The sequence below is a fragment of the Lepidochelys olivacea genome, assembly GCF_965140295.1.
Source record: "Lepidochelys olivacea isolate rLepOli2 genome assembly, chromosome: 1".
Classification (NCBI taxonomy): Eukaryota; Metazoa; Chordata; order Testudines; family Cheloniidae; genus Lepidochelys; species Lepidochelys olivacea.
The window spans coordinates 128,019,080-128,163,258 of record NC_140411.1 but is presented as its reverse complement, the minus strand read 5'-3'; the positions used below and the strand labels follow the sequence as shown (position 1 = coordinate 128,163,258).

Genomic DNA, 144,179 nt, shown 5'->3' with positions numbered 1-144,179 from the left:
GAAAGTATTCTACAAAGATATGACACTAATAAATGGCCAAAAAGATGGGCCTAGCCATGAAATTTGGATCTGCATCCAACACCCCTTCTCAGTTCAAAATACTGGCGGTTTTTGAGCTCTAATTTGGGCCTGTCTCTTTAAAAATATATATATATTCCCATAATGCGATTGAGAGAATACAACCTTGTAATTCTTTTTTTCCCCAGAACACTTTCTGATGTCTCTGTTACTAATATTTAGATTCAGATAATGAAAAGATGCTGGAGTGAAATGTAATGGTTGTGCTGCTTGTACAGAGAAATCATTGTGTTCAAAGACTAAGGCAAAACTTTATACTGGAAATGAAAAAGTGGGTAGCCAGGCCTCAAGCCAGGATTCGCACAATCACTTAAAACTTGCAGGGGAAATAGAAGGGGAGTAAAGGATCATAATTTTTAGTACTAGTAAACAGAACTCTAGGAAATGAGAAGGGTTTTAACAAATACAGTACATGGGAACAAAAGTACGAGTCAGAAAATCGCTCCATTTTAATGGTTGCCAGCTGTGAGCTGAAGCTAAAGCCACTACAGGTGTGCATCTCAGTTAGGAAGCAAGTGCATAAAAATAGAGTTTACCAGGTACTTGGACCTTACTTCCTGAAGCTAACAAAAACTCTTAATACACAATAATTTCTACCACTAAGATGCCCCAGTTTTTTATTTTAAAATTGTCACATTAATTGTGTTCCCTTCTCTGGCTCCAAATTCCTCTGGTTACATATTAGCATAAACTCTGATTAGGGGTGAATTGAAACCAGGCATTGCTTGGTAAAACATACCTTGTGCACAGAACAAGAGCCACTTTTTCTAAAAGTGAACTGCTGCATTTCCTATACGTGGAACAAGAGAATCAACGGCAAATAAAACATGTTCTAGAGCTTGAGATCCTTTACTTTTAAGGATTCAGAAACTTCAAGCCTACAGACGGCTGTACAATATACTCGGTATGTTAAGTCCAAAAACTAAGCATGTGCTCATTGACATACCACAGTGAGACACGGGATATCTGGGATATTGACTTAAACATTATAAGGCCAAGATTTCAGGGTCTACTTGATGAATGAGCTACAATCAACTGGTTTGAGGACACTTTGCAGCCTGTTCTGTGAGTTCCAGCTCTCTCACAGAAATGACTTCCTCTCTCCGGGGCTGTGAGCCATAAATGAGCTAATATACAAAGACATTTTCTGTCTTTTTGGGGGGTGGTAGCGGTGGAGTATTAGCTACTTACTAATGATTTCATCTAATTCAGTAATTCACAATGATTTTTTTTAAGGACTTGGCAGAACGATGAAATCAGAATTTGGTGCTCATATATATGTATGTGCCTACTATTGCATAAGCTACTACTTAAATAGATTACACTGCTGTTCCAGCTCCTGGATAGACTGCCTAGAGCCTACATTCTCTGGAAAATTCCTGACCAGTCTTGCTGCCTCCTCACTTTGACTTGGGCTTTTACTCCTCAATAAATTTCCAGGCTCCCATTGCACTCCTTCTGGTGTCACCTCAGCAAGTCTGGAAATGTGTGTTCTCAGCTTGCTAATTGTTTTAATTTTCCTTATAAAGGGGTAGGGTGACCAAGTATCGGGTTTTTGATCAGAACACCCAGTCGAAAAGGGACCCTGGCAGCTCCAGCTAGCTCTGCCAACTGGGCCGTTAAAAGTCCGGGCGCAGTGCTATGGTGCTTAAGCAGGCTAGTCCTACCTGTCCGGGATGGCACCGCGCTGTGCCCTAGAAGTGACCAGCAGGTCCGGCTCCTAGGTGGGGGGGGCCCCACAGGGCTCTGTGCACTGCCCCTGCCCTGAACACATGCCCAGCCAATGTGAGCTGGGGGTGGGGACGGTGACTGCGGGCTAGAGCAGCGCATGGAGCCTCCTGCACCCATCCACCCCACCTAGGACCCAGACCTGCTGGCTGCTTCCAGAGCGCATGCAGTGGGAGTCGCCCAAGGTAAGCCCACGCCCCAACCCTGAGCCCCAATCCCCTGCCCCAGCCCTGAGCCCCCCCAAACCCATAGCCCCTTCCTGCATCCCAAACCCCTCATCCCCAACCCAGATCCCTCACCCTCTCTGGACCCCAAACCCCTCCCACACGCTGAACTCCTCTTCCCCAGCCCCACCCCAGAGCCCTCTCCCCTGCACCCCAACCCCTGACCTAGCCCAGAGCCCACACACACACCCTGAACCCCTTATTCCCAGCCCCACCCTGGAGCCCTCACACCCTCCCACACTCCAATTCCCTGCCTCATCCCGGAGCCCCCTCCCACACCCTGAACCCCTAATTTCTGGCCCCACCCTGGAGCCCACACCTGCAGTTAGACCCCTCACCCCCTCCTGCACCCCAACCCCCTGGCCCAGCCCTGTGAAAGTGGGGGTGGGGGAGAGCGAGCCACCAAGTGAGGGGGAATGTGGTGAGCGGGGGGCTGAGCCTCGGGGACAGGGCAGGGCTAGGGTGTTCAGTTTTGTGCAACTAGAAAGCAACCCGAATAAGGGGCAATAATAATAATAATAAAGGGCAATAATAATAATAAGCAATAATAATAATAAGGGGCAATAATAAGCAACCCTAATAAGGGGCCATTGGTCATTAGGGGCTAATGGGCCTAGGCCTCACCAAAAATGCCACAGGCATCAACTACACTGTAGAAACTGTGCAGTGTGGCTGATATCCTGCAGAACGGAGTATTGCTAGCGGGGCTGGAGCTACAATACATCTGGCCCTACATCGCTGCAGGCAGCAGAAGGCAGCGAGAAATATAGGTTTATGTGGGGCTGAGTATAGGGCTCCCTGCAGCTTCCAGCGCAGAATCCCTGAAGCACATGGCCTGTAAGCAGCTGTGGGAAATGGTGCAGAGCGAGGAATACAGGCTTCCATGGATCTACTTTAGATTAGCGCTACAGATCGGAACATAGGGCTTCCTGCTCCCATGATCCTTCCCTGCTGCCTGTGCTCCTGCTTCTGCAATCCAGCATCAGGAGGGAGTTTCTGGGCTAGGGAATAAGGAAGTTCTGAGCCCCGTGTGTGCGTGTGCAGGAGAAGTGTTCTAGGCCTGGCTTTGTCAGGTGAGAATGGTTCTGAACAGTGGAGAAGTTGGGTATAAAGAAGAGGAACTACTGAACCTGGGGAAATAGGGCTGTGTGTGTGTGTGTCTGACCAAGTGAGGTTGTGGTTGGAGGCAGCTGAGTTGGGATTGGGATAAAATGGGCTGGCATAGCTGTGTGCAGGGAAGGAATGAAATCCCTGAATAACATCACAGATGACTCTGTATGGTGGAATAAGAGTGAGACTGGAGGAGAAGAGGTTGAGACTAGGAGAGAATACAAGGGGATAACTACTGTTATCTCTGACCCTGCCCTTTACTGCAAAATATTTGCATTTTTCCTTCTGAAAGGAGATAGTTGGGAGAAGGAAGAAGGCACCCCCTTTCTTCCCATTTTCCACTCAGCTTCCCTTATCCCCCAGCAAAATGTTTCCATTTAACAATTCTCAACCACAATATCCCAGTTTTTAACTGTGAGAGTATGACCCACTTTTAGGGGAAGGGAGAAAAGGCTGCTTGAATCTTGCAAACCCTACTACGTATTTTGGGCTTGTGCCCCTAGGGCTGGTCAAAAATCTACTGTAACAACTGTTTGTTGAAAGAAAATCGCTTTTTCATTAAACAGAATTTTTCATAAGTATCTGTGTTCTGTGGAAAAATTTGAGTTTTCACTAAAAAGCCAAACACCTGGAAACCAAAAGTTTTTCTGTTTCTATGTGAAAACTGAAACACATTTGGAAATGCTGTCCCTGTGCCTCAGTAAAGTTATCGTTCAGCTGCCCTTGTTAGTCTCTTTGGGCCAGATTCCTCAGTCAGACTATGTCCCCCAGGATGCATTGCAGCCAGGGACTCCCATGATGCACTGTGGTGGCTCATCAAGAGGGGAGACCATGGTGCATCATGGGAGAAGCAATCAGGAAGCCAGCTCATAGAGGAGACTGGGGGCATGAAACACTCTGAGTCACCACAGCAGCACTTCCAAATACAAATTTTTGGGTCTTCAGCTGAAAATTGTTTTCCCCCTGAAAATGAACAGAAAATATAATTGAAAACAAATGTATATCTGTCATAATTTTCCACAGGAAACAAAAACTTTTTTTTCCAACCAGCTCTACTCACCACCACTGTTTTCCTCTCATTTCAAAGAGAAATAATGTCCTTACTTGCAGTGGAAGGAAGCGAAAGCAGGAATGGGAATTTACCTTGGATAGAGCAGGAACCAAAGTCTAAGTATTATTTGGGTATGTGCCAGGGAGGATGTGCCTGATCAGTTAATTGATTCATCTGGCTTCTGTGGGGCTGAGTATTGTGAAGAAGCCTTAACAGCAGAGTGAACTGGTTTCATGGTGATGCTTTGAACGGAGCCAGTTAAAATTCCAAAGCATAGTTGTGAAGATCAGCACAAAATCTTAATAAATCCTGGTTTTAAATAGACCAATTTGAATATAGATTATTTTTAAGTAAAGTTACTGAAATACACCCTTGAAGGAAAGACAGTCACTAACTTCTTGCAAGGAACAATAAGGGAAACACCTGTCCTGGAGCAGTGACTTAAGGCAATCCCTCTAGGAAATGCCCCCCAGAGAAAGGCGCTGGCCAGTAGAGATTCAGACCGCAAAGAATAGCAAAAATAGGGGACTATATACTAAGGACTACCTTAAATTTTAAACACCTTTATGGGTATATTGGTTCATGCATCAGTATAAGAAAGCATACTTAGCCTGCAGTATTCATAGATGATAGTTGAATGCTAGCTTCCTGGTACTTAAAAATCTACAAGCACCTCTCAATGGGTGCTCATCACATGAGTGAGTGCATTATTTTTAGTGACGGACTTGATTCTCCAGTCTGGACTTTCCCAATGTGATTTCACCCAATTGCTAAATATGTGTCTGGGAAAAATCTGGTGGTAGCAGGCTGTAGCCAGTTAGTTCCTTTTATCATTAAAGTGTGTGATTGTCAAAAAGATAAAAGAAACGATCCAACAGCTCCTGTTTTCAAGTACGATGATGTGAACAAATCCACAATGCAGTTACAAGCAGCTATGACCTGGGTGGTGTATAGTTGCAACAAGAAGGCTCTGGGTAGAAGCCATTTCATTTTGTTCTCAGACCCTCACAGAAGTAAAAACAATGATATGCACAGACTGAAAAAAGAGTGCCTGGCAAGCAAATGGTGCATGAGAGAACTTTTACAGATTACTTTTACTGGATTCAGATTGGATTGGTAACAGACCATAAACCACTTGTAACAGTTATCTATGGAAAAGATATGGATCAAACTGAGATGCCAACCGTGTTTTTATCTGGACATTTTGTGTGCAGAAGAAAGATTCAGTAGTACTATTCCATAGCAGAACTGATAACAGAAAGATAGCTTTGAATTACACAACTATAATACTGCCAGAGAATTTCTAGAAACCTCAGAAGCCACAAAAAATGGAGTATACGAGACTAGAGATAGCACCACACGCCCACGATGACTTGAAACCCTTGTTTTGATTAAGGTGTCTTTTTTTTTCTCCCACATGAATCCGAGGTGTGTTTTTTTTAAAAAAACAAAATAAAAAAATCAACACCACTGTGTGATGTCACCTGCCATGCATTATGGAGGATGAACATCATCAGGTCTACTAAAACACAAGTCTCTCTTTTTTTTTTTTTGGTAGCAGCATGCAGAAGAATATTTTCTGTATAAGGTAGGACTATGTTTTCTTTAAATCAACTGCATCCCAGCAACCGCAAACCACAATGTTAGCCAAGTAACTGCTGCAAGACTTTGGGATGCGTTTTGTAATGAACCCCAGTCACAGGGGGTTCTTGATCTTACAGTTCCTAGCAAAGTGCAGGCTTGGAAAGATGATATTTTTATCAATAAATGTCAATTTCAATGTACATACTCAAAAAATATTTGCATTCATGATGACAAAAATTTACAGATAGGCAAAGTAAGAAAAAAGCTATTTGAGAACTACAGTTTGTTTTAAGGATATTTACTTTGTATATTTTTGACACGTGATGTTGACAGTTTGTGTTTTAATGGTTATAAAGCTTTAACTTTTTGAATCTCAGTGTCTACTGTCATGAAATAATTGACTGGCTCCTGGCCATAATTTCCTGCAACTGTGAAAATTTAAATAGATAAAAATTAAAAAATCCTTAAAACCTGTTATTTTACACCACTGTGAATTTAAATTGATTAAAAATAAAAATGCTTAAAAATAAACATCTAAATTATCCATCAAAATTATACAAAAATGAATTTCTCCCAAGCCTAATTACAGGTAAACAGGGAATTCAGTATGAATCTCTAATGAAGTGCTTTGGATACTGGAGCTACGTGGTATTAGAACAGCCATCTAGGAAGGAAAAGATGTTGAAACATAAGCAGTGAAGAAAAGTGAGTGGAATACAGTCTACTCCTTTTCCATCTCTCCCATATTTGGGGGTCTTTTTGAAAATTTACACAAGCTTCGGTTTTTGGAACTATTCCCTACCACTATATTTTTATATTTTCTCCAGCTAAAACTTGTTAGTTTTGACTAGTGCTTCAACAGCATCTGAGCAGATGTTTCTGGTTTGACACTGAGCCTGTAGGCTCAAAGCTGATTCAATAAAATTTCTTTTGCCATAGGAGGGCAGCTAGTAAGTGTCTATTTAGAGCACTTATATTCATCCCCCTTGTAGCAGTAATTCCATATATTAAGTTTCAAAACTTAATAGCCATTCATTATGGAATGTGTTGTGCAAATTAGATTTTTTTTCTGGCCACCATGAACGTTTTATTGGTATCATTTGATCTGGCTGAGTGATCACAAAATTCTACACAAAATGTAAACAAACTGCTTTTTGTTGTAAATAAAATTTATGAAAGCTCTGCAACAATAACCTATCAAAAGTCCTATTGTTCTGTTTAACAGCAATGAAACCTAACAAATTGATTGAATTATCTAGAAACATCCTTTCCAAAAATGCCTGAAAGAGTCTTATTGCTCTTCATAATGTCATACCAGCAGTTCATTCATCAATTAACATATTCCTAGGTTTATAACAGAGCCATAAAATAAAATTACTGTGGGCCAATAGTGCTGAATGGCTCAGGGGATTTGCAATGAGATCTAGATCTCTTTTTACCTGTATTCACCACTCAAAATCCATCTAGGTTCAGAGTAAAGGCAAATGAACACCCCATTCCTGCAAATACTTATGCACATGCTTAATTTACACACGAGTGACACCTTTGTTAAAATGCTAGAATCTAACCCAGACAATCCCAGATTGAGGGAGTAATATGGGGCAAAATTCCACCCTGTGCTGTGCAGATATAGAGGGAATAGGTGTGTGATGAGACACAGACTAGGGTTTATATCCACATCAGACCTAGCATTATAAGGTGCCTAACAGCTATCACACCCACTGGCACATCAAATCCACTTGGGGAACTTGTACAGGCCTTTGGAAGGGTGGCACATATTCTGCAATGTGCCCTCATGCTTCTCTTCCTTTAAAGTCCTGTCATTCTTTGCCCTTTTACTCGCCTGGCCACTCTGAGCCATTCTTTCCTGAACTAGCAGGACGGCTCTTGGAACCAGCACACAACTGGCTCAGGTTTGTTTCTCCTCCTTTGGGGCTTCATGCAATTTTGCTAAGGACTAAGGGCTAGATTTTTAAAGGCATATAGATGTCTAATGATGCAGATAGGCTCCTAAAGGGATTTTCGTAAAGCACCAAAGCAGGTTTAAAATCCCATTAGATGCCTATCTGCATATCTAGATGCAAAAATACCTTTAAAAATCTGGCCCTGTGTGTCTGCATCGGTGTGCTTGCCCATCCTTGTAATAGTATATTCTGCTGCTTTAAAAAACAAATGCAAAACTTCAAAACAATCTAAGTGATGAAAATGGTACAACTCAATTCCATGTTGAATGCCACTCAGGGAAGTACCTGCGTGACCTAATCCATGCTGAATTGCAATCGAGATGGCCCATTTTGTAATCCATTCATTGTACACCCAATTGAGCCTGAGCTTTTTGGTTTCCCTTTGCTTTATCATTCCTGTACCTATGAACTTTACATTCTTCTTTATCCTACCATATTTAAAGATTGATGGCCTGGTTTGTAGAGATACTAAGTGTGACAGATGTGAGACCTGGGAAGTGTGCAGAATTCAAATACTATTGGATTAAAATGAGCCAGACAGACCTGGTCTTTGTGATAATAAGTGTTAGATGTGTTTTCAGGCCTTTGGCATATTGAGGTGGTTTCTTGGGGAATCCCAGGTAGGAGGGTAATGTAAATTTCCCAGCACTGGTTATGCAAAAACCCAGGCTCTGAAGCAAGTGCTCTGAAAAGAGGGCTATTGATTGATCTCTGGCCTCCTGTAATAGATAAAGGCCCAAACTGTATAAAGAAATAGGTGAACTATCCCAAGGTTGTTCTTGATCTGAATCCTGTTATGAACTTGTAACCAAGAGAGAGAAGCCCATTGAAGTGTTTGAAAGATAGACACACACCCAAGCCCTTTATTGGAATGGGAGTGAACTCAAGTAAGCTTTTAGCATGCATGTAGGTGCATTTATTGTTTTTATATGTTTTCCTCTGTAATGCTTTTGCCCTAAGAATAAATTTATTTTCTTCATGAAGGCTAGTTGGTAATTGGTATACACTGGGGTAGCCCCTGGAGAAAGAGAAAACCACAGTTGCTGGACCCTGGTCACAGTGGAGGAAATCACAGTGAAGTGCGAGGAACGCTGCAAGCCTAAGCTCCTGGTCTGGAGAGAGAGAGAGAAAGAGAAGTGACCGTTAGGAAACCTGAAATAGTGAGAGGGTGCCCACCAGAGGGCCGAGGGGCATGTGTGTCAAGTGAGACGTTAACATTTAACTTGGAACCGTGACACTAAGCACCTGTAGCTCCCATAGACTTCAGTCTTCAAATGCTGAAGTGGGTAGCAGTAAAGAAGCAGAGGTGCAGATTAGGTTTGATTCCTAATCCAATATCAACACACAGTCAGATCAAGGATTTATGTGAATTACATGTGCCTATCCCTTATCTCTAGATATATCAATAATAACAATGTTAACAACACATAACATTCCTGACCTTCAGAATTACATGCCTATAAAGGCCAGTGCTTTATTTGTATTTCTTCGTTTAATTGCTCTTACAATGTGCTTTATATGTATATTTGTATTTAAAGCCCCCCAGAGGGCCACTACAACTTTTTATAAGGACGTTAGGGTTGTGTCTTCAGGCAAATCTGTTTTGAATTTGTAGTTTTTCCTCATTTATTACATTATCACTTATAGGGTGAAAAACAACATATAAATAAGTCATCTATTAAATTCCATATGTTGGTGTCATAACTCTGAGGCCTTCCCAGTAATTGCATCTGAGGAGTTCACAGCTGAGACTTTGGATTCTATTCAGCACAGATGTCTATGACATCACTGTTCTTTGGGAAATACAAACTAACTATATTATTGCAGGATTAACCTGGTATATGATTATGTTTAACATGTATCCTGAGAGCAAATTAATAATTGCTCATGTGTTTTGAAAAAAGAACAAGTTGGTAGAGTAGAGTTCAACTAACATAACTTTGATTGTCAGATGTAATCCTGGAACCACCAAATAAAATGAATACAGTTACACTAATTTGACCCTTTTGTGCAAAAAGCCGTATCAGCTTGATTTCAGTCTCCAAGAAAAATGTTTCGGTTATGTAAGTAAGAGTCCTCTATGCTTACTGTATCCTGTAATGTTATTCTGTAATGAAAATCCAAAATAAGCATTAGCACAGAGTGGGATTTGTATTGTTGACCTAAATGCTGCTCCCATTGAGGTCAATGGTAAAACTCCTGTTGACTTCAATGGGAAACAGACAGAGGCCAACGCTGAGTGTTTTTGAAAATCCCACCTACAATGTTGAAAATAAAAATCTGACCATTAGACAGGCAATGTCAATAAGAATAAGAAGTCCATATCAATACAAGCAAATATGAGCATCTGATTTACAACTTCAGGAGTAGCAATTTTATTTTATTTTTTATTTATTTTGCAAAAGTTAAGTCTTTTTCCTTTATTATTGCATTTATGTTATATGAATATGATAAATGATTAATGTAAAACATTCATAGTTGTCATCTATAATGCTCCATGAGCTCAGATCTTCCCACTGTATGTATTCTGTTACAGAGCTGTTCCTCCCAAATTGTCTGAAAAATTGTTATTCTTTTCAGTGAAAATTCAAATGTCATTACAAAAATCAAAACTCTTGTTTAAAGTATCTTGTGTTAACTTTGCATGATGCAGTCACAGCTGCTTATATGTCATCATTTCCTGATTTAACAACAAAAACAGATCCGTTTCCGGTTATAAAATAACTGAGGAAGCATTCTTGAGTTCTTCTCTCCCACATACCCCTCCATTATTACCTGAACAAATGTTCCTTTTAATTTGGGACCAGCCATGTTTCTTACCATGTCCTGTGATCACATTTATACTGAATACCTTCTTAACTCTGCAATGTGTGTTCTACCTTAAGTGTGGCAGTCTTCTTACCCACAAACTGTCAGTGCTGATAAAGAAGTAATTCATTCATATGGCTTTCATATTATCCAATAAATGTTAATATGGTCACTTACGCCCTATTTTTTTAAAAACACTTAAGCATGTATTTAAGTCTTATCAAAGTCAGGGCTTATTTGAATGGCAATAGAGTAGGAGTTATTTGTAAGTTCATCAAGCTTAAATTTACTTTTATTTATATGAAAACCTTCAAAATTAAATTGCTGATAGTGAAGAATCAAATGTCTTCAGAGTCTTCAGGCTCTTCAGAGTTTGTGTTTTGAAGCTTAACTCGCAGAAGTTTGGATGTTTGGTTAGAACTTATCTATGTTAAGCAATTACTTGGGTCTTTAAAATTAGGCTTGAAATCAGGCTCTTATAATATTTCTGATACAGCACTGCCAACTTTTGAAATTTTATTACGATTCTTCTGTCATTTGATGTCTTTTCTTAAAGCCCAAGCTCCTGGAGTCATGTGATTACATGAGAACCTCAGCTTTCATTTAAAATAATAGGACTTGTCTAAGTCTCTTGGTTGTGGAGAGCAGCTTAAATCTGAACATAAAGCTGATCCAGAGAACAGAAGGATCTGTGCTGTCTGCCGGGTGGTACGCGATGTGGACCTGAGGCTGAAGAGGATCCTAATGCGAGTGGGACAATCACTGATTGTCCTTCATGTGGGAACAAAAGATACGGCTAGAGTCTCACTAGAACGTATCAAGGGAGACTATGCCAGACTGGGGAAGACACTTAAGGAAATCGAGGCTCAGGTGATCTTCAGTGGGATTCTGCCTGTTCCTAGAGAAGGGCATCAAAGGTGTGACAAGATTATGATGATCAACAGATGGCTCAGGCAGTGGTGCTATAAGGAGGGCTTTGGGATGTATGGCCACTGGGAGGCATTCATGGACAGAGGACAGTTCTCTCGGGATGGACTTCACCTGAGTAGGGTGGGAAATAGACTTCTTGGATGGAGGTTGGCACAACTGATTAAGAGAGCTTTAAACTAGGAATTTGGGGGCGATGGTTGGGAGATGTTCAGATAATCTCCACACTGGATTTTAACATTGAGAGGGAAGAAAATGAAGTAAGAAAGGATACAGCCATGGGTAGGAGAATGGACATAAGGAGGAAGGGTAGTGTAGATACCAGTATAATAGGTGATACTGGCTGTAGAATGACCGTGCCTAATAGGGTACAGAATGTGAGAGAAGCCAAACAGCAAAAATTAAGATGTTTGTATGTCAATGGGAGGAGCCAAGGTAACAAAATGGAGGAACTAGAGCTATTGGTGCAGGAAGGGAAACCAGATATTACAGGGATAACAGAAACTTGGTGGAATAGTCATCATGACTGGACTACAGGTATTGAAGGGTATGTGCTGTTTAGGAAAGACAGAAATAAAGGCAAAGATGGTGGAGTAGCATTGTATATTAATGATGAGGTAGACTGTAAAGAAATAAGAAGCGATGGAATGGATAAGACAGAGTCTGTCTAGGCTAAAATCACATTGGGGAAGAATGCTACTGGAGCCTCCCCTGAGATAGTGCTTGGGGTGTGCTATAGACTGCTGGGATCTAATTTGGATATGGATAGAGCCCTCTTTAATGTGTTTAATGAAGTAAATACTAATGGGAATTGTGTGATCATGGGAGACTTTAACTTCCCAGCTATAGACTGGAGGACAAGTGCTTGTAATAATAATAGGGCTCAGATTTTCCTGGATGCGATAGCTGATGGATTCCTTCACCAAGTAGTTGCTGAACTGACAAGAGGGGATGCCATTTTAGATTTGGTTTTAGTGAGTAGTGAGGACCTCATAGAAGAAGTGGTTGTTGGGGACAACCTTGGTTCAAGCGATCATGAGCTAATTCAATTCAAACTAAATGGAAGGATAAACAAAAATAGATCTGTGACTAGGGTTTTTGATTTCAAAAGGTCTGACTTTAAAAAATTAAGGAAATTAGTTAGGGAAGTGGATTGGACTGAAGAACTTGTGAATCTGAAGGCAGAGGAGGCCTGGAATTACTTCAAGTCAAGGTTGCAGAAACTATCAGAAGCCTGCATCCCAAGAAAGGGGGAAAAACTTATAGGCAGGAGTTGTAGACCAAGCTGGATGAGCAAGCATCTCAGAGAGGTGATTAAAAAAAAGCAGAAAGCCTACAAGGAGAGGAAGATGGGAGGGATCAGCAAGGAAAGCTACCTTATTGAGGTCAGAACATATAGGGATAAAGTGAGACAGGCTAAAAGTTAAGTAGAGTTGGACCTTGCAAAGGGAATTAAACCAATAGTAAAAGGTTCTATAGCCATATAAATAAGAAGAAAACAAAGAAAGAAGAAGTGGGACTGCTAAACACTGAGGATGGAGTAGAGGTTAAGGATAATTTAGGCATGGCCCAATATCTAAACAAATACTTTGCCTCAGTCTTTAATGAGGCTAATGAGGAGCTTAGGGATAATGGTAGGATGACAAATGGGAATGAGGATATGAAGGTAAATATTACCACATCCGAGTAAGAAGCCAAACTCGAGCTTAATGGAACTAAATCAGGGGGCCAACATAATCTTCTTCCAAGAATATTAAAGGAACAGGCACATGAAATTGCAAGCCTATTAGCAAGAATTTTTAATGTATCTGTAAACGCAGGTTTGTACCATATAACTGGAGAATTGCTAACATAGTTCCTATTTTTAAGAAAGGAAAAAAATGTGATCTGGGTAACTACAGGCTTGTTAGTTTGACATCTGTAGTATGCAAGGTCTTGGAAAAAAATTTGAAGGAGAAAGTAGGTAAGCACATTTAGGTCAATGGTAAATGGGACAAAATACAACACGGTTTTACAAAAGGCAGATCGTGCCAAACCAATCTGATCTCCTTCTTTGAGAAGGTAACAGATTTTTTAGACAAAGGAAATGCAGTGGATCTAATTTACCTCGATTTTAGTAAGGCATTTGATACGGTTCCACATGGGGAATTATTAGCTAAATTGGAAAAGATGGGGATCAATATGAAAATCAAAAGATGGATAAGGAACTGCTTAAAGGGGAGACTACAACGGGTCATACTGAAAGGTGAACTGTCAGGCTGGAGGGATGTTACTAGTGGAGTTCCCCAGGGATCAGTTTTTGGGACCAATATTATGTAATCTTTTTATTACTGACCTTGGCACAAAAAGTGGGTGTGTGCTAATAAAGCTGGGAGGTATTGCCAATTCAGAGAAGGACCGGGATATCATACAGGAAGATCTGGATGATCTTGTAAACTGGAGTAATAGTAATAGGATGGAATTTAATAGTGAAAAGTGCAAGGTCATACATTTAGGGATTAATAACAAGAATTTTTGTTATAAGCTGGGGACACATTACTTGGAAGTAGCCCAGGAGGAGAAGGACCTCGGAGTATTGATTGATCACGGGACAACTATGAGCCGGCAATGTGATATGGCTGTGAAAAAAGCTAATGCGGTCTTGGGATGCATCAGGCGAGGTACTTCCAGTTGAGATAAGGAGCTGTTAGTACTGTTATACAAGGCACTGGTGAGACCTCATCTGGAATATTGTGTGCAGTTCCGGTCTCCCATGTTTAAGAAGGATGAATTCAAACTGGAACAGGTACAGAGAAGGGCTACGAGGATGATCCGAGGAATGGAAACCCTGTCTTATGAAAGGAGACTCAAAGAGCTTGGCTTGTTTAGCCTAACCAAAAGAAGGCTGAGGGGAGATATGATTGCTCTCTGTAAATGTATCAGAGGGATAAATACCAGGGAGGGAGAGGAATTATTTAAGATCAGTACCATTGTGGACACAAGAACAAATGGATATAAACTGGCCATCAGGAAGTTTAGACTTGAAATTAGATGAAGGTTTCTAACCATCCGAGGAGTGAAGTTCTGGAATAGCCTTCCAAGGGGAGCAGTGGAGGCAAAAGACATATCTGGCTTCAAGACTAAGCTTGATAAGTTTATGGAGAGGATGGTAGGATGGGATAGTCTAATTTTGGCAATTAATTGAACTTTGACTATTAGTGGTAAATATGCCCAATGGCCTGTGATGGGGCACTAGATGGGGTGGGATCTGAGTTACTACAGAGAATTCTTTCCTGGGTGTCTGGCTGGTCAGTATTGCCCACATGCTCAGGGTTTAGCTGATTGCCACATTTGGGGTCGGGAAGGAATTTCCTCCAGGGTAGATTGGCAGAGGCCCTGGGGATTTTTCACCTTCCTCTGCAGCGTGGGGCACAGGTCACTTGCTGGAGGATTCTCTGCACCTTCAAGTCTTTAAACCACGATTTGAGGACTTCAATAGCTGAGACATAGGTCAGGGGTTTTTTACAGGAGTGGGTGGGTGAGATTCTGTGGCCTGCGTTGTGCAGGAGGTCAGACTAGATGATCATAATGGTCCCTTCTGACCTTAAAGTCTCTGAACCCTAAAGGATTGAATACCAGAAGGTGGGGGGAGGGGGGAATCCAGAATTATTTTTAGAATTTTGTGGGTTTTTTTAAGACATTCTCATGATTTTGGGGGCACCTTCCTCATGAAATTTTTGAATGCTTGGGATTGGCAATAATGTGGTACTTCCTGTTTCTTTTCAGACTGGGACTGCCACAAGATCAGCCTCTCCTGTGCATTAATTTCATACTTCTTTCTAGTGCCAGCCTAGACCAGTACAGGAGCATACATATGTGCTCACACAAAAGTGTAGGGAGAAAAACTCAAATGTCAAACTTCTGTTCTAGGAGGGAGCGAAGTTCCAGTGTGAGTTCTGTTTGATCCAGCTAAGAATGTTTCTCTCTAATCTACATGCAGATGACTTCAAAAATCATTTACACAGCTAAGCAGAATACAAAAAGCAAACTAGCTTTGCTTTACGTCTGACAATTGCAACTCCTAAATTAAAACTGGAGCAAACAATTTCCTTGAATTAAATAACATTACAGAGATTAGCTATAGCTATATATTGTAACACTCTCAATGAAGTAAAGCAACTATCTTTGTTGCTGCTACTTTTGTTTCCTTAAATAAAAATGTCTTGGCATCAGCACATTCATAAATCCTCAATGTGAAATAAATTACATTCTTCAATGTTCTTCTTTCCTCAGCTAAACACAAACATATGTGAAGATACAAGGAAGGAAAACAGATTTAGTCCTAAAAAGGATGTATTAACCAGCAACAAGTTACGTTGTGTAGCTAATGTCTAGTTCAGGCTAATAGAATATTTTCTAACTAGAGCATGGAATGCTTATTAGGTAAAGGAAAGATAATATTTTCACAGTTGCATCTCCCTTAAATAACAATCAAATAACAATTTAATCAACTATACAGATCCATCCAGGGTTAATAAACTATCAAACCTTTCCCATGCATGTTAGTACTTTAGAGGCATTATTAACATTATTAGCAAAGGTTCTGTTGAGATTTTGTGTCTCAGTGATGAGTACAGATGTTTGTCAAACAAAATTACTACAATTAAAATTGAAGTACAGGTTTAAAATTTTCTATAAAGTTAGAGGTAAATGCATTCCATAGGACAGGGGGCTGAAAAATAGAGCTCATCAGAAAACGTTCATCAAAACAGTTTTCTGTCAAAAAATGCTGTGTCAACAAAACCAATTTTTTTTTTTCACAAAATCCATATCTTTTGATAAAATGTCAATGTCAACACTGGGAAAGTGGGACGTTTCAACATTTTTGGAACAAAGTTTTGATTTTCATTTTGAAATGACTTTTTGTTTAGAAATTTATTTAATTTTCTATTGAATTAATATTGAATTTACTTGATTCCTATTTAAAAAAACAAAGGGTCAAAATCAACAGTTCACTGGACCTGAAACATTTTAGTTTTCAGAATTTAATTTAAAATATATAAATAAACATTGGCTTTGTTTCACAGTTTAAGATTTTTTATTTCAGGATGGAAAATCTGTGTTACAACCAGCTCTACTGAAGAAGTAAAAAAGCATTCCTGGTTGAAATTTTAGGATGGGTGTGCAAAGTGTGTGTTTGTTTTTTAATTTATTTGTTGTCATTGACATTTACAAACAACTTTGTTGCACTGGACACTGTGGGTAGGATTTTTCAAAACTGCTTTGTATTGGCTTAGCTCTGCCCCCCCCCCCCCCCCCCCGTAGTCAGAGGTAAAACTCCTATAGACTTCAGGGGGTGCAGAAGTAGGCCAAGCATTTTTGAAAATCCTATTCTTTAAAATCTCGTGCACATTGTCGTTTTGATTTTTACATTAAAAATAAACTTAAGTATAATTTATCAGCTCTGTTTATTTATGACACAGAAATAAATGGACAAATTATTTATCAAATGCCTACAGCTACAATTTTGCATGTCAGAACTCTAGGTTTAATAATTTTAGACATGGGTGCTTTTGCAAGACAAAAGAAAATGCCTGCTCAGTGGCATTCAAATCTTTTCAGGAGTAGGGTCTCTGCTTCCATGAAATTTAGGATACCCACAGGGCAGGAACTTTCACAAATGGAGCATGTTCTAAAATGTGCAAAAGCATAAAGATTGTACATTATCTACCTCAGTCTTCTAGGAGTTTAAGTTTTATGCTCCTGGGGGAAAATTTTCAAAAGCACCTAAGTGAGTTAGGCACTTCAGAGCCCAAGGATCACTGAAATCAATGGGGCTTAGGAGCATAAGTGCCTCAGTCAACTTTGAAAACAGGACTTAGGCTCCTAGGTCACTTGGGTACTTTAAAAAATTATATCCCAATTGCATAGTTTTCTACACAAACTCCTTCCAATTCATGAAGGCCTATCACAAAAACACTTTTACGCAGTGCCTTGCACTTTGAGGGCACTGCAGAAAGCCAATACTAATAAAAGAATGTGTTCGCTAAAGTTTATGCACTATGAACATATGAAATAGTGTGAAAATAAATACTTATTGATAAACATATTTTCATACTATGTTGTATGATCTCCCTCATAAAATAAAATTAGGAAATTTCCACAGTAAAGCTTAGTTGGCTGAAAATTAATGATGATATGGTAACATTACCGTTACAAAAGATTACTGCAAAACTGTGTTTAAAAGTATGAAAACATTCAGTTAAGAAATCATAAAGATTAAAATTGTAACATACCAACAGTTCTCAATCTACATTTGATAAAATGTTGTCTCTCTGTTTTCCAAAGCTATATCCTAAATTAAACAACACTTCACATACAGTATTATAGATGTACTGGTGACACAATAGGGCTGCTCCACTTGCCTCAGCTGAGGAAATGGGGGGAGAAAAGTGGCTATTGTCACTTCTCTGCTGGCCTGGGGCTGGCTGAAATATGTTTCAGTCCCGTGTATAGGCTGCTAAATGGCTGCTCTAATTTACACTGGTTGAAACCTTTCCCAGACCTGAAGAAGAGCTCTGCATAGCTTGAAAGCTTCTCTCTCTCACCAGCAGAAGTTGGTCCAATAAAAGATATTACCTCACCCCTCCTGTCTCTCTAACTGACTGAAACAGTCCACTAGGGGCTGCTCTGCTAGTTGAGGATTAGTGGAGTATAAAGTTCCTTAGAATCTCTTTGCTTTTGAACATACATACATTCAAGTACTGTCCACCAGCTGAGCATAGCCAGACTGCAATGTGATCAGACGGCTCCTCCTACCTGCTCACAACATTCCTTCCCCCTGCCACTTCCCACTCCTGTGCTGGGGCTGTGGTGCAAGTGATGTAGCTATGTTGACTCCAGACCTACTGTGGACTCCTCCGTACCAGGGCTGTGCCTAGTGGAGGTAGAGGGGTGATTAGAATCAGATTCTGTCCCATTTTCACTGCAGGAGTGGCACAAGGGGATGCAGTACACCCACAAACCTGGACCTGTGAGGAGAATAGAAAGGACTGTAATGTACTGTAAAAGTTCTGATTTCAAGGAAAGTTTAGAAAAATTAGACTGCTAGTCACCGGGAATAGAGGACACAAAGGCTCATTTGGCTGAGGTGAATAATTCTGAGGTACATCTTAGATGGAGCCTGCTAAACTATTTAGGACAGTAAAAGACTCAAAAGCAAGAGGGTCATATTAATCCTGCAGTAAATAAGGCTGTACTTATGTCCATGCCATAAAGAATAACCTTCTTGGGTGGGATCCTCAGGTCCATTGCAGTGGAAAAGTCACTTAAATGGACGTCAGCGGTAGCTGGAGGTGGCATAGAATAAATCTAACCCATTCTATTCTACCCTATCTTTCCTGGCCCCTGGCACAGAGGGGTTAGCTGAAATAAAGGAGTGTGTCCTTACACCTTGGCAATCCCCAGCTGCTAAGCTCTTCCCTGCAAGCTCCAGAATCACAGGAGAATAAAGGTGGTTTAAGGCCATCAAGTCCTGCATTAAACACAGCTCAGCTAACGAGGGGATCTGGGTCCTTAATACAGCATGTATGGAACAGATGCCCAAAGGCAGCAAGGGGTTCCAGCCATGAACCTATTTCAAAAAGTGGAAAAACAAAATGCAGGTTACAAACATTAAATAGATAAGTGCTTAGAAAGTAATATTTTTGGGACAGAGCAGGCTGCGTCATTGTGACCAGACAATGGAGAACTAGGAGAACAGGACAGATGGAATGAAAATGACCTTTTAGGTTTGAATCCCATAGGTTCATTTTACATGTAACTTGAAAGTCAAACTAAGGAGATTTTCCATTCTCCTTGGCTTAAGCTCTGGAAAGCAAAGAGAAATTTGACTCTCTTGTGTCTATTGTATGCCCAGCTGGGTTTGATTAGACTGAAATGCTATACATTTCAGTTTTGACTAACCCCATTCAGTGTAAGGCTTCCAGTCTCACCTAACTACAGTCAACATCCCACTGATTCTTTCTTTCCATAGTGCAGGCTCGCTCATACTTGGTGTTAAGTCTATTGATGTCAATGGAGTTACACTGCAATGAATTTGGCCCTCTGAGCAATGGTGACATCATTAGAAAGAGGGCATGGGCAACCAATATGTCATTATCACTATTCTTATTATTCTTTGATTTTGCTTCCCATGCCATTGAGCTTTACTACTGTACCATTGATGAGGCACGGTTAAGAAATGAAGGTGGGTGTCTTTAGTTTTATTTTGAAATGAGAGCCAGCTAGGTGTATATCTCTTGGAAGAACACTGGTTCCCCCAATTCTCTCCAAAAAGGGGGAGGATTTAAACTGGATACAGATATTACATTAAGAAAATGAGAAATAGAGAAACAAATCATGAATGAAATATAAAGGCATAAATGAAATATGAAACTGAAAATTATCTTTTTTCATCATGATTCAATCCATGTTTATATCTTGACTCTCCATTGGTATTACCAGATATCACTGCCCCTGTCTCCCACTTTCTGACCCTATATTTAGGATGATCTTTGGTCACCTATAAGCATGATATTCTATGCAGCAGAAGTTCTAAATCTAGACAAAGACTTAAAGTATGCAGCCTGAGTATTAATACATTGATTTTTTTCAGCCAGCATTATGGAAAGCTTTTCATAATTTTTACCTACATATCTTTTGAAATTGTATTGTACATCCAGTTTCAACACTATCCGATCAGATGCTATGCTCTGCTCTTAGGCCTCAAAAGTGTTTAACATACTCATGGTTATTTCATTGACCTTAATAACTGGTTCTTATTAATTTGCCTGATCCGGGTAAAGTTTAATTCAGTTTAAGTTGAGCATCCCACTTGCATGGCATTATTGGATATAGGAATACTAGGAGTAATGTGAGGTCCTTGATTTGTGTGTGTGCATGTTATTACACAGAATGCTCTTTCAGTTCCTAACTATTTTATTTGTGGCACCTTAGAGACTAACACATTTATCTGAGCATAAGCTTTTGTGGGCTACAGCCCACTTCATCAGATGCATAGAATGGAACATATAGTAAGAAGATATATATATACATACAGAGAACATGAAAAGGTGGAAGTTGCCATACCAACTCTAGGAGGCTAATTAATTAAGATGAGCTATTAGCAGCAGGAGAAAAAAAACGTTTGTAGTGATAATCAAGATGGCCCATTTAGACAGTTGACAAGGTGTGAGGATACTTTACATGGGGAAATAGATTCAATTTGTGTAATGACCCAGCCACTCCCAGTCTCTATTCAAGCCCAAGTTAATGGTATCTAGTTTGCATATTAATTCAAGTTCAGCAGTTTCTCATTGGAGTCTGTTTTTGAAGCTTTTCTGTTGCAAAATTGCCACCTTTAAGTCTGCTACTGAGTGACCAGAGAGGTTGAAGTGTTCTCCTACTGGTTTTTGAATGTTATGATTCCTGATGTTAGATTTGTGTCCATTTATTCTTTTATGTAGAGACTGTCCAGTTTGGCCAATGTACATGGCAGAGGGGCATTGCTGGCACATGATGGCATATATCACATTGGTAGATGTGCAGGTGAACGAGCCCCTGATGGCATGGTTGATTTGATTAGGTCCTATGATGATGTCACTTGAATAGATATGTGGACACAGTTGGCCTCGGGCTTTGTTGCAAGGATAGATTCCTGGGTTACTGTTTTTGTTGTGTGGTGTGTGGTTGCTGGAGAGTATTTGCTTCAGGTTGGGGGGCTGTCTGTGAGCGAGGACTGGCCTATCTCCCAAGGTCTGTGGGAGTGAAGGATCTTTTTTCAGGATAGGTTGTAGATCTTTGATGATGCACTGGAGACATTTTAGTTGGGAGCTAAAGGTGAAGGCTAGTGGCGTTCTGTTATTTTCTTTGTTGAGCCTGTCCTGTAGCAGGTGATTTCTGGGTACTCTTCTGGCTCTGTCAATCTGTTTTTTCACTTCAGCACGTGGGTATTGTAGTTTTAAGAATGCTTGATAGAGATCTTGTGGGTGTTTGTCTCTGTCTGAGGGATTAGAGCAAATGTGGTTGTATTGTAGAGCTTGGCTGTAGACAAGGGATCATGTGATGTGTCCTGGATGGAAGCTGGAGGCATGTAGGTAAGCATAGCAGTCAGTAGGTTTCCGGTATAGGGTGGTGTTTATGTGACCATTGCTTTTTAGCACAGTAGTGTCCAGGAAATGGACTGCTTGCATGGATTGGTCCAGGCTGAGGTTGATGGTGGGATGGAAATTGTTGAAATCATGGTGAAATTCCTCAAGGGCTTCTTTTCCATGGGTCCAGATGATGAAGATGTCATCAATGTAGCACAAGTAGAATAGGGGCTTTAGGGGACGAGAGCTAAGGAAGCGTTGTTGTAAGTCAGCCATGAAAATGTTGGCATACTGTGGGGCCATGCGGGTACCCATAGCAGTGCCGCTGACTTGAAGGTATACATTGTCCCCAAATGTGAAATAGTTGTGGGTGAGGACAAAGGCACAAAGTTCAGCCACCAGGTTTGCCGTGACATTATTGGGGATACTGTTCCTGATAGCTTGTAGTCCATCTTTGTGTGGAATGTTGGTTTAAAGGGCTCCTACATCTATAGTGGCCAGAATGGTGTTTTCTGGAAGATCACCAATGGACTGTAGTTTCCTCAGGAAGTCAGTGGTGTCTCGAAGATAGCTGGGAGTGCTGGTACCGTAGGGCCTGAGGAGAGAGTCCACATAGCCGGACAATCCTGCTGTTAGGGTGCCAATGCCTGAGATGATGGGGCGTCCAGGATTTCCAGGTTTATGGATCTTGGGTAGCAAATAGAATACCCCTGGTCGGGGTTCTAGGCATGTGTCTGTACAGATCTGTTCCTGTGCTTTTTCAGGGAGTTTCTTGAGCAGATGGTGTAGTTTCTTCTGGTAATCCTGAGTGGTATCAAAGGATAATGGCCTGTAGAATGTGGACATCTTCTCAAGAAACTCCCTGAAAAAGCAAAGAAACAGATCTGTACAGACACTGCTGAACTGGAATTAATTTGCAAACTAGATACCATTAACTTGGGCTTGAATAGAGACTGGGAGTGGCTGGGTCATTACACAAATTGAATCTATTTCCCCATGTTAAGTATCCTCACACCTTCTTGTCAACTGTCTAAATGGGCCATCTTGATTATCACTACAAACGTTTTTTTTCTCCTGCTGATAATAGCTCATCTTAATTAATTAGCCTCTTAGAGTTGGTATGGCAACTTCCACCTTTTCATGTTCTCTGTATGTATATATATCTTCTTACTATATGTTCCATTCTATGCATCTGATGAAGTGGGCTGTAGCCCATGAAAGCTTATGCTGAAATAAATTTGTTAATCTCTAAAGTGCCACAAGTACTCCTGTTCTTTTGGCGGATACAGACTAACATTGCTGCTACTCTGAAACCTGTAACTATTTTACAGCAGCACTGGTATCTCTTCTTTGAGAGCAAATGGAAAAGTTTGGATGATCATTTTTTCCCCTGTATTTCTCAATGTAGACAGTTTATTTTGACAAGAATCTGACAAAACTCCAGTTAATTCAATCCTCATGATTAATAACTTAATTTTAGTTTCTATTTGAGACAGTTAATTTGCTATCATCATCCAGCTTTCTCAGAGATACGTAGATAATGTATCTAAGAAAACAAAAAATCCCCTTAGTGTGACAGTCACGTGTGGAATACGAAAGAAACTAGACAGGAAGAGCCAGTTCTAAACAGATAAAATATTAACACATTCCAATTCCATACTAAATACACACCAATTTTATAGACAGTTCAAATTCTTCAGTGTCCAGCAATTCAAATATTTCCTTTTGTTCATCGTTTTCTTTGACAAAAATCAAGATATTGTTTCAATGAAATCTTCCCGTTTCTCTCGTGTGTGTATATGTATTTAAAATTGATATACTACCGATAACATAATATTACAGTCTAGATATATTTGGTAGCTATTCTACACATTTAAAAAATAATTTTTTAATTGTCAAGTGTGGTGGTGGAGACTTTTACAGGTCTTCTGTAATTGAAATGACCTCTAACCACTTCTTCTCAAATTCTGAAAAATACAGGCTATCTATAATGAAAAGGTAATTACAGTTGGATTAAGTATTTTGATATTTAGAGGTAATGTTCCTGAAAGTATTACGGACAGATGATAGTCTGCCACATAGTTTAAAGTGGCAACCAGATTGCTTTTTAAGTCATATTTTTATTCCCCCCACAGCTTTAGCTGGCAAAATTGGTTTGGCTTGAAAATTGCCCGATGTGAGGCAAGCCTGCTGCTGGACCCCTGCAACAACGCAGCTCCACCAACTCCTCCCTCAAGCAGAGCCTGCAGTGACTCATCCCTCAGGCATGTTGCAGCAGCCAGTTCCTGGGTGGAGCCCAGGCCCCCTGTGCTAGAAACTGTACAAACACAGACCAAAAAGTGGGTTCCTATCCCAAACATCTTACAGGAGACTTACAGCTTAGTCAGACCGGAAACAATGGCTGCATACAACAAAGCGCTAGGGGGAACACAAGGTAACCATGAAAGAATACTGGTCAGGGCCACCAAATACCAGCTGCCTTATTGGTATTCTTAGTTATTTAAGGTTGAATTGTGAGCTTACTTCTCAAAGTATACCATTGATTTCCATAGGGCCATATGAGTATAAAGGTACTATGCAAGGTAAGGATTTCACAGTGTAATGCTTTAGTGGGTACTGAGAATGCTTTTGGCATTTTGAATTATTTTTTCTTCATTTCTACTCGACTTAAGCTTACTGGAGGAAGGGACCATGTCTCCTTTATTGTTTACAGATGCTTTTAGTGCATCAGAGACAATTTCTAGTGTTTTAACCATAAGAAAGGGAGTCAAAACATGTGGGTTCTGCTCCATGTTCTCCCACAGTCATCCTACATGTAGGCCAACTCATTTTAGGGCCTTATGCTTTAGTTTCTCTATCTGTAAAATGGGGGTACTTACCATGTGCAGACAGCTCTCTGAGCACCAGGAACTTGCAGCTTTTAAAAAAAATTATTTTTTGTTGGGACTAAAATGAATTGATGAATTTATCTGTAAAATACAGTGTTGTATTTAACCATGCTCTCAGTCAGATCCTGTAGCAGAGGAATCTAGTGTAAGAAGGTTAAATTCATTCAATATAGTGTGACAGGGTCGGGCCAGATGGCTATAGGAAAGTAATAGAAGACAGATATATTAGCCCCAGGCTAAGTAGGTCCCTTTTCCCTAAGTAAGGTAACAGGGAAGGTTCCAGAACAATCAGGAACCTTCTGGAGACAATTAAGACAGGCTGATTAGAACACCTGCAGCCAATCAAGAAGCTGCTAGAATCAATTAAGGCAGACTAATCAGGGCACCTGGGTTTTAAAAAGGAGCTCACTTCAGTTTGTGGTGTGCATGTGAGGAGCTGGGAGTAAGAGGCATTAGGAGCTGAGAGTGAGAACGGGGACGGTTGGAGGACTGAGGTGTACAAGCATTATCAGACACCAGGAGGAAGGTCCTATGGTGAGGATAAAGAAGGTGTTAGGAGGAGGCCATGGGGAAATTGCCCAGGGAGTTGTAGCTGTCGCACAGCTGTTCCAGGAGGCACGCTAGACAGCTGCATTCCACAGGGCCCTGGGCTGGAACCGGGAGTAGAGGGCAGGCCCGGGTTCCCCCCAAACCTCTCAACTCCTGGTCAGACACAGGAGTCATCGACTTGGACTGTGGGTTCAGAAAAACAGCCAAGCTGAGGGCTGCTGTGAAGCTCCAAGGCGAGCAAATCCTCCAATAAGCACAAGACCCACTAAGGTAGAGCAGAAACTTTGTCACTATCGTGATGTGGCATAGGCTAAGGCAAACGATATAGTAAGAATTAGTAGTTAGTCTCAAGAAATAGAGACTTTCTTATTAGCAAAAAGAAGCATCGACTTTCCTTTGGTACCTTGGTGATTATTCTACGATACCCCTTCAGTTGTTGACATGTTTCCTCTGTATAGCATTACTTCATCATATAGGACTCATTTGTATTCCTTGCGTACCCTAAACTCTTATGGAGTTTTGCCAGTGACTTCAGTGCGGGAGGGAGTTTAAGTGTTTAGTGTTGGGCCAAATGTTTGTGTGAGTGCTGAATTACATGCCAGTTACAAGTGTCTGATGTTTGCTCAGATTCTGACTTGTGCATGTGTGAATAGCTACACCAATATGCACATTAGAATGAGTGCATGCATGTGTGTACAAGTCACGGAAGCACAAAGTGCACATGCAGAGGCCATCCTTTTGGGTGGGTGACATGGGTGACCACCCAGGGTGCCGTGGTCAAGGGGGTGCTGTGGTCAGCCTCCTTCCCACACACAAAGCCAGCCTATGGTCCCTTTAACCTTCAAGCGTTGGGCCCGGAGCCAGGGAGGGGCTGGGTTTGGGGCGTCCTAGCCAGTGCTCCTACCATGCACTGGGCTCCAGATGCTAGTTCCGGTTGGGCTGGAAAGGGACCTGACTTCATCTACCCACCCATGGTTCACTCCTGGGGCCAGGACAGAGCTACCTTTGGGAACCTCCCCTGGCTGCAAGAAGCTCCTCACCCCCGACATCTTGCCCCCATCACTCCCCAGCTGTAGGGGGAGGGGTCACTGTACAGGGAGCTCCTCCCTCCCCATTCACCTGGGGCACGATTTTCCCTGAGGCTGGCTCTAGCACATGCAGAATAGACTTTTGCAAAGTTCAGTTCAGTAGACTGCACTAAAGGAAATAAATATTGTGACAAGGCTGCTTTTAAATCCAGTTGAAACTCTGTCAATGAATATTAACTTTCCTTTCCCAAGTTTACTCAAGTATACCATGTGAATGATATATTTTCATGATACATGGTTGTACTATTGGCTGTCCGCTAGTGAATTTGATTACAAAGCCAAGTATATGATACTTATAACAAATGCTGGCTGGATCACTCAGATGACATTGATTATTGAGCTTAATAATAGGCCATTTAAAACCAAATCATAAACCTCTGTTTCAGAGTGCTCCTGATATCAGTTACAGGTTTTAACATATAATGAATTCAACTCGATTGTTGAGCCATCAAAAATTGTGAACTGCATTGTAACAGAATGATTCTACTTTGAAATATGGGCAACAATGACAACTTGCTTCCTGTTTTTCACATAATACAACTTGAGGAAATTATTTTATGACATCATTGCCCACTATAATGTTTTTTCTGAGAATCCTGAAGTATGCTGGGCTCAGCTGATTACACTAATTGTGCATTGGAGCTAACAAAGCCCAGATGGAGCAGAGGGCACATAGAACTTGGGACTTGGATAGGTAGATTTCTATTTTGATTTCCATTTCCCTCCTCAAAAAATAAAACAATAAAGCAATGAAAGGTTCTGAAGAAAACAGCTTCAAATGCATCTCAGGTAACTCTCTCCATCCCATCTGGTGGAAATTAATAAATTAATTCCCCTCACAAACCCAGTGGTTTGAAAACAGAGCAAGAAGATCAGAGTCTTGGGTGCATTCTTCACAACACAACAGGCCACAACACAACAGGCCAGAATGACATCAGTTCTTTGGAGTCAGTAGAATTACACTAATTTACATGGAGTAAGCATCTGGCCTCATAAGAATAGTAAAGAGTCAAGTAAGCCACATATATTAATACCCAGCAAAGTGCCTTCACTCTTTGCAGATTTTGGAAATACTTGTATTGTGGTCCTATTGCTACTTGAGCTTGGAGATTCCTAGACCTATTATGTGAGAAGAATCTCAACTAGCCAGGAAGACAGCATATTAAGGAGGATATATAAGGCCCTTTTCTCTTTTTTCCACGTTGTAATAAAGGACTATTTCCAGACAAATCATAATTGACCAGATAAAGCATAAAATGAAGTGTGTGTCATTTAAAATAAACCTACCCTGGAGATTGAAATAAATCTTTCTTTTGTGCTCCAAACTCTTTGCAATCCCTTTCCCACCACCACCACTTTTTTTTTAATATACAAAAAGGAATAGCAACACAGGGTAGTTGTTTTTTTTGTTTGTTTGTTTGTTTGTTTGTTTGTTTTAAAAAGCCCCAAAGTGATTAATATAAATTATTTTCTCTGTCACATCACATGGATTCTCAGAACACAAGAAGTAGTTGTTAAAGGGATGATAACAAGCTGGGCTGTTTCTAGCAGGATCCCTCAGGGATTGGGTCTTGGTCCAATGTGATATAAAATTTCAACAATCTGGATAATGATATAGAATCTTTAGTAATGAAGTTTGAAGATGATTACAAAGATTGGTGGGGTAGTAAATAATGAGGAGGGACAGGTGATCTGTGTCACCCGCACAGGTCAGGAAGGATTTTTATCTCTGATGAACAATTGGCCTGAAGTAACAAAGATAGGCCACAGCTGGAGATGGGACACCAGACAGGGTGGACCAATGCTCTGAGGTGGTACAGAGAATCCTCTTTCTTAGATACCTGGCTGGCAGGTCTTGCTCACATGCTCAGGGCCAAACTGATCTACAGATCTGGGGTCAGGAAGAAATTTTCCCCCAGGTCAGACTGGTATGGATGCTGGAGGTGGGATGGGCATTGCCTTCTTTTGCAGCATGAGGCACGTAACACCTCCTAGGATCATCTGGGCATCTCTGACCGAAGCAATCTGGGCATCTCTCGTCTAATCAATCTATCACCCAATCTGTAACTATTGCTGAAGCATCAGGTACTGGTATTTCCTGATCTCTGCCTGTGGAACACAACAATTCAGTTGTCTGAGACTGAAATGCCTTATTCTAACTAAAACTCATTGGGTTCAATATAGGGTATCTGGGAGAAATTTAATACCTTGTGATATACAGAAGGTCAGACTTGATGATCTAATCATTCCTTCTGGCCTTAAACTCGTAAAATCTATGAAAATACATGTCCCAGTCTGTAGTGATCTTTAATCCAAACTGACAACTCATGCAAACTCAAGCCATAAACAAGCCTTGTTGGTTTCTCTTTGCATTTCTAGGTGGAAGGCTTTTAAGACCTAGTGTAACCTTTAATTTTGCCAGGAGCCAGTTTTGTTTGCAGCAGAAAATTAACATGTTCTTATTAAGGATAAGACATCTAACAGGGCACTGGTCATCAAACAATTTTCCTCCTCTTCTGGCTATAAATCTGCTGATGTTTTTAGATTCTGTGAATTGCCACTGTGAAAGGGAAGGATGTTCACTTAGTTTTATTTGGCATGCAAACTGCACTGTGTGTTCCAGATCTGTCATCATAAAGTTGAAATCCATCTTTGACATTAATTTGTATAAACAGTAGGTCACCCAGGGTGCAAAATATTTCTCCCTGAAAAGTGGGACAGTTTGGTTTTATAGTCTCAAGACTTTTAGGGCTCTTTGTCAGTCCTTAAGGCCGTGGCTGTCAGCTGGATTTGTTTTCTATATAGACAAAACTCCACATCTAATGCAGTTCTTCTAGAATGTGTTTTGTTTAAATGTAAATGAATGCAACCAAGGATTATTTTTATTTAAACAAGGGATGGTCAAGCCAGTAGAAGATCAATATTTTTTGCCTTTATGACCTTTTAAAACTTCAGGCAACCTTGTGGCAATTCATAGAATCTAAGAACATCAGTAGATATATAGCCAGGAGAGGAACGTTTTAATGACCAGTGTCTTGTTAGGTGACTCATCTTTAATAAGAACATATTACATTTCTGCAGCAAACAAAGCATACAAATTTATGAAACATCCCCCTCTTTATCTCCACCACCATGAATGAAAATAGTCTTTTCTGAGAGTGAGTCAGGTAAAAACATATTGTTCTATCCATGGAAGCCTGAGTTAAATCATTTAAAACAAAATGAGAGAGAAGTTTGTGGTGTTGTTCTATCTAGGCATATATATAACTCAGACCAGTGATCGTTTTCCTTAGAGATTAATCTGCTGCAGGACTGCAGTGAAAAGTAATGCATTACAGTGGAGAATGAGGGGCTAAGCTATAACACTTTTATGAATATTATGTGGGCCTCAGTTTACCTGTTTGATATTATTTTGTCTCGCTATGTGGAGTTGAATCAAAAGCCTGTAAGGAAGAACAAGCAGGAAATGAAACAATGGCCAAAGATAAGACACCTCTGACTAAATAACTTCAGGGAGGTTAAGTGGGTGGGCCATTAATTGTGAAGATGCTATTTTCAGGTCCCCACCAAAGTTACACAGCTGAGAACCAAAGATCAAAAGGACACTCAACAGTTAAAGGGAGCTAGCAGTGTTAGTCTGCATCAGCAAATACAACAAGGAGTCCTTGTGGCACCTTAGAGACTAAAAAATTTATTTGGGCATAAGCTTTTGTGGACTAAAACAAACTTCATTAGATGCATGGAGTGGAAAATACAGAGGCAGGTATAAATACACAGCACATGAAAAGATGGGAGTTGCCTTGCAAAGTGGAGGGTCAGTGCTAATGAGCCAATTCAATTAAGGTGGAAATGGGCTATTCTCATCAGTTGACAAGAAGGGGTGAATACCAAGGGAGGGGAAAAAATCACGTTTGTAGTGCTAATGAGGCTAATGTAATCAAGGTGGCCCATGCAAACAGTTGACAAGAAGGTGTGAGTATCAACAGGGGGGAATTAGTTTTTGTAGTGACCCATCCACTCCCAGTCTTTATTCAGGCCTAATTTGATTGTCTCCAGTTTGCAAATTAATTCCAGTTCTGCAGTTTCTCGTTGGAGTCTGTTTTTGAAGCTTTTCTGTTACAAAATTGCCACCTTTAAGTCTATTTTTGAGTGTCCAGGGAGACTGAAGTGTTCTCCTACTGGTTTTTGAATGTTATAATTCTTGATGTCTGATCTGTATTCATTTATTCTTTTGCATAGAGACTGTCCGGTTTGGACAATGTACATGGCAGAGGAGCATTGCTGGCACATGATGGCATATATCACATTGGTAGATGTGCAGGTGAACGAGCCCGATGGTGTGGCTGTTGTGGTTAGGTCTTATGATGGCCACTAGCTGTCACCTACAGCCCCCAACTAAAACCTTTTCAGCGCATCAACAAGGATCTACAACATATCCTGAAGGACAATCCCTCACTCTCACAGACCTTGGGAGACTGGCCAGTCCTCGCTTACAGACAGCCCCCCAACCTGAAGGAAATACTCACCAGCAACTACACATCACACAACAAAAACAGGAACCAATCCCTGCAACAGACCCCGTTGCCAACTCTGTCCACATATCTATTCAAGAGACACCATCATAGGACCTAACCACACCAGCCACACCATCAGGGGCTCATTGTTTAAACAGTTAAAAACTCTCTCTAGAGAGGGAGGGACTTTGTCCTTTGGGGCTGTTCCCAGAGAGCAGACTAGCTCAGACACAGGCCCTGTGGGATGGATCTGAGGCAGCTGGGCTTCCCTAAGCTTTGAGAGAAATAATAACCTTTGGTTGAGAACAGGCATGTAGGCCTTTATGTAGTTTTAAACCTTTTCTCTGATTGCCGTGTACTTTTGGGTAAATAAACAGTACCATTACTGTTGAAGAAGCTGTTCTGAGTCATTTTAATCAACCACTAGTCACACACTCCCAGAGAGAAGTTTCTTGCCAAATTCAGTGGGGCCTGTTGGGTAAACACATTTAAGAAACAGGGAGGTTGCAACCCAGAGCTGTAGCCTAAGACTCATGGGACAATGGAGTTCCACCACTGAGAGAGAAGAATACATGAAGCAATGCCTGGCACCCGAGACAGGAACTGAGAAGGAATCTAAGGCAAAGCTTGATCTGTGACAGTTATACATAGAATGTATTGAAAAAATGCACTATAGATGTGATCCTTTGGGAAGCTGAGCAACTCCTGAGATGTACAGTATCCTGCACTCTCATTGACTTCAGCACCCTGCAACACTGTCCAAGTACTCCTGGGCAGATCCTCAGCAAGTGTAAATTATCACAGCTCCATTGAAACCAATTGAGCTATGAGAATCTGCCCATCAGTGCCATGATATAAGCTTAACTACACACCAAATAATATTAGCACCAACAGTAGGGGATCTTAATACTACAGAGCAAATGTACAGTGTATGTTAACTTGGCAGCAGCTGTACGTTTGCAGAAAATGATATTTCCCCTTCTCCTTAAAGTTTTTATAGTCATCTAAATATATTTAATTTACTTTCTCTTCTTTTGCAAACAGATATAACCTCCTCTCCCCACCCCCCTATCCCTTTAGTTCTGTAGATTCAAAATCACAAACTGCTCTTCTAAAATTTTGGCCCATAATGGAAGAAATTTCATTATTTCCACCATCCTAGACCAAAATCTTGTGAAAGTGGCTATTCTCACAAGATTTGGGCCATGTCCGAATTTGAATTGAAAAATAGCTTAAGTTTTAACTGAGAACCAAAAGGAATTTCAATTCTGAGGATTTCAATCAAATTCCTCTCAGAAAGCAAAGACGGGGAGTCAGAAAGGACATTTCAGTTTTGGCTAAGCTCCAAGAACTATGACAATGCAATTCTCTACTTCAGAGCTGGGCTGGGAAGCAATCCACCTGATAAGAAAAACTTAGGGTTTCCACTCTCCCCATCCCCAAACTCCTGAACATCACCCTCCTTACCTCTAACATAGATTAATAAAGAGACTTGTCCCACCAGGTGCTCTTCCTTTCAAGCTTTGTAGTAACTAGAAGAATTTCGTAGCTGAATCTTTCACTGAACTCTTTTATTGTTAATTCTTTATTTTTAAAATCAACTTTCATCTGAATAAAAAAAGGAGGACTTGTGGCACCTTAGAGACTAACACATTTATTTGAGCATAAGCTTTCATGAGCTACAGCTCACTTCATCAGAGTTCATCACTCCTTTTCTTTTTGCAGATACAGACTAACATGGCTGCTACTCTGAAACCTTTCACCTGTACCAGTTGTTACTGAGGCAGTCATAAATGTGCAGTAGCTTATTTCTGTAAGAGCTCTGTTGGAAATGGTCTTCTTGTTTCAAAAAGGCACAACTAGGATAACAGTGAACACAGGCACCAGGGATACTCTGTATAAGCTGAGTGCTTCCTTGTTCTGTCACAAAGGATGCTATTTTTCATTGTATTCGTACAGTACAAAGTCAATAGTAAAAATCATTGAAAACCAAATAGCTTTGGTTTATCTTCAGAGATGTACCATGCTGTTTTTTTCTATAATTCTAAGCTACCTGCCATAAGACAATAGATTCTGGCTGAAGTGGCTTGCCGTTTGCTTCAAAATGAAGGAAAAGCACTTGGCTTGTGTCAGCGCTGGAAGTGATAAAGTTGGCTTCTTGATTTTTTTGATTTTTTTTTTTTACTATATCAGGTGGCAGGACTGCCGCTGAAGTAGCTAAGGCCAAGTTTCAACATCTATTCTAATGCTCCTTGTTCAATTGCTTGTAATTTTCTGAAACAAATTCCTTTGGGGCTAAAATTTGTGGTGGTTGCCCTCACCCCAAGGAGATTATATATTTTAGAGAACATGTGCAAAGTCATTTGTGCTGGTTTTGAATTATGCACATATTAAATAACTACATCCTTTTCCATTTGTAATTACTGGCAACCATGGCAGGAATAACTCAATAGTGGGTGAAGGCATAAAATAAACAACTGGATTGTTTTATAGATCTCTGTGAGATCTAAGGAATGAGGTAAGTTTGAAGAAAAGTAGTTGAAATGTTTTAAAGTAGAGTGTTTAAATCTGGGGTTTTTTTTCATGTATACACACTAGAAATTAGAATCTGTTGGGTGGATGATACTTCTGAGTAAGGATGACCATGTTCCACTTCTACTTATCAACATGTTTTCAGCTGCTAATCACTATTTCAAACAAATTCCTTTGGGTTGAACATCTTCATTCTACTGAATTTCAATCTCTGCAGTATCAAAGCAGAACATTTGATGGATCTGCTGCTGTTTTATTTTGCCCTATGTATAATATCTAGGTAGCCATAAAAGAGAACATTCAGGTAATCATCTAGTGTACTACTTTTAACATATTGGGGGAAGGGAAGAAGAACATTTGCTGAATCCCACTGCAGGTTAAAATGGGTGACCATAAAAAAGTAGTTTGCTGCAAAAGCAATGCAACAAAATAAGTAGTAGCATTTTTGATCAGCTAGAAAAACTTGCATACACTATGTGCAACTCAATGCACTGCTGGGCAATCCAACTCTGCATTCCCATCTAGAAGTGTTGTGCCATCCATTGCGGTAGGTCATTGGCAGTAAGGATTGAAACTGGGGCCTCTAGATCTTATACCTCAACCACCTGAATTAAAGGACCCAGATTTATTAGGCAAGGTGCTAAGAAGCTCATCAACCTCTACATGGTGACAGAGTGACACATTGACTGTGGGTTACGGAAGCAAAACCTAAATTCTACTTTCCTACAACCAAAGTTCTAGAATGTTCTAGCACCAGTAGCAACAAGATAGTGTGAGATCAGGCTCACCAACCACTGCTCCCAACTCCCCACCTGACACTGCCAAATTGCCCCGAGCATTCAAAAATCATGAGACCATGGAATCACAGAAAGGTAGGGCTTGAGAAGTCCTGAAGTCCAGCCCCCTGCACTGTGGCAGGACCAAGTAAACCTAGACCATTCCTGACAGATGTTTGTCCCAGTTGTTTTTTAAAGCTTCCAATGATGGGGACTCCATGACCTCCTGTGAAAGCGTATTCCAGAGCTTAACTACTCTTATAGTTAGAAAGTTTTTCCAAATATCTAATCTAAATCTCCCTTTGCTGCAGATTAAGCCCATACTTCTTGTCCTATCTTCAGTGGACAGGGAGAATAATTGATCACTATCCTCTTTATAACAGCCCTTAACATATTGAAAGACTGTTATCAGGTTCCCCCCTCAGTCTTTTTTACTCAAGACTAAACATGCCCAGTTTTTCCAACCTTTCTTCATAGATCAGGTTTTCTAAACCTTTTATCCTTTTTATTGCTCTCCTCTAGACTCTTGTTTGTCCATATCCTTCCTAAATTGTGGTGTCCAGAACTAGTCACAATACTACAGCTAGGGCCTTACCAGTGCTGCGTAGAACAAGACAATTACCTCCTGTGTCTTACATACAACACTTCTATTAATACACTCCAGAATCCTATTATTCTTTTTTGCAGCTGCATCACATTGATGATTCATATTCAGACTTTGGTCCACTATAACCCCCAAATCCTTTTCAGCAGTACTATCATCTAGACATTTATTCTCCATTTTGTAGTTGTGCATTTGATTTTTCTTTCCTAAGAGAAGTACTTTGCACTTGTCTTTATTGAATTTTATCTTGTTGAATTCAGAACAATTTTCCAATTTGTCAAGATCCCTTTGAATGTTCATCCTGTCCTCCAGAGTGCTTTCAACCCATCCCATCCTGGTGTCACCTGCAAATTTCATACGCATACTCTCTGCTCCATTATCCAAATCATTAATTAAAATATTGAATAGTACTGGATCCAGGATTGACCCTGCAGGACCCCAGTAGATATGCTGTCTCAATTTGTCAGAAAACTATTGATAACTACTCTTTGAGCACAGTCTTTCAACCAGCTGTGCATCCACCTTATAGTAAATTCATCTAAACCACATTTCTCTAGCACACACCATGGAAAAAAAATATGTGACAGGAAGTGCAAATATCTTTTTAAATATTTTTTAAAATATGATGATTATTAAGTGGCTATGACACAGTTCAAGCATGCATACAAGCCACAATGTAAATTTTACCTTGCTAATACAGCAACATGGCTACAATAACCTCAAATTGCAGTATCTCCCAGCATTATTTGTATTTGCAGAAGAAGCAAAATAAGGTTGAGGAGCATACTTAAGGAACATTCTGTTTCACTTGAAAATGTTCTAAATGACTAGTTTGGTCCAAAAGTAAAGACATTAATTTATCACAAAGATGAAAATACTACTATATATATGGAGTTTCTTCACTAGGAAAAAATCCAGCATCTTAACAAGTACATTAAATTAATTTGTTAGGGGGGGGAAAAAAGGCAAAAGTCAATTGTCTTCTACATTATCACATAATAATCTCAACCCATTTGTGGAAGAGTCCATTATGGAAAATGGAAGCTTCTGTGTAATTTAAATTAAGTTACTGAATTCAAATAAGGCCTGATCAAAGTCTTTTGAAGTCAGTTGCGGTCTTTCTATTAATTTCAGCAGGCATCAGATCAGGCTTCCCAAGCCAGTGGAATGAACAAAACAAAGGAGTTCAAAGATCTTCTACATTTTTAAACGATCAGTAACAAAGTGCTATGAATATTAATAAACTCATTACATGAATGTTAGAGACTTGTGCTGCTTAGAGTAACTTATGATACCAGGACACCATTTATACCCAGATTTTGTTGAAAACCTGACCTTTTAAATTATTCAATTCATTCAGATTCTACTCAGATAGTGGAAAGTAGGGTGTCTATAACATCATGTATTTAGAGGTAGGCCTTAAACTACAGAGGAAGTTTGGAACTAGGATTTTGCTTCAGAGCCATTCTTGGTTTTATTCAGAAAAAGCCAGTAACTTTGACCAAGTTTTTATAAGGAGTCAGGTACCCAACACCCATTGAATCTCAGCCTTTGTCTTTTTAGAGCTTGTAGCTATATCACCTCAAGCTGTGTGCTTATTAGCTCAGGACATGGCATGGCATGTTGGGACCTGTCAGTACTGTGGTTAGAAACCTCCAATGAAAACCCAGGGTTTTTCAGGAAGGAAGTGGTATTGATGATTTATTCAGTAGGTGGCATTCTTCTGAATCCAAGTATCTAACAAAGGGATTAATTCTCTCCTTGCAATATGTATAGGAGAGGTCTGGGGAAGAAAAAATTGCAAAGATCTCTTCATGGAGTTCCTCATTGATCATTCAGAGAAGGTGGCAGAAAAGCTTGCAGGACCCACTGCCAAACTCAGCAGATCCCCGGAGATCAGCAAGAGACCAAGGCAAACCATGTACATTGAAATGCAGCTTTCCTTAATAAAAGGTTCTTTATATGATAGTCAATCCTCAAAAGATTAGGTGTTTGGATGCTCATCTGAATCTTTTGTCTGTGAAATCAGTGTTGAATCTTGTAAGAACAGGCCTTCTGTTCAGATTTTTGGCCCTTTTATTTCCAGCCCTAGCTGAAAAAACTTCTGAGAACATCTTTTTGTGTGGAATTTCAGCACTTCCACTTTAATTCCCAGAAAACCAGAAGTGGAAAAAATACTTATCCAAACACTACAGAATCTCATGAAACGTTTGATTAAGTATGACTCTAAAAAATAGAAAAAGATTAAAAGAAGAAAGTTTCTTGATTTACATGAACCAGTTTTCCCATTTCTAGACATTGAGCCAAATCCAGTAGGTATAAGTTGTTACAGATCTGTTCACTGCAATGGAATGATGATCATTTACACCCCTGAGGATATGACTTTTGGCTTTATATTTCCTTAGGATTCATCAGAGGATAAGTAATGTAAGTTGTAATAATAATATGGTAATGATTTAAGACTTTTCTGGTAAGATGATAATGTCCTATTTTCCCTACAGGAATGCAGAAACCTGATCAACGTTACGTGCAACGGTACTAAAACAAATTTGTGCAGGGTGCCTGTTTCTGCACCTGTGATTCTTGATGAATTAAAGTCTTCATTTGTAAGGGTCTGAGCACACACAACCCTAATTTGAGATAACCATAGCTGCATGTCCTCTGCACCACCAAAAACAGGCCTTACATATATTAGCCTTGCTCATCTAAGACCCCTGATGCTGGTGTGCTATTACTGCTCCAACAATTAGCACACAAAGTATGTGACCTCTAGACTGGTTAAGAGAAAACTTCAATTGCCAACTTTTTCAGATGTTTCTGTTTCCATTCCAAAAGTGTCTTAATTTTTTTGACTGGAAACTTTTTGTAGCTTTTGTACTTTTTCCCATTGTGAAGCTGTTATTAATGGAAGAGTCTGCTTCTATGCCGACAAACTTACCAATTAACAAAGCTGTGAAATGCAATAATATCAGAAGGGAAAGGGAGCAAGTAAGCATTGTGTGGTGAGCACATGCTGATACTTAATACTGCTCCACAGTTTTGTCTCTACTAACTAGAAGCAGCTGATACTTTAGCAATTCTACTTTTGTGTCAGGAACTCAGCTGCCTTTTGGCTCGGTTACCTAGCAACCCAATGAGCTCCTCTGGGCCCAATAAGCCCTCACTAAGTGACTGGGCTCCCTGATTGGTCAGAAGAGCCAACAGATTGCCATTTAAGCAACAGCATCACAGTGATTGCTCAATGAATTCTACATATGCAGCCCCACCGGACCTTCTGACCAGTGGCTTTTTTCGTGACCACGCCTCTGATTCTCCTCCAATCACTAGGCCAGACTCTTGTTCTGACCATGAAGTTGAATTGCCTACACCTCAGGGTGTGATGCTTTGAAAGGAAAATTTGGTATAAAGCACTAGTAGCAGAGCTTTCAAAATAGTGACAAAAAGATCTAACACATGGATAGCCTTGAAAGAGATTATTGCAGATGATCTGTACTGGAGGAAAAACAAAGAAGGGAAATAAGTTTACTGTCATCTCTGGATAATTCAGTCATAAAGCATTGAGTGATTTAACAGCTAAGCTCTTAGCTTTGCTTCCTCCACCTCTGTTTTAAATTATTAAGGTTCTTAATAATAATAGCAATATAACTCTGTATTGGCAGTGCTTCAGTACAGCTAGGATTTTATCAGGTTTCTCATTATAAAGTTGTAATTTCAGATGTCTAAGCTGTAACTTAGTGGAAAAATAAATGCTTTGGGGGGATGAAATTTGGACTATGTGTTCTTTAGTCTAGGAGAGAATGGTTATCCCTCCACATTTGTTTAAAATAGGTAGAGATTTGGAATAGGGTGACCAGACATCCTGATGTTAATGGGATTGTCCCAGTATTAGGGGCTTTATCTCGTATAGACAATTATACCCCCCCCCCCACACACACACACCCAAAAAAAGCATCCTGACTTTTCACACTCGTCACCCTAATTTGGGGGTAGAACAAAGGAAGACAGGCTGAGTTTAAAAATAAAACAAAATCAGCCACTTTATTAATCCATTACCCAGACTATGCTACCTTTGCTGTTAAACAAAAGAAACAGATTTTGGTATGATCAATGGTTATTTGGCATGTGCACTAACCCTACTTTTTCAAAGCCTATAACGAATTAAGGCTCGGCTCATCTGAGGTAATAGTATTTGGATTTTCCAGAGAATTGCACTGGGATCTGAGCCAGTATATTCAGATTCATAAGCAGTGACTTTGTATCCCAAGATAACTCTTTGGGCAAAAAACAAATACATCTGGATATCACATAGGTTGTAACACAAAGCAAAAACAAGGAAATGCAGCATTAACAGTTTCAATACCAACTCATTCCTGTCAGCTAAGGCCCTACAGAGTCAAAGTGACTGAGAATTTAAAGTGGCAGCTACACTTTCCACAGTACAAACAAAGAATAGTTTAATATTATTCTTGATAAATTCCAGCTGATGATGAGCTAGTGAGAACCATATTTAAATTTTTCATGCACAAAATTTGTCCTGTTTAGTTTTTTTTTTTTTTTTTAAAGAATTAGCCTGGTCACCCTTTTTCCTCTCTCCTGAAATTCAGGCAGTCAGAATCAAACAAATACATAATAAATTTTATTCATGCTGCTCTGTCATAGTCTGCAACCAGCCAACTGGTGCATGAAATGTTTTTGTATCATGGAGCCTGTATACTCTGTATTTGTAAGTCATTCAAGATAAAATAGTAATACAAAACTACAGAACTTTCAGGGCAGAACGCCAAAGAAAAATAAATATGACTGCTTTTCATTTGACATTATTTAATAACATACTATTCTGGCAGTTGGAGACTTCAACTGCCATCTAACAGGAATATAATATCTGTATTTTTAAGTTGGTGAGTTTATACCTAAACTAAAGTTTAACAGGAGCAGTTGTATGCAGAACTATCTCAATATAAGTTAAGTGAGTAAATCTATATATCAGGTAAATTAAGAGATCCTTGGATTAGAAAACAAGAGTTTGAGCCGCAGAATCAGCAGCACCTTCGCCCAAATCCAGCAAAACAGTTAGAAACATGTTTAATTTTAAGCACAGGTGTAATTTAATAAGTGCTTTGTAGGGCTTAGGTAAACTGATAAAGAGAAGGAAAAATGACCTATAAATCAATAGTAGTTAAATGCCTAGATGATTTTGAAAATCCTCCTAGGTGCATCTATAGGCACCAAAATACCTTTAAAATTTAGGTTTTTCAGTGAAGCTTAGGCTTTTAAGTGCCTAAATCACTGTGAAAGTTGGACTTAGTCATCTTCTTAGGCCTTTCAATGCTGAATGGAGTAATGTCTAAATACATTGAAAAATCTGGGTCTTAGCATCTCTGTTTCTCAGTAAACTGGGGATAATATCACTTCCTTACCACTCAGGTGTGTTGTAAGGATAAATACATTAAATATTGTAAAGTGCTGAGATACTATGGTAATGGGGACCATATAAGTACCTTCAATATAGAGATAAATGGGCAATTGTTACATTTATTTAGATTTTGGTAACTGGTGAAAGCCATTGAGTATGTGCCACACTTCCATTAAGTGACATAAGGGTGTAGGGCCTTTTGCAAAGCCTGCTGAACCCAATGCCAGGTGCCCCAGAGGGAATGAACAGAACAGGTAATCATCAAGTGATTCATCCCCTGTCACCCATTCCCAGCCTCTGGTAAAATAGCCATTGATGGACCTATCCTCCATGAATATGTATTATGCAATGTAATTAGGTTTGGAAGGATTAAATTTTTATCGATAAAAGTCAGTCACCATCAATTTCACCATGCACACACAGACTGACCAAAAATATGTCCATTGATGATCATTGAAATTTACAGATAGCCGAAGTAAGAAAAATGCTATTTGAAAACTTAGAATTTAAGGACATTTACTTTTTATATGTTGACATGTGATATTGACAGTTTGTATTTTAATGGTTATACATTTAACTTTTTTAATCTCAATATCTGTTATTAAATCATTATTGTCTTACCCTTCCATCATTTCCCACAACTGTAAAAATTTAAATAAAAAAAATTAAAAATGCTTAAAACTCATGATTTTGTGAAATTGTGAGAAAGTGCTTAAAAATTGATATTATTCATTGAAATTATAAAAAAATAAAATCTGAATTCTGCCACGCCTAAATACAGTGTCCTACACTGCTGAGATTTACAGCAAATGCAGTTAACCACATTGTACCTGTGGACATTTTGTGAATTTCAATACTGATGTATATTCATAGACAGATTTACAGATCCCAAGGCCAGAAGGGACCATTGTGATAATCTAGTCTGACCTCCCGTATAACACAGGCCATCGAACTTCCCCAAAATAATTCCTGGAGAATCTTTTTTAGAAAAACATCCAACCTCATTTTAAAATTGCCACTAATGGTAAATTGTTCTAATGGCTGGTTACTGTCACAGTTTACAAAAAAAATTACACCTTATTTCCAGTCTGAATTTGTCTAGCCTCAACTTCCTGCCATTGGATCGTGTTATACCTTTCTTTGATATTGAAATAATCTTTCCCTAACTTTCTTTGTGTTTTTAATCTTTTACAGAGAACCAGTTGGAAAAATATTGTTTCAAGGTCTGCTGCAATTTGTTTTGTGATTCTGCATAATCTTAAAATAATACTGCATGTCAATAGCTGCAAAGTATATCTTTTGAAACACTTGGACTGTCCGACACCTTGATCCCAGAGCTAATCATCATTTGATGTAAAAAGACATATATATATATATTTAAAGTGCTCATGGCAAAAATGAAATATTCTTAAAGAATAGTGAATCCCACTAAAATAAATAGATGAAAACCATAGATCCACATATGGCAGATGGTCTCCAATTTGAAACAATGAATGTAAATGGTTTATCCATTTATTTATCAATGTAAGCTTTTTTTGCTGGCAATCAATCTTTTATCTGAAAGTGCTCAATTTTGGGATTATGATTTACAATGGGCTCTCTATAAAGAAGCAAATTACAGCTGAGTATAATATTTTAGTCAGGTATCATTTCTCACCCCCAGAAGATCCCAAAACTACTTATATACGCAGGAAGCACTTCATCACTGATAGGTTTCAGAGTAGCAGCCGTGTTAGTCTGTATTCGCAAAAAGAAAAGGAGGACTTGTGGCACCTTAGAGACTAACCAATTTATTAGAGCATAAGCTTTCGTGAGCTACAGCTCACTTCCTCAGATGCATATCGTGGAAACTGCAGCAGGCTTTATATATACACAGAGAATATGAAACAATACCTATTCCCACCCCACTGTCCTGCTGGTAATAGCTTATCTAAAGTGATTTCCAGCACAAATCCAGGTTTTCTCACCCTCCACCCCCCCACACAAATTCACTCTCCTGCTGGTGATAGCCCATCCAAAGTGACAACTCTTTACACAATGTGCATGACAATCAAGCTGGGCTATTTCCTGCATAAATCCAGGTTCTCACATCCCCCCCACCCCCATACACACACAAACTCACTCTCCTGCTGGTAATAGCTCATCCAAACTGACCACTCTTCAAGTTAAAATCCAAGTTAAACCAGAACATCTGGGGGGGGGGGTAGGAAAAAACAAGAGGAAACAGGCTACCTTGCATAATGACTTAGCCACTCCAAGTCTCTATTTAAGCCTAAATATATACTGATGTGTATATTCTTTTTGAGGGAAACAGGAACACTACAGAACAGTGTAAGTCTTGGAGTGAAAAAGAATACTGAGTCCAGTTGAAATTCCAGGGAGAATTCAGGGAGAAGGTAATTAGCCTGTTAGAAATTTGGCTAGATTAACAGATCTAACACCCATCTTCTGGAAAACATGCCCTAATATCGAGAAAGTATTCCAGAAGCACAGTAAGGGCACCCTATTACCATGCCCAAGCCTTGATTCAGAGGGGAGTGTGCCACCTACTGGTTAACCAACATTACTTCCTGCAGGGTTTTCCTTCAATGTCTCACGCAAACTGACCTGCCTAATTTATGAAATCTGGCTAAATCACAGTCTTAAATTGTATAGCTGCAGGTCTGGATAATCTTTGAAATATCTAAGGACCACGACTGACTTAAGAGATACTCTAAAGCTAAGAGGTGATGTGAATTAAAAGGAAATTATGGCTCATATTTAGTGTTAATTGTATTGCAGAAAACTTCACCATATAACTGTCAAATTGGCAGCCCAAGACTTTTTAATTTATAACACAGCTTTTTTTCCAGATTATCTCAGTCTCTAAATAATTAACGTATAATATATTTACAAACCTCAGTAAATGTGATATCACAATGTTTGGCATTGTTACAAATTCCTGCCTGCTTTTTTAATGAACTGCTAAAGGAATTCAGTCGGGCTGACTTGCGAGCACGTTGCCCTGAATTACAGTTATAAATGGATCAAATTGTGCTTTCAATTAAATTAATGTAAATCCAGTGGAGTTATCCCAGATTTACCACCAGGTTTAGGCGAGTATTTGGTCTATTATCTTTACATTAGTAATATCTAAGATATCTTGCATAAAACAACATGTCTACGCTGCTCACACAGTGCTACATGGTATATTTAGAATGTTTTGTCCTAAAAGTATAGTTGAGAAGTATTTATATTATACGCCATTTTTCCTATAACAAATTTTTTCTGTACCATTTCCTTTTCGTTCATTTTTTGCTTGTAGTTTTAAAGAACATTATTGAAGTTCCTTTTTGACATTTCTGATATGCTTTATCTGTTTCAATGATTTTTATATTCCTTCCAGTATTACCACTGAATGAATTATCTAGTGACTAGGATATTTTGATCAGTAATGTAGTGTATGGAGTGACTTAGTGAATAGTTTTCATCCCACCTTCTGCAGGAAGTGATCTGAGCCATTTGGCTTCTAAATGAGCTGAGCTGGGAATTTAGTTTGATTTAATGATCTTTTCCATGTAACTCTGAAAATACTCACAAAGGAATCTAGGTTTCATCCATGGTGTTGCAAAGTCTGGTAAATGCATTAGCTAAGGGCAGAGATTAATTCAACATCCGTCTAAACGAAACGTCAGAGTGTCATGGGGTGTATAGACCCCTGTGCTGGCCTGGTGACCAGGAAATGAATGGTGCAACCACCAGCCAGTGCTGATTGGCAGCCTCACAGCAGCTGGGAAAATTTTTAAAAGAGCTGAAAAGCAGAGGGGTGGGGCAGCTGCCAGAGGAGCAAGCAGGCTGGAGAAGGAAAGTCCTGCCAACAAGCTGGTGAGAAGCTGCCCAGAGATGACACTGCTGAGAAGGGATGAGGGATCTATAAACTGGAGAAGCCTACAGAACCTAGGGAGGTAGGAAGGAACTCAGGGCTCAGCAGGAGGAGTTGTTGAGGCTTGATTCTGCCTGCATGGTTTAAGGGCACTGAGCTGGAACCCATGGGAGTGGGTAGGCCTGAGTTCCAGGACCAGATTAACCTTTTATAGGCCTTGCGCCAAACATATTTGTGGGCCCCCATGGAGGCAATGGAGCATGGCATGGGGAGGTCAGTCCCCAGAGCGAGGGACCAGCCAGAGGCAATGGGGCATGGCATGGCATGGCAGGGGCAGCTCCGTTCCGCCTAGCGCAGTGCAAGGGCACTATTTACAAACCAGCAGTTGCCAGACGCACGGTGGCCTGTCTGGCCCTGTGCTGCCAGCATGCCCCTTCCCCTTGGGGGCGGGCCAGAGGCGCCAACTTCTGCTCCCACCGGTGGGTGCTCGACTGGGCAGAAGTGCTGGGAGGGAGCGGGAGGAGCAGCAATGCGGCACGCTCAAGGGAGGTGGTGGGGGGAGTTTGGCCGGTGGGTACAGAGCACCTGCTAATTTTTCCCTTTGGGTGCTCCAGCCCTGGAGCACCCACACAGTTGGCACCTATGTGGCAGGCCCACGCAATGCCGCCCAACCCCCCCACCCCGACTCCCTATGGCCAGAGTCCCTCTGGACCCCCTATGCCCAGTGCCCCCCAACCATACCTCCCACAAATGCTGGCGGGCAGGCCAAGAGAAGCAAGTGGTGGGCTGGGGGTGCAATGCAAGGGGAGCAGCCCGGGGCCCCTTCTGAGCATGGGCCTGGCTCCATGGAGCCACCGGCACCATTGTAAACCCAGGACTGCTGGGTTCCCCTACCAATCCCTCAGAGTCTTAAGAACTGAGCTGACCTCACAAAGTACAAGGGGGAAAAACTGCACAGCCCAGTGAGACTGATACTGAAACCCTTTATAGCCTAGAATGAGACTACCACCGGGACTCAGGCAACAGGAGCTGACTAATCACCCTGCCTGACCAATCAAACTCTGTGCAACACGCCATCTGACCAACAGATTGCTGGCACACCAGCTCACACAGAGTCATTTTTAGTCTAGTTTCATCAGACAGTTGCTAACATCTCACTTCCTAATCTTGATAATTTTCTCACTCATGTTAACCGCTCTGCTCCTTCTTGATCCTTATTTTTATACAAAGCGCATCAGCATTTTTGTAGCAGCACCACAGCATTAGTCTGTGAGAATAGCCTAGATTCACAAAAGTACTTAGGCACCTTTAAATCGGGAGTTTAAGCACCTAAGCCCCAGTTTTAGGCTCCACTGCAATTCAGAAAACTCTCGCTGAGCCATGTAGGCCCCTAAACTCATTCAGTGCCTAAATTTTTACAGTAAAAACTTCCTAGGTATCTCTGTTTTTTCCTGTGGGCATTGCCCTGCTGCCTCACCGTAGGCATCAGGACACGGAAGCCCCAGAGCAATTCACATCCCGGGGAAGATAGGCGTTCAGCCACCTAACTCATATGTGAGGCCTGACCTCGTAGGTGACCTCTGAACATGCCTACCATATCAGGCCCCTCAGGTGAGTTCACAGAGCATGTCCGGGGAGAGGGAGGAGGGCTTCACTCATAACTTTTATTCAAGTTGCTAGGGTACTCACTTGGGATGTAGGAGACCCCCAGTTTAAGCCACTCTCTGCCTGAGGTGGGAGAAGAAACTTGAACTGGGATCTGTCACCTCGCAGGTGAGTGCTCTCACCACTAAGCTTTATTCATTTTGTTTCATGTAATTACATGTGATAGACAACCAAAGCAATACATTTCTAAGGTGGGCATACAACACTAGAGTGTATAAGAGGAAACAGACACAGTGTTGCGTGACACTCAAAAGACAAAAATGCACTAAGAGAAGTACTAAGAGGATTTGGAGTGGCAGCCATTGTGGAATTTAACTACAGAAAATAGGGAAGTTGGGGAAGAAAGAGCATTTATAAGTAATTAATATTGATACACTATGGCATGAAGTCACATGATACTAATTATTTCTCCTAGATAGTTGCCTACCCCCATGAGCCTGTCTGCATAAATAGGGGACTGACCTCCATCTTCTACATATGACACAATGTGCTACAATCATGGTAGCACAAATCCACTTTGTTGTTGTTAATCATGCCAATTAGAAGTGCTGAAATAATCAAACTCAGTTTTAGCGAGTAGAGTATAGCTCTTTCCAAATCTTACGATAGACGCTAGCATACTTTACTCCAGTAAGAATGTAGTTAATGGAATGCATGCATTATAAGTTCTAAACTTGTCTTTAACATTTACTAAGTTTTCCTAACTTTTCTATTAAGAATTACTCTGGGGACCAAATATATTGATTTAGAATTTTTCTTTTGAAAAATCTTAAAAGCCTAGGAGCTCAATTTAAATACTGTTCATGTTTTGCCAAATGTTTTCCTGTTTATTATTTGGAATCAAGCTGAGTTCTTTTTTTCTTTTCTCCTTCAGTCTTAATTCAAGAGGGTATTGAAATGAACTGAGCCACCTATGTGTTTTCCCACCTAAATGACTAATGTTGCCAAGCTTTTTGTTCTGATCTGCTATCTGATAATGTTGCTTTGAGCCACCACTTTCCTAACTCTGTAGGAATGAGTGTACACAACTGTTGATAAAATGAACAATGTGGCAATGGAATTTTATATTTGTTCTGTGTATAGGGGAAGGCTGCAATTTTGTCCCATTATAGTCCATTGGAATGCTAGGATCTCAGAACCTCTGATAATTTTTTTCATTCATTTTCTCTGATGCAATGATCATGTCTTGTGGGATTGCGTCAAAAGCCTTGCTAAAGTCCACGTGTATTATGTCCACTGCATAGTCCCCCATCCACCAAAACCTTGTCAAAGAAGGAAATCAAGCTGGTTTGGCGAGATTTGTTCTTAGTAAATCCATGCTAGCTGCTAGCAATCACCCCTTCATCTTACACATATTCGCAAATGGAATGTTTTATACATTGCTCTAGTACCTTCCCATTTATGGGGGTCAGGCTGACTGATTTATGGTTCCCCAGCTCTTCCTTTTCCCCCATGTTTAAAGATGGGCACTACATTAGCCCATCTCCAGTCTTCTGGGACCTCTTCTGTCATCAATGAGTTTGCAAATATTCTTGCCAATGGGGCTGCAATTTCTTCAGCTAATTCCTTCAGCACCCTGAGGTGAATAGCATCAGGCCCCACTGACTTGAACTCATTCAAATTAGTCAGAAGATCTCTGACATGTTCTTTACTTATCCTGATCTGCATCCATTCCCCTTTCTTGTCTATGATAACTTTGCTAGTCATCTGGTCACATGTTTATTTTTTGTGTGAAGACTGAAATAAAGTAAGCATTGAGCCGCTCTGCCTTCTTATCTTCATTACCAGCTCACCTTCTCCATTGACCTGTGGACCCACACCATCCCTGATCTTTCTTTTTTTGTCTGAAATATTTGTAGAATCCCTTCTTGTTGTCATTTCTGGCCAGTTGTAACTCCTTCCTTGCCTTGGTTTTCCTGATTTTTGTCCCTACACACTCCTGCTCTTCCCACACATACATCCTTAGTGACATGGTCCTCCTTCCATTTCCTATATGTATCCATTTGGGGTTTTAGATAGCTAAAAAGCTCCTTGTGCAACCACATTGCTCTCCTGTGGCTCTTCTTATTTTTCCTCTGCATCGGAATAGCTTGATGTTGAGCCTCTAGTATTACATCTTTTAGAAACTGCCAATGCCCTTCAACTCCTTTTCTTTCTAATTGTTCTTTCCAGGAGATCTTGACTACTATTTCTCTCAGTTGGTTGAAGTCTGCTTTTTTGAAGTGTCCTTGTTTTATTGCTCTCATATCCTCCTTTCCTTTGCATCTTGGACTGAGGATCATATACGTAGGCTTGGCAGAATTTGATGTTTACTTTTAAGCGCTTTTTTTTCAGTTTTTATCAATTTTAAATTTTCACAGTTGCAGGAAATTGTGGGTGGGGCAAGCAATTACTTAATGACAATGGACATTGAGATCCAACAAGTTAAAGCTCTATACTATCAAAACACACATTGTCAATATCATGTTTCAAAATATACAAAGTAAATATCTTTAGTTTGATTTAAGTTCTCAAGCAGCATTTTTCTTACTCTATCTGTAAATTTCAATTATTATTGAAGAAATAATTTTTCAACAGTTTTGGGGTGTGCCTGGTGAAATTGACATTTACCAATAAAATTCTAATCTTCCCAAGCCTACTTATATGCTACGAAAAATTGGGCTTCTGTGTAAAGGTGGTAACTGAGGTAACAGGGAAAAGGACACAGATACAATGATGTTGGGTGTTGAATGGTTTAATACTAATTTTTAATATTAGTCATACTTTGAATTCTTTGAATTGTTCTATTGTCTGGCTATAACGAAAGAAGGACAGGAGACACTTGATATGGATTTAATCAGGCTGCAGCTGGGACTACCCGGCAGATAAAAGTGTACAGTGCAGGTAAGCCCCTGTTTATTCTGTCATTACCTGGGGGGCTTCCACCAGCTTCCCCTCTTTTTTCCATCCTGGTCCCTCCAGCACATCCATTGCTGGAACCTACCATCCACCCCCCCCTCATAGGAGGGGTAAGATGGGCTATAAGAAAGGGGGTTGGCTCCCTGTTCTTCCAACCATAGGAGCCCCAAACCCCACACCATTCTACGCCTTTAATTAGCACCTCCTCTTTAAGTCCTTTACCAGGCCATTTGCCTGGTCACTGGATGCCTTCCCTGTGGAGTACCTGCACTGGACATCCATCCCACACTTGCCAAATAAGTTGCAACATACGGCCTACCACAGTTTTTGTGCTCACCCTAATAGGTCTTCCCTGACACCCACTGTGGGGAAGGCAAAAAAACACCACTCCACCAAAGCCAGTATGGTGGTGAGGGAAAAATTTTCTTCCCAGCCCCCCTGAAAAGGAGCGACTAGCGCAATGCCCACAGCAGGTTCAATCCCCTCCTGATAATCACACCTCAAAGGGAGAGAGGGTGGGTGCTGCCTTTCGTGCTGCACAGAGAAAGGTGTTTCCAATGCCAGGGCTTGCACCTTTAAAGCCTTCTGCCCTTACATTCTCAGGGGTTGAGTCAGTGCTGCAAAGCTGACCAACACCCACCTGTTTGCAGCAGTTTCTGGCCTTGTTTCCCTCCTTTCCTCTGGAAAGCCTGGACAGTGTCTGTCCTGCTTTAAGTGAGGTGTGGTCATTCATCAGTTTTAACAAAATCAAACTACGTTGAGAGCCCACATGGAAAGTTAAATGGTGCAGGTAGAGCATATACAAGTCTTTTATTCCAGACAAGCACGCCGTTTCCCCCCCACAAAATTATTTAATTTGTTCCAAGCTCCACCCTCCTCCTAAAACATCACTTAATTAAACCAGGTCACAAAATACACAAGCAGTGTGGGGTCAAATTAGCTGCTGTTTTTATATAACTAATTAAACCAAATCCAATACACAAAAGCCATATAGGAAGTCCTGACCCAGAGCAATAGATGAATGTTTCTTGGTTACCTGAACAGATGATAATCAACATTGTGGTCCCACTCTGGCACTGGCCTCCTACTCTGGAGGGAGCTTGTCTTTCTTTCCTTTCAGCTAACCTCACTTCTTAATTTGGCACTCAGCCCTGCAGCTGACTTTGCATGAGTGGGCGTTGTGTTTGTGCAGACTCCTATTGACTTCAAAGGAAACTGCAATGCTATGGGAATAGGAAAACACTGGGTTATAGTAAAGAAGCCCCAGATCCACAAAGAGAGTTTCATGTTGCAACACCTAACTTTTAGGCATCTAGAATATCAACTGGAACAACAATGGGAGCCACAAAGCGGTAGGTGCCTAAGCTCCCTGTGCAACGGAAGGGGAAAGATAGGTTTCTGAGAATGGGATCCACAAAAGCCAATAAATTAGGCAGGGAGCTGTCTACGCTAGCTAATGAGACATGCTGAGGAGAAGACTGTGTCCTAACCACTGCCCCCTGTGTGTTAGGCACTGAACTGGACTTAAGCACTGATCTCTGCTTGTGGTCCACAATCTGGAACTCCTCTCTTGGACTTGGGCAGCTTAGGTGCCAAAATCATTTCTTCTAAGAATGAGTTAGACTGGCTCCACACAAAATGGCTGGGGGTGGAGGGTAGAGGGACAGAAGTGGGATGAGATGGGAAGAGGACTACCTCCCTTATAAACGTTAGCCCAGTGTTGAGGATACTCATCTGGGATGTGGGAGACCCCAATTCAAGTTCCCCTTCTGCCTGGTGATGAACAGAAGTTCCCCACCTCTCGCGTGAGTGCCCTAACCTCTGGGTTATGGGATATTCTGTTGCAGGTCTCCCTCTCTCAACCTCTCTTGTTGAAGCTCTTCCACTTGGATTAAATAATTAAATATTAATTGGGCCAAAGAAAGTAAGAATCACTTTGTAGCCCTGTGGCGAGGGCACTCATCTGGGAGGTGGGAGATCCCTGTTCAACATCAGGCAGTGGCAGAACTTGAACCAAGCTCTCCCGCACTATATCTGAAGTGAGTCTCCTAATCACTGGGATAAAGGTTTTAAGGGAGGTCCTTCACCCTACCATGTTGTGTGGAAAGCCAAGAGCACATGTATGTGGTTGGGCCCTGCAGGTGAGTTAAGTAGTGGAATGCCTGTCTTCTCCCAGTTTGTCAATCATGCTGGGACTTAGGCAGCAGAGAACACCCAGACTCTTAGAGTGAGGTAGCAGGGTGCATGCCCACAGGCAGAAATGTAGATGTTGAGGGAACGTTTACAGTGAAAATATAGGTACTGAATGAGTTTAGATACCTACAATGTTAGGTTGCAGCAGAATGGGGGGTTTGTAAATCACAATAGTGCCTAAGTCCCTTTGTGGATCTGGTCCTATTGAAGTCAAGAGACATGGGTTCTAATTCTGGCTATGTCACTGACCTGCTGTGTGACCCTGAACAAGTTGCTTCACTTCTTTGTGCCTCTGTTTTTTACTTTGTCTCTATTTAGATTGTAAATTCTTTGTGGCCTGGACTGCCTTTCACTATGTGTTTGCACAATAGGTCCTTTATCTTACACAGGGCCTATAGACTCTACCATAATAATAATAATTACCATCAAATGCAAGATTGGGGCCTTAAAAGGTACACTGCATGATTGTATTTACTTCAGCTTCATATACTTGAGATGAGGGCTTACAATGTCTTATACTCATGTGGTCATACTTTTAGCACCAGCTCGCTGCTTTAGGGGTTCAGTTTTGCACCTGCAGTAAACTGTGCTTGCATTTTAAACTCCTAGTTGATTGCAGGTATGAAAGTTATGTCTCTAATTATGCCCACCACTTTTGTGCTTGCAGTATAAATGGTAGGATTTGGGCCTGTAATGACAGTGGAAAATTGCATCCACAAAAAAAAAAAAGATGTGGCGGAGAAATCACTGTCCCATAGAATCTGTATGCTCAGCTATTATGCTGATAGGAATCATATAAGAACCTAGGAAGAGAGCTACTTTGAGCCCAGCTATGTTCTCATTGAAGTAAATGAGAGAGCTGTGATTCATGAATTCAATGGTGCAGGACTGGGTTCTCTTTATAACATAGTTTTTGGGCCCCATGAGGTCCAGAGTGACTAAAGCTTGTTATATGATACCATATTAAATATCAAATCCCTAAATTGCTGCTTAGGATTATTGCCGAAAACATTAAAAGGATGATGATATAACTTCTCTCTCACTCACATACACCCTCCAAGCCATTATGAGGGGAGGTCTTATCTTGGCTTTTTGTATTATAGACTGCCAAAATTTATACATAAGAGGATAAACAGAGAAAGAGAGGAAAACTCAGAAATTATATCATCTATATTTGAAACCAAAGGACGCTACACTAAAATATTTGATGTTGCATATTGCTACAAACTGAGTGTTTAATTTTATGAACAGAGAACTGGAAACACTACTAGATACACATACAGAGTTTTAGTAGTGACTTTCTGTACCAGCATGAAAAATAATTGATTTTTCATATGTTCAGCAACAAAGCACATATGTTTGACTTCATTGAAAACAGCACAGTATGCAGGAATAGTATGAAAAATGAGACTTCAGAAAAACAATAGCTTTCAGTTGCTTTCTGACCAGACAATACCTTACCCGTTAGCAGGCTGCCAAGGACAAAGACTCCACATATTTCAATCCTATCAGGCCAGTCTGGCTCTTCTCCCTCCCCCCCCCCCCCCCCCGCCCAGTTTTGAACCAATGACTTTTATTTTATAATGAAAGGGAACTCTGCAAACTTGCTTACCTGCACTGGTTGCTTGTATGTGTCTGCCTTGTCTTACTAGACTACTAGAACACATTAGTTAACACATTTTAGCAGCATAGTGCACAGTTAACTCAGCCGCTTCCTTTGGTTTTTCCCCTGACCCCCCTTCTCATCCACACACAAACCCCTCTCGCCTGAATGTAGTGGTGATTTCACTCCAGGCTAGCTGGCCAAGCTGGGACCATAGACTAAAGCCTGGGCTCCACTTTCACTTGGGATGGAAACCCACACACTTTGCAGTTTGGATCTAGGTTAAACCACTCAAGTGCTGAGTGATAGCCCTGCAGTGCCTTCCCACAGACCCCAGCATGTACCTAGAAGGAAAGACAAGTTACCCCACAATTCACTGAGAAAGAATCACAGAGCAGCTCAGCTTTGTGCAGTACAAAAAATCATGATGGTCTAGATAATACTTAGTCCTGACATGAGTGCAGGGGATTGGACTAGATGACCTCTCAAGGTCCCTTCCAGTCCTATGATTCTATGATATGCTTCCTGAAGTCCTAGCAACACCTTCAGGTGAGTGCAGCACCAGTGAGGACACAGTAACTCAGGTAGGGCTTTGCCGTGTGGCTGCTCTCTTCTGGGTTATGCTAACCCAGATGCCAATCATCTGATTTAACCCTGCAGTGAAGACATACTCTGAGGAACTACACCAGAGTGAAGGTCCACAACTTGGTTCTGTTCCACCTCCTTCTCAGTTATCCTCAGCTGTTGCTGACTCTCAAAGCAGAGTTGTTGACATTAAACACCAAGTTACTTCTGGCCAGGAGGTTATGAAAGGAGAATGTTTTCAAAGAGGAATTCTCTATAGCAGCTGTTTTTTAAATAAAGTTGCTTTTTCTCCGAATGGATTTATAAGAAACTCTACAGAACTGAAAGTATGCTTTGAAAAATACAAAAATTCTGCTCTGTAAAAAGATGCATTTATCTGCCTTCTCTGTCATCCTCCTTTTACTTCTTGGAATTTGTTGTCCACATGGACACTTGACAGATAATGGCTCATTGGGCCTTAATGGTGTGTGGCTATTAGTAATTCAAATAAGAATGAAAAAACCCATAAATGTTCGTAGGGCTTCTCTGCATGACCTTCCATGTACTATCCCAGCTGCTGTTATATCCTACTTGGAACTAACAAGATCCTCTTGACAGCATAAATCAGCAGTAATTATTCTGCATCTTTACACCAGGTTCTAGCATCTGAGATCTGCTTAGCTCAACTATGCAGAGCAGGGCCCTAGAAACTGTCATTCTGATACAGAGGCTTTTAAGGAAAACCATGGTGCTGAAAAACTGGTGATGATACAGTAACCTGCGTGCGTCTTCTTGGGTACTGAACCTATGTTCCAGCACTGTGTTACTGCTGGTGTTATTAATAGGAGACGTAAAACAGATCCTCCAGTTCATTTTTGGAGGATATTTTTAAGTGGAATGTGACTGTTAAGTGTGCACTGCATTACAAACCATTTTAAGGTAGGAAGAAGAATATTGTATCCACTGAAAATGGTATGGGGAATGTAAATAGGCAGAATGTACAATAATTCAAACTGGAATATGGCCAGGCCATAAGAGCTAAAACCTAGAGATTGATGAATTTTGGAAAATTCATCAGGGTGAAATTAAAAGAGATTAACATAGGTTGAAGTTCACCCTGATGCAGGGGGCCCACATAAAACCCTATGGAGGATGTGCAATTTAAGTGCTGCATCAGGCCTTGTCTGAGGTGCCTACACCAAAGTTCACCCATTGAGGTAGAGTGCTTGTCTATTTGTGGTAGCAGACAGGTTTTACTAACAAGAGTTAGGACCGATGCACTGAACAGCAAAGACTGTATATAGCCACATACCACTGTGTGATGCATTTCTGCAACATATGTTGGAAAGAAGTTGTTTTTGAACATTTAGACTTTTAAAGGGTTTGTTTTACCAGTACTGTTTTGTGTAACCTTTAGCCTGTAACTTCAGGTTGCCTTCATTAAACCTCAGAATTATAGGAAAATTAACAACTTTTCAAGGTTGAACTAAAAGGTATTAATCCATGTATAAAATCTGCTCACTTATTTGTAACCATGGCAATTGATGATAATGAACAAACTAATTATCTATTTCTTTCCATCTATCCATCTTTGCCCTGTGCTGCATACTTTGCATATGAATGAGAGATGTTATTTAAGGATCTCAGATCACTTTACTAAGGTAGATATCATCATCATCATCATCATCATCATCATCATCAAACACCATGGCAACATGGCTGAAGAGCATGCAATGATACTTTTGAATATAATGGGCAATTTAAGAAAGGCCAGATCTCTGTGAAATTGTGACATTTTGCACAAAGTCAAACTACTTTATGGCCAGGATTTGGCACTGACATTACATTTGGAATGCCTCTAGGAACTAGAAGTCTGCCTGTCAGAGTGTCCAGATTTCTGATCCATATAGCAATACAGATAGTACACAGATCCACAGTGCAAGATGTTCTTACATCCATAAGTGAGACATGGACTTCATACAGGAGGTGGTGAGTCCTATTTATCAAAGCTTATCTGGTTTGCTGTGACTGTTTTGAATGCTGCTTGCAGCCTAGGTAGATGAACTCATCAACGATCTCCAGGATACTTGACCCCACCTGCACTGGGGCTTCCAGTGACCCAGCATTCAGATTCTGGACCTTGGTCATCTGCCATGAAATGCCCAACCACATAGGATGGGCAATTTCTTGGAGACTGTGGAGAGTGAAGCTGAAATTCTCTGATTTCTCCACAAGCAAGGCAGTGACATTGGCCTTGTTTAGTAAACACTTCTTGACCACCCTTGTCTTCTTCTGACATGTGGAGAAGCAAGTTCTAATATCCAATTGATAGCTTGACAGAATAGTGCCAGGGTGAGAATGAACACCTGCAGTTGTATAGAAATGCTGTGAAAGCCATGAACCAATGTGCACCCTCGCATCAGTACCAGTGTGCACACCAGATTCAACAGAACATCTGGAATGCCAACTCCTTTCACTGTGAGTCAAAGCACTGACCTGTCAACCAAATCAGAAGTCACTTTGATGTTGACATAGCCACATGAAGTAGGCATTTAAATTCTCTGTGCAGCCTGCCAGAAACTGAAGGGTAAGAACAGCGTTCATGTTGACCACCCAACAGTGAAACCTCATTGCTGTGAAGGACAATGTCTGTTAAGAGGGGCAGCTACATCCTACCAAGTAGAATGTGAGCAAAGACTTTCCAGGGACTTATAACAATGAGACTGGAGTCTAGTTGCTACAATCTGTCTGGGATCTTTTGCCCTTGTACAGGGACATATGATGCTGTCTTTCTGTTCTGCTTTTCCTAATGCCCACACTTTTAGAAACAGTTGACGTAGGCCAATGCTCATTGATTCCAAAGCACCTTAGAGCAGCTGGGGTGGAATACCATAAGGTCCAGCAGCACATCTATTCCATAACTTTTGGATGGCCTTTCATACTTCCTCAAGTGATGGAAGATCAGTGTTCATCCCTGGGTCTGCAGCCACGTGGTTTGCTGGGTCACGCAGCTCTAGACGGCCATCAGCAGATTCAGCATGCTTTCATAATGTGTTTTCCATCTGTCCAGGAACTCATGTGCTTATGAGCAGGGAGAGCCATCTGATTTCTTGATGAGTATGTTAGGAGGCTGTTTATAGCTGCCAAACATAGATATTATCCCCAAGTTATTGATAGGGAAACTGAGGTGCATAAAGACAAGTGAATCATGCAAGATCTCATATCAGTTTTCTGACTGAGCTGTGATGGGTTCAAGATGCATAATTCAGATCCAGATCCAGATTTCAGACATATCAAATTTTGATCCAATGTTTTGGTTCAACTCACTATATAGATATTGGCATTTGCAACATTCATATTCAGGCTTGGGTTTGAATCCTGAAGTTCAGATTTGTTGATATCTGGGTGGGGGAGGTTGTTTGAGGTGAATTTGCAATTATTTTATTGTTTTTATTCCTCTACTGCCTATTATCCCTATTCTGCCACCTTTACACCCATTGAGCAGTACCTTACTCCCTAATAGTCATGATGGGGAGAGTAGAGTAAAGAGGCCTATGTATGAAAAGCAATAACTGAAGTTTATTGTAGATCAGCACACTGCTACCTAGTGTGAAATACTGTGTCTTTACACCCTCTTGTGGTCAAAACACCCTAACAGAAACAAGTTAAAATAATCCATTCAGTAACAGTTCTAAAAGCAAAAAGAAAAGCAGTACTTGTGGCGCCTTAAAGACTAACAAATTTATTTGAGCGTAAGCTTTCGTGAGCTACAGCTCACTTCATCGGATGCATGCAGTGGTTTCCATACTCCTTTTCTTTTTGTGGATACAGACTAACATGGCTGCTACTCTGAAACCAGTTTTAAAAGCATCATTCCGTTTTTAGCCATAGAATACATGAAAGATTGGAGGCAGTTGCTGAAAAAAGAGTCTTAATAAAAAGCAAAGATGAGGCCATATTTTTTATTTAAAGAGGGTGATGAGATACAAAAGAACTTAAAGACCCAGCCTTTAATGGCACTCCACACAAGCAGAGGTGTCCATGCCAACCAATCCCAATCTCGTAGTGGGCTTTACCACATAAAATTCAATTTATTACTGCATTAAAACATTTACTGTTGATTCTTATCCATATACTGTAGTATGCATACAAAAAACACAGTATACCTCAGATAATTGAGAATTGCTTATTTCATTCTTACAGTGTCCTCATTGAAATCCTCTGTTATAAATACATAACCTATTACTGTCCATTATAAGGAAACGGAGAAAGTAGGTTTCAACCACAACAAGGCTTTTTCGAGGCACATTGCTTCTAACCAGAACAATGACTTTTCTTGTGGTTCAACAAGTATTCCACACATTATGCCTCAGTCCTACAAGCCATTGAAGTCAGTTGTCTCTACAGAGGGGTAAGGATCTGCCCATGCTGAACAGCTTGCAGAAAGGAGACCTTCATGTTTGCATTAAAAAGCTTAATTTCATTTGGAGATTGGACACAGTTCCATAATTTATCACACTGATACGACCATTACACGTGCTGTGTGCATGATGTACAATATATATGAATTAAAACAGATCATTTTATACATAGAATAGGATTTCACCCACCTTTTGTCTGTTTTTTCTTAGTTTTTCATGCAGGGATTAGGTGTAGCAGCTGCCATCCTGGTTGGGGCCTATGGGCATTACCACCGCATATATAGTTAATAATAATACTTCCTTCTAAGCAGTCAGGAGGTTTGGCAGTCTGGAACAATTCCAGTAATCTAAGGGTTAAAAGAAGTTACTGTTGTGACTTAAAGCAACAAATGGATAGAAATTCACACACAAATGTAATCCCAGATACTGTTCATTTTGTTATCCACACTCCAGTACACCAAACTGTTTGGATAACATGGGCTTGGGTAATATTAAATATTTATTCAAACACACTCTACATTTTAAACAAATTATCTAAACACTTCGTATCTATTGGCACAATTAATATTTGCCTACTTGCGGCTTCTAACACTGTTTCCACTACGACAGCCTGTTTTTAATTGTCATTTTTTATAATAATAAATGTAAAGGAACTCTCCCAAATGCTTTATAACTCCCCCACAAGAAACTTCATTTAGGTTTGGGGTTGCTAGGTGCAAAGCTCGCTGGTGCATACGCTCAAAAGCCAGGAGATCAGTAGGAAAGTCATTCAACATCCCATCTACACTCCGCTCATCTATGCCCTAAGACCAGGGCTGCCCTCTGTTGAATGCTGGTGGCTTGTCAGAGGAAGCAGTTGCCTCTGTAGCACAGCTGCAAACTCCAGTGGTGAAATTCTGACCTCAGTAAAGTCAATGGCAAAACTTCCATTTACTTCAATGGGGGGTGGGGGGAAGATTTCATCCCAGGTCTCTGAGAATTTGGGCTTCAACTCCCGTCTTCCTCCACTGTCCTTATTATCCAGGACTAGAACAGGATAGGAGTGGGCACTGAAAGGGGGAGAGTTGTAGCCCATGTTGCTAGAGATTAAGAGTTTGTAGCTCCAGTACAGAGACAAGCTGTCCTCTTAACATTGGGAAAGGGAAGGAATTGATGGTTCTGAGCAGTTCCATCCGCTTTTCTTCCTAGTGATCAGTTAGGTTATGAAGGGCAAGAGGGAAACTCTTGCTTTATGTGGTTAACTGTAACGTTCCAAAAATGTCTGGGTTGTGGTGTGTGGATGTGTGAAGTTTGGAATGTGTAGGGATCTCTGGTTCTTTCCCCAGTTAGACTAAAATAACTGGCCATCAGAGCAAAATTTCAAATGTATTTTCTCTGCTAAAGTCAGTACATATTTTTCTTTAAAACTTACGAGGAAAATTCAGTTACTATGCCAAGTTTCGAGACTACATTCAATAATTAAAGTGTGAAACAAAACATTTTTAGTTCTGTTTCAGGTTCAAATCTCAACACAACCATAACTATGAAGTCACTACTTAGGCTCTCATAATAAGTGAAAGCTGAAAGAGACAATGTGTGAATTTTTGAGATATTTTCTTGTGCCTTAGTATGTATATATTTTGAGGGGGTAGAAGATGTGAATCTTCATATTACATGTTGGGTCTTATCCTAAAGCAGTGATTATTTCCCACAGTGGAGATAGCAACAAAGTTCAATTCAATTTACATTTAAGAAAACAGATCTACTTTATTGAATAAAAACCTCACAAAGGGGGGAAATCAGACATTAAAATCTGATGTCCTCACTGTGGGGGAAAGAATTAAATCTGAAATTTCATGAACTGACGGGTCATTAACCTTGAGAGAGAGCCCAGAGAGCTCTTTGAACATAGTGAAATGAGAGACACAAGAACTACAGTACTTAACAATTTTTATAAAGCTACAGATTCCATAGTGTATTCCCCAGCCCACAGCATGATGTACAAGCAAGTGAGAATTCCAAAAGAATTTCAATATGGTATTCTACTTTAAAAATTCTGGCTACATATCTCACCAAAAGCAGCAGATGTTTTTTCCCTCTGGGGTCAGAAAAGGTACAGTATGTACATGAACAGAGAGACTGAGAATGAGATTGACAGAGCAATACTTAGACTTCCTAATAAGTTCTGTGTAGACTGTTAAAATTGTGCTTGTTTTGTCTGTGTCTATATGGAAAATTTTCAACACTTTTCCCACCATTGGCCTTGGAGTGGGGTTACGGGGATGGAAACACAGGCACTCAATCTACACTAGCACTTCTACCATTGCTATTGCCCGCGGAGCTGCACTGATGCTTGACAAATTGTGGAAAAAGTACTATAGACAAAGGGGCAAGATTGGCATATCACCAGTGATTTGGCGTACCTAAGGAGCCCTATTTTTAAAATTTGGGTGCTCAACAATTTTTGAAAATCAGACACCCTTAAACCATCAAGATGGGAACTCAATCAGTAATTACTTGTGGGAAAAGAATAGATCAAGGCCTTTAATCTGGCTAGAATGATTTTTTAGGTTTTATAGTTTGCAGGTCCATGTTGCCCTTTCTGCCTATCCATTTCTTTGAGTGACAAGAATTAAACTGCATCCCAGGGCTCTGAATTCTGAACTCATGAAGTGTAGCTTGTTGTCATCACTGAGTATTTCCACTGAAATATTGAACATAGCTTTTAGGCTACTGTTTTCCAAGGATTTTAATGTAAATGTGTGAGTGTGGTACGTAGTTCTTTTAATTGTGTCCTCTGAGTTCTGCCTGTCTTATACATTTCTATCTTGTGTTTTTTGTCCTGCACTATGACTGGCCACCACAACATTGTTTAGGATCTCTCCCAACATTTTGTGGGGCCCAGATGACAGCATGCCTCAGTGGCCGTGGGGCTATGGTACATTTGTTTATAGGTGAAAACAAGTCCTCCTTCAGTGGATAGTATTAATGACTTGGGTACGGGATGTCAAAGTCTTTAGGCCACCCATTTCAAATAACTTTTGACATAGCTTTCAGCTGTATATCAACACTGATGACCATTTTAATCAGTTCTAGCTTCTGTGGTGAGACTGGCAGGCAACCCCAAACCAAGCCCATATCGGCTCTTATATTGCCCTAGGGATCAGAGTAGTCTCTAGGCCCCTTAATAAGGTATATGTTTATCACTAAGAACATATTTAAATCTTAGACATATGAATAGTCTTTGGCATCTGAGTCTCTTATCTAGCTCTTTTCCATTGTTTAGTGGTACCAGTGGCTTGTGGACTGTCACACCGTATAATTATCAAGAGGATGCAAATATTTTGTGAAATTCTTGTATACTCATATGCTTACCAGATAGTCTCTTCCTTGCTCTATATGAACATATTTGGTCCCAGAATCTGTAAGCTGTCTAAAGCAATATGCTGTGGGCTTTCAATCACCCCCATGTAGCTGGAGTTGCACCCCACTGAGACCATAGCTACTGGTATCTGCAGAAACAGCTGTAGTCTTGGAAACACATACTGGGGATAAGGTCAATAAGTGCTTTAGCACTTCAAACACATGCTAATGTACTTTATCCCAGACCCACAAAGAGGCTGATTTAAGTAGTTTTAAAGAATCTGCATTCTGAGTACAGATTTTGCCTCCAGAAATGGTCACACCAAGAATCTGCTTTGATTCTGATATATTTTTAAGAAGGGAGAATCCTGCTGTTGCTTTGAATTCTTCTGGATCTGTCTTCACTCCTTCTTTATTGATTATATGCCCTACAAAAACTAGTTGGGTTTGGCAGTTTGAATTTGTCTGTGTAATTTTAGCTTCAACTGCCTGCAGAACTCCCACTTCTTTTTTCTTTCTTTTTTATTTTCCATACATGAAATAGGATAGACATTTTAAAGGGGTGTGTGTGTGTGTGTGTGTGTGTGTGTGTGTGTGTGTCCGAGCATGCATGTGTTTTTGTATATATATGCCATAAACTTCCACTCACTCCACTGTAAAAGACGGAGAGTGAGATGGGCTCTGTTCTCAGCTATGTTGGTTCTGCAGTGCAAATAGGATTAAAAATACAGCTACTAAAGGCAGCAGATTAAATAGAATAGCATGAAACCTCCAAGAGGTGAAGTAATTAACGTTTATGTTAAACAGGAATTGTACTGCGCACAAAGTGTTCAGGAACACTTAGGACGGAAGAATCCAGTGCACCGCTACAGACTAGGGGCCGAATGGCTCGGCAGCAGTTCTGCGGAAAAGGACCTAGGGGTGACAGTGGATGAGAAGCTGGATATGAGTCAGCAGTGTGCCCTTGTTGCCAAGAAGGCCAATGGCATTTTGTGATGTATAAGTAGGGGCATAGCGAGCAGATCGAGGGACGTGATCGTTCCCCTCTATTCGACATTGGTGAGGCCTCATCTGGAGTACTGTGTCCAGTTTTGGGCCCCACACTACAAGAAGGATGTGGATAAATTGGAGAGAGTCCAGTGAAGGGCAACAAAAATGATTAGGGGTCTAGAACACATGACTTATGAGGAGAGGCTGAGGGAGCTGGGATTGTTTAGCCTGCAGAAGAGAAGAATGAGGGGGGATTTGATAGCTGCTTTCAACTACCTGAAAGGGGGTTCCAAAGAGGATGGCTCTAGATTGTTCTCAATGGTAGCAGATGACAGAACGAGGAGTAATGGTCTCAAGTTGCAGTGGGGGAGGTTTAGATTGGATATTAGGAAAAACTTTTTCACTAGGAGGGTGGTGACACACTGGAATGCGTTACCTAGGGAGGTGGTAGAATCTCCTTCCTTAGAGGTTTTTAAGGTCAGGCTTGACAAAGCCCTGGCTGGGATGATTTAACTGGGAATTGGTCCTGCTTCGAGCAGGGGGTTGGACTAGATGACCTTCTGGGGTCCCTTCCAACCCTGATATTCTATGATTCTAACTGGCTGAGTCACCACATGATCACATTTATGTAACGCTGTCCCTACCTCTTTCATTCTCGTGTTTTCTCCCTTACTTTCTGTGTTATATCCAAATCCTCAATTCTAAACTCTTTGGGCCAGAATCATGTTAAGCTATATGCAATGGGTCTAGCACAACTTTGGATGGACTGCAAATAATAATACTGCGATAAACTGGCTAAGCAGCAACCCACCAGTCCCATCCCCTCCCCGCTAACCTATGATGACCCTCCAAGGTGGACATGTAGAGATCCCCCTGTCCTGCCTAATAAGGGGCAGGGGTAGAAACTGAATGAAAGATTCTGACGCAGGAAGTAACCTTTCTCTGCGAGGAAGAAATACAGCCAGCTTCCCTGCGGTGCTCCAGGCTTGGCATGTGGCTGCTGCAAGGGAAAGTGCTGAGAAGGCCAGAGAGCCACATGTAAAGCAGGCTGTGATGGGCAGACACTGTAACTGGGTTTACATCTGTGCAGAACTTGTGGGGAAGCAGTAGAGAATGGGGAGGCAGGGGTCTGCAGTCAGAAGGCTGAGCAGAGAGGAGTCTGAAAAGAACTCGAGGTGGGGGGGGTAGCTCAGGCTCTTAGCGGGATAAGAGCCTGAGGAAGGCTGTTGCAGATAAAATGCACTAGATACGGTGGACAGACATGGTAGACTAGTCTGAGAAATATTTGATGTGCTCTTGTAACCTGTGCTTCTGTTTAGATTTATGAGAAGTCTTAGTTAATCCTCAAATTGTCTTCTTATAAATGTAAAGGTTTTTTGTTTTGTTTTTTTTTTAGTCCAGGTAGCTTTACTACATTGTGATATCTTTATTTCAAACCAGAATAACTTAGAATACAGGCATCCACATCTGCATATTTTTCTTGTGTTATTATCCACAGGTGGGAGTTCCACTGTCAAAACAGACTGAGCCTGCTCATTGTTCCTGCAGTAGAATGGAATTCTAGCAGATACCTGTGTAACCAAAGCTTAGTGGTTACACTCTGACTGGGTATTGGACCCACAAGAAGGGGCTAGTGTCCATGTAAAGGACTATTACCTGCAGCCAGGGAGTGTGGGAGGCACTGGAGCCTAGCTACTGGTGCAATTGAAGCAGCCGACTGTCAGAAGCTATTCAGGAACTCAACTCAGGTACTGCCAACCTCAAAAGTTCAAAACCCACGAGTCAGATTACCAAAATTTATGACTTTTTTTAAAAACAAAACTATATTATATTATGTTTTTGGTCAGCCTTTGGATTTTTGAACCAACCCCCTCCCCCACTCCCGCTCTCTTCCCTCTGCCCCCTCCCCCCGGTGTGTGTGACGATTAGTGTCACCAACGCTCCCAAATGCCATAGACTAAGGTGACTTTGAACTTGGCTGCGGGAGCTCTTGCTGTCTGCCTGATGGTGTGGAGCTTCCAGCTTCTCCCTCAACCCCAAAATTATAATTAAATCTCTGCTCCACCCTGACACACATCTGCCCCTCAGCACACCTCTGCCTCTCCTGGGGTTCTTTACCCTCCTCTCAAACCTAGGAGGCAGTTGCAGCAGGTCCTTTTCTCCTCTTTCCCAGGCTGGGAGGAAGATTATAGAACATGTTTACAGAAATCTCTGCTCATCACGGCATGCATCCGATGAAGTGAGCTGTAGCTCACGAAAGCTCATGCTCAAATAAATTGGTTAGTCTCTAAGGTGCCACAAGTACTCCTTTTCTTTTTGCTCATTTAGGTGGATTTTACTGAACACATCCACTCTCACATTACACTCCTAGCTAGTTTTTCCAAGAATGTTATCCTTAGCATCTATGTAAGCCCCTTCTGTTTTCTCCGTGGCTGAAACATTCCCTCATAAATTTTTCTGAATGTCCTATGCCATCAACTACAGGTCCCTCCCTCTGCCCCATTTGGATTTGTAAGGAAGTTCTGACTAACTTTAAAACAAAAGAGAAATAAGATTGCCAATGCAAGTGAAATAATTAGTGCTACATTATCAAGATAGGAAAGTTCTTGCAATTATCAGGTAGGAGCAGTTAGGTTTTTATGCCTTGACATGAACGGCATATATCATAAGAATGAACACAAGTGTACATAAATGAAATCCTGAGTAAAGGTCACTTAGGACTGAAACTTATTTCCTTTTCACTGTTAGGATTACAAAGCTTTTAATGTGATTAAGCATAGTATTTTTAAATGATGTGAAATATCCCCACAACTGACTCTTCTAACTTGGCTCTTTGTATATGTTATATATTTTAAATGGTTCCCGAAAACTCCATTGTGCAGCACTGGTATGGGCCCTGATGACTCTGATTCTAAAGTGGAGAGGTGCCTAAATCAATAAGGGAAGATTACATGAATGATGAAAAGAAAAGGGGAAGTCTTAGGAGTCACTATGAGAGTTAGACTGAAGGTGAGAAGCAGGAGACTCTCTGCTATTAAGAGTTGGAATAAACCAGTTTTACTCAGTGTAACTTCAGTGATTATTATTGCAGTATCAATACTTTCATGATTTTCACTGGTGTTAAGATAAATTAGCTGCCTAACTCCTCCTACCACTGATAATTCCATAGTAAATGCTTTACTGTCAGATTTTTCCCCTTTGTTACTTGCCTAGGAAAATAATTATTATAGAACCATCTGATTAGAAGGGACCACAAGGGTCATGTAGTCTAACCCCTGCCAGGATGCAGAATTTGTTGTGTCTAAACCATCCAAGACAGATGGCTATCCAGCCGCCTTTTGAAAACCCCCAGTGAAGGAGCTTCCACAACTTCCCAAGGCAGTGTGTCCCATTGTCCTACTGTTTTTACAGTTAGGAAGTTTTTTCCTGAGATTAAATCTAAATGTGCTATGCTGTAGTTTGAACCCCTTGCCTCTTATCCTGCCCTCTGTGGCAAGAGAGAACAATTTTCTCCATCTTTGATGGAAACCTTTCAAGTATTTGAAGACTGCCATCATGTCCCCCTCTATTGCCTCTTTTCCAAACTAAACATACCCCTTTCCTTCAGCCTTTCTTCATATGGTTTGCACATTCCTTTGATCATCTTTGTCGCTCACCTCTGGATCCTTTCCAGTTTCTCTACATCCTTTCTATACAGTGGTGACCAAAATTGGACAGTACTCCAGCTGAGGCCTAACGAGCACCAAGCAGAGTGGTACTATCACCTCCCATAACTTTCATGTTAGGCCTCTGTTAATGCAACCCAAAATTGCATTTGTGATTGTTGGTTTTTTGTTTTGTTTGCAACAGCATTGCATTGTTGACTCAGCATAGCACGGTCTGGGGTCGGGGCTGCTGCCCAGCCTCACACAGTGGGGGTTGGGGTCGGGGTCAGGGTCAGAGCTACCGCCCAGCCCCGCACAACAGGGTCCAGGGTCTGGCTGTGTCTGGGGTCCGGTCTGCCACACAGCCCCGCATGGTAGTGTCCAGGGTCAGGGCTGCTGTGCAGCCCTGCACAGTGGGGGTCGGGGTCAGGGTCAGGGCTGCCACCTAGTCCTGCACAGCAGGGATCAGGGTCGAGGCTGCTGCCTGGCCCCCACAGCAGGGATCGGGGTCGGGCCTGCCACATGGTTCCGTACAGCAGGGATCAGGGTCAGGGGTGCCACACAGCCCTGCATGGCAGGATCCAGGGTCAGGGCTCCTGCCCCCGGCAGTAGGGTCCGGGATCAGGGCTGCCTCACGACCCCACGCAGCAGGGGTCGAGGTCAGCGTTGGTGGCAGGGTCGGGTTGGGGCTACTGCCTGGCCCCGCACACTGGAGTCCAGGGTCCCTGCCACCCGGCCCCGCCACCAGGGTTCTGTTCCTTGCCCCACTCTGTGGAGAGGTCTCTTGGCTGGAAAGCTGGGCATAGCAGTGTGTGTGGGGAGAGTTGCGGGGTGTGCTGTGGTTCTCAACCTATGGCCCAGGTATGCAGCCCACAATGGTTAATAGGTTGAAAACTACTGCACTAGACTATGGAGAGATGTTTGGCTTCATTGTGTGCTGTCCTGTATCTTGTGTAATCATTATTCCTCTTGAAATGTTAGTGAAATCAAGATGGTTAGTATTTTAGACCCACTTCCCTCTCTTTGCACAAGAGTAAACAACTAAACAAGATTCGAGGCAGGATGGATGACTCTAACTTTTATTCTGACATATAAGCTTTCAGATATTAAATTGGCCACTAGAGGGACCCTGGTCTTCACCATATTAGAATCACCAGTTAAAATATGCAGTGTACTTGATGCTTAAAACATTTTTTTCCAGTACCTTACAAAGGTGGGTTTATATCGCTTCCCCCATTTTACTGATGGAAAAACTGAGGCTAAGCAAAATGCCTGTGTTTTTGGAGATATATATTTTGAGAGATTCAGAACTAAGTGTTCTGATTCATCCTGAGCTGGATTCTGGATGGGATTTTCTGAAACATTCAGTGTTGCCCTAGTTCTGCTCCCATTGAAGTTACTGTGAGTTTTATCTTTGACTTGCGTGGGAGCAGAATTAAGCCAATGCTGAGAACTTTTGAAAATCCCATCCTTGAGAAAAACAGATGTACTCTTAAATTTAAGTTTTGCTCTACAGAGCAAAGGCCAAATTGAAAGTAACTTTCTCATTGTTTGGTTGTATACCTTTAAAGCTGACCCACCCATTAATGATCTTTTTTTGCATATGATTTTTAAATGAGGGGGTGTGTATAAGAACAGAATTTGTTCTAAAGGCTCACTGATCATTAGAATTTAGAATTCATGTTCCAGAAGAATTTTATGGTAGCCAGCATTTCACAGTGTAATAGCTGCTTGGAGTATTATCAGAGTTCATTTGAGAAGATTTTACTACTTTTCCACTGATCGGTGTTTCATGAGGTTAGCACTGGCTGAATTGCATTAGTTGACTTTGGAGTGAATAAATGAATGTCTTTTGCCAGTGGAAGTTTTATTGTTCTGTACTACAAATGTTCATGTCCCTTAAAAGCAGGAGGTTTTTTAACAATTTGACTACGCATGTGTACAAATTACCGCTTAGTAAACTGTGTATATATAAATCTGGTTGTTCGCTTATGCTGTGGAAGTTTTTAACTTGTGGGGTTTATTGTCCATTCAGGGATCATTGATAAACCTTTCAAGGTCTCCCTCTCTGTGCCAGTGGAGAGTATGTGTTTTTAAAAGCTGAGGAAATTCTATGCTAAAATTATAGACATGCACTAGGTTTTTCACTAGACTCTAAATTTAGTAAAACATTTAGGAAATAAGATGGTAGTCATATCCTGTGGTTCTACATAGCCAACACCACTAGCTTAAAACAAGCTGTGGAAGAGCATATGAAAAGGGAATGAGTGGGAATGGGAGAGCCAGTAGAAGAGAATAACAAGAAAAGGGGTGTATTTTAACGGATTTTCTGTCTTCTCATCCTTTTCTCAGGTTCAGGTCTAGATCATCAATTCAGAAAGAAACAGGAGTGTTTGTTTTTTTAATAAATAAAAATCCAAATACAAGACTGAGAACGTGGCACATGTAGGTATAATTGGATGAGTGTAACAAAATGAGTGATTGCAGTGGCTATCAAACTGTAAAACGCTGGCTGGTGGTGCCCAGAATTAAATATTGTGAGAACCCAACTGTAACAAGCCTGACCCTGGGGGTATGGAGACAGAATCTGCAGGAAGTTTTCCAACTTGTACGAAGAAAGGCCCAGAGCGGACACAGGGCATGGCTGACCCTATGGCAGTCAGAGTAGAAGCAGTTTGCCCCTTCAGAGGCCTTGGCCCTCATTGGCTGAATTGAAGGGTTTTTTGAACTGCGGTTTCCAAGGGGCTATGGGGGGTGGATAGGGAGGGGGAAAGGTGGTTGTGGTGTTTTCCCAAACTAATGCTGGGTTTCTTTTCCCTTTTAATACAAGGGGTGTGTTGTTGTTTTTTTGTTTTTGTTATTCAGACTCCGTGCTTGCAAGTATTGCTTCACAGTGGCGCCCGGGGGTGGTGTTAAATTTTCCCAGATTACTGGATGAGGTCTTGAGCCAGCCTTGTGTTGGAGTGATAAAAGGAATCCTTAGATTTAATAATTTCATTAAGATGATGTTGAAGTAAAAAGAAAACGATACAGAGTTTAAGCATAGAAGTTCCTGGTTATCAGGGAATAAGGTACAGATTATCAAGGGGTGCGAAATTCGGTTTCGGAATGAGTGGCGTAAGGAATACATAATCTGCAATCTCCCTGATTGGGGGTGGTTAATGGGACAAAGGTTAATGGGACAAAGTACAGACATTGAGATATGGGGGTATGTTCATATAATGGCTATGTTCAGGTGTGGAGTATAATGAATGGATACGATGATGAGGATGGATTTACCCTCATTTGGTGGGATTTAATGTTCAGTGAGTTTATTGTTCCAGTTCATATTGTCCAATGGAAAAAGTCTCTCAGTCCCTTTCCCATAGTTGATGCACGATGTCGTACTGGCTCACACCTCCTGGTACTGTCGGTGGCCGATGATGTGTTCGATGTAGATGTCCCTGGACCATCGGATGGTGTCCAAGACCATGAGGTGCTGCATGAGCCATGCGTAGCATCGACTGATCCCACAGGTCGCGCCCGTCCCATCCAAATTCGCCATCCAGGGAACCGCTCAGGAAGGTGGTGATGTCTTGGCTGGAGGGGGCTCTGTCAATCCGCCTCTTTGTTGCATCATGGAGGGCGTTTGCCGCGATGTTCCTTACCATGGAGTTGGGACACGTCAGGAGGCAGAAGGTGTGGGTGATCACCGCGATGTCACACAGGTCACCCATGCGGGGGACGTTGGCACCACCATGCCTGTGGGCGATGTAGACCAGCTCGTTGCTGGCTCTCTGGGGAAGGAACAGCCACTTCTTCACCAGCTGCCGGACGATCTTTTCTGCCTTGTTGAGGGGTACCTTCGCCACGGTGGATCCCCTTAGGACGAATGAGATGCGGGGGATCAGGAAGGTGTTCAGGGCGTTTATCTTCTGCCACTGTGCTAGCAGTGAGGCGTCGATCTTGGCGGCGTCCTGCAAGATCTCCTGGATGGTGTCCTCGGGTGTCTGCCGGACACGGAAACCCATCAGCATGCCGAGGTGCTGGTACACCTGCCCCTCTGCCAGGGGGATGATGGGATCGCCCTGGATCTGGAACGCTGTCATGTGCACCAAGTCCCTTTTGCTGCCATCGATGTGGACAGTTGCGCACTTCTTTGCATTGAAGCGGAGCCCCATCCAATCGGCAACTCGACTGGTGGCATCTAGCATACGTTGGAGGTTCTCTGGGTTGTCCGCAGTCAGGACCAGGTCATCCGTGTAAACCAGGATGCTCATCCTCTCACCATGGAGGTTGAAGCCATCTGTGCCATTGGAGATCGCTTGCAACAATGGCTCTATGGCAAGGTTAAAGATGATGGGGCTGAGGGGACAGCCCTGCTTAACTCCGCTCCGGATCGGGATCTCGGCGGTCTCCCCTTCGACCGAGCAAATGGTGGTGCTGCATCCCTCGTATACCTCTCAGATCACACGAAGGAAATTCTCTGGCATCCCAAACTCCTGGAGCGTGGCAAAGATGTGGTGGTGGGGCATGGACCCAAAGGCATTAGCCAGGTCGAGCCACGCTACTGTGCACTGCCTCCACGCCCTTCTGGCCATTTCAATCGTGGTTTGGAGGACAAAGTTGTGTTCATAGCAGCCCTCGCAGGACATGAAGCCTTTCTGGATGGAGCTGATGGCTCCCCTACTCACCGACCACTCCATGATCCTCGACGCCAGGCGGCTAGCACAGAGCTTGTACATCGTGGAGCAGAGGGAGATGGGCCTCCAGTTTCTGAGGTCATCCCGCTGGCCCCTCTTGTACACGAGTACCATCATGGCCTTCTTCCAGAAGCTGGGAGTCCGGCGGAATCGCTTGCACTGGTTGAAGAGCGTGGCGAGGACCAGGCAGCCGGGATCTCACTTTTTCAGGAGGCTGTAGGGAATGCCGTCTTTCCCAGGAGCTGTGTTTTTTGTTTTTGAGAGTCTGGCCATCACTTCCTTGGGCGTATAGTCAGTTTCCAGTATACCTGCTTCGTCGACATGGGGCAGGGGGCGGAGGCGCTCTGGGTGCTGCACGTCATTCTGGGCTACGCAGTCTAATATATCCTTGAAGTAGCTGTAGAGATGCTCCAATGGGATCGTGCAGTAGAGCAAGAGCCCATCTAGGATCTTCCTCATGGCCTTGGAGCAGTTTGCCCAGTACAGCTTTTGGATCCTTGAAGCCACTGCTGGATCGTAGCGGTGGCTGGCATCTCTATTTCTGGCTCCCCAGTGATGGTGTTGTGGTTTAGAGCAGGCTTTCTGTGGGCAGGCGGGGCGTTCTCCTGGTTCGAACTTCTCCTGGGAGCAATTTCCGCAGACAGTTCTTGGGTGAGCCTGTCTACGAGGGCGTCGAAGTCATCAAAGGAAGCTGCTGCTTGTAGCTTCTCGGTCCAGGCAGTCTGCCACGGAGTGGCAGCCCTCACCATCGGCTGCTGGCCCTCATGGTCTTTGACCTCGTCTGGTGCAGACTCAAAGTCTGCGTGGTCAGCCTGCTGTCTATCTTGTGGGTCAGGATTCTCTGTGGTTGGGTCCTGGGGCGGGATCTCTGGCAGGATGCTGGCCCTTGTTGCTGCTAACTTCCCCTTGCAGAAGGGTTACATAAACAAATGGCTAAATTGTGTCATTTATGCACGGCCCTGCATCGGTGGTGGCATGGGCCACCCTTCCTCGGGGAACACAGAATGGATTGTGCATTTGTTATACCAATAAAATAAAAACCAGCAGGATCTTATTAAAGGGGAAAAGGTAAAATGCCACATTTATTGTCAATACAGAAAGAATCATAGTAAGCGATTAGTTATAGCTATAACATTCCATTCAATTTCATATTTATTCACATTCATTTATACACACACACGCACAGGTTCTGCAAGGTTGTTATCATATCATATCACACCAGCCTTAGAGTTGCTTAAGCCAGGCCACTGGCCAGGTGGCCTGGACATGAGGAGGGAGCAGGGCCTTGTCAGATGCTCATCTGATGCTCCTGGAAGTTGGTTTGCAGAATCAGACCCCAAAGTTCTCACTTTCTAGAGTCCATTTTTTATAGGAATTTCTTCCTATGCCAGTCTATGGGAATTGCTTCATCATGCTGTTGCTGACTCAATCAGCAGATGGCACATTCCTGATGGCTCCGTGCTGCCAGATGTTATCTTGTTCTTCGGTTCTCCCATCCTTGAGGCTGTTGGGCGGATTCCAGTCTGCCCTCCGGGGGTCCTCTGGTTGTTTCCACTTGACGCCTTCTTCCGCTGATCGACACTGGATTTTTAGGCTGCCACCTCCCTGATCATTCATTTATTATCCACACCAAGCATCCATCACATACATCCTCTATCTCTATTTTAATCACAATTGTTGACAAAGCGAGATAAATACAACAAAAGGGCGGGGAGTCTCTGGGTGCTGTTTCTGTTGTTACAGAGTATTGCTTTGAGTCTCTCTCTGTGTGAGTAGTTGTTGTTACAAAGTATTGCTTTGAGAACAGACTCTGCCTTAGGATGTACTAACACAATTAGCAGCTTGCAAGTTTCACACAGAGTGGCACAGAAACAGTACCAAAAAACAAGAGACCTCTTAATTAGTAATACCCTGGAATTTAAACTATGGGGAATCAAACTCATTTGTGATTTTAATACAGAACTTCTTTAATATGATCCAACACATTGGGGCTTGTCTTCACTGCTAAGTTAATTCAAATGTTGCCTGTACCTTGAGTTCTGTCCACACACTAAAGCCCTTAACTCAGGTGTGGTGGTGCTTTTTACTTGAGTTGGCCGGCTTGTCAGTTTGCTAACACCACCACTCCGCACTCTGGGATGCAGGCAAGCTCCACTTGAGCGTTGATAGTCTTCCATTGCTTTCCCATAATTCCCCCAGTGTGCCCAGAAAGGACAGACAGGCTCGCCCACAGTACAGTGAGATAGAATTCATAGTGTGCCTCAGCATACTGCAGTACAAAGAACCACAAGACCCAGAAGGTTTAGGGTGTGTCTTCACAGCACAGTTAGCTAGAATGATCACTGAAGTGTTACCCCAATTCGACTTCCGTCCACATACAAAAATCTCCATCTTGAGTTAAGTGGTGCTTTAAGCTCAAATGAGTTGGCCCATCAGGGTACATCTATAATACGGCCCAGATCAACAGGCTCTCAGGGCTCATGCTACTGCGCTAAAAATACCTATGTGGACATTGTGGCTTGGGCTCTGAAGCCTAGAGAGGGATGTGGGCTCCAGGGCCTGAGTTCCAGCCTAAGCACTGTCTGCACAGCTATTTTTAGTGTGGTAGCATGAGCCCAAGAGTGTTGACCCAGGCTTTGATGCTTGCTGCCGAGGGCTGCCACTGGCTGCAAGACATACTCTCAGAGGGAGGGGTGCAGTAACTCGAGTGATGCTGGAGCTAGGAATGCAGTGGGGATTGCTTGAGTTACAGCAACTCATCAGAAGCTAATCCAATCACTCTGTGTAACTCTGTGTAACAACTCTGTTATTCTGAAGTGCAGCGGCTCTTAGTGAAGCTAGACTAGCTTGAGCGCAATAACTCAAGTGTACTAACTTGAGCTAACTGGGGCAGCAAAGACAAGCCCTTAATGCCACACACAAGTGAGGGCTTGTCTAGGTGAACGGGGATATGAATCTGTCCTGCGCTAGCCTGCCACACACTGTCCATGTGGAGCCTGATGATACACCCTAATAGTTTGTTAGTGCATGTTAATCCACTCCCATTCCAAAGCAGGGCAGATCAAAGTGCACTAACAAACTGTTTGTGTGCATCAACTGGGTCCACATGGACAGGTAGGGTATGTCTACACTGGAATTAAAAACCCATGACTGGCCCATGCTCGCTGGCTCAGTTTGTGGGGCTGGGGCTGTGTAACTGCAGTGTAGACATTTGGGTTTGGGCTGGCGCCCGGGATCTAGGACCCTGCAAGGTGGGAGGATCCCAGAGCTGAGGCTGCAGCCCAAGCCAGAACACCTACACCACAATTAAACAGACCTGCAGCCTGAGCCCCACAAGCCCAAGACAGCTGGCATGGGCCACCCCTGGGTGTCTAGTAGTGCATCGCAGGCTAGATTCACACCCCCGCTTGTAACAAACTACAGGTTTATATAGACAAGCCCTGAAAACAGCAACATTATGGACAGCAGCTCAAGTGTTATTTTGCGGTATGGCTGCGTTCACTCAAGCTATGCTAACTCAAGAGAAGTAACGCAAGTGTAGTTAACTCTGCAGTGAAGACAGACCCTTTGTATGTATTCCTCAGGCCAATACAGAGTCAGAACTGCCTTTAAAAATAACATGATTAAAAAATGTAATGCCCATTGTGCCTTTAGATACCTAGTAACCAGAATAAAGAATGGTCAGTATATTATCCCTTCTTTTCTAAAGGCAAAAGTGGGACATTATAGAGAAATATTGTAAATTCTGTCTGCTATTAGAAGCTTATTTTCTTTTTAAAATATCTATTGCAATTCCTGCTCATTGTTGCAGTCACTCAAAGCTGTTTAAAAAAGATTCGTTTCCCTCACTTCGTGTAAACTTTATGGAATTGCTGCTTTACTAAAAGTGTAAAAGAAAGTGTTACATTTGTTCTTTTTCCCAGGCCCGAGTTGCAGTGATGAATGATTTAATGGAAATTGTTTGTTAATGGATGATTAGAGTTTCAGTGGAACGCTGTTGAGCTGGAAGGGGGACCCCTTAATCTTCTTCTGGAATCCAGTGAACAGCAGAAATCATTTTCGCTAGGTCTCTAATGAAAGGCCTACTGTTCACTGATCAGGCCCACATGTGTTTATGAATGTTACCACTGTGCAAACATCAGCAGGAGGTACACTTTAGGGAAGTTTAGCATATTGAGCCTTGTTGTCAGCAGCAGAGATACGTAATAAGGTTTTTCTGGCTTGGCTTCTCTAGTGCTGTACTGGTTAGGCTAAGCTTTCCTTCACTGGGGAAGTGCCCTGCCTTCCGTGCTGCAGAGCTGTGTGCATGAGCAGATATGAAGACTGCCCTCCAGGCAACAGCTAAAACTGATGGTAAATGCTGTGCTGTGACAGAGGTGGTTTCACTGACGAATATGAAATGACTTAAAATCAACTCTGAAACTGAGCTCACAGACAAATGCATCGACTGCCTTCTATTCTAAACTACCGGAGTGCAGCGTGACAGCACCAGGTACTGTATTGGTCACTTTCTACTGTAGCAACATTTGTTTGAAAATGTACAGGAAAATATTAACAGTCATTCCAAAAAGTTTGTTGTTTCCCTCAGAATAAAATAATTTGATTAAAGCTTTTGAAAAACGTTTCTTTTTACAGAGATGACTACCATACACAAATCTGTCTTGCCCATGCTAGTGCTGCATAAAGTGGGAGCAATCCGTTGAATTTTGCATACGGTACATTTTGCATACCAGTTGATCTGGAATTATGAGATGGTTTACTGTGTATGCACTCAGTCTACAGTTAGGAGCGTTTTAACCAATTCAGTGGCACAAAATCAAATAAAAAAAGAGAATTCCATGAGTAATGTTGAACTGTGTGCTACAGACTGGGGTCCTCCTTAAGAAAAGGATTCATGTGTCTAAAAATACCTATAGGTTTTGCCTAGGGTTGTGCTATTTCACTTGAAGCTAGATGCTTCTGAATACTTTGATAGCAAAATAGGGAGAAGTTTTAGAGGCACTGTCAGTATAAGTCTTGTATAGTTAATAAAATATAAAAGGCCTCTTATGTATAACACCTGAAATTGTTAAAATTGGGGTGGGATCAATGTTCCCTCTAATTCTTGACAGGCCACGTGAGCAAAAAATTTCTTCTGTGCAAATTGTTGTGCGTGCGGTGTTTCACCGTGTGTACGGAGTTTAGGATCTGTGTGTGCGCGTGCAGACGCGCACAGCTTAGAGGGAACAGTGGGTGAGATCCAATTTTGTTTTCATCGGCTTTACTATTTTTTTCTATTTGAATTTAATACAATTTGGATAATAAAAAGTGACTAGTCTGTTTAAGAGCAGTTGGGGGATAGTAATATGAGCTCATGGGAGTTAGAGGTTAGAGTAGCCCTGAGGTCTCCATACTTGCAGGTGGATGCAACAGCCCCAGAGCAGCTGTTTGGATAGCCAGGAATTGCCAGAGCACAAAGGCACTCTGACCATACTCTATTTCCCCTTAATCTGGGAGGGGGGAAGACTTGGAGAGGGTGAAGATAAATTAATTTAGTTCCCTGTTATCACAATGTTGTCTTTTATTTCATAGGCACCTCCACAGAAAAGTCCACCAATTTCTCAGTCCCATATTCTGAGTAAATGTGAGGAGGGTAAATCCAAAGGTCTGACTTCACAGGCCAGTCCAGACCTGAATAGCAGCTAAATGCACAATAACTGCACCTAACTTTCAAAGCTGCTGAGTACCTGCAACTTCCTTCTACTTTAGTAGGTATTAAAGATGCTTAGTACAGTGATACTCGGACTAAGGCTCAGGAAGCCACAAGTGGCTCATTAATGTGTCTCCTGCAGCTCCTTGCAGCACATGATATTAAAACACTGTGTGATTTAATTATTAATCAATCAGGATGCTTTTACTATGTTATTAACCAATTGTACTGAGGTCTGCGTATCATTGACTTAGCACCTCTGCCACTAAGGTCATAAAATTGTGACTAGAGGAGGGATCTGAAGGCAGCAAGAAATTTTCACTCATCTTCATATGGTTCATTATATACTAATGCCCAGACCTAAATCTGGGTCTGCCCCAGACTAACTGCAGGCAGTACATGCAGTTAGGTACTTGTTAACAAAATAATTGTTTTCAGTATTTTTAGTCAACTTTTGGGAAGTTATTGTGAGGTCTGTGTGTGCGTAGGCCATGTATTGGTACCACGTCCATTCTAAACCCTGATTGTAAAAACTGCAATTCTTGTTCTAAGGCAGTGGTGGGCAACCTGCTGCCCGTCAGGGTAATCCACTGGTGGGCCACCTGCAGCACTCAGTGGCCATGGTTCACCATTCCCGACCAATGGGAGCTGCAGGAAGCAGCGGCAGGACGTGCTGGCCACCGCTTCCTGCAGCTCCCATTAGCCGGGAACGGTGAACCGCGGCCGCTGGGAGCTGCGGGCAGCCGTGCAAATGTAAACAAACTGTATGGTAGCCCACCAGCGGATTACCCTGATGGGCCGCAGGTTGCCCACCACTGTTCTAAGGTATGTGGTATTGATGGTTTTAAATGTAATTTGCGATTGCAAGAGTTAGAAACAGGATCTAAGAAATGGAATCAAGTATTATAGGCATTGTATTTGTTTTTCATGTATACATTAACTAAGCTGTTGAATGCTACAATTTATGGAAAAGGTTAAACAAACAAAGTAAACAATACCGGGATGTTTGAGATGCATTTAAGGTTGAATTGGCAATCACTGAGTAAGCTCTAAGAAACCTATTCAGATGCCTGTGAATCAAGATCATTAGACTGCTATTTTAATTCTTTGTAACAATAGTATCTTGTTCTCAATGTGTATAAACCATGCCAACGGTACAGGAGAGCTTAGAGGAAATGTGTGAAAGTAAAATACCCAGATCAGAGCTATGGAGACACAACCTCCAGAGAATGTACACAGAGGGAAAAGGTGTAACCAACTGAAATGATGCAAAAAGAAGTACCAATCAGGAAAATGTACATCTCAAAACTTAAGGTAAAGAGCGGGAGAGAACCAAATTGTCAGCATCATTGTGACGATGACATCAGCTGGTAATCTGTAATAGTGGATGACTAGAAATTCTAACAATTAAGCATATCTTTAGGAAGACTAAAAGAAAATATATTGTAAAACGAGCTCGCAGACTATTATTGTGCTTAAGAAGATTTCTTACAGTTCCTTAACTTAGAAAGGGTGGACATTGACTGGGTAATATAATCTTGTAGTACAGTGAAAGAGAATTATTACCCAGTCAATGGGGAAACTGTCCTAAACTAAAGAGAATAAATACATCAAGAGAGGGAGATAATGGGATTCTGTCTGAAAATTGCAGGGGAGACAGAGAAACCAACTGTCATTTTAATCTCCATCACAAGTTAGTATGATGGTGTTGGTGCAATGCTATGGGAGTTAATGATTCCAGTTGCCATTCTTGTGGCATCTGGTTACTTCTGTGGACTTGCATGACTCAGTGAAATGTGTATTGCATCCGATGAAGTGAGCTGTAGCTCATGAAAGCTTATGCTCAAATAAATTGGTTAGTCTCTAAGGTGCCACAAGTACTCCTTTTCTTTTTGCGAATACAGACTAACACGGCTGTTACTCTGAAACCTGAAATGTGTATGTTACATAAGGCCTGGTTCAAATGGAACTCTTTCCATTGGCTTCAAAAGGCCCTGGATAAGGCCCATATACCAGGATAATATAATTTGTTTCTCCCTTCACTTTCCTCTTGGTCTATTTGTCTTTTCTTAGGGTACCAGCTTCTCAGAGCATGGATCATGCCATCTTCTCTGTTTAGATGGCAACTAGAACACTGTGGGCATTACTGGAAGTAACTATTTATAATATCGGTGTGTCATGACCTGTTCTTAAATGTCTATTCTTATTGTTGTCACTGCTTTTTTTCATTTTGGGCCTGATCCAAAGCTTATTGAAGTGAATGAGCACTCCCATTGATTTCAGTGGGGCTTGGATCAGGCTCTTTAATCATTTACATGATTACATTTTTTATTTTAATGTGATGGGGTTTTTGTTTGTTCGTTTGTTTTTTTACAGAATCCTGAAATACCAACCGTTGTGTCGTGGTAGAAATCATGTGGCACCTGACAGGCTACTGGTAAGAAAAAAAAATCACTAGAACAAATGACTGTTTTCTTCCTATTTATGAGTAAAAGCTCATTAGAGTTGAATGACATCATAAAGTCTACATCAGCATCATAAATATAACAGTAGTGTGTATATAAAAATAAATAATAAAATATAATCATGTGATTTATTGGTGTGGTGGTATTTTTATCCTGTTTCTTCTTAATCTTTTCAAATTACCAATGGCAGAAGCTGCTGTACTGTGAAGGTTGATACCACATTCACATTATAAGCCTGAATTTTAACCCCTTTCCCCAACTTCTCCCCAAAAAGAAACCGATTCCATTTAAATGTACATGTCATGTGTAAATGTCTCAAGTTCAATTTTTCTGGGAAGTTTAGAAAGAATCAGAAAAGCAGTTTAAAATTATGGGACTGGATTTCCCTCTGTTACACCTATTTAAGGTCAATATATTGGTTGCACGTGTTTTCTGGATGATTTTGAGAATTCTAGGAAAAACCATTTGTTTATTGTAAAGACACTCCAGACCCCCTATGGTGGGTAAAAGGCTACATTGGCGTAAAGGGGCCCAAATAATAATACCTAGCTCTTACATAGGGCTTTTTATCAGTGGCTCTCAAAGCACTTTACAAAGGACATAAGTATCATTATTCCCATTTTATAGTTGGGGAAACTGATGCCTAGATACTGCCTGTTGGAGCTTGCTCCCACAGAAGTACTGTGAAGTACAGCTGTGAGTCTGCCCTTTGAGGATCCCCGTGCATAATGGAAGGAGTGGAGCCACAGTGCACAATACTGTGGACATTCTGGACAACGTAGTTGTCCAGTGGGCAGCCCTGTGAGGCTGCTGTAACTTAGAGAGGCCTACAGGGCCCCCTACCTCTCCCTGGGCTGTGAGTTTTGCGCTGTGGCTCTAAAGGTATGTCTACACTTTGAGCTGGGGTTGAGATTCCCAACTCGAGGAGACATACCATGCTAGCTCTGATGTAGCTGGTGCATTAAAATAGAATGTAGCCATGGCAGTGCGAGTAGTGAGAGGGTCCAGGTGCCCCGAGTACCTACCTAGGTCTCTGATGGGCACAAACTTTGGGCAGCTGGCCACTCTCACCACCACAGCTACTTTCTAATTTTTAGCGTGCGGTCTCCATCAGAGCTAGCACAGGTTTGTCTCCTTGAGCTGGGAATCTCAACCCCAGCTCGAACTGTAGACATACCTTTAGAGGCTTAGCACAGAATTTTATCCACTAGATATATTGTTGTCTCACTGACCTTCTCCAGGGTAAAAGTATTACCCTAGCAGAAGCCTCTTCATTGGTACTGTTAAAGAGGATTTGATTGACTGGGATTCATCTGCCAAATTAGATGGGTAAAATGACTTGTAGTATAATACTGCACAAAACATTTTGGAGTTATGTGACAAGCAGAGCTATGGGTTTCACTATGCCAAGGTAAAATAGTTTTCCTCTCTTTGTCACTTCTTAATTACCAAGTGGAGGCCTATAATTTATCCATGTGTTAAGTTATGGCCAAGTAGTTGATGCAGAAAGTAGTAGCTGGCTAATCTTTTAACGTTTCTTCCTTATTTAGATCTTTGTCATTTGGAGAGTTACATGTGTTTCTTGAATTAAAACCCTTTCATATTCTGTGACATATCTTTCCAAATCTCGGTCATCCAGTACACACAAGTTATTTCATCATTCCATAAGTATTTTTGCCTTTTGCATAATCTGTAGGAGGTTTGAACTTCAGTCTGTATGTGTAATGAAGGCAGACAGTCTTCAGACTCCAGCATTGCTTCAGGGATTGATGCAATACTTTTCAGTACATTTCAGATAAACAGAAGATGAGAGTTAAGTATGTAGGAGGAATAGCCTGTTCTTTCATGATAAAGTTAAGTGGCAGTAGACATCCTGATGCTTTCTAACCTATTTAATTGATGTGTGTCTTCAGTGTGTAATATCTGATTGTGTGTAAGACAGACATTGGATTGTAATGAAATGCCATATCCAAATCCTTATTCTGAAATATCTGAATTTTATGCCTTGACTTTTGGGACTCTAATGAAACTCCAAATTCAAACACTCCAAACTAGAAGAATATTCACACTCATATATATATATGGATATAAGCTCTAAAGTAGACCTTGTAATTTCTGTGCTAAGGCGGGCTTTCCTGGAGTTTTGAATTGATCTAGCATGGATCCTTACAAGCAGGTAATCTGGAAAATCTATATAATTTAGTCAAGTCATTTATCATGGTATGTACAAGAAGGATACTGTCATCTTGCAATACATTTTTGTTACGTGCATATTGGGGGTGTAGGTATTACTGTCCCGTCATTCTTTTCAATGCAGCATTTATTATCATTCAGTAATATTAGACATATTGTTAACTCTGGAATACAAAGGAGTGAGGCAAAATTTCATGGTTATTGTGCAAAGTAAAATCAGACAAATTATTATAGTACTTCAGTAATTTAAATAATCATGAGGAAAAGATGGGTAAACGTTGCAGGAAAAAATTATTAAATAGAAAAATAATCATCATAATTGGAGAAATTTTGGTTAGTTAGCTCTTGAATTGGCTTGATGATATGAGGGTGATAATTGAAAATTGGTCCCATGTATTTTAGGCTAGTCCATTAAAAATGTATCATCCACAACTTTAATTCTTTGGAGTACGGAATGTTGGATCAACACTTAACAATTCTTTTTCTTGGCCAAATGTTAAGAACTTTAAACTTGTAAACTGTAGCAGGTTCAGGAACCCATAGAAACTCTGTGTTTGAGATGCATAAAGCTGATTGAAATACAAAATGCTTTAATTTGTTCAGTGTAGTGGCACATTATATATTCAAATAGATAATGGAGGGACAAATTTATACTTGATCAGATCTGTATTCTTCCCCTCACTTATTTACTTCTAGCTAAAGATTTATAGACCTGTTTGTATGCCCAAAATGCAAAACTTGCATGATGATGCCATAACACCAATTGGGAAACAAAGGGGCATATTGGTTTTGTTAATATTTGTGCTGATTTCTCTCAGAAATCCCCAACTAATAATAGATATGTGGTTTGCTCACAGACTAGCCCTGTTCAACTTTTATTTCTTCCTATAGTATGATCCTGCTATCTTCTTCCTTGGAGTTCATTACATGGCTATGAAAGAAATGAAGGGATAAAATTATTGCTCTCTTGCTGACACACGGAACCAGATTGGCTGTCTTTATCTAGGTGTTGAACACAGTGGAAATCTCTGTTGGTTCTATTCAAGCAGTAAATAGAAAGTGATGGGAATAAGTGAGTTGCTTTGTAGTGGAATAGGTAACCCGGGGTCATTTTTTAGTTTGAATTTCACTGAAAGCTCATGTATAATAATATAAATACAGTAACTCCTCACTTAATGTTGTAGTTATGTTCCTGAAAAATGCGACTTTAAGCAAAATGATGTTAAGCGAATCCAATTTCCCCATAAGAATTCATATAAATAAGGGGGGGGGGGTTAAGTTCCAGGGAAATTTTTTTCACAGGACAAAAAACTATATTTTATATACACACAGTATAAGTTTTAAATAAACAATTTAATACTGTACACAGCAATGATGATTGTGAAGCTTGGGTGAGGTGGTGAAGTCAGAGGGTGGAAGAGGATGGGATATTTGCCAGGCAATGCCTTACTGCTAAAAGATGAACTGGCATTCGGCTGAGCCCCCAAGGGTTAACACATTGTTGTTAATGTAGCCTCACACTCTACAAGGCAGCATGAATGGAGGGAGGGGAGACAGCATGGCAAACAGAGACGGAGACACACACGATGTGTTTGTGAGAGAGAGATGTGCATTGCCCCTTTAAGTACGCTGACCCCACTCTAAGTACACTGCCTTTTTAAGTGTATCTGCAAGTTGAGACAGCAGCTCTGGCCAGCAAGCTCCCTCCCTCCTGAGCCCTGTTGTGAACCAACCCTGCTCTATATGGAGAAGGGGTAAGTGTGGGGCAGGAGCAAGGGGGATGGAGACACCGTGACATTAGCCCCCCTCTTTTCCTGCCCCCACAGCAAGCAGGAGGCTCCCGGGAGCAGCTCCAAGGCAGAAGGCAGGAGCAGCACATGGCAGTGGGGGAGGGACAGCTGAACTGCCCGAATTGATAGCCTGCTGGGCAGCTGCTGCACAGGGAACTTAGGGGAGCAGGGAGCTGAAAGCGGGCTGCCGGTCCACCCTGTTTCCAGGCCCCCACCAGCTAGCTGCAACGGGCTGCTCTTCCTGCAAGCAGTGGACAAAGCAGGCAGCTGCCAAACGGAGGGACCGTTATAAAGGAGCATTGCGCAACTTTAAACGAGCATGTTCCCTAATTGAATCATAGAATATCAGGGTTGGAAGGGACCTCAGGAGATCATCTTGTCCAACCCCCTGGTCAAAGCAGGACCAATCCTCAATTTTTGCCCCAGATCGCTAAATGGCCCCCTCAAGGATTGAACTCACAACCCTGATCAGCAACGTAACAAGTTAACTGGGATGATTTTAAGTGAGGAGTTACTGTAATACAATGTATTTTTTAAAATATTTCTGTTGTCAGTTCTTCATAAAACTTTTCACACTTTGTTCCGTCCGGAGTTAGAATTATCTGATTTCACCTGCAATTTCCTTCTGGGTGTATTTAAAAAATAAGTATAGCCAAATTATATTGATTTTTTTTTAACCTTTTCAGGACCTCTCTGACCATCCTCCTAGTTTTATGTCTGTTCATAAAGCCACCTGGGTCACATGCTTCAGTCAGTTACAAGCCCAACATTGTACTGATACTGGCTGATGATCTTGGTATTGGAGATGTAGGCTGCTATGGAAATGATACTATAAGGTAAAGGATTTAAGCATAGTAATCAAAGATGTTTAATTTACTTTTTTATTGTAAGAATGTCATATTCTGTCCAGTTCCTCCTCTGTTGAGCCACTGGCTGGCGGAAGGACGGGGTTCCCTGCCGGTGTCACCAGCAGTAGGTTAAAGGTGCTAACTGGACCATCTCTCTCGCAACACTATAAAAGCCGCACAATGACATACTCTGTTGGCAATGGCTATGTTTATTGTAAGTTATTTATCATTAAGAATTATTTTGTGTTATTTTGGGTCTGATTTTTAGAAATGCTAAGCACCTGCACCGCCAGCAGAAGTCACTGGGGGTGATTGGTGAGCAGCCTCTCTAAAAAAAAAAAAAATAGTCCTGATTTCATTTGTATAAGTTTAGGCAATTTTTTTTCTGACTCTCAGATAAAAAAATAGTTAAACATGAAAATGAAATAAAGAAAAGGAGAAATAAATGTTCCTTATGCTCCTAAGGGCAGCCTACTTCATCAGCTGAGAATATTTAAGGAGTTAATTAATGTTAACAAAATGGAAGGTAATTCTGACATACAGTGATATGCTGATTTTTTTCCATCCCATTTCTACAGACTTTATATGTGGTTGTTTAAGTAGAGAACCAATCCTGAAGTCCTCACTTGGGCAAAACTCGCATTGACTTCAAAGAGAATTTTGCACAAGGGAGGACAATCTGCCTTTTGTGATGAGTTCTGCATAAAGAGTGCTGGTGTGACAGTGTCAGGTGTCTTTCTACCATAATAGTGGGACAACATAATTATTTTCTGAAAAAGATCCACATAACCTTCAGCCTCCCACCAAGTCCCAGGTGATATCTCATTGTCACCTGCTATTTCCATTAATCAGCAGGTTTCTGTCAATTCCTCAGTAAGGCTGTGTTCCTGCGAGCAGCCACCCGGGGATGGGCCTCTGCAGCCACAAAGCCCCCGGGGCCTCCATATGGCTGTGCACCAGCGTTAGGATACACCTGCGTGGCGCTACTTGTAGCGATGGGGTCTAAGCTTAGGAATTATTCACTTTAAAAATGTCCAAACAATTGTAATGACCAGACTAAGAGAGAGAAAAATAAAAAAATCCATTATCCTAATTATGGCAGAGGAAACAGCCAACGGCTAACTTTATTAGAGAGCTCAGGAAATGTTTATTAGGTCTATTTAAAAAAAAAAAAAGAAAGAAAAAATACAGTACACAACATTGCTAATCACTATTAGCTGGCAGACCACTGTAATGAAATTTGGTTGTGTTGATTTTGTTTTTAGGACCCCTAACATTGACCGGCTGGCAAAGGAAGGAGTGAAACTTACTCAGCACATTGCTGCGGCTCCGCTTTGCACACCAAGCAGAGCAGCTTTCCTGACTGGCAGATACCCAATCAGATCAGGTGTGGACCTGTTTCATGGTACAGTGCTGTCTTAGCAAGAGATCTTAGCTTTTAAACATTTAGAGTCATTGACTTTACGGCCAAAGGGATCATCAGGGTCATCTAGTCTGACCTCCTGCGCATTGCAGGCCACAGAACCTTGCCTACCCACTCCTGTAATAGACCCATAACCTCTGGCTGAGTTACTGAAGTCCTCAAAACATGATTTAAAGACTTCAAGTTACGAGAATCCACCATTTACTCCAGTTTAAACCTGCAAGTGACCCATGCCCCCATGCTGCAGAGGAAGGCAAAAAAACTCCAGGGTTTTTCTCTGCCAATCTGACCCAAGGGAAAATTCCTTCCCAACCCCAAATATCAGTTGGACCCTGAGCATTTTGGCAAGACCCAGCAGCCAGACACCTGAGAGATAATTTTCTATAGTAACTCAGAGCCCTCCCCATCTAGTGTCCCATCACCAGCTGCTGGGGATATTTGTTTATTTTATGTTATAATTATTGCAACATGGATCCATTCATCCCTGCCTCTGCACAGGACAGAAAGGAGCACTCATGTAGCTATCATGAAAGGAGGCTAGGAGGTGCAAACAGATGGGAGCAGGAGCCATGATGTCTCCCACTGAATTGCCACCAGAAGCCTCTCCACATGGGTAATTCAATTTTGAAGGTCCACAGATATTAAGCAGATGTGGCTGGCCCACATTAAATGCAGTGGGGTAGAAAATAAACAGCCATTCCTGGGAGCAGCTTCTGCTGAAACTAGTATATTTTGTGGCACGAAAGATCATGGAATAATGCTGCTCTGTAATAGTGATGCCAATAGTAATGTTTTCGTATAAAGTTGCTAAATCTCAACAATTTATAGCACAGTGCTCAAACGGCAAAAGGTTTCGTAAACACAGTTTACCTTAGCCTTAAATCCTAAACAGAAATACCTGCAATAGTAATGTAATAGCAAGTGCATGTAGGCAATATACTCAGACTAGTTTCATTCCCTCCGGTCAACAAGCAGGAATGACAGATGTGCAAGACAAATGTCAATAACTTATAATTCTGTAACTGTCAGCCAAACACAATAATAATCAGGTTGACAGAAGCATTCTTTTCTCTCCTGATGATACAAGTTCCAGGGATGGAAAAAAAAAATAGTTATGCAAGCTTCTAGACTGCAATTCCCTAGTCATTGCATTATAGCAAATTATTTCAGTGTGTATCCCAGGAAGTTTGAAGTTAATATGCTGCCCCACTTCCACCCTTAACCTCCCATTGAGCTCAGTGGGAATTGTGCACAGATACCTACAGTCTAGTCTGTGTTCCTATATCTCAGTGCAGAACCCGTAAAGTCTGGATGATACTGTAATATATAATAGCCCTTATATTAGTGTCCCACTTCAGTCTTCCAGAAAACTTGACATTTGACTTACGTTTGACCGTCTCCATTCCCTGTTGTGTTTACAGCTTTCCTCTTTTTCACACCATCAAACAGATCCACATCATCACTCAGATCCACAACTTTGGTTTCTAAAAATCTGTAAAAAGATTTTTTTTCTATGTTTTCCAAGTCCTGCTGCAAATAATGATTAAAAGATAGAAGGAAAACGTCACACACATCTGTGTGAGGTGCAAATGAGAAATTGGTAATATAAAGCAAGAGATTTACATCTCCCCATTCTCACCCAGATTCTAATTTATTTTCACCAGGGCTTAACCAGACAACATAGGGTAGATTCTTAGCTGGTGTAAATCAGTACCAGACTATTAAAGTCAGGGAAGCTATGCTAATTTAGATGAGCTGAGTATCTGGCCCCAAGAATGTAAGACTGTTTTCTAGTGGCCTGCTAATTATTCAGTTATTAGCGGCAGGGGGGAGAGAGACAATGGAAAGATACAAAAGGTTGATTTTTAAGTCTAGCAAGTTTTGACTGTGCAGACAAGAGAGCTTTAGTGAGCTATTATAAAAACAAAGGTTTCAGAGTAACAGCCGTGTCAGTCTGTATTTGCAAAAAGAAAAGGAGTACTTGTGGCACCTTAGAGACTAACCAATTTATTTGAGCATGAGCTTTCGTGAGCTACAGCTCACTTCATCGGATGCAAACAAAATTTGCTTTTGACTAAAGCACCCACATTGCTGTGTTTAGTACTTTTAAAAATTGTGTATTATAGGTATGGATGCCACTAATGACTATCGTGTTATTCAGTGGGCTGGGGCCTCAGGAGGGCTCCCTCCAAATGAAACCACTTTTGCCAAGATACTACAGCAGCAAGGCTACATCACAGGACTAATAGGTATGTAGACTCAATATTGTTTGGGTAAAAGGTGTTATCTAAACATTTAGCCCTGAAATATGTCATTGTGAGGGGATTGATCAATTCTTAGTTTTATTGTTTATGACATCATATCATATAACATGTCTTTGTTCCCTTGTGTCAGTGTCAAACTGTCTGGAGTGGCTCACAAACATGAGTGCCAACCTCAGGGCAGACTGATCGGGAACAGGGCACAAAACCCAAACTGACTGTATGTTCTATAATTAGATTTCACCAACCAAGTATCAAATGTGACCTCCTAAAGCATTATAACAGCCTTAATACGGAGTCACAGACAGTCCCCCTTTGGGCACTCCAATCTATCTTGCCACCCAAGCAAGCCTGCCTTTGTAATAGATGTCCCTTTACACCAAAAACCACATCAGTATTCAGGTTATTCCCAGTCCCAAAGAACCAGTCAACTGTACCTCCGATCTCAAATCAAAGATAACACGTGTAGCCAATCCTGTAATAAACTAACTAAAGGTTTATTAACTAAGAAAAAGAAATATGAGAGTTATTTATGCGGTTAAAGCAGGTAAACATACACCCACAAGTGAGTTAGTCAAGTTTCAAAAGATAATAGAAGCTTCTATAATAAGCGAGGTTTTATGTCCTTTAGGGTGAACCCAAGCCAAGCACCTTGGGGATCTCTTGCTTATGTTTAGGAATCTTTGCCCCTCAGAGTCCAGGCAGCATAAAGATAACAGTTTCTCCTTAACAGGCATTTTTATTCCCTTCCCCCAGGGTTCAAGCTGTGATGGGAGGAGGGCTTGTGTACATACCCTCTTCAGGGGTGACAGGAAAGCAATCAACAAAGTCTTTTGTCCACAGTGGCATGTCTGATGACAGTAGACCACCTTTTGCTGGGGAGGAGATAACACCTTTTGTGGTAAACTGACATTTCACACTTGGTAATGCTTCTTTGCTGACTGCGGAGGGATTTACAGTCTTAGCAAACATTTAAACATTACCTTAGAACAGGGGATACAGAGACTATGGGTAGAATTAATGCATGCAGCATCCTACAAGCATTCCATAAAGTCTAAACACATTCTTGTAACTCTAGTGGTATTTAGCAACACTAACACACAGGTGAGTGAGACTGGTTTCCAGCTGTGCATTTGTCAGTGTTCAATGAGGCCTGGGTCCGTGGCATGATCTGGTACCAGGACTGTTATACACAGTCGGCATATCCTGTAGGCACTAATTCTGCACCAGAGAAACTATTCCACTCAGAAAGACATTCAGCTGGAAAGAATAAATTATACTGATGATACACTCACCTTTAAAATAGAACAGTATCATACCCAACCACAACCACTTGTCCAAGATCTAACTGCTTATGCATTCAGTTAAATAGACCTTGCAAGATTACCGTACCAGTAATAGTGCTATCTAGTGATTGTCAATAATATTACATTAACATGTACAAATGAGTTACATTTTGAGCCTGTACCTTTAGGTTTTAGTAGAGTGACCAGATGTCCCAATTTTATAGGGACAGTCCTGATATTTGGGACTTTTTCTTATATAGTCACCTATTACCCCCACCCCCGTCCCGATTTTTCACATTTGCTATCTGGTCACCCTAGGTTTTAGACACTTTGGGCCAGAAGCACATAAATTGATATAAGTTGACACAGCTCCAATTGAAATCAATGAAACGAAGCTAATTTACACCATCTGAGGATTTGGCCCTTCACATATAGCAGTACTGTCAGTTAAGGTTATTCAAAAGTTACAGTATACTACATTGTACTTGAACAAGATTTCAGTACAGCCCAGATAAAAACATCCTTTTACAAAATGAATAAAGATGTCAGTTTCATTTGTACATGTCTAATTGTGCCACTCAGTTTTCATAAGGCCACTTGCTAAAACAACTATTCACTTTTTAGTCATGACCTGAAATGGAATTCCCTCAAATGATTCATCTAACCCAGGGGCGGGCAAACTTTTTTTGGCCTGAGGGCCACATTGAGTTTCTGAAATTGTATGGAGGGCCGGTTAGGGGAGGCTGTGCCTCCACACACAGCCAGGCATGGCCTGGTCCCCACCCCCATCCGACCCCCCCCCCGCACCCCGCTTCTTGCCCCCTAACGCCCCCCCCCCCGGGACTCCTGCCACATCCACCACCACCCGCTGCTCTTGGTCCCCTGACCGCCCCTGGACCTCCTGCCCCTAACTGCTCCCTGCCGCCCCATCCGACCCCCCCTCCTTCCTGACTGCTCCCCCCCCAGCCCCATCCAACCACCCCTTCTCCCTGACCGCCCCCGGACCCCTCTCCCCTAACTGCCCCCCACCACCCTATTCAACCCCCCCTTCCTGACTGCCTCCCCGGGACCCCTGCCCCATCCACCCACCCTGTCCCCTGACCACCCCCCGCCGCCCCATCCAACCCCTCCTCGTCTTCTTGACTGCCTCCCCGGAACCCCTGCCCCCATTCAACCCCCAGTCCCCACCCTCTGATTGCCCCGCCCCGTATCCACACCCTTGATCATCCCCTGAACTCCTCTGCCCTCTATCCAAACTCCCCCCCCCCCGCTCCCTGCCCCCTTACCACGCTGCCTGGAGCACCGGTGGCTGGCGGCGCGGCTGCACCAGGATAGGCAGCCGCGCCGCACAGCACAGAGCACCAGGTCAGACCAGGCTCTGCAGTCCTGCCGCCCAGAGCATTGCTCCATGTGGCTGTGGGGGAGAGGAGACAGCCTCCTGGGCCAGGAGTTCAGGGGTCGGGCAGGACGGTCCTGCGGGCCAGATGTGGTCTGTGGGCCGTAGTTTGCCCACCTCTGATCTAACCTCCCCCACCATAAGGGTATGCTGAAAAAGCATAAACAGAAATGATAAAGAAAAGAACCAGAAAACAACCCTATAATCATGTAAAGCTAGGCCTCTGTCTTTTTTCTATGCTTATCTGTCTTCTCTCTAAGGTTATAGGTAGAAGGAATGTGAACTGTGTGTAACCTGTACTCCCCGTTTTAGGGAAAGAATTCCTTATACAGATAAGCCTCCATGTTCATACCTACCCCAGAACTTCAAACAGACTGGGCTAACCGGCTTGAACTGGAAGAGATATCACACTGTATGTTGAACCAGGCTATAAAAGCCCATCTCTGTTCTTTGTTCGGGGCTTCACCATTTTCCTCTGTAAAGGAATTGGTGAGCCCTTCAGCTGTCGTACTTGCTAGCATTAAAGTGCCTCACTTTATCAAAGAGCCAAGACTCTGTGTTTTGTTTGGCTAATACAGAAGTCCAGGGAAGGCTACCCTCCTAACCCTAGACAGGAGGGGAAACCTTTTTCCCTAACAGAGAATTTTCAAGACTCAATTTCCAGAGGACTCAACCCAACCTAATATGGATGCCTAAGTCTGGGCAGCCAAAAACTCTGGCCTACATGTACAAAACAGCATTTACACACATAAATTACACATCTGCTATCTAATGTGCATGCACACGTTGATTTGTGTAAATTCAAAATCAGACACCAAAATTAGCAGAAGATATTGAAAATGTAGCCCTTAAGGCATTAGAAAACAGGATTTTTATTATTTTTATTTAAGTTGTGTTGTGTTCAATCTTCATTTTCCTTGTGATATAAGAGGAATAATGCTGTAGTTGTTTCAGAATTTTGATAAACATCATATCCGATACTGCCAAGTGCTTCCGCTTGGCTTCAGTACTGAATCACTGACATAAACCGTGTTCAGTTTCCTGTACTTCACCATAGACATTATCCCTTAGGGAGCCCATGGCATTTCATTCTGAGGATTTAGATGGCAGAGTACATTCACTTTTTCCCCAGGGGTGCCTAAGTTTGAGTCCCAACATAGGCATCAAAAGCATCACATAATTGAGCGAGACTGCTAGTCTTTGTTGAACAGAGTCTGGTGATCATAAGCAGTATTGGCAATAAATAGCAGGATTGAAGTGCACAACCATTAAGTAAGGCATCTTGCACAGTTCCTGCCCACATTGCATTTAGCTGGGCACTAAATTAACTCACAATTTCTTTTAAGATGTGTATCACAACTTTGGATTTTCTAAGTGTCTAAGGGCTGCACTTTTTGTGTCTCTTTAAAATTGAAATGGGTTTAACTGCAGAACAAGAGCACCCATTAAACAATCAGCAATGTGATTTGAGAAAAATATTTTTGTTAAAAACTTTTGATGAGTTGTCTTTCACAATGTGGCTTACTGCATGTCTGCCAAAAACTTATTTCTCTTATTTATATGTTTATTCCCTGTGGACCTGGGTTTTTTTAAAGAGAATCTGTGAATCCGCAGCTACCATTACCTTCAGCTAAAGATTTGAGCGTTCAGCACTTCTGAAATTCAATCTCATTATATCTATTTACAAACAGTATGCCTATATTTTCATCACAAAGTGGAATTGATCATGGTGGATTGGGAAATACCTTGAGTATTTAGCTGAGGGCAATCCAGACTTCCTGATTAGAATGTTCACCCACCTATTGATCATTTCATATCTGCATCTGGCAAGGAGGTTGCATCCTTTTTTCTCAGATATAGACCTTTTGGTTGTGATCCATGCTCGTGTCAGATCAGGATTAGAATACTACAGTGCTCTCTATCTGCGGCTAAACTTTTAAATCCAATTGCAGTCTGAAGTTAGTATGACACTAGTAATACAGTGGGCCACTTGTTTAGCAAAATTCTTGCTCTAAGCGCATGACCCTTCTGCTCCATAGCTGGGGCTGGTTGTGCGTTGATTCCAAAGCGGAATTCAAGGTATTATTTTTGATCCATGACATTGAAATGGCCTATCTGATGGACTAGAACTTCCCCCGTATCACCCTGGCAATCAGCAGTGGCACTTGAGGAGCTCCCTTACTATAGATGAAAGGGAACAGCTGGCCCCTGGGTTTTCGGAATTCACAGCCCCCATGCTTTGGTTCAAACCATCTTGAATTTAGAGATCTTCTGAGTATGCTTCAAAGCCCATCTGTTTGAGTGGGCCCTTGCAGGAGGTCTAAGCTGGATTTTGATGTGGTCTTTTTCTCTGAGTAATGAGTATATATTACAGGGGAGGAGCGGCTGTTCTTTTGTTTCATGATGACTTTATTATTTGAGTTGGAAAGGGTATCTAGAGCTTGGATAGGTACTTTTTTTTTTAACTTTAAGTCAAAATAACTAAAAATAATGCCTGTAATTTATCATAAACTAGTATTTCTTTATGCCCATTCACTGTATATATTCTCATCACTAAAGCTATTTACATCCAGTATAGGGTTTGCACTGACATCTCCCAGCATCTCATGGCTTATTTGGCAGATAGCCAGAAAAGATGTCACTTTCACTGGTATAAGGGGTCTTGAGCCTATTTCACTTTATAATTGGCTCCATCTTTATATCCAAATCACACCTTATCGCTTTGTAACCCACACATCATCTGACTTTCTACATAGATCTACTGCTACACTATTCTAAGCTTTCCAGAGCAATATCCTACTTACTTCCCTCATTCATTATATTGGCTTTCTGGAGGGTACAGAGGCAAGAGAACAATGTTGTTTCAGCCTGTGTTACAAAAGGACTTCTTTCCCCTTTTTCATAGCTGGCAGAAGTCAAAGAATGCCAGATATTTTCTGCCTTGCCCTTTAAATCCTGGCTGTTCTCAATTACTGGCTCCTATTTTAGGGCCTATGATTAGGGCCTAAACTGACCCAGGCAAGAGAGACTGTGTACCCAAGCAGAGCCCCAATGATTTCAGAGGGACTTGTGAGGATGTAAAGACTCAGCCTCTTGGAACAGATTACATAATTAGGGTCTTATTATAAGAGGAAAAAGTAATTTTATTAGCGAGGTGTTTTTTGCTTTTTGTTCTCACAAGACCAGAATATTTTAAATGATTGTATTGTATTGTAACTTTACATTTAAAAATATATATATTTTCAGGGAAGTGGCATCAAGGTGTGAACTGTGAATCCCGCAACGACTACTGTCATCACCCTTTAAACCATGGGTTTGATTATTTTTATGGCATGCCATTTAGTCTAATGAATGACTGTCAAATAACAAAACTTGCAGAGAAGGACAGAGTCTTGAGAACCAAATTCTGGCTTTACACTCAGACAATTGTCCTTGCTGTACTCACCCTTTCAATAGCAAGACTTATTGGCTTGGCCTCAGTCACCTGGAAAATAATCACCTGTTTTGCTTGGTTTGGTTTTTTGTTCTTTGCATCCTGGTTCTCGAGTTATGGATTCATAAGATATTGGGACTGCATTATGATGAGAAACCATGAAATTACTGAGCAGCCAATGGTGGTAGAAAGAACTACATCCCTTATACTGAGGGAGGCCATTTCTTTTATTGAAAGGTAAAGTACATTTCATTTTGAACATATTTGTTTTAGTTCTTGAATATCTCACTACATTGTTTACTTATCTAATTGATTGATTGATTAGTTAATTTTTAAATAATGCTTTCAAATGTAAAGCCCTCTATATGTAATTATTATCTTGACTCCAAAGGACATAGAGCTTAAGGCCAGAGAGGACCACCAAATCACCTTGTCTGACCTCCTGAATATCATAGGCCACTAACCACCACCCCCACACCAAACTAACAACCAGTGCTAGATTAAAATATTACAGTCCTTAGACGACTAAACGTGTGTGTGGCACAGGCACAGAACAGAAGGGAGTGAGGTGCACCAATTCCTGAGGTTCCTGCAATGGCAGGGAATTGATTTAATGAGGTATACCAAGATTATTCTAGCAAGTGACCTGTGCCCCTTGCTTCAGTGGAAGGTGAAAACTGCCAAGGTTTGCCAGTCTGACCTGAGGGAAAAATCCTTCCTTACCCAACATATGGCGATCAGTGAGATACTGAGCATATGAGCAAGCACCTGAAATAAAAATATTCTCAGTACCATCTCAAAGCACTTGCCCATCCTGTTCAGTGTCCCATCTCTAGTCAGGGCTATCTCTGAGGTTTCAGAGGAAGGAGACAAAATATACAAATACACTGGGGGAGCCGGGGGGGGAATTCCCTTCCTGACTGTTACTGGTAAGCAGTTGAAGCCCTGAGGCATGAGATTTTAGGAACATAAGACGCAGATCAGAAGGGACCTCCAGGCTGTCAAGGCCAGTCCACCACCACCACAGGCTATCCAGTCATGCAATTCTATTCATAAATGTGTCCATCTCTTTCTTAAAACTCATTATTTGCTTCTTCAACTCCAATTGGGAGGCTGGCTCAAAACCTTACTCTTCTAATAGTTAGAAACCTTCTTCTAATTTCCAGTCTGAATGTATTCATAGCCAGTTTGTATCCATTTGTTCTTGTGCCAACATTTTCCTCTTAAGTTAAGGCTGCCTGAAGGTTTTCCTTCTAATTTAATGTTTTCAGGAACTCTTAACTTTTCAAAATTTTCAACTTTTGGACAGAAAACTTCCAGGCTCTATTTATAGAATTGCTTTTTGTCCTGATGAGACCAGAGTATTTTAAATGATTGCAGCTCAACTCAGCTACTGATCTATATTGGTGCTTCATTATGTTCCTCCTTTTCTCTCTGTCGCAGCAATGAACTGGGGTCCTAAAATAGTCAGGCACCAAATTAGGGCCAGTTTCTCACCTGGTATAAATTTTCATAACTCTCTTGACTTCAGCTGATTTAAATCAGCAAAGAATCTGGCCTCCAGAATGGAACCTCTCTACTTGTGAATAGAAGACAAAGGGGAAAATTTTAAATATTCAAAAATTAATGAAATTTTGTAATCACTGGGTTTAACTTCTGTACCCAGAAAGATAATGGAGCAAATAATAAAGCAAAACATCTAGAAGATAATAAGGTGATAAGTAACAGTCAGCATGGATTTGTCAAGAACAAATCCATGTCAAACCAACTTGTTAGCTTTCTTAGACAGGGTAAAAAGCCTTGAGGATGGGGGGAGTGGTAGACGTGGTATATCTTGACTTTAGTAAAGCTTTTAATACTATCTCGCATGACCTCCTCATAAACAAACTAGGGAAATGCAACCTAGATGGAGCTACCATAAGGTGGGTGCATAACTGGTTGGAAGACCATTCCCAGAGAGTAGTTATCAGTGGTTCACAGTCATGCTGGAAGGGCATAATTAGTGGGGTCTCACAGGGATCAGTTCTGGGTCTGGTTCTATTCAATATCTTCATCAATGATTTAGATAATGGCATAGAGAGTACGCTTATAAAGTTTGTGGATGATACCAAGCTGGGAGAGGTTGCAAGTGCTTTGGAGGATAGGATTAAAATTAAAAATGATCTGGACATGGTCTGAAATAAATAGGATGAAATTCAATAAGGATAAATGCAAAGTACTCCATTTAGAAAGGGACAATCAGTTGCACGCATACAAAATGGGAAATGACTGCCTAGGAAGGAGTACTGCGGAAAGGGATCTGGGGGTCATAGTGGACCACAAGCTAAATATGTGTCAACAGTGTAACACTGTTGCAAAAAAAAAAGTGAACACATTCTGGGATGTATTAGCAGGAGTGTTGTAAGCAAAACATGAGAAGTAATTCTTCCGCTCTACTCTGCACTGATTAGGCCTCAGCTGGAGTATTGTGTCCAGTTCTGGGTGACACATTTCAGGAAAAATGTGGACAAACTGGAGAAAGTCCAGAGAAGAGCAACAAAAATGATTAAAGGTCTAGAAAACACGACCTATGAGGGAAGATTGAAAAAAATGGGTTGTCTAGTCTGGAAAAGAGAAGACTGAGAGGGGACATGATAACAGTTTTCAAGTATATAAAAGGTTATTACAAGGAGAGGGGAGAAAAGTTGTTTTTCTTAACCTCTGAGGATAGGACAAGAAGCAATGGGCTTAAACTGCAGTAAGGGAGGTATAGGTTGGACATTAGGAAAAACTTCCTAAGTGTCATGGTGGTTAAGCACTGGAATAAATTTCCTAGCGATGTTATGGAATCTCCATCATTGGAGATTTTTAACAGCAAGTTAGACAAACACCTGTCAGGGATGGTTTAGATAATACTTAGTCCTGCCATGACTGCAGAAGACTGGACTAGATGACCTCTCAAGGTCCTTTCCAGTCCTATGAGTCTATGATTTCACAGAAACTAACCCCGTAAGCATCTAGTTACTGGAACATTAGCACAAATTAATATCACAGATTACCTTCACAAAAGAGTTGTGACTTCAATTTTAAAAAAAGCAAAGTATGTGTATAAGGTAAGGTACTTCTTTGCAAGGAAATAACAGATTAATTCTTTTAAAGAAACAAGCATGGGCCGTTCCTCCTCTTTGTTTCCTTTCTACATGTCCACACACCCCTCATCACCACGGAGTTGTTTCTTGGGAAGAGCAGATATGGTTTATATGGAGATAATGTAGAGGAGATGGACTGGATGGTGGGTAAGTCAATTTAACAAATGATACTTGCTCTAACAACCTAACACACAATTAAAATGCTCACAACATTCATAAAAGGAGAGTCATGGTTTCTGTTTACTCACTGTGGTAGTCTGCTGCTGAGGGCTCATCTACACAAACCATTACTGTGCGGTAAGCTGGGGTGTGTAAAGGTACAGCTCTCCACCGGGCAGTTGTCTGCACTGACCATTCCCTAGTGCATCTGGCAATCTGACCCAGGCTGTCTGTGGACTGTCTATGGACATATTCTTGATTCAAACTGCAATACGTCAGTGCAGACTAGGAAATGTTCAGTGCATAGCAGCAGGGTCCACACAGACAGCTAATGCCTGGCATACTGGAGAACTGCAGATTTACACCTCTGCTAGCCACACAGTCAGCATTTGTGTAGATGGCCCTCAAATTGTAAGGTCTCCAAGACAAGGACCAACTTTTTGCTCTGTGTTTGTCCTGCACCTACCACAACAGAGTCCTGGTCCAAGCCTAGGGGTCATAGGCACTACCACAATACTTCTACTCCTACTGATAATAATAGTACATCATACCTTTCCTTTGCATTTATAAATTGCCAATGAAATCACAAGCAAAGGTTCAGATCTCACAAACACTTCGGTACACGCTTATCTTTATCTTTGCAAGTAGTCCACTTGACCTCAGTGGGTCTACTCACATGCGTAGTGTTAAGTGTGTGCATATTTGTAGGACTGGAGTCAATATTTGTTTTGCTAGTTCTAGCTCTGCTTTTGTTTCTTGGTACGTACTTATCACTATTTTTATTTACAGGCAGGGTCCTGGATGCTATTGATAAGAAAGGTTTGAAAAATACCACACTCACATACTTTGCCTCTGACCATGGTGGGTTCTTGGAAGCTCAAGAAGGAAAAGCCCAATTAGGTGGTTGGAATGGAATATACAAAGGTGAGGATTGTTATCCAGAGTGAATTCCTTAAAAATGCAAATTGTCTTCCTGATATAATCAACAGAGTATTTAATGGTACCATCGGCAGCAAGTAAGTAATCAAATCAGATTTATTAAAATAGCATCTTAGCATTAGGCCATAATGCAGCTCAAATTAAGGCATATTGTAAAAATCAACTGCACTCAGTAAAATAGATATAAATTTTAAAAATTGAAAAATTGAAAACACAAGATTAACCCTTCTCACAAAATCAGTTACATCTTTAAAATTATATAGATACCCCTGAAACAATATACAGAAATAACATAACAAGGATTAAAGTTCTAAGTGCTAAAGATTAAAGATCTAGGTCTTATCTACTTTCTTTTTCCTCTGACCAGGCAAATATGGCAACAGCCCATATAATCTGGACATTTTCTCCCCATAAAAAGTAATCCAGTATCTGATGTGGTGTGGTAAAAAGCATCTGAGCAAGGAATGGGGCTAACCATTCATTTCCAGGTGACAAGAAAGTAGACAGCATAGTAAATCTTTGACCTGGCCACACCTGCTTGGCAAAGACAACTATGTCTCTCAATATCAGTGTATCTCCCTTCCAAATAGACTGCTTGCATGGTTTGAGAACAGAGAGCTGTAAAGGCTCTCCTTAATTTATTATTCAAAATATCTAAATATTTCTTGTAACTATGAATATTTTTAAATGAGAAAGCCAATGGGACATATCTGTTGGGTGGACAACTGACATCCTGTTGTCTGCAAATATTTCCTGCTCTAAACTTGAGTAAAGATTTCACATCCCTGCCAGGTCAAGTTGTGAGACGCCCAAGGAATGGAGAGAACAATGGACTTGCGAAAGCCAGGGGAATTTTAGGGTATGTGTCCTGTTAAGCTGTTCCTCCAGACATAGCCTTCCAAGACTCTGTAGATCCATATGCTGAACACATAGCCAATATTAATGCAAAAGCACTGAGCCTTAGTTGAAATTGTACAATCTCCTACATCTGCCCTATGTAAAGCAGATGGTGGGTAATTTGGGAAGCGGGGCACTCTCCTTAAAACTTTTTTTGCACCACCTCTAACACATTAAGCGTTTTCCAGCTCCAAATGTCCACACCATATAATATTTGGACATGGACTTTATCCCTGAAAACTCTAAAAGCCAGAATGATTAAATTACCCCCGTGCACCCATGTAAAATAAAGCACCAGTGGCATAGAACTTAAGGCTTTCTTCTTTACCTCTTCTGTAGATTTATCCCATTAGCCATTATAGGTGAAACAAATACCCAAAAGGGTTTCAATGTTCCTGTTCAATATAATAGCCCTCAATCATCCATTTAAGAAGCTTTGGTCTGTGGCCAAAGGAAATTACTTTAATTTTCTGGTAGTTTATGGTCAGGTACTCCTGCTGGCAAAAAGCGCTAAAATCCTTTAACATACACATTAAGCCCAGAAGTATTTGAGGCAGCAAAACCATGCCATCTGCATAAAGAAAGGCCAATGTAAATTGGTGAAAACTTCAGGAAGGGAAACACTACACCCCTTCTAAAGTCACCAGAACTTCATTAGTGTAAATAGGAAAGGGGCCAATAAACAACATGAAATAGGAAAGGGGCCAATAAACAACTCTGATGGACTCCCTTTATGAGGGAGATAGGGTCAGTTAACTAACCTCATTGCCCTATCCTACCTTTGGCCACCATTTGGCTAGTAAGGGCTCTCAGAAGAGAGAGTAGCCTAAGAGCTATGACAGCCCTCACAAGTTTCTCCCAGAGATGACTTCTATCAGTGGAATCAAAAGCCAATTTCAGGTCAATAAGGACCACAAAAAATTCCCCACTTCGGGGGGAGCAATATTTATTAATTAAATGAATAGGGGTATATGATGGGGTGTTCACCCCACACCAGGCCTGAAGGGATTAAGATGGATAAATTGGCCTATTAACTGCCCAGGCTTCACCTGGAAGAGGAAACAGGGAACAGAGATTTAATTAGAAGAGGCTAAACTGGGCAGAAAGAGCCAGGAACTATATAAGCCAGGAAGATAGCAACAGAAGGGGCTGGAAGGAAGGAGTCTCCAGTCACTCCCTGGGAGAAGGGAAGTGTGTCTGAGGCTGGAGGCAAGAAGCCTACAGTTACTCCTCAGGAGGAGAGAGTGGAGCTTGGTAAACCCAGAAAAGGGAGAGAGCCAAAAGAGGTAAGCAAAGTTCAGGGGAAAAGCAGCAAGGTATGGGGTAGTGAGAGTGAGAGGGCCCCTGAGCAGGGACTTGGAATAGAGGGAAGGTCCAGGTCCCCCTACCAGCTGCTGATGAAGTGGCACCAGTGGGGCACTGCCTGAGTCTGTTTGTGAAGAGAGACTTTCCAGCCCTGGAAGGGGGGAACACATATGGTGTCTTGGCTGGAGGGTTGAGTCATGAAAAAGAAACTGCGGTTCCTGGAATAAGAGGGGTCTACACACTGAGAGGACCATGGGAGAGACACTGCCGAGGAGGGCACAATGTCTGGTCAAAGCTAATCCCCAGGATGGCCATCAGGAGACGCCACTAGCAGTGGCAGGGTAAAATAGTTTTCAATGATAGAGCAGCCATTCCTGAAACCAGCTTGTTTCTCAGCAAATAAATTACAACTTTCTACCTAAACCTTTAATATCCACAGGAGAGCTCTAGTGTAGTTTAAAAATAACATATAAAAGGCAAGTTGGTTGGTAATTCACAGACTCATTGATGTCACCTTTTTTGTAAAGAAGAACAATATAACTGGTGGACCAACATGGAGGGGAGAAATTCCTGTATTATTTATATTAGTAAATAATTTAGTAACACCGGGGTCAAGGGCCCACAAATTTATACTGTCCTTATAAAATTCTGTTGCAATAACATCCTCTCTAGGAGCTTTGTTAGGACATTGTTGGTTTATCAAAATTGTAACTTATCTGGAGACTGGAAGCCATTCTGGAAAGGAACAAAGGTTTGGGGATAAAGGCTTCAATATTAACTTTAATCTTGTCATAGCCCATTGCGACCAGCTTCCAAAATAAAGATGATTTTTTTTCTCTGTGGCATCAAGTTCAAATTGCTTCCAAAGGGCCTTTTGATGCTCCAACTTTTATTCAGCTATTTGCTATATTTCCTTCTGAGGATAACTAATTTCTCAATAGAATCTGGAGAACCATGATTTCTGACACACATTATCTGAAGCTGTTTCTTATGACCAAAGTAAGCTGACTCATACTAGATTCTTATATGAAAATAATCTTTTTAGGAGTCAGGTAACCTGTATTTTTTAACAATAAATATTATATGTATTTCTCAATAAGTACTATGATCCTGTGCTGGATCATTAATATTCAAAAGGTGTTTTTTCAAAACTAACAACTCACTGCATTCAAGTTTCTCTCCGATTTTATTCTTAACTATGGATGCAACTTAATTCACAACAAATTTACAGCTTCAGAATCAGAAGTGAGACACAATCTGTCTAAATCCATCTGGGGGAAAGTGGTCAGAGAGCAGAAATTCATCTACAAGGATTGATGATTGCTGTCACTAAAAGATCTGAGAAACAAAACCTACTTCTAATTGGAACTGTGATATAATCAATCACACTTCCCCTTTTAGCAAATATGAATGTAAAATGACCCTCAAATCATTGTCCCATCTGTCATTCAGAACCTCCAGTCAAAATCTATTTTAAGCCTACTTCTCCCAAGATTTTGATCTTCAACCTTCTGAATGGTTTGTAGGTCTTAAGCAATAGGGTTTAAGGCCTGGCTGTTTGGTTTCACCTAAATAACAGAATATAGTCCAACAGGTTTTTCTTCTATGACCTGGTCACTTATTTTGTTAAAAGGAACAGAAATTCTTTCTGGTTGTACATTCATAGACTGTTTCCCTTTGACTTTTTCTATTGAATGGTGTCTGTCTAGGAAGAGCTCTCATACTCCAGACTTTCTTAGCCATGCACTAGTCTTTAAACTCCACCTTCACTCTCTCTTGCGAACCCCAGTTGGAGAGCCTTTTTACCTTTTAAAATATGTCTTCTGGGTATAAAATAAAACACTGATCGTTTCAGTAATACGCATATATGGTACTGCAATTTGGCTTGTGACTATCTTTTCCCAATTTTTTTTATAAACAGGACCACTGACCAATAATACTTAGAATTTCTACCCCCTTAAATCAGGGGTACTTTCATTTACACTGGGTTGAAAAGATGAAGCAACTCAAAAGACTGCTTTCTAACCTAAGAGGTACAGGAGGGATAGCAGGAATAATTTGGAAGTTGTCACCTCGAGCCTTGTTGTGATGGTCACAGGTCTCACACCAGGGTCATCAAGCTGGTCTAGAACAGAGTTGCTGCTAAACACTCTACTCCAGTGGTTCCCAAACTTGTTCTGCCGCTTGTGCAGGGAAAGCCCCTGGCGGGCCGGGCCAGTTTGTTTACCTGCCGCGTGCTCAGGTTCGGCCGATCGCGGCTCCCAGTGGCCATGGTTCGCTGCTCCAGGCCAATGGGAGCTGCTGGAAGTGGCGGCCAATACGTCCCTTGGCCCGTGCCGCTTCCAGCAGCTCCCATTGGCCTGGAGCAGCAAACCGTGGCCACTGGGAGCCGCGATCGGCCGAACCTGAGGACGCAGCAGGTAAACAAACCGGCCCGGCCCGCCAGGGGCTTTCCCTGCACAAGCGGCAGAACAAGTTTGGGAACCACTGCTCTACTCAAATTGACAGCTAATAATGAGGGACCCTCAGGGAAAATGCTTCCTTTAGAATTTCTGGACTTATGCCAAACCTGCCATAAATCCCCTGCATAACCTTGAGATCCAAGAAAGATTCTTTGATTTCTGAAATATCTTTAAATATTAAAAGGGGAACAAAGAGAGCCCAGGGAATTATAGACCGGTCAGCGTAACTCAATAGCTGGAAAGATACTGGAACAAATTATTAAACAGTCAGTTTGTAAGCACCCACAGGATAAGAGGGTGATTACAAAGAACAAATCATGGCAAACCAAACAAATTTCTTCTTTGACAGGGTTATGGCTTAGTGGATAGGGGAAAGCTATAGATATATGTCTTGATTTTAATAAGGCTTTTGATAGTCCCACATGACATTTTCATAAGCAAATTAGGGAAATGTGGTCTAAATTGAATTACTACAAGGTGCGTGCAAAACTGGTTGAAAGACGATACTCAAAGAGTAGTTATCAATGGTTCACTATCAAACAGGGGGGATGTATCTAGTGGGGTCCCGCAAGGGTCTGTCCTGGGTCCAGTACTAGTCAGTATTTTCATTAGTGATTTGGATAATGAAGTGGAGAGTATGCTTATAAAATCTGGGGATGACACCTGTCTGGGAGGGGTCACAAGCACTTTGGAGGAAAGGATTAGAATTCAAAACAACCTTGACAAATTGGAGAACTGGTCTGAAATCAACAAGATGAAAATCAGTAAAGACAAATACAAAGTACGTCACTTAATAAGGAAAAATCACATGTACAACTACAAAATGGGGGATAACTGGCTAGTTGTTAGTACTGCTGAAGAGGATCAGGGGATTATAGTGGATCACCAATTGAATGTCAGTCAACACTGTGATGTAGTTCAGAAAAGACTAAAATTGTTCTACTCATTAACAAAAGTATCATATGGATAAGTAAGACACAGGAATTAATTGTCCCACTACTCAAACCTTGTGAGGCCGCAGCTGGAGTACTGTTTCCAATTCTGGGGGCCACAGGAAAGATGTAGACAAACTGGAGAGAGTCTAGAGGAGAGAAACAAAAACAATAGGCTGGGTTTTCTAAACTTTTTATCAGGAAAGGTTAAAAAACCTGGGCATGGTTAGTCCTTGGAAAAGAAGACTGAGGTGGGGATCTGATAACCGTGTTAAAATACGTTAAGGGCTATTACAGAGAGCACAGTGATCGATTGTTCTTCATGTCCACTAAAGGTGGGACAAGAAGTATGGGCAGAATCTGCAGCATGAGCGATTGAGGTTAGATATTAGGAAAAATGTTCTAACTATAAGGGTAGGGAAGCTCTGAAATAGGCTTCCAAGGGAAGTTGTGGAATTCCCACTGGGGGTTTTTAAGAACAGGCTGGATAAACACCTGCCAGGCATGGTCTAGGTATACTTCTTCAGCACAGGGAGATGGAATAGATGATCTCTCGAGGCCTCATCCAGCCCTATACTTCTACGATTCTATTATGGTATCTACTAACTTCCCAATGAACAGACAACTCTCACAGCAGAAAGCAGGCTTTGCTAATCATCCAGGAGAAGAATCAGGATTATCTCCCAGCATAGGATCAGAGAGAGCAAGTGTTCTTGTAGATATAAAAAGGAAATCTGTGTGTCTATGAGACACATTATCATGGGGAGACTGTCTAATCGTTGACTGGGGACATTACCTAGTCCTTGATTAAAGTTAGGAAATTAGATTCAACCCTCAGGATGAGTACCTGATGATAAAACTAGTGAGTTAAAGGGTCTATCAGGTAAAGTGACCTCTATCTTCCCTAATCCCCTCTCCAAAAAATAGAAGGGTGGGAGCTGGCATACAAGGTTCTGTGGAGATTTCAAGGTTCTGTGGCAATATCTGGGCCTCTGCAGGCTTTCCCTTGCCATGGGTATGAGGGTTATAAAATCTGTAAAATTGCTTCCCATATGACTCCTCCTTCTGGGACTGTGTGGCTCTTTCCATGCTCCCTATGTTAAGCTGGCAGCTCCCTCCCTGGGAAGGACAGCAGAGCTCCCCTCACCAGAATCCCAGAAACCAAAAGGGATGGATGGGGAAGAGATCACCCAAACCTTCACAATAGGTTATCAATAGCAGTAGGGAATCTCTCCAGTACCTGGAAGCAGTGGTGGGCTGGAGCCGGTTGTTAAATTTAGAAGCCCTTTTAGAACCGGTTTAGAGTCCTGGCTTCTAAATTTAACAACTGGCCAAAAGTGGCGCCTTAGGTACCGACTCTCTGGGTGCTTCGGGGCTGGAGCACCGACAGGGAAAATTTGGTGGGTGCAGAGCACCCACTGGCAGTTCCCCACCCGGCCCCAGCTCACCTCACCTCCGCTCCACACCACTCTGCTTCTCCACTCCTCCCACCCCCCCTTTCCCACAAATCAGCTGTTCACGCAGGAAGCCTGGGAGGGCTGAGAAGCAGGTGGCGGCTTCGCGCTCAGGCCCAGGGAGGCAGAGCGGAGGCGAACTAGGGCGGGGGGGGCGTGAGGAGGGCCGCCCGCGCCGCAGCAGGTAGCCCGGGGGGCACGCAGGGGAACCGCTCCCCGCCCCAGTTCGCCTCCGCTCCGCCTCCCTGGGTCTGAGCGCGAAGCCACTGCTTGCTTCTCAGCCCTCCCAGGCTTCCCGTGCAAACAGCTGATTCGCAGGAAACCGGGGGCATGGAGAAGCAGAGCGGGGCGGCGGGTTCAGGGGAGGAGGTGGAGCAGGGCGGAGCTGGGGACGGGTGTGGGGCGGGGAGCTGCTGGTGGGGGCTCTGCCCCCACCAAATTTTCCCCATGGGTGCTCCAGCCCCAGAGCACCCACGGAGTCGGTGCCTAAGGCGCCACTTTTGATGTGATAAGTGGGGGGAGTGGCCGCTCCTCCTACTCCCCCCCTAGCTATGCTCTCCCACCCCTAGGAGCCAGAGGGACCTGCTGGATGCTTCCTGGGAGCCGCCCCAGGTAAGCACCGCCAGGACTCCCCACCTCGCCCCCCGGCAGGTCCCTCTGGCTCTTAGGGGTGGGGTGGGCATCCACTACGGTGGCCCACAAGACTCCTGCCCACTTCTGGGGGCAGTGAGGGGACAGGGGAGGGGGCTGAATGGGGCAGGGGTCCGGGACGGGGTGGGGCAGGCCACAACCCCCTCATGGGGTGAGGAGGGAATCGGTTGTTAAGATTTTGGCAGCTCACCACTGCCTGGAGGCAGGGGCCTCCCACATACAAAGGTCAGTTGCAGCTGATGTTTGGACCACCTCTGCCTTCGGGACCATAGCAATGGAGTTCCAAGCCCCTGCGTGTCCTTTTACTGGCTTCACTTTGTTGGCTCTTGAGGGGGCCTATGTGCACTGACCAGCTAGTCAGTTCTCCGTTAACAGCTTATTCAGTTGGTTCTTCACCTTTAGTTATTGACCAAAAGGTGTATCTGACTTTCCTGCCTAAAGACAAAGCAGTACAATACCAAACAAAGACATATATACCATCCATCCAGGAAGCAATTCTTACCTCACAGTATGTTCACCTGACACAGAAGGGGTGCTTCAAGGTACGCATTTCGGCTAGTACTATTTATAGTATGACTTTACAAGTTGCAAAACTCTTTATACATCACTTAAAGTTTAAGTTTAACCCATCAGTTTGTGCCAGCTTTGTCTTTGGTACCTCCCTATACTTTCCCATATCTCATTTTAAATACTACATTCCAAGTGCTGATGGGACTCTCTAACTGTACTTGGTAGAAAGTATTCATGCATCTTTGCTTTGGCAAGTTTCTATTTTCTAATGCCAAAGCTGACTTCAGGTTTGCAAAGTGCTGTGGGGTGTGTGGCGTGTGTGGACAGAATTGTGAGAAGAGCATAATACAGTCAGGAAACATAACTTTCGGGGCCGGTGCAACCACTAGGTGAACTAGGCGGTCGCCTAGGGCGCCAAGTGGTTGGGGGGGCGGTGGAGTGGAGGTGAGCTGGGGCAGGGGGGCGCGGGGAGGGCCACCTGCAGCAAGTAATGGGGGAAAGGGGGGGCGCACAGGGGAACCGCTCCCCGCCCCAGCTCACCTCTGCTCCACCTCTTCCCCTGAGCACCGCCCCGCTCTGCTTCTCTCCCTCCCAGGCTTGCGCACCAAACAACTGATTGGCACCGCAAGCCTGGGAGGCAGGAGAAGCAGTGGCATGCTCGGGGAGGAGGCGGAGCAGAGGTGAGCTGGGGCGGGAAGCTGCCACAGGGGGGGACTCCCCGGGCTGAGGGGGGGGGGGCGGCAGAGAGCTGCCGCAGGGGGGCTGCCCGGGCCAAGGAGGAAGAGGGAGGGGGTGGCAGGGAGCTGCCGTGGGGGGGCTGCCCAGGCCGAGGGGAAGGAGGGAGGGGCGGCAGGGAGCTGCCGCCAGGGGGGGCACCTCAGGGTGGAGGGGGTGGCGGGGAGCTACCATAGGGCGGGGGGGTGGCACAAGGTGGAAGTTTCGCCTAGAGCATGAAACCTCCTTGCACCGGCCCTGGCCCTGATAACTTCCCAACACCCCTGTGAGTTACATTAATACCATGCACATAATATCTATTAATGTGGTGTATACTATGCCTAGCATATATGTATTGGCTAACGCAGTTGAATCACCCAGCACAAAGGGACGGGGGGACTTCTCCTCCAGCAGCACTTCTTAGGCTTCTCCACTCACTTTCTGCTGCTGGGTCCTCAGTTTCACTTGCTGCTGCTGGAACCGCGGCTCCCACCTCTCCACTGCCCTCTGCACCAGCCTGGTCTTGGTACCTCACTGGCTGATCACTCCACTGTTCAAGTAATTAATTGAAGCTAGACTGCTCAAAATGTAGGGGTATAAGAGGATTTCAATATTTTGTGAAAGGAATTGATAAAGCTGCATCTATTTTCTTATGTTATTAAAATGTTAAAAAAAAAATTCCTGGAGATACACTCGTACATACGTAACTAGGTGACGGGATGGAACGCTTTAATTCAGAGGTCCTCAAACTGGTGCTCCATGGAGAACTGGCTGGTCACATGCTAAATTGCATTAAAAACCTCTAAGACACATTAAATACTCTTACAATATTAAACAGTTGCTATAGTTCTCACAGGATATTACATGATTGTGAATGGAAGGCAATCCATTGAATTGTGAATGGGGACGGAGGCATCAATGTGACTATCTACGTAGTAAAATGTGATCCATGCTATGGTCCAGTATGGCAACAAAGGGGAATCAATAGATAGGTAAGCTACTGAGGGGGCAGCTGAAGAAAATCCATTTTAATGGATTGAAACAACTAAATGTGTTCCTGAGGAGAATGGGCTTATGTTAAAACTGAAAAAAGTTTGAGGGGCTTAATTAAGGACAAACCTGTAACGTTAGGCAGGTTAAGTAAGCAATACTTCATGTTTCTAAAATATCTTCTATTGCCTTGTTGTTTAACAATAGGTGGAAAAGGCATGGGAGGCTGGGAAGGAGGGATCCGTGTGCCAGGGATATTTAGATGGCCGGGAGTGTTACCTGCAGACACAGTTATCGATGAACCTACAAGTCTCATGGACATTTACCCTACGGTGATTTATCTGGCAGGAGGGATAGTGCCCCAGGACAGGTACAGAAATTGTAAAACATATTCATTACTTTAAATTCCCAATATGGAATCTTATTTGAAAATGATCCTAACATTAGAGCTCAATATTGGATGTTTATCATGCCATTTTTAGCCTACTTTTTCAGATCCCTGAGCTCAGGGGTGAAAGTAAAATACAGCTCTTACCGGTACGGGTCCCACTCTCTCTCTCTCTCTCTCTCTCTCTCTCCCCCAACCCCCAGAAGGGGCGGGGCCTCAGGCAGAAGGGGGCGTGGCCAGGGGTGGAAGTAAGTTACATTTCTTACCCTTACAGTCCAAACACAAGCAACCCACCTCTCCTACATACTTCATGGATCCCTCCCATTGCGTGACTTAGCTATAGAAAATAAAGCTACTATTACTACTACCAGTACTGTCTGGAATAAAACTTTACTATTGGAATAAGCCTGAAAACTCACTATCACATTTTTCTCCTTGTCCTCCCTCCTCCTCCTCCTCCAGCCAGGCTGCCCACGCGGCTTGGCTCTGCATTCCCCTGACCCCCGCCCTCAGCAGGGGCTGCAGCGGCTCCCCTCTAGCTTGGAGCAGGGAGACTGGCTGAGGGAGAAGACTCCCCAGGATGCCTGCTGCCTGCGTAGAAACAGTTTAAACTTGCTGCTCCCTCCCTGGTTCAGACTGGGATTCTGGGCTCTTTCTGGCATCCTTGTTAATTTCATTCACAGTTGGGGCGGGGGGGTGGAAGGTGAGACCAAGGCAGGGGCAGAATACAATAGCCATTTGGCTGCACAGCTTAAATCCAGAGCTAATAAAAGCCAGTGGAAGGGGGAAACTCACTATCACATTGGTTTCTCTCCTGTCTCGTCCTCTGGCTAGGCTGCCCGTTCCGCTGTTCACTCCTGGTCTGAACTGCGGAATTAGGATGTTGTACCAATAAAATAAAAACCAGCAGGATCTTATTAAAGGGAAAAAGGCAAAATACCACATTTATTGTGAATACAGAAAGAATCATAGTAAGCAGTTAGTTATAGCTATAACATTCCATTCAATCTCATATTTATTCACACATTCATTCATACAAACACACACACACACATACACACCCACTCACACAGGTTCTGCAAGGTTGTTATCATAGTTACCAGCCTTAGAGTTGCTCATGCCAAGCCACTGGCCAGGTGGCCTGGACATGAGGAGGGAGCAGGGCCTTGTCAGATGCTCATCTGATGCTCCTGGAAGTTGGTTTGCAGAATCAGACCCCAAAGTTCTCACTTTTTAGAGTCTATTTTTATAGGAATTTCTTCCTATGCCAGTCTATGGGAATTGCTTCATCATGCTGATGCTGAATCAATCAGCAGATAGCACATTCCTGACGGCTCCAAGATGTTATCTTGTTCTTTGGTTCTCCCATTCTTGAGGCTGTTGGGTGGATTCCAGTCTGCCCTCCAGGGGGTCCTCTGGTTATTTCCACTTGACGCCTTCTTCAGCCGATGGACACTGGATTCTTAGGCTGGCACCTCCCTGATCATTCAGTTATTATCCACACCAAGCATCCATTCACATACATCCTCTATCTCTATTTTAATCACAATGGTTAATACAACAAAAGGGTGGGGAGTCTCTGGGTGCTGTTTCTGTTGTTAGAGAGGGAGAGAAACAGTACCAAAAACCAAGAGACCTCTTAATTAGTAATTTAAACTCTGGGGAATCAAACTCATTTGTGATTTTAATACAGAACTTCTTTAATATGATCCAACAAGGATTTGTGCTGGAAATGGCCCACCTTGATTATCATACACATTGTAAGGAGAGTGATCACTTTAGATAAGCTATTACCAGCAGGAGAGTGGGGTGGGGGGAGAGAAAACCTTTTGTAGTGGTAAACACCCATTTTTTCATGGTTTGTATGTATAAGAACATCTTCTGTATTTTCCACAGTATGCATCCAATGAAGTGAGCTGTAGCTCACAAAAGCTTATGCTCAAATAAATTGGTTAGTCGCTAAGGTGCCACAAGTCCTCCTTTTCTTTTTGCGAATACAGACTAACAGGGCTGTTACTCTGAAACCTGCGAAATTAGGGGCTATTTCTGGCTTCCTTGTTAATTTCACTCACGGTTCTTGAGGAAGAGGGATACCAAAGCCTGGGCAATTCTTTTCTGCCCCCTGGATGAGGCGATCTTCAATAATATAATACACAAAAAATACAATCAAAATCAGAAACCATTTCCAAGTTCAAATCTATCCCATTCCCTCCGCAGCAGAGGATCATGGTTGTGATGTCCAAACTGCTTGCAGATCCTCTTTGAAATGTTACTGTTTAAAAAAAAAACATGGAGAACATGGTGGGAAGATGTGTTCTGATGATCGGGGTTTATTTTAGGCAAAGCAATTTTGGTAAAACAACTAAAGATTCACAGGGAAAGCAAATAGCCCCATAGACAAAACCACAAAGGGTCTGGAGGGGAAAACTGGATATTCAGGGAAATTATTGCAATGATACTGTTATTAAGGTGCCTTATACCAGTATCACTTATTCCCCTTCCCCTTCCTGTACAAAAATAACTATAACAGCAGAAGCACATTTAGATACTTAGAGAAAGTTTTGTCAATTTCAGCCTCCGCACTCTGCAGGACACCGACACCCACAAAACAAAAGAGATCTGAGCCTTATGTCCTAAGGACATTCCAGGTGTTTAATTCATTATATAAAGAGGGTGGAATGAAAACTACTGTTTCTTTCAAAGGAGGCACAATAATTTCCCTGAATATCCAGTTTTCAGACCGCGGAGTGAACAGCTAAATTTAAACTGTTCTTATGCAGACAGCAGGCATCCTGGGGAGGCTTCTCCCTCAGCCAGTCCCCCTGCTCCCTGCTCCAAGCTAGAGGGGAGCCGCTGCAGCCCCTGCTGAGGTGGGGGGGAGGTCGGGGGAACGGGGAGGCTAGCCACATCGGGCAGCCTGGCTGGAGGAGGAGAGAAACCAATGTGATAGTGAGTTTCCCCCTTCCACTGGGTTTTATTAGCTCTGGATTTAAGCTGTGCAGCCAAATGGCTATTGTATTCTGCCCCTGCCTTGGTCTCACCTTCCACCCTCCCCCCCCCCCCCCCCGCCACCCCCCCAACAACTGTGAATGAAATTAAAAAGGATGCCAGAAAGAGCCCAGAATCCCAGTCTGAACCAGGGAGGGAGCAGCAAGTTTAAGCTGTTCCTATGCAGACAGCAGGCATCCTGGGGAGGCGTCTCCCTCAGCCAGTCCCCCTGCTCCCTGCTACAAGCTAGAGGGGAGCCCCTGCTGAGTGTGGGGTTCGGTGAAGCACTGAGCCTAGCCCTGTCAGCAGCCTGGCTGGAGGAGGAGGGAGGAGAGAAACGAATGTGACAGTGAGTTTTCCCCTTCCACTGGCTTTTATTAGCTCTGGATTTAAGCTGTGCAGCCAAATGGCTATTGTATTCTGCCCCTGCCTTGGTCTCACCTTCCACCCCACCCCCCCTCCGCCCCCCCAACAACTGTGAATGAAATTAAAAAGGATGCCAGAAAGAGCCCAGAATCCCAGTCTGAACCAGGGAGGGAGCAGCAAGTTTAAGCTGTTCCTATGCAGACAGCAGGCATCCTGGGGAGGCTTCTCCCTCAGCCAGTCCCCTTGCTCCCTGCTACAAGCTAGAGGGGAGCCCCTGCTGAGTGTGGGGTTCGGTGAAGCACTGAGCCTAGCCCTGTCAGCAGCCTGGCTGGAGGAGGAGGGAGGAGAGAAACGAATGTGACAGTGAGTTTTCCCCTTCCACTGGCTTTTATTAGCTCTGGATTTAAGCTGTGCGGCCAGATGGCTATTGTATTCTGCCCCTGCCTTGGTCTCACACAACCCCCCCTCCCCTGCTCCCAGCAACAACCCTGAGTGAAATTAACAAGAAAACCAGAAATAGCCCCGAATGCCGCGGTTCAGACCGCGGAGTGAACAGCTAAGTTTAAACTGTTCCTATGCAGACAGCAGGCATCCTGGGGAGGCTTCTCCCTCAGCCAGTCCCTCTGCTACCTGCTATTAGCTAGAGGGGAGCCCCTGCAGCCCCTGCTGAGTGGGAGGGCTGGGGGAATGGGGAGCCTAGCCGCGTATGCATCCTGGCTGGAGGAGGAGAGGGGGAGAAACAACAAACAAATGTGACAAAGACTTTTCCCTTTCCAAGCTTTTATTAGCTTTGAGTTTGAACTTTTTGCTCTGCAGACAAAAGAGGTGAAAGTAAGCCAGTACTGAATACTCCACTTATTTGCCAGTACACTACTGCATCTTTTTTTACCGGTACTCCGTACCAGACCGGACCAGCTTACTTTCACCTCTGCCTAAGCTGCATATAGTTCATATAAATCTTTTACATGTTTGAGATTCACCCCTTACTCATAAATGTTTCTTGTTCCAAATGTAAGTTTTCAATCGTGCTTTCAATTGCAAGTGTTTTCATATGCAATGACAGTTGAGTACAGAACTTGTTATCCTGCAACTCACTGCAGTTTGGTGACTACCATTCTCTCCATCAACATTAGGGTGATCGATGGCCAAAACCTGATGCCTTTACTGCAGGGGTCCATTCAGCACTCAGCGCACGAGTTCCTGTTTCACTACTGTGGCATGTATTTACATGCAGTACGGTGGCATCAAAAGGACAGTGAGTATAAAGATTCTTCCAAAAACAATGATGGCTTCAATCTCTAGGAAAGCATATGTATTGTATAATGCAATTTTAATATAGGCTAGATCGTAGCTTTGCAACAAGCCTGGGATGGGAAACAGTGTGTAGCTGTGCCACCTAGGAACAATGCGGGTACCCACAGAGCAGCAATAATTTGCTGTTGTCCTGCATGTATATTTTGATATACACACTATGGGCACAAGTATGCTGACCAGAATATTGGGTACAGAACTAAGGTTGTCCCTGCTCCATTGCTCTGGGACAGGTAGTATTGACTTAATCCTGTTTGGATGGACCCAAAATCTGAATACCGCATTAAGCAGTATGAAGGCAAAGCTTGGCACTTTGTGTTACAAATTAAAAATTTTACTTGTTAAGTGATAAAAATATGTTCAGTGCTGAAAGACTTTTCACTCTTCTAATGCCATTTTATGTCTATATGCATCATCTTACATCTGGTTTCTCTCCTACCAGGTGGGGCACTGTGGAAGGCTCATTATGTGACTCCAATATTCCAGCCAGAGGGTGCTGGAGCGTGTTACAGAAGAGGAATTTGCCCATGTTTTGGGGAAGGTGTAACCCATCATGACCCTCCTTTACTCTTTGATCTCTCCAGAGACCCTTCCGAGGCCAAAACTCTGTCTCCTGCCACTGAGCCCCTGTTTGACACAATAATAAGCATAATAGAAAGAGCTGTTCAGGAGCATCGCCAGACACTGACTCCAGTCCCACAACAGCTCTCTTTGTACAACATTATGTGGAAGCCCTGGCTGCAGCCGTGCTGTGGGACATTCCCGTTTTGCTGGTGTGATAAAGAAGGTGACAGTGCACACCCTGCTCTGTAAAGAAAATATATTGAAGGTTAACTGTATGAAAAGCTTTAAAATCAAGTGCTTTTTTTTGAGCAAATGGACTCTCTTTTTGTTGATTTAGGATTACACAGTTGGCTAGCTATATGAAATAGGGCTTAATGAAGGCCATTTTGTGAAACAAGATACCAGTCTAGATGGACAAAATTAATATGTTCCAGTATGGCAAGTCTTAGGAGTATCTATCCACTGCTGAAGATATAGCTCAGATACATTGCAGTGTGCCAAAATTAAAAATGCTGCAGTAACCATAACTTTGAATCTCTTGACATCTGTGGATATAGGTTCACTAGCTCAGCATCATTTTTATACTGAATTTCTATGCAAGGATGTACTACCAACATTCTAGCAAAGGGCTGCCTGCAATGTTTCAGCCCAGTTGGTCATATATAAGACACGTCCTGTGTAAAATACTTCCCCACCCCCAAAATAATTTCCCTTGATACCCCATGGAAGAAGAATCGCTTAGTCCACCACTAGATCCCCATAGAGGCTCCTCTAGGTGATCCTTCTATCTTGCAGCTAGCTCTTCTAGCAGCAGCGGTGGTGGCTGATATATCCTCTGGCTGTCCAGAAGCTGGTTGGTTGAGGGATTAGCTCTCCCATGGAGACCATTTGGGAAATGGTTCGCCTTTGGTTCTTAAAGAGGACAGGCCTCTCCTGGCTGATGGCAATCTCCTCTAACTGGTATGGGGCTGTCAGTCCAGTCCCTAATGCATTCCTTAGAGCATGGTGGAGGACGCAAGAGGGAAGGAAGCTCGCTTTTCAGCAGCTGTCAGAGCAATGGGGTGGCATACCTGGCACTGCCAGAGTGAGGAACAGTCAGCACCAAACCCAACCCTAGTGGAGGCTGAAAATTGTAATATGCATAGCCAGTCTTAGTACTGTGGTAGAGGGCTGTGAAAGTTATTCTTGCCGCCACACCCCAGTGATAACCAATTCCTGCTGTCAAGTAACAATAAAAATAATGACAGGTTTCAGAGTAACAGCCGTGTTAGTCTGTATTCGCAAAAAGAAAAGGAGTACTTGTGGCACCTTAGAGACTAACCAATTTATTTGAGCATGAGCTTTCGTGAGCTACAGCTCACTTCATCGGATGCATACCGTGGAAACTGCAGCAGACTTTATATATACACAGAGAATATGAAACAATACCTCCTCCCACCCCACTGTCCTGCTGGTAATAGCTTATCTAAAGCGATCATCACGTTGGGCCATTTCCAGCACAAATCCAGGTTTTCTCACCCTCCACCCCCCCACACAAATTCACTCTCCTGCTGGTGATAGCCCATCCAAAGTGACAACTCTTTAAACAGTGTGCATGATAATCAAGTTGGGCTATTTCCTGCACAAATCCAGGTTTTTCTCACATCCCTCCCACCCCCATACACACACAAACTCACTCTCCTGCTGGTAACCCAAGCTCTGCGATACAACCGCATTTGCTCCAACCCCTCAGACAGAGACAAACACCTACAAGATCTCTGTCAAGCTTTCTTACAACTACACTACCCACCTGCAGAAGTAAAGAAACAGATTGATAGAGCCAGAAGAGTTCCCAGAAGTTAACTACTACAGGACAGGCCTAACAAAGAAAATAACAGAACGCCACTAGCCGTCACCTTCAGCCCCCAACTAAAACCCCTCCAACGCATTATTAAGGATCTACAACCTATCCTAAAGGATGACCCAACACTCTCACAAATCTTGGGAGACAGGCCAGTCCTTGCCTACAGACAGCCCCGCAACCTGAAGCAAATACTCACCAACAACCACATACCACACAACAGAACCACTAACCCAGGAACTTATCCTTGCAACAAAGCCCGTTGCCAATTGTGCCCACATATCTATTCAGGGGACACCATCACAGGGCCTAATAACATCAGCCACACTATCAGAGGCTCGTTCACCTGCACATCCACCAATGTGATATATGCCATCATGTGCCAGCAATGCCCCTCTGCCATGTACATTGGTCAAACTGGACAGTCTCTACGTAAAAGAATAAATGGACACAAATCAGATGTCAAGAATTATAACATTCATAAACCAGTTGGAGAACACTTCAATCTCTCTGGTCACGCAATCACAGACATGAAGGTCGCTATCTTAAAACAAAAAAACTTCAAATCCAGACTCCAGCGAGAAACTGCTGAATTGGAATTCATTTGCAAATTGGATACTATTAATTTAGGCTTAAATAGAGACTGGGAGTGGCTAAGTCATTATGCAAGGTAGCCTATTTCCTCTTGTTTTTTTCCTACCCCCCCCCCCCCAGATGTTCTGGTTTAACTTAGATTTAAACTTGGAGAGTGGTCAGTTTGGATGAGCTATTACCAGCAGGAGAGTGAGTTTGTGTGTGTATGGGGGTGGGGGGGATGTGAGAAAACCTGGATTTGTGCAGGAAATAGCCCAACTTGATTATCATGCACATTGTGTAAAGAGTTGTCACTTTGGATGGGCTATCACCAGCAGGAGAGTGAATTTGTGTGGGGGGGTGGAGGGTGAGAAAACCTGGATTTGTGCTGGAAATGGCCCAACGTGATGATCGCTTTAGATAAGCTATTACCAGCAGGACAGTGGGGTGGGAGGAGGTATTGTTTCATATTCTCTGTGTATATATAAAGTCTGCTGCAGTTTCCACGGTATGCATCCGATGAAGTGAGCTGTAGCTCACGAAAGCTCATGCTCAAATAAATTGGTTAGTCTCTAAGGTGCCACAAGTACTCCTTTTCTTTTTAATAAAAATAATGACTCAGCTCCTCCCCCCCCCTTACTGAAAAGCCCATGGGAGGGCTCAGAGGGAGAGAATCCCTTTGAGGATCCCCTAACGTGAATCACCCCACATCATTTAGACCAGCTCTGACCCCCATACCTTTCCCCACTCCCATCCCTGGCAGCACATCTCCATTGAAGCCATACTAACAAAGCTATCTCCTGGACATGACAGGGGCTGTGCAGAAAAAATAATATCTTAAGGCTGCATTATTTTGCTGATTAATTTATATGGGGCCAAAGGGAGTGACTATGTGGATCCTACGCACTTCTCCTCATAGACCACCCAGACACCTCTACCTTCCCTTGGATATGTTTGATTTGGCTATATTTAAAATATGTATATAAAATATTAACAACTCTAAGACTCCGCTAACCTATAAATTACTAGATGGAAACTTTCTCTTGCCTGCTTGGAACCTGTCTGAGCTGCTTTCTCAGCTTTTTCCTGGCTTCTTTTTTGATTGGCTTCTACTTATTAGGGCCAAGATTTTTGATAGTATTTAGCCATTGCTGCCTTCAGCATTGTAACATCTAACTGATTTAGGAGCCTAACTCTTATTTTTGAAAGGATTTAGGCACTTATGAGTCAATATTCCATTCATGCCTAAATTCCTTTTAAAATTCTAAAACCTTAGCTCTTCATTTGACCCTTCCCACATTGCCTGATTTCTGCACCTTGCTAAGATATCTTGTATTAATATCTACTTTGGCCCTCTAAACCTATTAGGGATTCCCAAAAATATATCTAAGCTGAGAATGTGTCCCCATACCCAAACTTTGAGTAGAAGCAGAGGTACAATCTCACCATTCCTGAATTCTGATCTTCACCCCACCTCATTATCAGTGGTCATGCCAAGTCTGACTCGTCACCTGGGCTGTGTCAGATCCTACTTTGCCCATATTTCCTTTAAACAGTTCTTATTTAGGGTGCATTGCAGTAATGTTCTGTGCAGCCATTCCTGGTGTCAGAGAGGATGAAACACTTTTGGCCAGATTTTCCAAAGGGCTTAGCACCCAACTGGTCTTTGAGAACAATAGGAGCTGTGCTTTTGAAAATCTGTCCCTTTTAAGAACAAACCACCCCAGGGTTGGAACTTGAGTGGCAGTTGTGGGAGAGAGCAGAGAAAGGATCTGTCTCTCTCACTATGGCTTGCAAAATGAAAAAGCTAAACAACCTCTGCTTTTAAAAACCTGCTCCATGCTTTTTCTCCAGAGAGGAATTTTCCCTCAATCCCTTAGAGAAGTTTACGCTTTTTAAGGAAGACTCTAATTTGCCTTTATTCCCTCTCTGGCCTTCATAACATTAGCTTTGCCAGGGCTCTCTTTCTCAGAGTTCCTGCTTCCGGATTTGCAGTGCAGGAATCTGGCTTTCAGATGGGAGTCGACCAGCAGTGTTCTGCCACTTGTACCAAGGGGTCGCACTCGAAGACCTTTCCTTTGTCCAGAAGGTGTGTAGGTCCAGATCCTCTGGAACATGGTCAGAGCTTTGTATTCTTTGTGCCCTCTGCACAGGCTCCCAGGTGTTTTTGAGCCATACTCTGTTTTGATGCAGAATTTTATTTACAGGATGTTTCAAAATAGTAAACCCTAGGCAGTAAAAGTCTGTTTTTCTTGACTTCTGTCTGGCTTTCAAGTCAAATTGCATCTCTTCTCTGCTAGCTCCTATCTGCCCTTGTCTCCAATTGTCTGCTTAATCAGAACTGCTGCCTTCAGACAGGGTGGCTCATTGTGTCATAAACAGTGGAAAACAACATGGGCAGTGTTAAGAAAGGAAAATAGCAATTCATCCCTATTTCCTCTCCTCTTTCCTTCTTTGATCCCTACAAACTCAGCTCTATCCAGTTTGGGATTTGCTGGATTGTGACAAGCACAGATACACTGGGGAAAAGTTTGCTTTCAATTTCACCATCAGTGGAGTTACTGTGCATTTATAAAAAGAAAAGGAGGACTTGTGGCACCTTAGAGACTAACAAATTTATTTGAGCATGAGCTTTCGGCTGTAGCTCACGAAAGCTTATGCTCAGATAAATTTGTTAGTCTCTAAGGTGCCACAAGTCCTCCTTTTCTTTTTGCGAATACAGACTAACACGGCTGCTACTCTGAAACCTGTGCATTTATACTAGAGTATCTGAGAGTTTTGCACTCTAGTTATATTTCATGTGACCTGTAGTAATTCTCTGGTTAATTTACTCTTACATGCCCTATTTTCCTCATACATCTCCTTTGTTACATTTGTTTCTATCACTGATTTTCTTCCCTTCTCTTTTCCTGCTGTCCCATCTGAAGGAAAATCTGCAGGTTTATAGATTGATAAGGTTTAGGGCCAGCGGGCACTATTCACTCATGTAGTTGGACCTCCTGTGTATCACAGGCTGTTATATTTCACCCAGTTATCCCTGTATTGAGGCCAATTACTTGTGATTATGTAAAGTATAATTTATGTAAAGCCAAAGCATATCTGCCAGAAAGACATCATCATCATGTGATGACCTCTTCCCTTGGTAGTTTGTTCCTATGATTAATCAGCCTCACTGTTAAAAATATGCTCCTTATTTCTTTGAATTTGTCAGGCTTCTGCATCCAGCCATTGGTTCTTGTTGTTCTGTTCTCTACTAGATTAAAGAGCCATGTAGTACCGAGTATTTTCTCCATGAAGGTACATATGCACTGTAATCAAATCACCTCTTGATCTTGTTTTTGATAAACTAAACAGATTGAGCTCTTTTTAAGGCTCTCACTGTGATATTTTCTCCAGCCCTTGAATCATTGTAGCCTTTTCTGCACCCTCTCTGCTTTTTCAACATCCTTTTTACAATGTGGACACCAGAACTACGTGGAGTATTCTAGTATTGGTCTCACTAATGCTGTATGCAGAAGTAAAATCACCTCTGTACTCCTACTAACTACTCCCCTTTTTGTATATCCAAGGGTAGCATTAGCCCTTTTTGCCACAGTATCGCACTAGAGCTCATGTTAGGTTGCTTGTCCACTATGATCCCTAAATCTTTTTCACAGTCACTGCCTTCCAAGACACAATCACCTGGCCGGCATTCCTTGTTCCCAAATAGATAACTTTGGTATGTATTTGGCAGTATTAAAATGCTTTTGCTTTAAAATGGGCCCAGCTCACCAAGCGATGCAGATCCAGATGAATCTTGCAGCAATGCGTGCCCTGAAATTCTGCATGTGTTGTAATTTTCCCTGTAAAATTCCATTACGTTAAAATATATATTTTTTTCTCTCCTGGTCTGTTCCTTTTGCTTGTGGAGCCTATTCCTTCAGCCTTTTGTACACATTCCTAGGTTGATCAGTTCCTCACTTGTGATTAGACAAGCAGTGCAGGATGCCAATTTCTCATGTAGGCTTCATTCCACTTAGAATTAACTTAGGGTGACCAGATAGCACGTGTGAAAAATCAGTCCGCCGTTGTGGGTAATAGGAGCCTATACAAGAAAAAGCCCCAAATATTGGGACTGTCCATGTAAAATCAGGACATCTGCTCACCCTAAATTAACTAGAAAGGACAGTTAGGGGGTCTTTTTAAAGGAGGATATGATAATGTTTTGACACCACATATGTTCTTTAAGAAACATGAGTGGTTATGCATGCTGTGGGTGAATGAACAATAAAAATATTGTTGCACATGGTACATTCCAATTCCACATTTCCTTTTTACCCTAGCCTACTCCAACAATACATAATTAGATCTCACAATGCCCTTGTTCCATACTTGGGGAAATACTACTGAAAGGCCATCATCTCTAGGTATGAGCACAGCAGCTTAGGGCATCCATTTGAAACTGTAGCTGGAATGTACATTAGGCAGCAAAATTCTATTACCCTGAGCAGGAATTTATTTTGGGTTGATAACTCCAGTGTCATCGACAAATATTTAGAGCCTCACGCTGTGCAAAAATTAAGGGCTAAGACATTTGTAGATACTAATAAAAGCAGCTTTCATAAAGTCAAACTGCCTTGATTTTAGTAGTAGGAGAGAAGAGAGAGTTATTCCTGTCAGTCCATTTCAGACAAAAAAATGCCTGCATGAATTAATCTGCCCTCCTAGGGGCTGTTGTTTTTCCTCCGGTGTAATGTATTACGCTCCAATATCTTGCATGGCTATTACTGTATCACCCTTTGTGCTCTTTGCGGGAGTTCATAATACCAGTACAACATGGTGTAACTTTTAAGAGCTATCTTCAACTGTACTGTGATCAGCAGCCTCCCTTCCAGAGGACAAGTAGTATGAGTAAGTGGAATTCTCAAAGTTGCGTCCAGACCCAAGTTTCTCACATGACAATACATAGCCATGCCAAAAATTATTAATAGACGATTGCATAAGGACAAGAACTTTGCTCTTAAGCAATTCATTGGCTGCAGCTGCATATTCCTTATTTACAGTATGAAGCAGATTTATCTTTTATACCATTGAATTGTTTCTAAATATGCTTTTGTTTCCAGCTTGTTTGTGGGGTGACAGCTATTCTTTCCATACATCACATTTTTGGAGTAAACAACTTGACAGCAATTCTTTAAAAGCTAAAGGCTTAGGAGTGGATTGATATTGGGAGACTCTTTTCTCATGCAGTACTATAGAACTGCTACTGTTCTTACTCCAGCAAAATTACTGATTCCCTCACCAAGGACTTTGCAAGAGAGAGAAATGTGGAGTCAGGCTCAAGGAATGTAATCTTTAACTGACATTTGGAGCAGCTGAGAACTCTTCAAAAGCTGACCCTGTTCGAGACAGACATACTTAGTATATTAGAAAGTGTGAAAAAAATGGGATTTAGGAGCTTAAGTCAATTTTGAACATAAGAACAGCCATACAGGGTCAGACCAAAGGTCCGTCAAGCCCAGTATCTTGTCTTCTGACAGTGGCCAATGTCAGGTGCCCCAGACGGAATGAACAGAACAGGTAATCATCAGGTGATCCATCCCCTGTCCCAGATTCTGGCAAACAAAGGCTAGGGACACCATCCCTGCCCATCCTGCCTAATAGCCATTGATGGAAACGTATCTAGTTCTTTTTTGAACCCTGTTATGGTGTTGGCAACAACATCCTCTGTCAAGGCATTCCGCAGGTTGACTGTGCGTTGTGTGAAAAAATACTTTCTTTTGTTTGTTTTAAACCTGCTGCCTATTAATTTCATTTGGTGACCCCTAATTCTTGTGTTTTGAAAATTTTACCTTCAGACTATAATCCTGGGGCCAGCATGAAAGCCAGGTAAATGGGAAAAGGAATCCTCTCTCCCATGCAGGCCTGTAGTGGGAGACCTTTGCAGAGCTCCTCCACAGAGGCAGCCCAATGACTAGAGTAACCTACTTGGGAGCAGGGAGACCAGTACGTGGAAGGAAGGAACAGATGGGGGGGTACACACAACAATGGAGCCTTTGCCCTTCTGTCTCCTGTTCACAGCAGGCCCTGTGGAGTTTAGCTGTACACCAGAGGTGAAAGTAAGCCAGTATGGCCCGGTACAGCATACTGGTAAGAAAGTGCTGATCGTACCAGCAGGGCAGCTGATGGGGAGGGGGGCAAAAGAGGCAGCTGCCCTGGGGCCCAGCATTTTAAAGGGCCTGGGGCTCCAGCTGCCACTGCTGCCACTGCACCTGTGGATGGAGCCCCAGCCCCTTTAAATCGGCACAGGCCAGGCAGCGCTGAAGGGCTGGCTGGGGGATTTTGCCAGAGGCCATGCCCCTTCTGGGGGCCCAGAGTCGCTCCCTCCCCCCACACCTTGCCCTGGACCCCGGCTGCCCTGCATACTGGTAAGTCATTTAAGCTACTTTCACCCCTGCTCTACACCCACCCCTGTATCTAGTTCCCACTTCCTCATGCAGCAGACCCGCTGCCAGCAGCGCTCTCCTCGGCCGTGGAGGCAGGGGCTACATTTTGTCCTAAGTTAATTCAAACCTTGGCTCATATTAGCATTTCCATTGTGAACAGTACAGTGGTTCATACGGGTAACGACTTAAGTTGTTTTACTATATTTCAGGAGCTACCTAACTGCTCTGCTGGCATTATGCATATTTCCAAAGACATGTGGAATGAGTGTCGCTGTGGATTCTAAACCCAATATTTTACTGATAATGGCAGATGATCTTGGCATTGGAGACATAGGTTGCTATGGTAACAATACCATAAGGTAAAGGCTCTCTCATAATATATGTATGTGTTTAATTTTTTCAAGTAGGCTACATGTTTTACAGGCATAAAATAAGAGAAGCTCCAGCCCCAATGACTTTACAGTCCAAGGCCCCAGTCTTTCAAACACTCATGCATGCACTTAACTTGATGCATATGAGTAGTCTTCTTGTAGTCAATGGGGCCAGCTCACATACAGTTAAGTCCATGTGTATATACTTGTAGGATTAGGGCCTACATATACAATAAAAAAAGAAATGGGGGAAGGAAGCAACATTATTATTTCCACTCGATCTGAATTTCCTTTTATTTTCTGTCCATTAACCTCTGACTACATGTTGTATCATTATTATTTACCCTTTGTCTATCTCTACATATATCTTACACTTTACCCATTTCTACTTTTTTTATCTATAAACCTGGCTCTTTCTGTGCTATGCTTTTCCTCCAATCTTCATCCATTTTCTCACTCCTTTCTTCCGAGTACATGAGGCCTCTGCCCACTGGATCCTGTGGGCTGGCACTCACTAATTTACTCATGAGGGATGGCCCACAAGGCCTGTACTCTCCCAGTTAGCCTGGGTCTGTAGCAGGAGCAGAAGGGCTTGTTCCACCTGAAGAAGCTCCGCCTTTTTTATAGGCAATCCCAAAGAGGTGGTAGGGGGTCTCCTCCTGCCTCACATGGCGGTGCTGGGGTTCCAGAAAGGAGCACTGTAGACTTCCTGCCCCCATTGTCCAGATCTGCCATTCGTGGAGGTAGGAAGGTCTGTAAGGCCTGTTTCCCTCCTCCTACTGCTGCAGTCCTACCCCCTGGGAGAGTTAGAACCTTATAAAAATATCATTGTGTAACTATATTATTATTTGCTGCCATATATAATCTGTAGTGTCAACACTGAACAGTAACTGCTTGGCTCACAAAAGCTCCAGATACCTGATAGGAGGTTTTGGTTCAGTGAACTCCAAAATATAGGGTTATAAAAGTGACATACAGTAGAACCTTAAAGATACAAACACCAGAGTTATGGACTGACTGGTGAACCGGATACCGTGTGAAACCAGAAGAATCAGGCAGCAGCGGAGACAAAAGAAAAAGAAAGAAAGCAAATACTGTACTGTGCCTGTATTACATCTTAAAGGTAGGCACATCTGGGCTGCCTGTCCTCCCCTCACCCCACTCCCATCCGCGGGGTAGCCACTTACATCTAGGAGTGAAGACGCTGCGTCTGCCAGCCCAAGGCAGCTGGCAGAGCAGGAGCAGCACTGGGGTCTGCGTTGTTTTCACACCTTCCCCCGTCCCCCCCGGCCAGGAGTTTGTGGGGGGGTGCTGTTTTCACACACCCCTCCCCAGGCCAGGATGGGGACGCTGTTTTCACACCCCTCCCCCGGATGGGAGGGGGACAAGCTGTTTTCACACCTCCCTCCTCTGGCCAGAAGGGGACAAGGTTGCAGTCCGATGCAGGGAAAGAAGCTCCCTGCAAGAAAGATGCCAGCACTGAGGAGGGGATTCAGCAGCTGCTGGAACCTGGCTTGGAGTGTCAGCTGCTGAAACTGGAGCCCGAACTGCACTTTGTTCAGAATTACAAACATTTCAGAGTTACAGACAACCTCCATTCCCGGGGTGTCCTTAACTCTGAGGTTCTACTGTAGTCAAAGCATTTGAATGGGAAATCATTCCTTCTATGTTCAGCATCCCACTTACATGTTTCAGAGTAGCAGCCATGTTAGTCTGTATTCGCAAAAAGAAAAGGAGTACTTGTGGCACCTTAGAGACTAACAAATTTAGGTGGGCCATTTCCAGCAGTTAACAGGAACGTCTGAGGAGCAGTGGAGGGAGGGTGTGGGGGGGGAATAAACATGGGGAAATAGTTTTACTTTGCTCATCTTAAGTGATCACTCTCCTTACAGTGTGTATGATAACACCCATTTTTTCATTTTCTGTGTGTATATAAATCTCCTCACTGTATTTTCCACTGAACGCATCTGATGAAGTGAGCTGTAGCTCACGAAAGCTTATGCTCAAATAAATTGGTTAGTCTCTAAGGTACCACTAGTACTCCTTTCCACTTACATGTGTAATTGCAGCAGTTTCATTTTTGCAGACTAAGCTATATTTGAAACCATTGGCCACATTTATTCCTGTGTTAACTCATTCAAATCAGTGGAGTTACTTCAGGGATTAATTTGGTCCTAGTTCTCTAGTGGTGAAAGGCTACTCAGCACTGTACCAAACATTCTTAAAGTATACATATAGCATAAAAGAGCAATGCTTCCAGGGAAACCATGTAAAAGCTGAGTTAGTTTCGATTTCTCTTGTAATAAGTTTCATGTATGTATCCTTCAACTTGCTACCTACTTGTGTTAACATATGCCTCTTTTGTTTGTTCTTTGTAGGACCCCTAATATTGACCAGCTGGCCAAGGAAGGGGTGAAACTTACTCAGCACATTGCTGCAGCTCCACTTTGTACTCCAAGCAGAGCAGCTTTCCTGACTGGCAGATACGCCATCAGATCAGGTTGGGCACGTTTTTAGTGATACAATGCTGTCTATTTAATCAGCTGAGCTCTGGTGATCATCAGTAACAAGTCAACATCTACCAACAGTCCCCAAATAGTGAAATATAAGATAATGCAGTAATTTTCTATCCTAAGTAGAAGAAAATACTCTATTGCTGGTATCTCAGATTTGGATGGTAACACTTGGTAAACAATGAACTTTTGGGGCTGGGAGGGGTTAACATCATTTTACAAACCTTCAGCATAACCGTATGAAAAAAGTCAGAGTCACATTTAAGTGTCTTAGTGTAGGAGTGAAAGGATGCCAATGTAAAATGAGATTCTTCACATCTTTAGCTTTTACAGAGAATGCTGTGTCCACTTCCTTGTGTTCTGCTGAGCTTGAAAGCTATGGACGAAGGGAATACAGTGGGTTCTAACAAGCAATGGTCAAGCTGTGACAGTTTAGAAAACCCTTCCCATTTATTTAAAATCTTTTGCAGCGGGTGATTGACATACCACAATAATTTCTGTATAGAGTGGAAGATCACAAAATTATACAAAAAGAGAGAAATTATTGTATTTTAGGTCAACATTGCAAGGGAGCAAAGGGCTGTTATCAGATGAGAATATCAGCTATTTTATAGACTCTAATTGTGTTTTGACACTATAAAGAGACCAAATATGTAAACTTTTAGCTTTTCAAGATATTGTTGACAGCTAATTATTCTTTGTAGTCCTAGCAGTCTCTTGAGGAAGAACTTGACTTCCCTGTGCTGTTTTGAGTGGTTATGTCTTTATCATATACTCATATCATTTGCAGGCCTTCTAACTACAGAACTATAGAAAAAAGAAAAGGAGTACTTGTGACACCTTAGAGACTAACCAATTTATTTGAGCATAAGCTTTCGTGAGCTACAGCTCACTTCATTGGATGCATACTGTGGAAAATACAGAAGATGTTCTTATACATACAAACCATGAAAAAATGGGTGTTTACCACTACAAAAGGTTTTCTCTCCCCCCACCCTACTCTCCTGCTGGTTTACCTTTTGTAGTGGTAAACACCCATTTTTTCATGGTTTGTATGTATAAGAGCATCTTCTGTATTTTCCACAGTATGCATCCGATGAAGTGAGCTGTAGCTCACGAAAGCTTATGCTCAAATAAATTGGTTAGTCTCTAAGGTGCCACAAGTACTCCTTTTCTTTTTGCGAATACAGACTAACACGGCTGTTACTCTGAAACAGAACTATAGAAGTGACTTTTAAGCTGATATAAATGTGAACGCTAGCACAAAATATTTGAGAGTTATAAACTGTGTGGTATGCAGATTTGACATTGGTCTTAGCTTGCCTAAACTTGTGTAAACCAAAGACATGGAGGAGATAAATATACTTTTGTGTTTAAAGCCTAGGGACTGGGTTTCATTCCTTCCTGCAGAATGAGGATAATATTTATCTGCCTGATGCTGGTGTCATGAGACTTAATTGACGTTTGTGATGAATTTTGAGACTCTTGGGTGGAGATCTATCTGGCCCCATTACCACAAGGCATTACTGAGTGTCTTGCAACCTTCAATGTAGGGAAATATTATCTGCATTTTTCAAAAGGGGAATGGAGGCAAATCAAGACTAAGGCCAGACGGGACGACTTAGTCTGAGCTCCTCTGTATCACAGGCCACCACCACCACCCAGGACCCACACACTAAACCCAACAACTGAAATTAGACCAAATCCCACAGGAGACTATTATGTATCATAGGCAGAGAATAAAAGGGACAAACTGCCCAGTGCCTGCGGCCCCTGCAGCAGTATGAAAAAGATTGAGTGAGATATAGCCAGAAAATTATGGCAGATGACCCACACGCTGCAGAAGAAGGTGAAAACCTCCAAAGGTCACTGCCAATCTGACTGGAAGAAACTTCCTTCCCGATTGCTCATATAGTATCATTTTGACCCTTAGCATGCGAGCAAGAACCAGCCAGCCACATACCTGAGAGAGATTATGCTTGGTGCCACCTCAATGGTTTGCCAAAGATAAGTCCAGTGTCCCATCTCCAGCTTGGCCATTCCTGATGCTTCAGAGGAAGAAGATTAAAAAACAAACAAAAAAACCTCCCAACAAAATACATTGGAGTGCGGGTATCCCTTCCTGACCCTGGCAGGTAGCCAGCTGAAAGCCTGAAGCATGAGCTTTAGGAAAAGAAGACCTAAACCAGATGTCAGTCCCAGGGTTGCTGAGATTCTCCTACCAGCACAAGTAATTCTGTCAGACAACTGCACTCATAAATCTGTCCAGCTCTCTCTTGAAAATAGTTAAGATTAACTGCAACTCCTATTGGAAGGCTGTTCCAGAACCTCACCCCTCTGATGGTTAGAAAGATTCTTCTAATTTCCAGACTGAATTGTTCATGGTGAGTTTATATCTAACTGTTCTTGGGCTGACATTGTCCTTTAGCTTAAATAGTTCTTCACCTTCACTAGTATTTACCCCCTTATGTATTGAGAGCAATTATATTCCCTCTTGGCCTTCTTTTTGCTAGACTAAACAAGCCAAGTTTTTCCAGTCTCCTCTCATGAGATAGGCTCTCCGTTCCCCAGACCATTCAATTAGCTCTTCTCTGCACCTGTTCCAGTTTAAATTAATCTTTCATGAACATGGGTGACCAGAATTGCACACAGTATTCCAAATGAGGTCTTGTCCAATGGCGTTAATACTTCTCAATTTCTACTGGAAATGCGTCACCTGTTACGTCCTAGGATTGCATTTGCCTTTTTCACAGCTACATCACATTGGTGACTCACAGTCATCTTGTGATCAACCCCACACCCAGGTCTCTCTCCTCCTCTGTCGCTTCCAACTGATGAGACCTCAGCTTGTAGCAGAAATTCTTATTATTAGATCCGAAGTGTGTGATGTTGAATTTAATCCCATTTGTATCACTCCAGTCTTCCAGGTCATCCAGATCTTCCTGTGTAACCTTTCCAATCCTCCTCCGAATTGATGATGCCTCCCTACTATGTATCTTCAGCAAATGATCATCATTAGCACACTTCTATTTTTTTGTACCAAGGTCATTAATAAAAATATTGAATAAGATTGGTCCCAAGACTGATCCTTGAGGAATTCCACTAGTAACCTCCCTCTGGTCCAATAATTCACCTTTCAGCCTGATGCCTTCTCCCCTTTTAGACAATTTCTCATCCACCTTACGATGCTTGTACTGATCCCCACCTTCCCTAATTTAACTAAACATTTCCAATGTGGTACCATGTCAAATGGTTTGCTGAAGTCCAAGTATATTATATCTACTGCACTTCCTTTATCTAAAAATCAGTTATTTTCTCAAAGAACAAAATCAGGTTAGACTTGCATGATTTATCTTTGGCAAACCCTTGTTGTGTTACATCCCCTTTACCATTTACCTCCATTAATTTAATTATTCTGTCCTTCACAATTTGTTATAAAGCCTTGTATACTACTGAGGGCAGACTAACTGGTCTGTAATTGCCCAGATCATGTATTTTTCCCCTTTTCTTAGCTATAAGTATGATGTTAGCAATTCTGCAAGTCACATGGTACTACCCTTGGCTAGATAGAGCTGTCTGTGACAGAGCAGTGAATGGAACCCAGGCTTCCCAATTCCCAGGCTAATGCCCTAAAGCATGGGCCATCCCTCCTCTCTGATACAAAAAACAGTGCCAAATATTATTTGTTTATTGTCTTGCTCTGTCCTTGACCCATTAAAGCACTTTGATACCGCAATAATGCATGTGGTGCAAATACATACATTAGTATATAAACAATCTGGGACTGCTACATTTTATTCTTATGGCCTTGATCCTGCAAGACTTATGTGGGTGTGCTTTATGCTCCATGAATAGTTCCACAGGTTCAAAGTTAAGTGCATGCATAAATCTTCTATGCAGTAAAAAAGAAAAGGAGTACTTGTGGCACCTTAGAGACTAACCAATTTATTTGAGCATAAGCTTTCGTGAGCTACAGCTCACTGCATCCGATGAAGTGAGCTGTAGCTCACGAAAGCTTATGCTCAAATAAATTGGTTAGTCTCTAAGGTGCCACAAGTACTCCTTTTCTTTTTTGCAAATACAGACTAACACGGCTGTTACTCTGAAACCTGTCATTATGCAAGGCACTTCTATGCAGTGTCGTTATAGCTGTGTTGGTCCCAGTACATTGGAGAGACAAGATGGGTGAGGTAATATCTTTCATTGGACCAACTTACACTGGTGAGAAAAACAAGCTTTTGAGCTCTTCTGTCTCACTCACCAACAGAAGTTGGTCCAATAAAAGATATTACCTAACCCTGCTTAAATCTTGGCAGGAGTGTGGCTTAAGCAATGAAAACAATGAAAAATCAAGCAGAAAATACTCGGTGTATTTTGTTATGTACTGCAGGCATGGCTTCCAGTAATGGGTATCGTGCCCTGCAGTGGAATGCTGGGTCAGGAGGACTCCCTGTAAATGAAACCACTTTTGCCAAGGTGCTGCGTCAGCAGGGTTACACCACGGGACTTATAGGTATGTAGGAATATGTTTTATCGTGAGTTGGCACAGGAATGATTACCCGGATGTTTGGGAGACTGTTTGGGTTTTTATTTTCTCTTAACTGTCTGTCAGTCACAGATGGGTAGCCCCTGAGCAGGTGAAAAAAATACCTAATAGATGCAGGTGTCTATATTAATAATAGTGGTAATAATACCTTATAGACTTTGAGGCCAGAAGGGACCATCGTGATCATCTAGCTCTTATATAGTGCTTTTCATCAGTAGATCTCAAAGTGCTTTACAAAGGAGGTCAGTATTATTATCTCCATTTGACAAATGGAGAAACTGAGACACAGGACTTGCCCAAGGTCACCCAGCAGGCCAGCAGCAGAGCCAGGAATAGAACCCAGATTTCCTAAGTCACCATCCAGTGCTCTATCCATTAGGAAACACTGCCTCTCTGATATTTATGATAACTGTACACTCATCCTATATTGTAGCAAACTAGCACTGTTTAATATTTGTAGTGTGGAAAGACCTAGAGACTCCCAATTGGGGCTTGTTGCCCTAATGTGGTAGGTGCTTTACCCATGCATAATGCAAAGACAGCCCCTACCCCAAAGATCTAACATTCCCATTGAACATTTAATCATCTGAACCCAAGGGAGCATAAAATAGGAGAAGTAAAATATGTCACAAGAAGTGGCATGGTTACAATGGTTAGAACAACTGAGCTTTGTACTAGGTCCAGGAGCCTTTCCAAAGCTTAACAAAACTCTCTCAGTGCTTCCTTTGAGATATAGATATACACACAGAGACAGAGACAGAAATCCAACAAAGGAAGGACTTTAATCATTTCTTTTGGCTATAGAGGGGGAAAGGGATATAGAAATTAACAGCAGGTAGGTAGTACACAACTGGCTAATATAATATGTTCCCCACTCATAGGTAGGTAAGTCCAGCCGTGTTCAGAAATAGCATGTTCTGCCTCTGGATTATTAAGTAGCATTTGAAAATGTGAAGTACTATCCAAATGTGTGATGGTATAGCATAGAAGTCAAGTCATTGGTACTGTTTGCCTTTGTAACCCCTAATGGTAGGTGAGAAGAGCAGGTGCTTTTTTCTGAGGAGGAGGTCTGAAGACTAATCCAGGAATTTATTTATTTATTTGTTTATTTACCGATCACAGAATAAAAGCAAACAATAAAAGATGAGTATGTAAACACACAAGCAGAGATGCCAAAAAATCCGAGGACATGAAATCACTTGAATTTGCTTATTTACGAATCATCACGAAAAAGAGAATGTTTTGATTTTTCATCAGAATATTTTTGTGCTGATTTGTTTAGGTGAATTTCACCCTTTCCCTGGACTGTTCCATACTTGCTAACCATTACCATCAAACTTTTTCCTCAGCAAAGGTTATTTTTAACTCAGTCTTACCAGCTCCCGATACAAACTCAGTGACCACTTTCATTTTGGCTGTTGGCTCTTCCAGTGAATCAAAATGATCCTTCTTCAGGTAGCAGTCTGCTTTTTGACACCAGTGGAAGATTCCTCGCATCTTGTTTTACTTGCTCGCAAGATGGATTTTGATGTGATCTAGTGTGCTATTCCACCTTTGCCATCTTGGATCTAAAGTTTTTGAGACTCGTGAACCTTTAATACATACCCAAGTATGTGATAAACCCACATTTTTTAAAAAATTAAAAAGTCAGGTAATGGAGGAACCAAACTTAGTATTAACATAGTTGCAAACCTCATTTGCTGCCTTCAATGCCCGGGGTCCTCTCACCCCCATTAGTGAAATTTTTCTGGCGAACCCCCAGTGACGTTCTGCAAACCCCCAGTAACGTTCTGCGAACCCCAGTTTGGGAACCACTGGTCTAAGGGTAATCCCAGTGTTAGTGGAACTCAAGTCAGCTGAAAACCTGGGGCTTGAGTATTTACATTAACTCTTAATCCTATGTTGACAATTTTCTAATCTGGGCTTGAAACTGGGGCTCTGGCATCTACACCGCAGCACACAGCCCCGAGTCAAACCAGCCATATCCCAAATTCCCTAGCGCCCTCCCCAAATGTGGTTGCTCCACTCCTTTGACTGTGATGCACTGTGGGAAAACTTGACTGTCCACCTTGCATGTTAGAGGAAGTTTGAACAGCCCGCCAACACAGCCTGCCGAGGACTCAATGTGGCCTGTGCGCTCTGAGCTACTGGAGCCAGCCACGTGAAGGAGGTGCCTTTTGAAGAAACTTCTCTTGCTTGTGCTTTCACGCTTGTGTCAGGAAATGGGCAGAGCTTCTATGAGACACTGGTGGACCTTTTGGTGGCATTTTCTGACCCACCAAATGCACCTGACTGATTTTATGATAGAGCAGGAGGAGGCAGAGTACCCAGGCATGGCAGACTCTCACTGGCTGATGCTGCTCACTACACTCAGTTTAGCCTCTGATTGCCCCCACGTACACCGGCACTTCTGACACAGGGTCACACGCACAGACCGGTGGGATCACATCTGCATGCAGAACTGGGATGACCAGCCGTGGATCCAGAACTTTCGCATAAAGAATTTCACATGATGAATTCAGGGGCCAACATGACTTCTACACGGCACTATCCCAGCTGACTAGGTCATCGTGCACAGTGCTCAGCACTTGATCAAACCCCTCATAAAATGGGCATTTGGCTGGCGAGTTACTTGAGGTGCAGTTCTGGTCCCTGGTCTTCCGGCACTTGCTCTTCAGCCTCTTAATCCGCTCCCTGCCTTGCTCACCAGTCCAGAAGATTTGCAGCGCTGTCAGCTTTTTAGCTATCTGCTGATATGTGGGATAATTCCAGGTAGTCTTACTAAAGTCTACGATTTTACTGGCCTCGCACCAGAGATTCACCAAAATCTGGCTGTGCTCCCATGATCATTAGGCAGCGTGCTTTGCAAAAGGCCTGTTCTGTTCAGTTTCTGTTGTAAACACAGAAGGTTCTTTGATGGTATTTGCAGCTTGGTGGTCAGGAGACAATGGAAGGTTTAATGCTGACTTGCTGAGCTGCTGCTGCTGCTGCTCACCAAAAGGGGTGGCTTCCATTTTCACTGCAGGTGATTGGAGATTGTTGGGATAGAGAGGACAAAGGAAGCTGGCCCATGGAATTGTAGGATACTTTTGGCAGACTTACAGGATGTGAGTTAACCAGGACTGTGTCTACACTGCAAAGCAATAGGGCTCTAACTCTGGATCCTGGCTTGACAAAGGCTCGGACCTTCTAGCTCCAGATGGTGCTAGGATCCTAGGTCTGAGCACGAGTCTGAGAGATTTGTATGTAGATGGAAGGAGGATTTGGACTCAAGCCAGAGTCTGAGCCCAGGCTTACGTTGCGGCGTACACATCCCCTTACTGGAAGCTGTGTTCATTTTATATAAGCTGGAAGCAATTCTTTGTGCATATCAAGTCAACAAGAAAACAGTTTGCAGTGCTTGCAAATTCATCTTTCATATTTTTTCTGGATTCGTAATAAGAGGAAAATCAGGCATTTTCTGTTGGAATTTGGGATTACTGGTTTATACAGAAGAAAGAATAGAGGATTAGATACTGGTATGGGTCTGACAACCTGAGAAGACTTATTTGGGGAGGAGGCTTATAATGCACAGAGATTTTGGAATTAAGTTTAGGTAGACCATTGCATGTGGATTTATAAATCTCCTTAAATACACTTGGACATAGGAAATGTTTCTTTGTTTAGGATTAAGTTCTGAGTGCTTGCCTTTGCAATCTTAAAAATGTTTTAACGTCATTTTTTGTGGGTTATATATAAAATATATATAAACTGAATCGTACATTGCCATATGCCAAAATTGAAAGAATAACTGGTATTCATTTTGGGGGAAGAGTTACATCTACAGCAAACTAGTGGCATTGCTTTCACTTCACATTTATTATAGCTACAATTGCCTACATTTGTAGAAAACTATTATTTCATAAATGTTGGTACATGTGTTTCCTGTAGTATGTTTCAGTATTCATTTCTTATATGGCTGCATAGATGCAGACTAATGTTTTTTACAAAACAAATCCCTTCCCTGGGTAGGTTAATCTATGGCCCCAGAAACCCTGACAGAGTCCACAGAAACTTTTATGCCAGTATGGAGTTCTACTGGCTTCAGTGGAATTCCACATAGGTGCAAGGATCCACCTATGAAGATCTCTTTTTAGATTCAGGGCCTGCGTTAAGACAAGCACAGTAAAAGACTGCAGACACAGGGAGGGACTGAAATCCATGGTTCTTCTTCCGAGTCTTGCACAGCAGGCACCTGCATTGCAGTGCTAACTCCATCTTTTACAAGTGCTTTTTAATGTTCTAGGCTGGAAGTTTCAAAGGAACCTAGGGGGTTTATGTGCCCAACTGCCATTTAAATGGGCACTTAGCTCTCGTAAGGCTTCTGTGAAAATCCCAACCCTAACAATTGCCTTTCTTTGTTTATTTAACTTTCAGGGAAGTGGCATCAGGGTATGAACTGTGAAGCCCTCAATGATCACTGCCACCACCCTTCAAACCATGGTTTTGATTATTTTTACGGCATGCCTTTTACTCTCCTAAACAACTGTCAGAAAAACAAACCTCCCGAGTTGGATGCAGTCCTTCAAGCCAAACTCTGGCTTTACACTCAAATAATTGCCCTTGCTGTGCTCACAGTTATCATTGGAAAGCTTACTGACTTGATTTCCGCCAGCTGGAAAATAGTCGCCTTCTTTGCCTTAGCTGGCTCTCTTTTTTTCACTTCCTGGTACTCCAGTTATGGATTTGTGCAATATTGGAACTGTATCCTGATGAGGAACTATGATATTACTGAACAACCTATGAAGTTGGAAAGGACGTCTGCCCTCATGCTTAAGGAAGCAGTTTCATTTATTGAAAGGTAACTAAAGGCCTTCCTTTTTTCTTAAAGGAGACAAGATCCCAGGAGTTTTTTAAGATCCTTGGTGCAAGTGGAGTTTTTTGCATAAGCTGTTAATGTCTCTGGATAATTCTTTTTCAGATATTTTTGAAACACATAAGAAATTTCTGCCTACAAACACATTGCTCACTGACTTGGTTTCTGGAGCCAAGAAAACATGTATGAATGACGTGTTAATGGGGAGAGCATTTTGAGTATTGACAACAAATGAGTACACCACGGATTCGACTTTATTTCAGCAATCCTGGATCTGGAACTACCTGGAGCTTTTCAGATAGGGTAGAGTTTAACCAGGTGACATATGTCACCAAGGACTTGTTTTTCAATTTTTTTATTATTTGCAAAACAACACTGTGTAGCTTCTCCAGCTATCAACCAAACGCTAAAAGATTTTTTCTAACTAAATCTATCTCTTCATATTTATCATGAAAGAATGCTGGGCCAAAGTCCATGGTATCATCTGAGGTGTAAGTCTTCGCAGAATTGGGACCACCTTGTTAACCCACATGGGTGGGATTTTCAAAAGTGCCAGATGATTTAGGCTCATAAGTCCCAGTGAAAATCAGTGGGGTGCATGCTCCAAAATCACTTAAATGCTTTTGAAAAGCTGTAGTGAGAGAATAAGTAATTTGTATGGAGATCTTGTGATGGGCTGCAACCTGATGGCCCATACTCTCCATTGTGCCAGTGAAGAGTGGCACCATTACAGCACAAGACTGCTGCAAATAAAACATGCTTTTTGGCAATCGCTTATTTTTTAGGTTTCCATTATTGTCCCCCCCCACACACACACACTACTATCCTGTCATCCCCTCTTTTAGCTTTCAGGCTGCTCTTTCTCTCTTGCCAGCCCCCCATCTCTGTTAATGGAGGGCTGTTTCTGGTCCAGCGCTACATAATCCAGCAATTCTCCTACAGTGGTTGCCAGGCTATTCTCTCTGTGGCTTATTCTCTTACTCCCTTTCAGACATCTTCTTTTTTTTTTAACATAAGAATATAGACTAATTAACCATAGTAAATCTGACTGTTTGATCTATTTGGTCAGGTATCCTGCCTCCTGCAGTGGCTCATCCCCTTTGGTGCTCATCTGGAAGGGAACAAACTACAAAAAGCCCCATGAGACATCCAGATAACTGTACTGTGCTATACATAGCAAATAAAACTTCAGGTAAAAAATTCAGAAGTGCTTAAGTCCCATTTTCAAAAGTGGCATAGACACTTAGGAGCCTGTGTCCTACTGACTTTCAGTGACTTTTAGTCAGTGGTTGGCAACCTGCAGGCCGCATGCGGCCCATCAGGGTAATGTGATTGCGGACCGCGAGACATTTTGCTGACATTGACCATCCTCAGGCCTGGCCCCCTGCAGCTCCCAGTGGCCGCGGTTTGCCGTTCCCAGCCAATGGGAGCTGCGGGAAGCGGTGGGTCGCAGGAACATGCTTGCTCCCACTTCCCACAGCTTCCATTGGCTGGGAATGGTGAACTGCAGCCACTGGGAGCTGTGGGGGGCTGGGCCTGCAGACCGTCAGCATCAGCAAAATGTCTCACGGCCCGCAATCAGATTACCCTGATGGGCTGCATGCAGCCCGCGGGCCGCAGGTTGCCCACCACTGAGTTAGATGCTTAACTTACTTAGGCACTTTTGAAAATTCCTCTAGGCATCTATTTGCATCTTTAGGCATCTAAATACTTTTGTAAGTAAAGGTGCATAAATTGCTTTGAAAATTGGACTTAGAAGCCTCAGTCATAGAGGTGTTTTTTTAAAAATTTACCCTTCCTGACTACATGTGATACCTTGAAGTCTGACATTTATTTCTGCCTAACTGTTCTATTATCATGTGTCCCTCTTTTTTCTTTCACCCAGTTTACAGCCTTCCATGGTGCCACGCTCTCTCTTTCTCTTTATTACGGAGTGGAAAATAGCTAAATTTTGTGTTGAGGTAAAGCCCTCTTGTGAGGAGCTTCTGAGATCATTCTCACTAGGGAAATTGTTTTGAAAATATATACTGTTTGGTGCATTGTAATGCAAACCCTTCTGAGGAGAGACATTACCCCCCAAAATAGCTAGTGTCATCCATTGTGCACATTACGAGACAGAATGCTCTGGACGGGCCAAATTAAGGTCAGTGGCATTATGTCAGGATGAATACGGTGCTAGTTATAATGTATGTGTGTACATGTGTGAATGTGAAAGCTTCTAGAATTTTCCAAATGCACAACAAAAATATTCATTTAATTCTTTAAGAAACAAGCATGGACCATTCCTCCTCTTCGTTTCCTTTTTACATGTTCACACACCCCTTTTCACCACGGAGAAATTTCTTGGGAAGAGCAGACACGGCTTATATGGAGACAATGTAGAAGAAATGGATTGGTTGGTGGGTAAGTGTCCTTTATGAAAGAGACTTTCTTTAAATGTATCAGTGTAAAAGTGAAATACTGATATCGACCAAGTTTTTAGAGTCTTAAAAGCTATTAAAGGTTTCTGCAAGGGCTCTGCAAAGCTTTAGTGTTCTGATCATTTTAATTAGATCTTGATCTTTTTGTTTGATTCATAGCAAAGTTTTGACTGTTTTTCTGTCTTTCTTTAATTTACAGGCAAAATTCTTGATGCTATTGACAAGGAAGATTTGAAAAACAACACATTCACGTATTTTGCCTCTGACCATGGAGGACAATTGGAGGCTCAAGAGGGAAAAACTCAGCTAGGTGGCTGGAATGGCATATATAAAGGTAAGAAATATGTTACGATTTCTTTTAAGGTTAGAAATGCAATAGAAAATTAATGTGCTTGACTAACACTGATGGGCTCAATGTGAGTTGGGTCCCATCTGGGGTGAAAAGCTGCTTTCTTCTTCTGAGTCAACAGTGTGCCCTTGTTGCCAAGAAGGCCAATGGCATTTTGGGATGTATAAGTAGGGGCATAGCCAGCAGATCGAGGGACATGATCGTTCCCCTCTATTCAACATTGGTGAGGCCTCATCTGGAGTACTGTGTCCAGTTTTGGGCCCCACACTACAAGAAGAATGTGGAAAAATTGGAGAGAGTCCAGCGAAGGCAACAAAAATGATTAGGGGTCTGGAACACATGAGTTTTATGAGGAGAGGCTGAGGGAACTGGGATTGTTTAGTCTGCAGAAGAGAAGAATGAGGGGGGATTTGATAGCTGCTTTCAACTACCTGAGAGGTGGTTCCAAAGAGGATGGTTCTAGACTATTCTTAGTGGTAGAAGAGGACAGGACAAGGAGTAATGGTCTCAAGTTGCAGTGGGGGAGGTTTAGGTTGGATATTAGGAAAAACTTTTTCACTAGGAGGGTGGTGAAACACTGGAATGCGTTACCTAGGGAGATGGTAGAATCTCCTTCCTTAGAAGTTTTTAAGGTCAGGCTTGACAAAGCCCTGGCTGGGATGATTTAATTGGGCATTGGTCCTGCTTTGAGCAGGGGATTGGACTAGATGACTCCTGAGGTCCCTCCCAACCGTGATATTCTATTATTCTATTCCTGGTTCTAGCATAGATGTCATGTGTAACCATGGACAGCAAACTTAATCTCTCTGTGCTCCATCTTGTTTCTCTGAAATGAAGGTATTAAACTTGCCTGTCTCACAATGGTATTGTGAAGCTTGCATAACACCTGTAAATCATTGTGAGTTCCTTGGATGGAAGGCTTCAGAGAAGGGAAAAATATTTGTATTAAAATAGTTATTAACTGATCTTTTGTAGAGAGCGAGGGAAAATCGTAAGGAGAAGTGGTACCAAAAAAAGCTTTCTTCTTTGTGTATACAAACTCTTGACATTCACAAGCTTCAATGGCATTTTATGGAATCATTCCTACTAGATAGTAAATGTGAATGATTTCCATGCAGTCAGACAAATTCAATTATGGTTACTTATTGTACCCCAGAAATCATAGATACATGGGTAATCAGAACAGAAAAGGAAAGGAGGAGTGTGCTGTCCCTCACAGTGACAAGGCAATCACTGCACAGTTTTGTTGCTTTCAGTATACTCTACACAAGACAAATGCTGATCAGAAAGCATGTAAATGTTTTCATTTTTCAAACTGCAGCTTGTATTAATTTTGCAACCTGGCCTGACTTCTAGTGCAGCACTGGCCAAGTACAGAGCCAGGGGCAAAGACTTGAAACTGTGACTCCCTGAGCTGTGGAAATTGTGTTCTACTGAAAGGGAGAGTTTGCCTGCTTTTAGAGAGGGGAAGGAGGAACTTTTCCTAGCTCCTGGCTCTTCCTTATGCAGTTGGACTGTTAAGTGGCTCTGATTGCTGCCATTGAATGGAAGCAGTACTTATAGATTTGGTGAATGAGTCTGATGGGATTTGGAGGGCGAGCAGCGAAAAGACATGGAAACCTGATGGCTATATTGGGTGTACCCAACTGTACCACAGTACACATCTTTTCTTCAGCACATAAGCAATCTGAGCATTCTGATGCTTGATCTGTGTAAAAATCTTATTCTATCTATATCTGTCTTATTCCTGTGTACAATGTGGTTAGGGAAAAACATTTGACTGAAAGTTCAAATAAGGATATATGATAGCTTTTGTATTATTGAGATTCATGTTTCTGGTCTTGAAGTTCTTGGGTAACTTTTTCAAAACCACCTAAGTGACTTTGGAGCCTAAATCTCATTTTCAAAAGTGAAATAGGCACTTAGGTTTTAGACTCCTAAGTGACTAAATCCTACATGCTGAGTCACTTTTGAAAATGTTAGCCCATGTCTAAACAGAACCAATCTGTACTGAAACTCTGAATTAAAATGGGGGATGAGGCTCTTTATATGCTTTTTTAAGACGTATTTCATACCCTTCAGTCTTGTGTTTTCTCAGAGCGTTTCCAGTCTCTCCCTTTTTGCTAGGCCATGGGGCTATTTGGTGTAGGCTCTCAAAAGTTTCATGTCGCCCCATTCTGACCCTACATAAGGATGTAGACTAACAGCTGAGTGCAGGAAGAGCTGTGTGAGGGGAAGAGAGAGAAAATTATTGCCGAAGAACATATATTTGAAAGCTTGCTTGCCCATTTTCCCATCTGTCCCAAGCTGCAAGTCATTGCAACAGACATTAATTACACACACCCTCCCAGTTTGAGGGCGTGTTTGATTTTTACTTTTTGAGTGATTCTGTGCATCCCTCTCGAAGTTTATGAAATCAGAACTTAACCACTGAATTAAACCTTTGCAATGTGCTGCTGCCATCTGTCTCTAATTTCATGCACAAGTCTAATGTCTGTTAATGAGTCATAACTCTTATATGTCACTTTGCTGTAGGTGGAAAAGGCATGGGAGGCTGGGAAGGAGGCATCCGTGTGCCAGGGATACTTAGATGGCCAGGAGTCTTTCCTGCTGACACAGTTATTGATGAACCTACAAGCCTTATGGACATTTATCCCACAGTGGCTCATCTGGGTGGAGGGATAGTGCCCCAGGACAGGTATGGAGACAACAAAGTATATTCACTCCCTATATCTGTAACAACAATATTGCTGCTTATGCTCTTGCTAAACTTTACATTCATTGTGTGGTATGCACACTATGGGTTAGAGCATGTAGTGCATGGGGGTAGGATAGTTGTCAGAACAAGGAAACCGCAGAGAGTATGAAATGAACTATTTAAGGGTATGTCTACAACTGCAATAAAAACCCTGCAGCTGGCCCATGTCAGTTGACTCGGGCTCGCAGGGCTCAGGCTCTGGGGCTATAACATTGCTGTGTAAATGTCTGAGCTTGGAATGGACCCCAGCCTCTGAAACCCTCCCCGCATGATTCTCAGGTCCCAGGTTCTAGCCCAAGCCCAAAAGCCTACAGTGCATGTCACCATGCCTCAGTGGGTCACATCTGAGAACACCAGATTCAGGATAAACTGCTGAGAAATAGGCTGGACTCACCTCCAGCTGCTGGTTATTCAATCATTAGATATTCCAAACCAGTATCAAAAGTAAACTTCTGTCTCACCACACTGGTTAAAAAGAAGTCAAAAATGCAGTCTCCTTAGGCATTTCAGCCCTTATTTCACCACCCAGACACTAGACTTTATGATGAGTGGTTATTGAAAACCAATTTCATTAAACAAAGGGTTCTTCTGATCGCAAGAGATCAGCCACATACCCAGATCAATATATAACTCAGATCCTACCCAAGAATCATACTGTTGCCAATCCTTTAGTATCTAATATCTAAATGTTTATTTATAAGAGAAAAGAAGGAGAGTTAAAGTAGTCAAATAAATTATATACATACATTGAAAAGTTCTTGGATCAGACAGCTGGCTTGTAAAGTCTCTGGTAACTTCCAAACGACTGGAAGGTCCTCAGTCCCCTGGTTGGAATGCTCCTTTTAGTGTAAGTCCATAGCCCAGAGATCAGAGCAGGAAAGAGGCAAAATGGAGATGCTTCCAGGGTCCTTTATACCTTCTCCCATGTGGAGGGACTGTTCTCAGTCTTAGTTTGTGGAAAATTAGGGGCACAAGGTGGAGTCCAGGGTCACATGAGCTTGTCACATGCCCTTGCATGCCTTGATGACTCATAGGAGCCATTACCCATATTCTGGCTCAAGCATCCACAGGAAGGCTTACCGGGTGGGAACAAGCTTCTTCTGTGGCCCATTGTGATATTTAAGTGTTCTTTAATGGGCCATCACCTTGAATAGCTCATTCACAATGTGCTGGCCAGACTGGACGTAAATTACCTTGTGGGTGTTATCCCAGGAGCAAACACATTTGAAATCTAGATCTATGTAGCCAGTATTCATAACTTCAGGTACAAAATGATACATGCGCATAAACAGGATAATCCTACTCATCAAATCATAACTTTTCCATTTACACCTTACATGATATACTTTGTATAAGATTTGTTGCAACTGTCCAACGAGTGGCAATATTAATTATATAAACAGTCATGCTCTAGTCATACAGCACCACAGTGCAATTTTACAGCCCCGCAGCCCGAGTTCCGCTTGCCCAAGTCAACTGATAGGGGCCAGCCCTGGGTGTTTTATTGCAGTGTAGAACTCTGAATGGGGAGGCCATCCCCCGAATGCCACACTGCTCTTAATTGCAGAAGTGTCAGAAATATACACGCCGGGGTAATATTTTCAAAAGCACCTAAGTGCCTTAAAAATGGGACTCTTAAGTTACATAGGAAAGAAAAAATTATTCATCAGTGTTATTACAAGAAAACTATTAAATACTAATTTAGGCCCCAAATCAGGGATGCACTTATGTGCTTAAATCCACCCCTATTCAGGAAAGCGTGCTTAAGTGCTGTTCTCTTTAGGGATGCTTTCCTGAATAGGGGTCTTAGTTTTCCATAAGAACTAATTCTTTGTAAAAACTGTTTGTGTACTATTCAATAGGATAAGTCTGAATTTTTGTTTTAGAAAGCATTTTATTTAGGGATTTACAGTATTTGCTTAACTTTTCTCTAATAGCTGTTCTAAACGTAGGCCACATGCAGCAGGGAAATTATAAACATATAAACATGTAAACCATATGTAGACGTAGTGCCAGTGGCACTAAGAATTTTTTACTGCAGAGTGAGTAATAAATACAATATTTATTGTCCCAGTTTGGTGACTTCTCTTATCTCCATCACATTAGGGTAGTTGATGGCCGGAACCTGATGCCTTTACTACAAGGAAAAGTTCAACAGTCAGAGCATGAGTTCATGTTTCACTACTGTGGGTCATACTTACACGCGGTGCGATGGCACCAAAAGGACAGTGAGTATAGACATTCTCCCCATGATGGATACAAACTCTAGCAAATATTTTCTCCTCATAGAAGCAGTCATCATAGCAACCACTAACTGATTTTTTTTTTTTTTTTGCAATAATACTTAGGCCAGGTCTACACTGGCAACTGAATAACAAAACTTTTGTCTTTCAGAGGTGTTAAAAAAAACACACACACCCCAAAAGACAAAAGTTTTGCCAACAACAAGCGCTGGTGTGAACAGTGCTTTGTTGGCAGGAGCACTCTCCTGCCGACAATGCTAATGCCGCTTTTTTTGTTAGCAGGAGAGTCGACAAACAGCAGCTACACTGCTCGACTTTTAGCGGCACAGCTGTAGCGACATAGCTGTGTCACTAAAAGTTGCATAGTGTAGACATAGCCTCAGTGAAGTTCTCTGTGCTTGGCCCAAGTTCTGTGGAACCTATGGATTGACTCCTGAGGTTCTTGGTAAGTCAGAACTGTCATGGAAGTTGTAGTGATGTCTAATGCCAGCAGAAGGTGCACCACAACAAAGGACTCTTTGCAATCAACATAGAGAAAAGATGTAAGTGGAAGTTTAATGAAAACACCTACTGTACCATCCTACAGACGTTTTCATCTCCACAACATCTAGTGCTTTCAAAATCAGTATCTGTTCTGAAGGACTTTAAGAAGCCTTGTAACCTTGTGTGTTTTCGTTGGTAAATGTCTTTGTATTCCTTCAAGGAGCACTCTCAAATACCAGAGTGCTATGTTGTACTCATCATTTAGTCCCTATATCTGATTTCTCTCCTGGCAGGTGGGGCACTGTGGAAGGCTCATTATGTGACCCCAATATTCCATCCAGAGGGTGCTGGAGCGTGTTACGGAAGAGGAATTTGCCCTTGTTTTGGGGAAGGTGTAACCCATCATGACCCTCCTTTACTCTTTGATCTCTCCAGAGACCCTTCCGAGGCCAAACCTCTATCACCTGGCACTGAGCCCCTGTTTGACACAGTAATAAGCAGAATAGAAAGAGCTGTTCAGGAGCATCGCCAGACACTGACTCCAGTCCCACAACAGCTCTCTTTGTACAACGTTATGTGGAAGCCCTGGCTGCAGCCGTGCTGTGGGACATTCCCGTTTTGCTGGTGTGATAAAGAAGGTGACAGTGCACACCCTGCTCTGTAAAATAGGTGGTTGTTCATAAAACCCTGCAACTGTGAATGCTCTGGTGCAGTCAACTTGTAATAACATCATTTCTGAAAAATCATGTTTCTTTTGGGCCAAATTATACCTAAAATATGCCTCTCTGGGGAGCAAAGAGGCCTTAAGTGAGGACGAGGGGGTTATGGTAGTGCTTTCTCCCATTTACTCTCCACTACTAGCTAGGTGCGTAAAGCGCACTCCATGTACACATGGAATAGTACCTGGAGAGACTTGTGCCTTCCAATATGTATTTAGGAGCCTCACTTTAGGCACCCAGGTCTGAATATTTTGGCCATAAGGCATCCAGGCACAGTGGATTCTGTGTTACAATTACTTCCGTTTCCCAGCACATCACTGCCTCGCAGAGGTATAACTCCATTCTCTGTTGGGCGTTTAGCTATAGATAAATATTTGAAACCGTCAGAGAGATATACACAAGAAAAAGTAAAATTGGCTTAGGAAAGAACCGACTGCAATTTTTCAACAGCTTTTGAACAAACTACGGCTTTAACTGGATAACAGTAAAGTTAAATAATCATGCACGCCAGAAAGCAGAATGTTGCTCTTTAAGATTTTTTTTTTTTATTGTCATTTGCACAATCATTACTAAAAGTAGCTTTTGGTTGGTGAGCAAAGGGTCCTGTTCTAGATTGTAACTGGCAGTTTTACTGATAAATGACACTAATAAAAATGTATAAAATAAATAAACTTACTTTATATGTTTACGGTCATCTTGGGTAAAGAAGTATGGTGATCGTTGGTGGGATTTACCACTTCAGTTAGTGAACAAGAAAAAAAATAATAGTTTGGAGAAATCTACGTAATGTAATATAATAAGCAAATATCTAAGTGAATGAGGTGCTGTTCCGTAAAGGATTCAGCAATACTTGGTCAGTTTCATCCTTGGTGTAACTCCATTCAGATTCACCGCGACAAATTTGACCCATGGCTCCTGCTGAAGTAGAAGCCTGTCATTTTAGTGCCTAGTTTGATCCCCATGGAGGACTATGGTGTCTGCATGGTGTATATATGTGCAGCCACAGTTTATTGTAACTACAGTACCTAAACCATACAGGGAGCTTATTGTTTCGCCTGCTTGTAGGCATTAATTCTGTTACCAATTGCTGTAGGAAGAACTTGGGACTTGGAAAGTGATTTTTACATATGGTTTTTAAGATTTAGGACTGATCCTGCAGACATGTGACTCACACATTTCAATTGATTGGCAGAAAAGGAACAGAATAGAATGTTGTCATGCTACAAAGCGAGGAAGGAAACTGTCTTATTCATCTCAAAAAGGTATTAAATGAGAAACAATTTCTATATATTCTTTCCCATTCCTGTAGCATTCCAATATTGAGTTTTATTATTGACTGTTGTGATCAATATATGTTCCCCAGTAAATAACTTGTCAGATGAAAAACTAAACTTTTGAATATCAGAATATACTTCCAGAAGTTAGATGTGTGAGGGGAGAGGAGGAGGGAAAGATGACATAAAGCACACAATGACCCAAAATTCAACCATACCTGCTGACTGTCTAAATTTAATAGCAGATGGACAGCAGCAGCTGCCTTAACTAGTGGAGCCACCATCACAAACTTTGCTTTAATAGAGCTTTTGTAGATCAGGTTCTGAAAAAAAAACGGCAGGCTCAAAAGGTATAAAAAGAGTAATTGAAAGTGGAGGTTAGGTCAGTGTAATAGAGAGAGACATGAGGCCTGGTAGAAAAGTCCTAGTGTAAGGTCTCAGGCCTAAACAGAGACAA

The 144,179-nt window shown here is 42.2% G+C and overlaps 1 protein-coding gene across 1 annotated transcript; it reads left to right on the top strand.

Moving 5' to 3' along the window:
- Positions 1-74,024: 74,024 nt before the first annotated feature.
- LOC311518202 (uncharacterized protein) lies at positions 74,025-142,393 on the top strand (the record flags this gene model as incomplete). Its single annotated transcript, XM_084623772.1, has 21 exons — positions 74,025-74,303; positions 77,877-77,937; positions 82,635-82,784; positions 84,062-84,183; positions 86,346-86,468; positions 92,409-92,832; positions 95,734-95,870; positions 96,672-96,806; positions 106,944-107,106; positions 111,612-111,733; positions 112,232-112,598; positions 116,667-116,855; positions 121,401-121,550; positions 123,941-124,062; positions 128,466-128,588; positions 133,038-133,461; positions 135,743-135,879; positions 136,096-136,230; positions 138,781-138,943; positions 141,110-141,231; positions 142,023-142,393. Exons 2-21 carry the CDS (start codon positions 77,915-77,917, stop codon positions 142,391-142,393), a joined length of 3,702 nt encoding a protein of 1,233 aa, XP_084479898.1. The 5' UTR covers positions 74,025-74,303; positions 77,877-77,914.
- Positions 142,394-144,179: the final 1,786 nt, after the last annotated feature.